Below are 144,179 nucleotides of genomic sequence, written 5' to 3' on the forward strand. Positions count from 1 at the left end.
GCTCTTGACACACAGAATCCAGACAGATAAACTCTTCAGGACCAATAATGCCAATAATGAGAATAGTGATAATATGAGGGTAGGAAAATGAAGGGGAGAAGGGGGAACCGATTGCAATGATCGACATACAATCCTCCCCCACCCAGGAGGATGAACAACATAAATGTGGGTGAAGGGAGAGAGCAGACTGTGTAAAGTATGAAAAGAAAAATAAGTTATAAATTATCAAGGGTTCATGAAAGTGGGAGGGTGGAGGAGAGAGCAGAAAATGGAGGAGCTGATATCTAGGGCTCAAGTAGAAAGAAAATGTTTTGGAAGTGATGATGGCAACATATGCTTGACACAATTGATCTATGGATTGTAATAAAAGCTGTAAGAGCCCCCAATAAAATGATTTTTTAATTAAAAAAAAGATTAAGGGCTAAGAAAACTGTGGAGCAATATCCGTCTAACTTCTGGCATAGTTATGAGTCCAAACCAACTCCATAGGCATGGATTTAGGCTTTTGTTTGTTTGTTATAATTAATGTAACCAAAACACAGTCAATTTCCCATTCCTAAAACTACAAAAGAGACTACAGATGGAAATTTTTTCACCTATTAACTATTTAAAAATTATAATACCTACTTCTCAAAAGTGTGTGAAGAATTGGTAACCTATGCCCACATATGTTGACACAGTCCCTTACAGTTATAATGTGATAACAAAAATTAAAAACTCATTAGAAATGTCCACATCCTTAGTCCAAGTAGCTCTGCTATTATAAATAGAGTTTGGGTGGGTGGTAGGGAACATAATTCCAACAATAAAGATACTAAAATATTCCTCTACATATTATTTTAAATAGCAGAAAATGAAGATGGAGTAAGCCTAGTAAGTCAACCAGAATGTATCCTATTATTCAAAGTCTTGAAAATTCATACAAATTCTTATGATATAATATTACATACTATATTAAAATTGGTTACAAATATATTGTAAGTAAAGGACATAGTTCTAAAAAGGAAAGAATGGGTTATTGTTTTGCTTCCCCCACCCTTTTCTTGGTTTTCTAAATTTTCTGGTGTGCAAATATATTGCTTCTATAATAAAAATAAAGCAATAAAAGTATTCCAATTATCTGCAAAGCTGAGGAGGTCACTAGCAGGAAAAAATTATATCACTGGTGTGAAAGTATTTTGTTCACTTTGAGTTGTGGTCTGTGGCTAAGAGATCATTATGATCAATGTTAAATTATGTTTGGTTCCAACCCACTCGCTTTCTGTTGAACACTGCCATCTCACTTTTTTTTTTTGAATTAAACTAAAAGCATGAGGGTAGAATCTACCCAATTCTATATTTAATTAAGCTTTTAGGACACATTCTTCTTGTGTAGGTTTGATTAACTGCAATTCACCGGAGGCTTATCCTTCCAGAGAACAAAGTACAGAAAATAATTCTTTATAGTTACAACATCTGTGATTAAAAGAATCTGAGTGAGTCTTCCTATCACAAAGAAGATCCTCCACGCTTTTCCCCAGTCAGAGAGGGCGTGTAGATTGATGCTCAACACTCGTGTCCTGAAATTGTGAAAGAGTGAAAAGATTCTCAAAATAATGGTCATATCCTCATTATCATAGAGAAAATGAAAGGTGGTTGGCAGAGCACCCCCTCCCCCAACCTGCTGAGTGCCGGGTGTCAGCTGAGAATATCAGATATATTTTCCCTAGTACCCACCAGCCACTTTTTATTATTGCCCCTCAGCATCTGAACAGTATTATTAATGTTCCTCATAACCATTTAAGCTTCACACAAATTATATCTGCCCAAGACTTATCTAAATACTTAGAATTCACTTAAAAAAGCTAGTGATCCCAGGATTGAGGAAACATATAAATTAATGTCCCCTGCGTATGTACTCCCTGGTATAGTTGACACTGTCGCAAATGTTTTCTACCAAACCCCATCTAGGATGCTGATATCATGCTTTCTTGCACATCTACTTAGAGCGTGTTAGGAAAACGGAGCAGATAACATACTAAGTAGTAAGTTGGTTATGTATCTAGTCAGCAAACAAGCCCCAAGCTCCTATGCTGGGTGCTGCGTAGGTTACAAAAGATGGGAGATGCAATTATCGTCTCCTGCAAAGAGCATGCAGCTTGCAGGGGGGTTGACAACACGTGTCGAATAAAGAGAACATGCAACACGATTTTACCCACACAATCTGGCACCCGAGGAAACGTCAGCGTGTTAGAGAAGATCAGCATGAGGAAGAACAGTATTGAAGCTTGTGTAGTCACGAGGAGTGGAAACAGAGATGAGCCCCGATGGGCAATTTTTGGTGAATGGAAGGCTAGTGAAAAAGATATCGAAACAATGTACACATGGGAAAAGGAAGTGGGTGTAAGCAAAGATTGGGGAGTGTAAGCGTAGTGTAAGAGTGTAGATGCTATAGAGAAATAAGAGCTATAAATGAAGAAGTTAATGGGATGGGGGATGAACAGGAAAATAATGTCAAAACATTCCTGGGAAATGCTTTCATAGCTGAATCCTGGATCTCAGCTAATACTCACTGCTAGAAGGTTGTTCATGCAGAGTAATGGGAGGGTACAAGGGATCCAGCCTTGAAAGCCATGAGACAAGAGACATCTAGGACAAAACGTTGCATTACCTAAAGGTTGGCGGGTGAGATAAAAAGCCCCCTCCCTTCATCAGTTCCCAGTTGCCATGAAGTCATTTCTGAAGCTGTCTTTTGTATCTAGTGCTACTATCACAGAAATGCCCCAGTTGGAAAGGAATTCTCTCACAGTTCTGGGAAGCCAAATGTCGGAATTCAGGGCAGCAGCTCTAGGGGGGTTCTAGCTGTGTAGACTGTTGGGAAATGTCCTTTCCTCCTTTCAACATCCCTGGGCCCAGCATCCCTTAAAGGTCTTCGTATGTCTTAGCATCAAACTTTCCCCAGATCTAGGAAGTTCTCAGCACAGGGCCCTTGTACTTAAAGAACATCTTCCACACCTGGCTCTTCTTTGTTGGGAGTACTGAGGTCTCCCTGTCTGCTCATTTCTCTTGTCAGTTTTACCTCCAGTAAGGCAAATGCTGATGCGGGTCACGGGCCAAGGAAACTCTTCGTACATCAGATCAACACTGTGACCTGGGGATGGTGTTGCATTCCACCCTAATCTCCTTACAACTAGTTGGCTAATCACATAATGAAGAGTGAGTATATCATTACACAACTGCCTCACCAAAATGAACACATATTTTGGAGGGGTCCCAATTCCATCACCGTGGCCCATGCACAACAGAACAAAACATTGACCAGTCCTGGGCTAGCTTCATCATCAGTGGGATGCTTAAGTCCAGTGTTGCAGCTGTGTGCATTTTGAGTACCTCCCAATCTGGGAGCTCATCTTCCAGGACTGTCGTGGACAACATTCTATTACGATCCATGGGGTATGGTTGGATAATTGTTGAAAGCACATTTCCAGGCCTTCCTTCTAAGTCTGGAAACTCCTCTGAACATTGCCAGCCATCAACGACTTGGCTGGTACTCGAAATGCTAGCGGTATAGCTTTCAACATCATAGCCACACACAATCCGCCACAGGAGGACAAACTGTCTGGTGAGGGGTGGCCCTTCATCTGACTGCTCTCTACCTCATAATAGCGCCCTTCATCTAAACGGTCTCCCGACATGAACAGGGAATATGCGTGCTAGGTAGTCCTTGCCACTGCCACTTTCCCAGGCTCTAGGGTCAAATAAGGTTCACCGGACTCCACAGCACTGGGGAGATTTTAGAAAAGTGAGATGCTGCATTTTATATTCACCCAAATCACCTTACCATATTCATTTAAAACTACACATGCAGAAGAAAAACACATTGATTTCTCCAGTGATGTACCAGAGATGCTAAAGTACATTATCTACTATCGACATTCAGACAGAATTTCTAAATCTTGCTTTATTGACAGAGGTTCAGCCTGAGTTCTCTAGAACCACAAAAGCCCAGAAATTCCAGTCCCATATTCGGCTCTCTGTTAATATTCTATCACTTCATGAGGAGCTCATTTTAGAAGTAGAGGTTCAGAGAAAAGGGAACTGGAGTAATGGAGATAGACAGGAAATATTTGACTCCTCTTTTATGGACGCCTATTGTTCTTTCTAGTTGCATTGGTCTGGGGCTCAATAGAAACTAATGTGAGAGGACTACGTACATAGATGCGGTGAGGGTTAACAAACCAACCAAGAATGTTGAGGCATCTAGAAACCATGAACTCTAGGGAGCTGTAGCCACTTGGGGTTGAAGAAGCCTGTAGTGTCACTTGATCAGGAATTGTGGGGGAGGAGCTGCTCAAAAGAAGCTAGAGACCCAGATGAACGGAAATAGAGACCTGAAGTGGAGAAGGTAGACTTGTCCTGTTGCACCCACTTTCAGATGTCTTGGTAATCCACTTCCATCAAGTCAACCCTTTAGGACAGAGTAAAACTGCCCTATAGGTTTCCAAGGCTACAAATCTTTACAAAATCAGATATCCTCATTTTATTGTTATTTTTCAACCTATGAAGGACCGGTAGGATTGAACCCCCAACCTTTGGATTGGCAGCCCAACACTTAACCCACTGCCACTAGGGGTTAAGTGCTTCCTATCATTTTCCAAATCTAACCAGAAACTAGAGGACAGGAGACTTCCAGTGATGTAGGCAGCACTTATCCAACTAGGAACCAGAGGAGGGCATAGAATGAAGGAAAATAGAGCTAGGGGTGATAATGGAGAAAAATCAAAATGCCTACCAAGAATGCCATTTCACCCTCCAAAGAGTATTATTTATTTCCCAAGGAGTAAATAAGACAATAAACCCTCTCCATGAATCCAGGAGCATAAAGGAGAGACAACATACAGCGTTAGAGTTTACGGCACAGAAAGTAAGCAGGAACCTAAGGAATAACTTTAAACTACAATTAATAGCACATGGCAGAACATGAAGCTGATTTGATGACACTTAATCATAACAACTAATGGGTGGGAATGTGTCAGCATGAAATAAATTCATACAGGTTCAAAAAAGCACCCATGATCAAGGTTGTTTAAACCTTGAGGTTCCAGAAACTCAAATACCTTTGCTGATATCTGTCTCTAATGGTGCGCTTTCATGTTATTGAAATTTTTTATCTTTATGGGTCTCTAAGGAATATTCAATACTTTTCTAAACTCTTGCTATACACATTCAGTATGCAAATGAATCCCAGGTGAGCAGTTACTCACTGCTCACAGCAAGGACAGATTATATTAATCTGACATATATTTTGGAAGAATTCCCTTGTGCTTCCTCATTTGCTAATCCAGCAATTCCAACAATAGTCAGTAATACTCCCATAATACTCACATACATTCTTGCACCAATCAAAAAAGAAAACAAAATCAGGCAACATATTCACTACCAGCAAGTCAACTTTGAGTCATCGTGACACTACAGGACAGAGTAGAACTGCCCCCACGGGTTTATGAGTCATAAATCTAAACAAGAGTGGAAACAAAATCTTTCTCTGGTAGAGCAACTGATAAATTTGAACCACTAACCTTGAGATTAGCAACCCAGTTCTTAACCCACTGTGCCACTGAGGCTCCTGAACTTTTCGACATGTACTCATAAAAAAAACAATGGAAATTCCAGTCCAGATGACATTCAAAATTGAGGTCACTCGAATAAGTCTACTATTAATTAATTCAATAAAGCTTCTGTGTAACTATAGATGAGATATTAAAATGGACAATACTGTACTACAAGCATAGCCAACATATTATTTATCTAACAGGAAATGTTATTATTTATCTATTAGGAAAAATGTAATTGACATAATCAAGGGAATTTAATTTTGATTGACTGTTTTGTGGGACAGAGTGCTTGAGATTGCTCTATGCTGCTGTTAGATGCCCTGAGTTGGTTCCATCTCTTAGTTACCCTGTGCAGAACAGAACATGCCACCCAGTTCTGCACCATCTTGGCAACTGTTCTTATGATTGTGCCTACTGTTGCAGTCACTATGTCAATCTGTCTTGCTGAAAGCATTTCTCTTTTTCAATCTCCCTCTACTTTCCCAAGCATGATGTCATTTTCCAGGGACTGGTCTCTCCTGACAGCATGTCCAAAGCACATAAGACTAAGTCTCACCATCCTTGTCTCTGAAGACCATCTGACTGTATTTATTCCGAGACAGATTTGTTTCTTCTTCTGAAAGTCTACGATTCTTCTGATATTCTTCCCCAGCACCATGTTTCAAATGCTATATTCTTCTTCAGTCTTCTTGATTCAATGTCCAACTTTTCACCTGCCTATGAAGCAATAGAAAATACCTTGGCACACCTTAGTCCTCAACATAGCCTCGTTAATTCCAGACACTTGAAAGAGGTCTTGTGCAGCATATTTACCCAATATAATGCATGGTTTGATTTATTGACTGTTGCTTTCATGAGTATTGATTGTGGATCCAAGCAAGACAAAATCTGGGAAATCTTCAATCATTTCTCTGTTTGTCATCATGTTACAAATATGCAATCGAGATCCATTGATAATCATCAGCAATTAGAATGCAAAAGTTGGAAACAAAGAGGAAGGAACAGAAGTTGGAAAATATGGTCTTGGTAATAAAAATGAAGCTGAAGATCCTGTGACAGATTTTGTATGATGAATGATTCCTTTATACTAAATATCTTTTTTCAACAACCAAAAAATGACTATACACATGACTTTTCCAGATGGAATACACAGAAATCAAAATTACTACATCTGTGGGAAAAAGATGAAGCTTTCTATGATCCATAAAGAGAGACTTGGATACACAAAGGGGCAGTTCTACCGTATCTGATAGGGTAGTCACCAGGGTGCAGTAAATCACCGATGAAACACACTATATTCCTCTGGTTCCTTGAGGCTTCCTCACCCCCCACTACCATGACCCCAGTGCTCCTTCTCAATTCAGACTAGACCAGAGCATACACACAGGGATAGAAAGGGACGGGAGCTCACGACACATAGAATCCAGGAACATGAGCAGGAATAGTGATATCAGAGGGGAAGAGAAGGGAGAAAGGGGGAACCAATCGCAATGATCGACACATAACATACACCCCTCCACAGGAGGAAGAACAATAGAACACATGGAGGAAGGGAGACAGCAGTTGGTGTGAGAGATGAAAATAATAACAATGTATAATCTATCAGGGGGTTATGAGGATGGAGGAGGGAGGGAAGTGGAAAGGAGCTGATACCAGGGGCTCAATAGAAAGTAAATGTCTAGAAAAGAATGAGGGCAACATATGCACAAATGTGTTTGATTCAATTGATGTATGGATTGTGATAAGAGTTGGATGAGCCCCAATACAATGATTTTTAAAGAAATATTATGAATACATCAACTATTCATTTATCTCTGAATGTTGAACAATTCCACAAAGAAATAAACTTTTTAAAACAGTTGAGAAATTTAGTATACAATAACATTTATACTTTTATTTTAGACATTTTTGAGCATAACTTCACATTAAATTTTCTTTCATTGACCACATAACACATTAAAAGAAAACAAAACAACAACAACAAAACACTGCCATCAAGTCAATACTGACCCACAGAGACCCTACAGAACTGGGCAGAACTGTCCCTGTGGGTTTCTAACACTGTAACTCTCTACAGGAGTAGACGTCCTCATCTTTCCCGTGAAGAGTAGGTGGTGGTTTTGAAGTGCTGACCTTGCATTTAGCAGCCCAGTGTGTAACCAATACACCACCAGGGCTCCAGGCATACTATTACCATGTGACTAAATGCATCTGCAGACTGAGCAAACTCTTGTGCTTGCATTATAATCTTTGAGATCTCTCTCACCCCAAAGGAACCAGCCATAGTCCAATGAACTGTGAAGACTCAACCTCAAAGGACAGGTAGTTAGTGCACTGGTGGTTAAGTATTCTTTCAAGATGAAAAGCACTTGTGCGTATCTGCAAAGGGCCCACCAACAAGCATCATACAGCACACAAGTACAATTATTTCCAACTCTTTTTTTAAGTTTTATTCCTTTGGATTACCTCAGGCCTGAAGAGAATTATATATTCCAAATGAATTTCTTTTAACCTACCAATTCTCAAATATAAATGTTTGTGTTAATGTTCAAATTCAAATAGCAATTTTATTTTTATGAATTTTAAATGTTTTCTAAATTTTATTTATTTTTTATTATTCAAATTTACTTGCTAGAGTAGGACCAATTTTTAAATGCCATGAATTTATATCCAAGTAAAATTAAATAGCAGTAACGAAGTAAGGTGCAAAAACAAAAATTTGCAAAAGATAGGAGAAAAACAATGATTTATAAATCCCTAAAGACAATTCCACAATTAACTTTCTTATTAAAGCATGTAAGTCAGAGAGGTTTCCTTGAGCACTGAGGTTAATGAGTATAAATCATTGTAGTAATGTAGCTTCTGCTGAAATTACTAATAGAAATACAAATATAACAGAATTTGTTTCAAATTCTGCATCCATTCCTTGATGCAGTGGGAAAAAAAATAATGGTGTGGAAAATTAGGCTATTGTAGATTCTGAAATGATCACATCTGCGATTGTAACACACACACACACACACACATATACAGATCCTGTTTTGTGGAATAAATTTTCTTCGGCTGATGTCCATTACTGGATCAAAAGAGGGCCAAATAATTGTCACCATCACTGTAGGTCATTGGAAGGTCTACGTTGTGTTAGGCCAGGTTGACTAGGGAAACAAATCCAGTGCCACTCATAAGGTGTGAGAAATAGCTTTATAGCTAGACGTAGCTTTATATCAGAAAAACATCCCAACCAGTCCAGCTCAAGTCCATAAGTCCCTCTTCCGAGTAACGCAGTCAAATGCCAGGATGCAGGATGCAGAAAGAGCTGTATTCAGAGTCCATCTCGAGTGAAAGCTAATGGTGCAGAGGAAGTTTCATCTACGGTACTCTCCAGCCGTCAGTTCTGTATATTGTTTTACGTGGGAACACTTTCAGCCCTAAATCATTTACTCTCAATTAAGTGATTGATCCAATTTAAATATAATGGATAAACTTGAAAACAATGCAATTCACAGAGACTGTATGTTGACATGTTTAAACGGAAATCATGGTTTTGATTTACCTCCTGAAGTAAAGACACATGAATCAAGAATGTCAGTATTGAGAGTTATTTTATAACATGTCATTACTATCAAATTGCAATAGCTGAGGATCAACTATTTCTCAAGGAAGAATTAAATTATTTGACACCCCACTAACTAAACATTTTGAGGGCTTACTTGAATTTTCTGTTAATTTTGATATATTTTTATAAGGTGACACCTCAAAAGATTGCTACACAGGAAAAGGCAATTCATCACCTTAACACAATGTGTGAAGAATTAATAAATGATAAGGTTCTATAAACTTTTTTCAGTGAAATAAATATAACTTTAAAATTCAGTTAGTCTGTAGATTTCACTTCTAGTCTTTTTCATACAGATAACCTAAGTATTGTTTTGAGATATGCATCTCTAACAGATGGAATGTGTGTTACACTATTTATCACACTACTAGCATAACAAATCTTAACAGTGAAGAAATTATAAAACAAGTAGTTCACTGTTAATGTGAAGTTTGAAAAATTGATTTTTCTGAGTTCAGAGGCCAATCCTATGACAATGTTGCCAGTAAAGGAATGCAACAGAAGATTCTAGAATGTAATGAATGGAGTACCATGTGCTGCACATTTACTTATTCTTGTTAAGGTGTGTTATATAGTAGATTAGTGTCCACAAACAGTGTTTTCTTCTATTGTTGTTATCTTTACAGTTCTTGCTGCCTCTATTCACAGGTGGGCAGTTCTCAAAATATATGTTGGTGATAATTAAGTATTAAAATATCTTTCTCTATCACATTGGGAAGTATAAGCTTTAGTAATATGTGTAATCATGGACCCATACACTCAGATTCTAGATTCCTTAGTACATATTGCAGAAGATCAGATCCAAAATGTAGATGCCAAGAGAGAGAGAGAGAGAGAGAGAATGGCATCCTGGCCTACCAAGCCCCATGTATGTCATTCCTGCTAGGAGCAGCCAATACTCAGAGAGGACCACCATAGGGCCAGCCTCACTGCAAGACTCAATGTCCTCTCAATGACCCATAGCGCTACAGGGAACAGCACTGCAGACACAGTGTGGGAATTGTGCCCAATTTGATACACCCCCACCCCCCAGCAGGGCAAAACCCAAATGTAGCACAATACAACAGCAAGGAGAGCAATGCAATGTAGTCCCCGAGAATCCCAAAAATAGACTCCAGACTCGGGGGCAAGGCTTGGCACCTCATCAGACTCGATTGCAAAATATTCAAGGGTCAGTAGACAGATATGAGACTATTTATAGGCCTTTATTTTCTCCTTCTTCTTTTTTAACCCCCGTGTCTATCTATAAAAGAGGCTGGATAAACAATTCCGAGGAGAAAACAAAGGGACCAAATGCTTCCTGGGGAACATGAGCGAGAGGCAAGTGGGGAAAGGAAAGGGTGAGTCAACAAACCCAGGGACAATGGAATATCAAGTGATCTAAAAATTGATAGCGAGGGGGGCATAAAATGCCTGGTGGGATTTGATCAAGTGCAATGTACCCAAGAGGAATCACTGAGAGACAAATGAAGGTCAAATATGATAGTGATACAGGAGGGAAGTAAAAGGAAATAGAAGAAAGAACTAGGAGGCAAAAGACATTTATAGAGGTATAAATATAAGCATGTACATATGTGAATATGGTTATATAGAATGACAGGGATATAGGTTTATGACCATATATTTATATGTTAATATTAAGGTAGCAGATGGACATTGGATCTCTACTCAAGTATTACTCAACACAAGAACACTTTGTTCTAATAACCTGGCATTCTGTAATGCTCACCGTCCTGATATAATTACTGAAGACAAAATGACTGTTTAAGCAAATGTGGTGAAGAAAGCTAATGCTGCCTGGCTATTACAAGATATAGAATCTGGGGTCTTAAAGGTTTGAAGTGAAACAAGTGGCCATCTAGCTGGGAAGCAACAAACCTCACATGGAAGAAGGGCACCAGCCTGTGTGATCATGAGGTGTCGAAAGGATCAGGTATAAGAACAAACAATTATAACAATGCAATTGAGAGGAGGTGGAGTGGAGACCCAACGCTCATCTGTAGACTACTGGACATCCCTTCACAGAAGAGTCACATGGAATGATGCAGTAGAGCACCAATAAAACATACAACATTCAAGTTCTTTAAGGCTCCCCCCGCCCCCCACCTATCATGATCCCAGTTATACCTTACAATTCCAGGTAAACCAGAACATATACACTAGTACAGATGGCTAAGAGTTCTTGACACACGGAATCCAAGATAGATAAACTTCTCGGGAAGAATAATGGGTGTGGCGATACCATGACGGTAAGGTAGAGAAGGGGAACCGATCACAATGATCAATGTATAACACTTCCTCCCGCAGAGAACAACAGAAACATGGGTGAAGGAAGAGGGCAGATGGTGTGAAAAATGAAAATAATAAAAATTTATAATTCATCAAGGGTTTATGAGGGTGGGAGTGGGGAGGGAAAAATGAAGAGTTGATACCAAGGTCTCAAGTAGAAAATGTTTTGTAAAGGACAATGGCAACAGATGTACAAATATGCTTCACACAATGGATGTATGGATTGTTATAAGAGTATTAAGAACTCCCAACAAAATGATTATAAAAATAAAATAAATAAATCCTGGAAATAAATAAATAAGATCCCCTCTTTAAAAAAAAGACATTAAATGATGTATTTGGATTGACTATGTGGAATAATATACCATAGCATTTTTATCAAACAAGTCAAGCTCTCCAAGATTCAAAAGTAAACTTAAAGATATCCACAGATCTCAAACAATAATGAACATGGTATTTATATAATTTAAGAAATTATTTTGAAAAGGAAAAATAATAAATAAAGTCTACTAAAAGGCACCCAAGGAATTAGAACAGACTTTAACTAGGTGATTTAAACAACAAGCTTTTATGGAAAAATGTGATACAGATAGTCTTACGAAAGAACCAAGTTTACAGATTCAGGAAAGCCAAATTTTACTCATGGAGGATATTTGATTCCATAACAGAACATAAAATACAATGTTAAATTGCTTTCTGCATACTCTTAACTTTAATGATCACAAATTGTAAAACAGAACTTTCTTTTTCCTCCAAAAGGAGACTGAAGAACCGTCAGTGTACAACAATGATTGAAGAAAGACTTGATTCATTACCCTTATGATATAGGAAAGAGATATTGTTTGTTAGTTCAATTGTGATATTATTTAAGAATTTGTAAGAATAGGGAAAATGTTTTTATTATAAGATGTTAGAGACAAAAAATCTATACCAAAATAAAATGCAGTCATTTGTTGTGATACTTTGTTTTATAACAAACATCTTTTCATATTTTCAATATCACTAGCATTAAAATGAAAGAGGCATCAAAACTGGAGTATGAATTGTTTAAAGACAATTAGGCGAATGCCAATTCTTCTTTGTAGGGGAATTGACAGGCTTTACATTGATTGCTGAAATGACTACGTTCAATGATTCCTTTTCTTTGGTGTAGAACATAAGACAGTGTAGTGAGTAGGCCTACTTCCAAAAATTGGCCAGGGAAAGCGCTATGGATCATGAGAGAATATTCTCAGATACAACACTGGCAGATTTATCCCACAGGATGGAAGGCCCTCGAATACACAGTGCTGGCAACAGTAGACGTGAGCATGCTAACAGTTGTGAAGATGGCACAGGACCAGGAAACATTTTATTCTCTTGTACTTGGGGTCAACATTAATTGGTGCCAACAGCAACAAACAATGATAGCAACAGAAATTATGCAGATGTTGTAGGGGTGTGCCCTTCTACCTTCCCTTTAAGAAAGAACTTGCAGGTCCACTCTGAGGAGTGCAGGCAACTGACCATCTTCAGCCACAGTGTCTTTGCAATCTATTTCTTTGTGTAAGCTGAGGCCACACTCCTTTTAGGTGGCTCCCAGTGACTAAGCATGGAAAGGATTCTAGGACCAGGTCATTCTTATCAACACCAGGCTTCCTTCTAGACTATCCTGTGATAAATGGCTCCATTGGTCAGGATGAGCTCTTCTCTGAGAAACACTACACTTCTTGTACATTTCAATCTATCACTTCGTGCATGTGAGATGACTCAACTAACACATCAGTAAAGATGGTAGTTGAAACTATACAATTGGTGATAAATTTATTACAATGGCTATAAGAAATTCATGCACAGGACAGTGAATCTAGTTACAAATAAGTCAAATGACAAGTCAAAATCTAGTTACAAATATGTTACAAACAATCTCAAGTAGAGATTGTTCAAAAATATAGGAGTGGTAGAATATTGGTCGCTCTTAAGTATATAAAAGAAGTTACATATGGATTGTGATGAGAGTTGTATGAGCCCCTAATAAAATGTTTAAAAAAAAGAAGTTACAGAAGAGGGAAATTTGGAGAGAAATGGTGATAATTAAACAGAAAGCTAAAAATGAGGCAAAAGTGTTACAGAAAAGACATAAAAATGTTAGTTTTATCAGAACAAACTAACCAGCAGTGCACAGCTTTTAATAGAATCATATAAACATTAAACACTGATGTAACCAAAATGAAAACTCTACATTGGGAAAAATGGATGTATATAAATTTAGGATGGCAAACTCACAAATCCTCATATTACAGTGCCATGTATACGACTGGCTAGAATGGCCATCTCAAGAAATTCATTATAACACAATTACATATAGAACTATTTATAGATATGTTTATTTACATGAATGAGTATCTCAAAACACACTGTCATCAATTAGATTCTGATTCATACATGTTAGGCTGCTAAAGAACTTTTCCCCTCCTGTGAAGATATATAGTCTTAAAAACCCATAGGGGCCGTTCTACTCAGCCCTAAAGGTTTGCTATGAATTTTTATATACTCATATATTCCCTTGCTATTTCCATTCACAGGGCCCATATGAGATGCCACCCTCGTAGCAATGATCACAACCAGCACCCAGCTTTTAGATTCTATAACAATTCATTCTCCAATGAAAGTAACCAGAACTATGAGAAAGAAAGAAAGAAAGCCAATTATAGAAATGTGGCAGAAAATACAGGTAAGCAAAGAGCATAATGCAATGTCAAAGGTAATTCAATCTATAATCCTACCACATGATTGTATAGGATTATTTGAATGTGAGGTGTTTGTGGCCCACAAGGTGACTTGCTGATAATGTAAATAAAGTACACTGTACTTTGGGGGTGGAACAATGTAAATAGGGTGTATGGAACTCTAACATGAGGATTGTTCAGATTTATCATTCTGGTAGGTTTCAAGTTTGTTATCTCAGAAGTGGGAAATGTTACTACAATTTTTTTTAAGCTAGAAACAAAGCAGCATGCCCCTTGGATTCCAAGATCCTCCTCAGTCCAGGAGACACAGGGTGGTAGTGTCTAAGATGAGACCGAAATGCAACAAAGACTAGGCAGCAGAGCCATACCAAGAGCACAGACAAAGTGGTGGGCTTCCCAGCCCATAGAGTGAAGAAGCTGAGTAACTTCAGGTAGAAGTCTTGCTTCTGAAGAGGGTTGTTCCGCACACACCTGTCTGGTGAATTAGGTTCAACAATCTACAGAGCTAGAATTGAGTATACTGGGGCAGATACTGACTGTGGAGTAGAGTACCTTGGGGGTATTTTTCAGCAAAATTAGAAGAACTTCATTACATTTACCAAACAGAATAGAGGTCAAGGGGTGGGGCTAAGATGTGCCTGAAAGGCTGGAGACTAGAGAAAGGTAACTGTATCCTGACTATTTCTGATGCTGAATTGAAACCTGTTAATTTTCTTAATAAAGTCATAGCTGTGAGTTTGGTTTGAACGTTCTATATGTCATTGCAATAGATTAATGAGACCAGGAGGGAAGTAGAACGTGCTGTAAGAGAGATGCTTGATGTCAGAATTGGTAAAGAATGTTGAACGGTGGGGACATATCTGATCTATGGCTTCTCGGAAATCAACCTTGGGTTGATAGTGATTTTTATTTTCCTTTCCCTTTGTAAAGCCAGGAGAAGTCAGATGCTGCCTCCATGCTCTTGTTACAGTAGCCATCTGTATCTAAAGTTAAACGAGTTTAACTGATGTTTATACTGATGTCTTCAACTCGAATCAGCTAAACAAATCTAAATGTCTTCCCCTGCTTAACTCTAAATTTGCACTACAATGGTAACAAAGCTACTTCAGTCATCATCTATTTACATAAAAGTTTTATTCCAGTATATGTCTATAACAGAATCAGAGCTGCTAAACCATATTCTCCTAGGAAACAACTTTATAAACTAGAATGCAGTGTTTAAGAGTTATTCCTTTTGCTTTAAGCCTCACAGTCTCCACTCATTTCTAAAGTTACTAAACAATCTTTTCTCCCTTCAGGAAAATTATTTCAAATATTTATAATACAAATAAACTCTCTTGTCACAGTGTACATTCATTTCTAGAATCCTCCAAACTCCTAAATCATTTTTTAATTTGCATACTTTAAGATTCTTTCTTTGTGTTGCCAGTTCTACGGATTTCAACAAACACATCATGCTGTGTATCCACTAATACAATATCACACAGAATTGCTTCATAACTCAAAAACTATCCCATACTTACCTATTCCACTCTTCCCCTTAATCTTGAATTCCTAGAAACATTCTTAGACTACAGTTGTGTCTTCTCCAGAATGCCATTTATTTAAAATAATATAGTTTGTAGTCTTTTCAGGCTGAATTTTTTCACTGAAAACTATTCATTTAAAGTTCATTCATGTCTTTTTTTGTGGTTTGATATCATTTTTATCAATAAATACTATTCCATTGAATGGATGTACACAGTGTCTTCATTGGAGACTAAAGATATCTTGACAGCATTAAGGTTTTGGAGACTGAATACAACATCCGGTCCTTGTGTTGTTACAAGTACTCAAAGACGCCGGGAAGTGTAAGATAAGATGTAATAATTATTTATAAACTATTAAGGGACCAGGGGGAAGGGGGGAGCGGGAGGGAGGGGGGGAGGGGATAAAAGGGAAACAGCTGATCCCAGGAACCCAAGTGGAAGGTGAATTTTGAGAATGATGAGTGCAACGAATGTATAAGGGTGCTTTGCTCAATTGATGTATGTATGGATTGTGATAAGAGTTGTATGAGCCCCAATAAAAATATTTATTAATTTAAAAAATAGATACATAATATAGGTGTGAGATTACTAGATTATGTGGTAAAACTATGATTAAATTGATTAGAAATTGCCAAATAGTCTTTCAAAGTGACTATTCCATTTTTACGTTCTCATTGACAATGAACGAGAGCTCTTGTTGCTCTACATCCTTCCCAGAATTTGGTATTGCATTTAAATTCTTTTTCATAATTCTAAGAACAATTGTTGTTTTAATTTGCAGTTCCCTAATTAGCAAATGATGTTGCATAATGGTTCATGTTATTATTTTCTTCTATATTTGAATATATGTATGTTTTCATTGGTGAAATGTCTTTTGTGCATTTTTATTTGATTATTTGCTATCTTATTGTTGAGTTATTAAGAATTACTTATATAGCTCAACAACAAAACCAAAAATTAATGAGACAATAAAATACACCAAAATTACAACAGCTATCTTTTCAGAAATGGAAAATCAAAATCTTAATTTATACGAATCTGCAAGGATTCCTAAATAGCCAAAGAAATTTTTAAAAAGAACAAAGTAGGAAGATTCATACTTACTTATTTTAAAACATACTATGGAACTAGAACAATCAAAACAGCCTAGTATTGATATGATCATACAAAAAATTAAAAGTCCAGAAATAAACCCATACATCTGGGTCAATTAAATTTTGACAAGATCACCAAGTCTATCCAATGGATCTAGAGATTAAATATGAGAATTTTCATTAGAAAGTCATGGATAGAGTGGGATAAAATGTGAAATAAAACTCAAAATTATAAGAGACCAGGCTTACTGGTTAAAAAGAGACTAGTCACTCCCTTATTCACCTTTCAGATCTGGAACTAAACTCACTCCCCTGGATACATTTTCAGCCAAACATTTGGCAAGTCTCTAAGTACAGGTAGCACTAGTGAGGTGATACAACTTAGAGGAAGTCTTTTTAAAATGTTACCTGTTCGAGAATTAAAGAAGGTCATTGTTCATTGATCTATATCTTAATTCAATAATATATAGGAACCTCAATTTGCCTGCTAACACAGCTATGCGAGTCTCAAAAAGTTCATGGAAAAATTCTTTTAGTTCTATTTGTCCATGAATTTTATAAGGCCTGTAATACATATCAAACAGAACCCCACAATATATCAAGCAAACACGGACAGAGCTAAAGTAATGCATACAACTTCTACAATAACATTTGGAGACTTTAATACTCCATTTTCAATGCTTAATGTAACTATTATACAGAAGGAAATTGAGTTCTTGAAAACACTATAAACTAACTAGAATGGACAGATTTATATAGAACATTACATCCAATAACAAGAAAATAAGCATTCTTCTCAAGTGAGTAAGGGACATTCTCCAGGATAAACCATATGTTAGGACAAAAACATAGTCAATATATGTATCAAAATTGAAATCATCAACAATATTTTCTCTGAATACAGTGGATTGAAATTAGAAGTCAATAGGAGTAGAAAATCTGGAAAATTCACAAATATGTTAACCAATTTTATCATGACGCAACAAGTGAAATTAGAAAATACCTTGGGGCTAATGAAAATTAAACTGCAATGCAACAACATTTGTGTGGTTGTTGACAAGGATGCAATGAAAGTAGTGTTGAAAAGGAAATTTACAGCTGTAAATGTCTACATACATTAATAAAGAAAAATATCTTAAATGGAAAATGTAGAGCAAACCCAATGCAAGGAGAATGAAGGAAGTTATAAAGATTAGAGTGGAGATAAATACAATGGGAAAGCAAAAAGAACAGAAAGGAACAATGAAACTAAGTTGAGATTTTAAAAAAATCAATGAAAGTGGTAAATAATTTGCCAGTAAAAAAGAGAGAAGATAAAGTTATTCAAATCAGAAATGAATATTGGGGCATTACTTACAACCTTACATTTTTTAAAGGGTCATGACAGAATACTATGAACAATTATATACTCCAAAATTGAAAAACCAAGATCAAATGCACAAATTCCTAAGAAACATAAACCATCATAAATGACTCAAGCAAAAAAGAAAATCTAAAAATACTGAATTAATTAGACAAAATGTCTACAATGTAAAACTTTAGAGCAGAGAACTTTAGTACTGACTGCTAACATTTATTTATTTAACATTTTATTAGGGACTCATACAACTCCTATCACAATCCATACATATATCAATTGTGTAAAGCACATCCGTACATTCTTTGTCCTAATCACTTTCAAAGCATTTGCTCTCCACTTAAGTCCTTTGCATCAAATCCTCTTTTCCCCCTTCCTCTCCATTCCCCCTTCCTCATGAACCCTTGATAATTTATAAATTATTATTTTGTCATATCTTAACCTGTCTGGTGTCTCCCTTCACCCCCTTTTCTGCTGTCCATTCCCCAGGGAGAAGGTCACATGTAGATCCTTGTAATCGGTTCCCTCTTTCCAACCCACTCACCCTCTACCCTCTTAGTATTGCCAATCACACCCCTGACCCTGAAGGTATTACCCGCCCTGAATTAAATGCTTTAAAACAAATCTTCCCGACATGATCACTGAAGACAGCCGTGTGTGTAAGCAAATGTGGTGAAGAAAGCTGATGGTGCCCGGCTATCAAAAAAAGATATAGCGTCTGGGGTCTTAAAGGCTTGAAGGCAAATAAGCGGCCATCTAGCTCAGAAGCAACAAAGCCCACAGAGAAGAAGCACATGGCCTAAGCAAACACAAGGTGTTGAATGGACCATGTAGCAGATACAAAGGAGCAAAAACAATCATTGTGTGATCACCTTCCTCACATAATGGCTGAAGACAAAAGTGTGCATAAGCAAGTGTGGTGAAGAAGGCGGATGGTGCCCGGCTACTGAGAGATATAGCGTCTGGGGACTTAAAGGCTTGAAAGCAAACAAGCGGCCATCTAGCCCAGAAGCAACTGAGCCCACACGGAAGCAGCACACCAACATAGGTGACCATGAAGGACAGAGGAGACCAGGTCTCCAACATCAAAGGTGGGGTGGTGGTGAGAATCACATCACCGTGAAAGAGGGGGAGTGCATGATGGGGACCCAATGCCCACCTGTAGAGAGCTGAACACCCCTTCCAGAGGGGTAGTGAGGAGGAGATGGGCCACACAGGGTTCAGTGTAGCAACAATGAAACTCAAAACCTTCCTCTAGTTCCTGAACGCTTCCTCCCCTCCCAGTCATCATGACCCCAATTCTACCTTGCCTTGCGGACCTGGTTGTACCAGAGGTTGTACAGCGGTGCAGTGGGGATCTGGAGGCACAGGGAATCTAGGACAGACAAACCCTTCAACACCAGCGGTGGGAGAGGCGACACCAGGAGGGAAGGGCATGTAGAAAGGGAGAACCGATCTCGGAGATCTATGTGTAACCTCCTCTCTGGGAGATTGTCAAGGGGGAGGCGGGTGAGGGGAGACACCGGGGAATGTAAGATAAGATATAATAATTATTTATAAACTATCAAGGGACCAGGGGTGGGATCGGGGAGGGAGGGGGATGGGGGGAAAAAAAGGGAAACCGAGCTGATTCCAGGAACCCAAGTGGAAGGTGAATTATGAGAGTGATGAGTGCAACGAATGTATAAGGGTGCTTTGCTCATTTGATGTATGCACAGATTGTGATAAGAGCCTTATGAGCCCCAATAAAAAGATTTTTAAAAAAAGAAGAAAATGATTAGGGCAAAGAATGTACGGATGTGCTTTATACAATTGATGTATGTATATGTATATGTATGGATTGTGATGAGTTGTATGAGCCCCTAATAAAATGTAAAAAAAAAATAAATTGGGAAAAAAACAAATTCTTCCCCAAAATGTAGTGATTGAGAGAATATTTTGAAGCTATTATTACCCTGATACCAAACCCAGACAAAGACTTAGCAGAAAAAGAAAACTATAACCCAATAATTCTTAAGAATATAGATTTAGAAATCTCCCAACAAAGTGCTAAGATATACAATCTAGTATCATATTAAAAGGTCTATTCACTATAAACAAATGTGATTTGTTCTAGGAATATAAGAGTGATTCAACAAAAGAAACTCAATTAATGTATGTAATTCAGCATATTCATAGAGTGACTAAGAGAAATCACGATCATCTCAATTGATGCATGTCTGTGAGTATGTATGTGTGTTGTTAGTGTACACGGAGTTGGTTTCAACCCAAAGCAATCTTATGCATAACAGTACATATGACACTGCCTGGTCCTCCGCCAATCTCACACTCAGTCCTTTGCCAGAGCCCATTGTTGCTGCCATGGTGCCAATCCTTCTCCTTGAGGTCTTCCTCTCCTTAAATGGCATTCCACTTTACCAAACATGCCATCCTTCTCCAGGGATTTGTCTCTTCTGAAAATATGTCCAAAATATGGAAGACGAAGTCTCACCATCTGTGCTTCTAAGGAGCCCTCTGGTCAAACTTCTTCCATGAAGTTTGTACTTTTAGCAGTCCACAGTATTTTCAAAATTCCTCTCCAACACCACAGCTTGAATACATTGATTCTTCTTCATTCTTTTTTTATTCAATGTCCAACTTTCATTATCATATGAAGCAATCAGGAACACCATGACTTGGATTAGGTGCACCTTAGTTCTCAAAGTGACATCTTTCCTTTTAAATACTTTAAGAAGATATTATGCAGCAGATTTGTCCAACGCAACTCATCTTTGGATCTTTGGACTGCTACTTCCAAGACCATTGATTGTGGAATCAATAAAGCCAAAATCCTTGACAATTTCAACTTCCTCTCCATGTATCATGGTGTTACCTATTGGTCCAGTTATGAGGATTTGGATCATCTTTACATTGAGTTGTAATCCATATTGAAGGCTGCAATTCTTGAAGTCCATCAGCAAATGCTAAGTCCTCCTTGCTTTCAGTAAGTAATGTTATGTCATTGCATATCTCAGGTTGTTAATAAGCCTTTCTTCAATCCCAATTCTTCTTCATATAGATATGTATACATATATGTATCAGAAAGTACATTTATATCAAAACTCACTACCCTTTCGTGATTAAGAGGTAAGAAGGGAAAAAAAACAATAAAAGGAAAGCTAATCAATCTATCTCAATCTAGGGAAAACACACAACTAACATCACATTGAGCTCCTAACCAGAACATCAACTCTTCAGTCTCACAAGTTGCTCCATGGCAGAGAGATGAGGCATGTGTTCTCATAAAAATTTATTCTTCAAAACCCTATATAAGGTCACGATGAGTTGGAATTGACTCAATGGCAGTTGGGTGATTGTGTTAGTCTGGGTAGACTAGAGAAACAAAATCATAGACACGCATGTGTGCATAATAAAGAGCTTTATATACAACAGAAATTGGACCTTGAGAAAACATTCCAGCCCAGGCCAGATCAAGTCCATAAGTCCAGTAGTAGCCCATATGTCTGATATCAATCCATAATTTCCCGTTCAGATTCATGAAACACATGCGATGCTGAATGCAGGATGATCACATTGGGTGGAATATCTTGTGGATCCAGTTGCAGTAGAGGCATCTATATCAGTGCTGGCAGGGATCTCCATGTGGCTCCTACAGCTCTAGGGCTCTAGCATAGCTCCATGTGTCATGTCAGCTGCAATAACTCACAGGGAGTGTGCATGTGTCCTGCCTCCAGCAAGTTATTTATTGCCTTAACACCTCCAAATAAGATCATGAAGCTGCAAGCTGATTGACAGGCTAGACTACAACTCTCCACTCCTAGGTCTCAAATTGACAACAGGTTATGTTGTCATCAGCAACTACCACAATGATCTAACCTATTGACCATATATACTTATGTGTAAGCTGAGTTTTTCAGCACAAAAAATGTGCTGAAAAACTGGGGTTCGGCTTATACACGGGTCAGTGGTACCCCAGTGAGGTGTAGCACGATTGCTGTTTCTCTGTTGTTCATTAAAAGCCCCGCTGACACTGCAGGACTTTGAATGTTTGTTTACTCACATCTAACCAATCAGAGCCATCCTATGACGTGGACAGCTCCAATTCTCAGAAGCACCCATAGTGATTCACTTACGCTGGCAGCTGAACTGGTAAGGATGTGTTTGTGGCTGTGCTCCGTCTCTCCCCTCTGGTCTCTGTGCTAATTCACATCCTATATTTCCCACTCTAGGTTTACCCTCGAGTCAATCGGTTTTTCTGGTTTTCCAGGTAATAATTAGGTACCTCAGCTTACACTCAGGTCGGCTTTTATTCGAGTATATACGGTAGTTTGAAAACTTCTTCCTGAGATCCAGATATCCACACTCATATTTTTAAGGCACTTTACTGACAATTCTAGCCAGTTATTCAAGCAAACATCAAGAAGTGAAAATTATCCAAATTAGGAAGGAAGAGTTATATCTATTTGAAGATAGTATGGTATTCTATTTTTTTTTAAAAAAAACTTAAGAATCCAAACACACACGTCAGAGAAGTGACAGAATATAAAATCAGCAGGAAAAATGTCAGAGTTATTTTTATAAAAAAGCAATGAAGAGTCCCCAAATTACATTGGAAAACAATTTAATAGCATCAAAAGAACATAATACTTAAAGAAATATTTAATCAATGAGGGGCAACATTTGTACACTGAAGCTGTAATGAAAAAACATTACAGACAGAAATCAAAAGTGGCCTAAGTATGTGAAAAGACAGCCTGTGTTCACAGATTGGAAAACTTGATATTATTAACATGGAAGCATACCACCACACAATTTACAGATTCAATGCAACCCATACCAGAATTCCAAGAGCCTTTTTGGCATAAGTGAATATATTGATGCTAAAATTCATGTAGAATTTCAAAGGAATCCAAATAACAACAAAATAATTGCCAAAAATGGATGGAGGACTTTCCAATTTCAAACATAAGATAAAACTATAGTAATCAAAGCCACACATCTATAAACAATTGGTTTACAACAAAGGTACCAAAACCTTTCAATGAAGAAACAATAATAGGCTTATCAAAAAATAATACTAGAACAATTGCATTACCACATGCAAAAGAATGGAGTGGTCCATTCCCTCATACTGTTAATAAAAATAATTACCATAAAATGAATTTTTTAAAATCTGAGTATTGATGCTCAACCTATACAACTTTTAAAATAATAATTGGGTATGAATTTTCATCATCTTGTCTATGCCCAAAGCGTGTGCAACAAAGGAAAAATAGATACATTGAAACTTATCAAAATTTAAAGCACTATGTATCAAAGGACACTGTTAGAACTGTGAAAAGAGACCTATAAAAAGGTATGCAGTATTTTCAAAGCATTTATTATATAAAGTCTAGTATCCAGAATATATAAAGAATCCTTATAATTCAATAACAACAAAAAACAAACCACCACATTAAAAATAGTCAAGGAATGAAAATGGAAGTTCCTCCAAATATATACCAACAAGTACTTGAAAACTTATTCAATGCCATCAGTCATTCAGGGAATGCAAACTAAAACCGTGACAAAGTAGTGGTTAAGCATGGGACCACTAACCCCAAGGTCGGCAGTTCAAACCCACCAAAGTTTCCGTGAGCAAAAATGAGGCTTTCTACTCCCAGAAGCAGTTACAGTATCACAAATCCACAGAGGAAGTTCTACCCTGCCTATAGTGTCACTAGGACTCAGAAATGACCTGGTGGCAGTGAGTTTTCACACCCACTAGATGACTAGAATTAAAAAGGCAGAAAATAATACATGTTGGTGAGGATTTGGAGAAATCAGTACACTCCTATGTTACTGGTAAACCCCAAACAAACACACTCACTGCCATTCGGTGCATTCTAACTCGTAGCAACCCTACAGGACAGGATAAGACTACTCCTACTTGTTTCCAGGATTGTAACTCTTTCCAAGGACAGGAAGCCTCATCTTTCTCCTGAGGAGCCCGTGGTAATTTTGAACTGCTGACCTCACAGGTAAGCAGTCAATAGATAACCACTACACCATCAGGGACTCCTGGTAGTAATGTAAATAGAGTTGCTGCGGTGGAAAAGTTTGGCAAATTTTCAAAGTTAAACAAAATTATTATACGACCAAGCAATTCAACTCCTAGGTATATACAATAACTGAAAATGTACATTCCCACAAAACTCCTATAAAAACATTTGTAATAGCCCCAAATTGGAAACAATCCTAATATACATAAACAGATGCCTAGATAAAGAAAATATAGTAAAACCACAAAATGAAATATTATTCCACCAAAGTAAGAAATGAACTGATACAGAACAGATGAATCCTGAGAATATTTTGCTCCAAAATGTCAGACATAGAAGATCATACATTGGATAGTTAATGTAAAATGTCCAGATTAGAAGAATCCATAAAGACATAAAGCAGATTCGTGATTGTCCAGGTGCTTGGATAATTGAGGAACCAAGGGTGGTTGCACAATGAGTATGAGATTTGCTATGAGGTGATGAAACTGCTGTGGAGTTATACAGTAGTGATGGTTGTACGGCATTGAAAATACACCAAAGCCACTCAACTGAACCATCCAAATTGGTTAAAATCATGAATTTTATATTATATGAATTATACCCCATCTAGAAAGGAAGTAAAAGAGTGAAAGTGGAAGGGAAGATGGAAGGGAGGACGAGAGGGAGGGAGGGAAAAAGAAATTATTTTCTAAGGCTTTTCCCTTCACATGCTCACCTCTTGACCTTCTGTACCCTGAAAATTGTAGTAGAAGACCAGGTATTTAGAACATACACATTGTGACTCACCTTTATATCTGTAATGGCTGTTCTTTACTTATTATTTGCTAAGAAATTGATAAGAAGGTTATAAATGTGAACAAATCACTTCTCAATCTCCTATCAATATTTTTAAAGGAATTTTTAAAATGAAAGTCTAAACCCAGTGTCCACATTCTCAACAGAAACTCAGATGAGTGCCTATAACTCATCATCCTTCCACTTCCAAATAAACATTCTTCGACTTATCACAATTTGAATAAATTACTACCAGGCAAGTGCTCCAGAAAGGTTGCTTCTTAAAGTGGCCTTTATTGTGAAAAATAGAATCAATAACTTGGAAAGGACACTTTGACTCTCAAATTAGGCATCCAGAAATTGATCCAGTTAATAATATGTGTTAATGATCACAGCAGGCTGGCACTGCAATCACATCTACAAGGTTTCGCTGTGTTTACAGAAATGGAACTGTAAATCAGGTTGGGAAGCTCTCCCATCTTATGAGTTGTCCAAGACTATTAAACAAAATAGAATTTAAAAACAGCATGGAGTTATAAATAGCCTGCTGTTTGATATAGCTTGTCAATCTGTTACCACTTATATATTTTCTCTAACCGTCTCTAATTAGCACTCACTTTTGATACCACTGCTCCTAAAATGTTTACGTTGGAAGTTACAAATTACTGTCTAATTATACTGGCTACTTTGTTTTGCATAAAGTATAAATAAAATTCCATTCATGCTATAAAAAACATGTGCTGTCATCACTTTTTCTTTAAATGACTAATAAAGTTTCCCAGTTTTACACTAGATATCAGCAACGAACAACTTAATTAAATTTAGTAGTGTGAGAATTCATGACTTTACTTCCTTTAAGAGTGTATCACTTGCAAGTATGAAAAGTATGCATAAATAAAGTCAAAAGATACAATTCTAGTAGAATCACAAACTCAGCATCTTACATGCAAATCCCAGGAAAACGTTCTTTTCAAAGTTTTTCTGTTTCCCATCTGCCATTACACAGGTAGGAACTTGCAGTGTGTGTGTTTGTTCAAACCTAGCCTGGGTGAACCCTACAAATCAGTAATGGGAAGGAGAGTGAGAGTCAGGACAAGAGACAAGTATGGCCAAGAAAATTACAACAATTTACTTAATCAAACTCATTTGTTGGCAAATCCATTGGACTTTTTCATTTTCCAGAAAATTTCTGTTACCAAAATCAATCATTCTGTCATTGGGAAATTTTTATCCAAACTCCTGTACTTTATAATGAGGAATATTATATTATTTTTTTCAAAATAGTCACTCCTTTTCCTCCCAGAGAATAGGAATTATAATAGGATTGCACATCTCTCTTCACTAAAACCAAGCTCTCTTCACTAAAACCAAGCTCTCTTCACTAAAACCAAGGAAATATGAGGCACCATTTCTGAGCTGGACTTGGAGAAGCAGCACGTCCCATCCAAAATCTGTTCCATGAGCCTTGGTTCTGAAATCACAATGTGGAGCAGAACCATAGTCAATCCACAATGACCTTGAACATAAAATGAATTGAACTGGGCAATTCTTTGTTACTGTCATATAATGTAGCTTACACTGACTGACACCAACATTTAACTGCCATATGCTATTATGATAGTTAGGAAATAGCCTATAAATATTTAATAAATAAGTTACCCTCTGGGTAGAATGAAAACTATAAAAATTCATTTTCAGATTGTAGCAGTGATTTAAATGGAAACCATCTTTATAAACAGGAAATTGTTTTATATTATGTTGAGATGAGCTGTTATTTTTTGGACCCAAGTCCTACACTGCTATATAGCATCTAAAATATCAAAAGCTATGAACACTGTCCATGTTTTCTGGTTACCAGAAATAGTACATCATATCATAGGCCAACTTGCTATTTTCCTCCCTATGTTTCCCCACTACCCTGTCCATATAACACAATATATCACCACCACAACAACATCATACTATCATGTCAACATGCTTTACGAACTCTTTTGTGATGGAAACAGGGCCAAGTTGCCATTCCAATGCATCTGCTCATTGAGGAGCATTTGGGCTTGGAAAATAAACAGGACAGAAGTCAGAATGCTACCACCATCCAACACAAGCAATCACCTTGGTTCAATCTCAACACACACAATTTTGGATTTGCTTGTATGTTAATTATCAGCTGTTCCTGTAAGTACATAAAATAATAATACTACACATAAAACCTCAAACTGCACCTGTCTGTAGCATTCTTCATTTAGTGCCTGCCACATATTGTGGAAATAATTCCTTCTGGTCTATAAATGCTGGCCAATGTAACTAGCTGGTAGAATTTTATCAGAAGATTAAATTGCAAGACTAATTCTATTTCACATAAACCAAGTTCTGCAAACAAAACATAATTAAAACCAGCTTCTAATGAAGCCCAAATCTGTAAGCAATGCTAAACATTTATTGAAACTCCTTCTGGCTGCAGTCATCTCATTTGTCCTGCTATGTTGCAACAGCCCTGTAATACTGTCAGCATTTTGAATGCCCCCAAAACAAAAAAGATATCAGTTGGAGGACTATGGCCATTATAATTATCAAAGAGGTTCCACTAGGAGAGACATCCTATATTCCATGAAAGTGAAAAAAAATTAACTTAAAAGCTAAGTAGAACTACGTTTCTTAAAGTGGGAAATCAGTAACACTGTTGAGAGACTCCCCTTTACCATTGACAAATTGCATGATCTTTTTCTGTGCACCCCACACTCTCACATCACTAGATAGACTCAACTACCCTGTGTGAACTGCTGCACCATGTAGCACACACACCAGTAATAAGTGGCCATGATGCCATGGAAAGAGCAGTCAACTTCAGTACACCCAGAAGCCTTGGGAATACTAGAAACTGAATGCAGTGGTCCTCAACCTCTGGGTCATGACCCCTATGGGGGTCAAATGACCCTTTCACAGAGACCTCCCAATTCATAGCAGTAGCAAAATTACAGTTATTAACTTCCAACATCATCAAGCAAGAAGACACACAAAAAGTCTACCTAGAAAATAGTAGAGAAATCACGGAAGAAAAATGCACCAACATCACAAAGAAGGAGAAAATAACAATTCAAGAAGCTGAGAACCCCAAATAGGATAAATTCACAAAGAAAAACAATGCAATAAGTCATAGTCAGACTCTCCAATTTCAAAGAACCGGAGAGATGCTTGAGAGAAGCTAGGGAAATATAGAATAGTTGCCTACAAAGTAAGAGCCATAAGGATAAGCTCTGACTATCAGCAGAAACTATGCAGGCAAGAAGGGAACTTGAAGTACTTACTGATGAAACTCAAACACTACAGCATTCAGAATGGGTTATAACTTAATATAAAAGTGAAAATAAAACAAGTATTAGCACAACATTAATAGATACCAAAGTAAATGGAAATATTGAAGTTTTCTAGGATTTCATCTTGTTTGGATCCATAACCAGTGCTCATCGAATCAAAAAGAATCAAAAGATGCATTTCATAGGCAAATCTGCTGCACAAGACACATGAAAAGTGTCAAGGAGCAGTGATATCACGTAGAGAATTAACGTGTGTCTGACCCAAGTCATGGTATTTTCAATCGCCTCCTATGCATGTAAAAGTTGAACAGTGAATATTGGAGATTATAGAAAATTGATCAATTTGAATTGTGGTGGTGAAAAATATTGAAAGTACCATGGACTGCCAGAAGACCAAATAAATATCTTGGAAATACGAGCCAGAATAATCTCTGTAAATGAGGATGGTGAAACTTTGTCTCATTTACTTTAGAAATGTTATCAGGAGTGACCAGTCCCTGGCAAAGGAAAGCATTGTAAAGTAGATTTGGGGCCGTCTCCTAAAGATACAATTTAGGTAATGTTTCTTTTATGGGTATTTTTTCCTGGTTCATTATAAATTTTTGTTTTTAATCATTTTATTAGGGGCTCATACAACTCATCACAATCCATATACATATCCATTGTATCAAGCACATTTGTACATGTGTTGCCATCATCATTCTCAAAACATTTGCTTTCTACTTGAGCCCTTGATATCAGCTCATTTCCCCCTTCCCTCCCCGCTCCCCTTCCCTCATAAACACTTGATAATTTGTGAATTATTATTATTTTGTAATATCTTACACTTCCTGACATCTTCCTTCACCCACTTTTCTGTTGTCCATCCCCCAGGGAGAAGGTTATATGTCTATCCTTGTGATCAGTTTCCCCTTTCCAACCCACCCTCCCTCCACTGCCCCAGTATTGTCACTCTCACCACTGGTCCTGAAGGGATCATATGACCTGGGTTCCCTGTGTTTCCAGTGCCTATCTGTACCAATGTACAACCTTTGGTCTAGCCAGATTTGTAAGTTAGAATTGGGATCATGGTAGTAGTCGGGGGGAAAGAGGGGAGGAACCATTTAAGAACTAGAGGAAAGTTATATGTTTCATCATTGCTACACTGCACCTTGACTGGCTTGTCTCCTCCCCGCAACTCTTCTGTAAGGGGATGTCCAGTTGCCTACAGATGGGTCTTGGATCCCCAATCTGTACTCCCCCTCATTCAAATGGATTTGATTTTTTGTTTTTGGATGCATAATAACCTGATCCCTTTGACACCTTGTGGTCACACAGGCTGGTGTGCTTCTTCCATGGGGACTTTGTTGCTTTTCAGCTAGATGGCTGCTTGTTTACCTTCAAGCCCTTAAGACCCCCAGACACTATATCTTTTGATAGACAGGCACCATCGACTTTCTTCACCACATTTGCTTATGTACCCATTTGTCTTCCGCGATTGTATCAGGAAGGTGAGTATACAATGATATGATTTTTTGTTCTTTGATGACCGATAACAGATCCCTCCTTACCACTGATTTTAAATCACTTGTCCCTCCTTTTAACACCATTTCCTTTCCTCCCACCTCTCCCTCTCCCGTGTCCCCCTGGAACCATCAGTCCCATTGCTTTCTCCTCCAGATTGTTCATCCAGCCTATCTTAGACAGATCTGTGGAGATAACATGCACAAAAACAAGACAGAGCAAAACAAAGCAACAAAACAACAACAACAAACCAATGGCAAAAAATAAAGAGAAGAAACAAAGAAAAGTCTGTAGATAGTTCAAGGACTATTTGGTGGCCTTTCGGAGTATTTTCTGGTCACGTCTGATGGGGTGCTATGCCCTGGCCCCAAAGACTATTTTTGGTACTCCCTGGGGACTTGGTTACTCTGTTTCCCTTGCTGTTGTGTTGCACATCCTTAGTGTTTTGCCTCGGTGTGGTGGGGTCAGATCGGGCACAATTCCCCCACTGTGTCTTCAGTATTGTCCCCTAGAAGGCTATGGGTCAGTGAGGGATTTCGTGCCTCATTGTGGGGCCAGGCTATATGGTCTTCTATGCAGATTAGCTTTTCTGAGCGGGGATATCATCCTCAAGGCTTGGTGGGCCAGGATCTGCGCCACTCTCTCTTCCTCCTCCTTCGTTTGCTCCCATGTACTTTTACATTAACTTTGATTCGAGCCACTTGTTAATCTGTTTGTACCAAACCATGAATGGGTGGTTGGAGGATGAATAGGTAGATGGATAGTGGCACAGATGGCCTTGGAGGATAAAAATAGAAAGAAGTCCCAAGCAGCAGTTACTATTGAATAAATAGCCATTTAGAAAAACTGTGGAGACAGCCAGCAAAATTACATACTCCTCTATGGTTGCAATGTAGGAAGGTTGTATAAATCCGTGTCCATATTGGATATAACAACAGAGTTACCCAACTGGTGCTCAAGCCAAATTTTTAATTCTTAAGAATGAACAAGTGCCTGAAATGCAAAGAACTTAGAGGACAAGAGCTGTCATTTGCTGATGCATGTCATTGGTGGAGGAGACTGAGTAGGCAGGCTCAGCAGTCAGGGCTACCAAAGTAGAGACCCTTTCCATACAAAGTAGGAATCTCCACGGGCATCTCTCATGATGAATCAACTTATGGATGTATAGTCTGGTGCTCATTAGAAAATGCAAGCACATGGCAGAATAAGTGAACTGAGTTTTAATTTCATTGTTCATTATTATAGTCTCCCCTGAAACATTCATGTGTTAGAACTCTGAGTCTTTATGTTATGGCAAAGGCAAAAGATGGCAAAGCCTTGCAGAAAAGTCTCTTTTTAAAAAAGTAGAATTATCTTGAACATATAAATCAGAGCTAGAAAATCCAGGCTTTACTCAGATTAATGATGAAAGAATCAAAGGAACAGGGTGTTTGAAAGCAAATGTTTTTCTGCTAGCTCACACATGAACTAGCATCTTAGGTGATTCTGTGTTGAAGACAGTAACCAGAAAGACAGGATACAAACTGCTTCTTTTTCAGAAGGTCTGGAAACCATGCCACATGATTTTATTCCCATGGGTGAAACCAAATCAATGACCTCACTTTGCTTCTTCATTTCAAAGATTCCGACAAATCTTTGCTAAGGAGGATATAGGAAAACAATCCACGTAGGTCCAATATAAAACCACACGATTTCAATCAGAAGTCACAAGAAGATATCACACCTACTAGTGGTCTCTATAAAGATACAAACAACAGGCGCCAGTATTCTATAAAGGACAGTACAATATTAAGTGTGTATTGAGTATTTACTGTGTGCCAGACTTGGCTCTAAGTGGTGTACATTTAAATTCACAACAAACCCAATGAAGCGGGTACTTCATACATGAGAAAGCAGGTACACAGAGTGATGAACCAGCTTGCTTAAAGGCATACAACAAGGGAAGGTGGATTTAGTTTGTAATGTGCATGATTTCAGAATTCTCTGAATTCAGAGCTCTGTCTGATATCTTTATGCTCGTTATAAAACTCAGTTCACCCCCCACCGTCCCCCAGAGGACTGTATTACAGAGGATGGCCCTGAAGCTACAGCAAGGGGAGAGGGGCATCTCTGATCCAAGCACATGGGAGCAAACTAAGAGGAAAGGAGAGAGAATGGAACACAATATGGCCCACCAAGCCTCGAGGATTCTGGCTCAGAGAAGCCATTTCACAGAAAGGCCCAGAGGGCGGCCCCACCATGAGACAGAACATGCTTCACTGACCCATAATGTCACTGAAGAAACAATGGAGATGCAGTTCAGGAACTGTACCCAGTCTGATCCCACCACTGGGGAAAAACACTAAGGGACAAGGGGAGCAAAGCAATGAAGTCCCCCAGGGTGTGGCAACTCATCAGACTTAACAGGAAAACACCCCTAAAGGTCAACAAACAGACCTGGAATTATTTATAGGCTTTTCTTTTTGTTGGTTTTATTGTTGTTGTTTTCTTTTGTGGGGGGGTATGTATGCGTGTGTGTGTGTGGTTATTATTGTTTTGCATGTCTGTGTTAGTATGGGTAAACTAGGGAAACAAATCCAAAGCAACTCATAGATGTATAAGGGAGAGTTTTATATATATATAGGGTAAGTGTACATTCAGAAAGCATCCCAACCCAGTCTAGTCCAAGCCCATAAGTCCAACTTAGCCCCTATGTTTGACACCGATCTACAAAGTTCTCCTAAATCTCACAAAAAACTTGCAATGTCACCTACTGCAGGAGGAAAGCTGAATCAGTGAGCGTGTAAGCATCTCAGCGCTGGCAGAGGTCTCCACTTGGCTGCTCCAGCACCCAGGGCTACATCAGGGTAGGTCCATGTGGCTTCTCTTCAGGGATTCTTGCAGGAAGTGAGCCTTGCAAGCTGAAGCAGGGAACTGGCTAAGGCAGCTGCACCCTGGTCTGACCATCAAAGAGCAAGAGCCCCGAGACCTACAAAGGTGAGGTTCACCAAGCTATTTATCTCTCCGCCCTTCAGTTGACCCCACGTGTTTATCAGCCAGGTTGTCACAATAAACCTTAACTATCTCAATGTATATCTAGATAAGATAGGCAAGATAAAAAATCTGGAGAAGAAATGGGATGAATGGCTCGATGGGGTTAGAGGAGAGAGGGAGGTAGGGAAAGGAAGGAAGGTGTCAGCAAACCCAGGGACAAGGGAACAACAGTGATCTAAAAATCAATGGAGGAGAGGGCATAGGAGGCCTGGTGAGACTTGATCACGTGCAGTGTAACCAAGAGGAATTACTGAAAGCAGAATCAAAGTTGAACATAATAGTGGGATAAGGGAAAAACAAAAGGAAATAGAAGAAAGAACTAAGAGGCAAAGGACATTTATAATGGTCTAAATGCCGGCATGTAAATATGTAAGTATATTTACATATAATGATAGGGAACTAGATTTATGTACATATATTTATATGTTACGTATTAAGGTAGAAGGAAGACATTGGGCCTCTACTCATGTATTCCCTCAACGCAAGAAAACTTTGTTGTAATAACCCGGCATTCTGTGATACTCACCTTCCTGAAAGGATCACTAAAGACAAATGGATGCATAAGCAAATTTGAAGAAAACTGATGGTGCCAGGCTATGAAAAGATAAAGCATCTGGGGTCTTAAAGGCTTGAAGCTAAGCAAGTGTTCATCTAGCTGAGAAACAACAAAGCCCACATGGAAGAAGCACACCAGCCTGTGTGATCATGAGGTGTCCATGGCATCAGGTATCAAAGACCCAGAACAAAAAAAGCATATCAATGTGAATGGAGAGTGGGGCAGAGTGGAGACCCAAAGCCCATCTGTAGACAACTGGACATCCCCTCACAGAAGGCTCATGAGGAAGAGACAAGACAGTCAGGGTACAATATAGCACCAAAGAAACATGCAACTTTCCTCTAGTTCTTTTATGCTTTCGGCCCCCCAATATCATGACCCCAATTCTACCTTACAAATCTGGCTAGAACAGAGCTGTACCCTGGTACAGATAAGAGCTTGCAGCACAGGGAATCCAGGAAAGATAAATGCCTCAGGACTAATAATGAGAGTAGCAATGCCAGGAGGGTAAGAGGAAAGCAGAGAAAGGGGATCGATCACAATGATAGACATATAACCCCTTCCCAGGGGAATGAACAACAGAACAGTGAGTGAAGGGAGACATCAATTTTCTGTAAGACATGAAAAAACTAATAAATTTATAAATTACCAAGGGTTCATGAGGGAGGGAGTGTGAGAGAGGGAGGAGAAAATGAGCTGATACCAGGCTCCAATGGGAAGAAAATGTTTTGAAAATGACGATGATGACATATGCACAAATGCAGTGGATACAATGGATATACGTATGGGTTGTGATAAGAGCTGTGAACGCTGCAAATAAAATGATTAAAAAAAAAATCTCGGTCCACAAGACATCCCTATAGGACAAGCACTAGAGTCACTTCCATTTCATAGACAGGAAACTGATCCTCCGAGGAAGCAAATAACTTTGATTAAAGTTACATCACCAGGAAGAATTTGGGGCTCAAATCTTGACTTAATCCATGAATAGAAAGTCACAAATTTTCATGGAGTTTATAGGACAGAGGCTGTACACTGGTACATATGAGGGCTGGAGGTACAGGGAATCCAGGGTGGGTGATACCTTCAGGACCAAGGGTGTGAGGGACGATGCTGGGAGAGTGGAGGGTGAGTGGGTTGGAAAGGGGGAACTGATTACAAGGATCCACATGTGACCTCTTACCTGGGAGAGGGACAGCAGAGAAGGGGGGAAGGGAGACTCCGGATAGGGCAAGATATGACAAAATAACGATGTATGAATTACCAAGGGCACATGAGGGAGGGGGGAAAGGGGAGGGAGGGGGAAAAAAAAAGAGGACCTGATGCAAGGGGCTTAAGTGGAGAGCAAATGCCTTGAGAATGATTGGGGCAGGGAATGTATGGATGTGCTTTATACAATTGATGTATGTATATGTATGAACTGTGATAAGAATTGTATGAACCCCAATAAATTGTTAAAAAAAAGATTCAGTAAGCTTTGGGTAAACAGGTTAGATTCAAATAAACCTGTCCATCAGAAATGTCCTTATTAACCATGTCTCTCCTTAGGAATCTTAGCACGGCAACCATCTCATGGGTGTTACCTAAATATCCCTCTCTCCCCAGCAGACATCAGGAGCCCTGATGGTGCAATGGTTACAAGTTGGCTGTGATCCCCATGATTGGCAACTCAAAGTCGCCAGCTGTTCCACAGGAGAAAGACTAGACTTTCTACTCCCATAAACAGTGACAGTCTTGGAAACCCCAAGAGGGTCGCTATGAGTCATCAATGAATCAATGGCAGTGAGTATGTTTGTTTGTTTATTTTTGGTACAGCAGATATAAGAATTCCTTGTGGTGTTCTCAAGGAAGCATTGGACTGCTAACCATAACATTGGCAGTTCAAACCCACCAGTCATTACATGGGAGGAAGGTGAGGCTAGGTGCTTTTGTAAAGATTCAGAACCTTCGTTAAAAGCCCTATGAATCAGAATCAGTAGTGGGTGATGGATACCAGATATTGTCAGTGGCCTGTCCATTCCCCTGGGTAATTGCTGTATGTCTGGTCCTGAGAGCTCCCCTTAGTACCCTAGAAAGGGTAGAAATGATAAGGAATATCCTCCAAGAGCAGCCCTCAAGCAACGATCCGCTGGAGTGACCCAGAAAAAATATCCAGCTTTTTTGCCTCTTCTAAACCAAAAGCCAATGTGCTGCCATAGAGCAGAGAAGGATGGCTCCTGTGGATTTCCAAGACTGTAAATCTTTACAGGATTAGAAAGCCTCAGCTTTCTCCCATGGGGCAACTGGAGGTTTTGAACTGTTGATCTTGCAGTCATCAGTCCAACCCTTAACTCCTGACGCCACAGGACATGGGCCCCTAAGAAGAAAGGGTTCTGAGGTATGTGTTACATATCTGTCTCAGAACCACCCATGAATTTAAGTTTTAGTTGCTTGTTTGCATGCTTTGCCTATTGACTACATTCCCTGGTACTTTCCTGTACTTCCCAAATAAGCTACTTGCTCTGAACCCTTGTCTCAGGATCTGTTCCTGAGCCACCAAGACTACGGTAGTCTGCTATAAGAACATAAAGTTCATTGGATTGTAATTGGCTTATTAATCCCTTTCCAAAGCTTGTCAGGCCTGCTGGTAGGTACTTAGCTAATAATTGAGGATCAAAGGCACACACATGTCTCCACAGAGCAGCATCAACAACATATCTAGAAATCTTGGAGAAGTTTAAGTTCTGGCCATCCTGTAGGAAGGGGCTTCAAACAGTTCATTAAAAGACACCACTATCTTTCCATTCCATTTTCCCATGACCTTTTTTTGTAGCCTCTTGGTATTTCACTTAGGGAAAATGGGGAAACATTTGGAAATCAAGGCTCTTTGAAGAAAGGCTACCCGGTGTGGGGTCACATCTGCCTTTTCTTCTGCCGAAGTCAGAATCCCAAAGCAAAGATGCCTTGCTCTTTAGCGTGAAAGCCTCCAAGGTTGTCAGCTGTGTGACAGACACTTAACAAGACTTCAGCAAGCACTGACCTCAGACAGAACACCGTCTCAGGGAGGCAATTTGGAATTAAAGCCAAATCGACAAGCCACCCCTATAATTGAGAGCGAATGCAGGAGAAGCTGAAGAGATAGTTTGTGGCATAAAGGACAGGCATGTCACCTTTAGAAAAAGTATGAGTCAAGTCAGCACGTCACCTCCCACTGCTAGCTACACAGGGATTTTAATGAAACATTCTTGGGATTAATCCACACCAAAGGCCAGCTTCTGACAAGGGGTAATTTATAGCTTAAAGAGATGTCATAGACTTTAATAGGCTTCAAATCTAATCTTAAAATCAGACTCCTTACAGGTTTCAGTTTTCAAAACATCACCTATCTGCCTGCCCATTTCACTTCCCTCTGGAATGGGTTTTGGGGAGCAAAAATATAAAAAATCCCCTCAGCTTCAGAGCTGGAAAAGACCTTATTAGGAGAGGAATAACAAAATCAAGTGCCACAGTAACCAGCAGGAGCATGAACGAGTGAAGCTGACGGTCAGCCATTGTCAGGACAAGGAGCAGATCCACTGTGTCCCAGGATAGAGGGCTTCTGTCACAGTCCTTTGTGCTGGACCAAAGTTCTGACTCAATATGTCCAGTTCTTCTTGATCTTGTTTAGTTTGTTTTTTTAATAGAAGCTAAATATTCAGGTATATACATGAACAATCCTCTATTCTTAAATATTCACAATTTCATTTTCTTTTTCATAATAAAAACTAATACACAGGCAAGACTGGTGTTCAGTCAGTACTCATCAACTCAGTTGTCAAGATCGTCAAAATAGTGAAAACCTTCCTCCATGTTCAATTAATAAACAGTCCAACTTAGCTCTGTCATTCCCCCCCCCCCCCACCTCACAATGTCCTCCACCCAAATCCTGGAGTCCTCGGCCTGCTCTGTCATTCAAGGAATAAACCAAAGTCAATGCCAATCAAGTCAATGCCCACTCATAGGACAGAGCGGAAGTGCCCTTGTGAATCTGTGAGACCGTAACTCTTTATAGAGGAAAACAGTTCATCTTTCTCCCAAGGATGATTTGGTGGTCTTTAAATGCTAAACTTGCAGTTAGCAGTCCAACACATAACCCACTATACCGCCAGGGCTCCTGAAACCCATAGCGCCACAGGATCCTGTGCCAGAACTTTGACCAGCATTGATCAGCCATTGGTACACAGCTAGACTTGTTCAGTGCCTGCACCTTTATTTGTGGGGTGTTTTCAACACCACTTCTGTGTAGAAATCAAACAAAACACATAGGTTAGGAAACCAATAAATGTGTGATAAATAAATGAGAAATGTGGGATTAAAAATGAGAAAATGGTAAGTAGGTAACAGGTATGGGGCAGAAAACAGTATCAAGATCAGGGAAGGTGGTCTCTGAAGGTGATGTGAAAACCGAGACCTGCAGGAAAAGCGGAGGCCACAATGTGGAAAGGGAAAGGGCATGAGGTTAGCACTCCAGGACAAGGAAACAGCATGTGGAGATAAAGCACTAAGAAAGGCCAGAGACTGATATGGTCTTGGGACAAGAGTCAGAGCCGGGAACAGTCAAAAGGGAGAAGGTAACTAAGAAGTGGTGATCATAGTGAAGAGTTAAGCATTTATGCTCCATAATTTGTGAAGTCATAGAAACATAATTTTTATATTCATTGGTAAGTGTGTCAAGTCCACTTGGCTTTTGGTAAGTAATATTGTATCATCTGCATATTACAAGTTATTAATGTGCCTTCTCCCAATCCGGAGGCCACTTTCTTCTTCATATCGTCCTGATTCTTGAATTGCTCGACATACAGTTTGCATAAACAGTGGAAGAATATAACCCGACACACTGATTTCCTCATTTCAATCTCAGTAAACCCTTCATTTGTTCAAATCACTGCCTTTTGGTCTATGTCTACGTTCTGAGCACAATTAGTGGTTCTGGAATTCTCATGTTACAATGAACACATTTGAATGCCTTTGCACAGTCAATAAAATTCAAGTAAACATCATTGTGGTGTTCGCTGCTTTCCGTCAAGCTGCAGCTGAATCACCAGTGACTTCCTTTGGGTCCCATTCTCTTCCGAGTCCAGGTTGGATTTCCAGCAGCTCTCTGTCAATGTACTGCTACAACAGTTTGTGGTTGCTTTGGGGGTGGTGTGGTGGCGGTGGTGGCAATGGTGATGGTGGTGGTGGCGGTGGCGGTGGTGGTGGTGGTGGTGGTGTGTGTGTGTGTGTGTGTGTGTGAATCATTGCAGGGGGAGTGGATTATTTAATGTGACTTTTCTAGCCAGTCTCTAACTCCCCCAAACGTCCTCTCCGTGCATATGTCTGATAAGAACGTGGGAGAGCATGGTGATAGGATTCACCTGTGAGTAATTGTGAATAGGATCCCCTGCAGTGTCATCCTGCTGTGCATAAAATTAGTCACAAGAGAAGGGATCTCATAACCAGTAAGAGCCCGTAGTGGAGCATGTCCTCTGGACCCGAAATTCTGTGTGATATGCAGATGACAGCAGTACCATGGGAAGAGTTGCAGCAGAACCAGGAGCCATAGCATGGAACAAACTGATGGGCTTCCCAACCCATGAAATAAGTGAAAATTAGTGTGTTTGTGGAGGAAGCTAGCTTGCAGAGTGGGGTGTCTCTGAGCACTTGCCTAGGGATGTTGCACCTGCTGACCTGCGGAAGTGGAGCTGTGCGCCTTTGGGTCCAGGCTCACTGGAGTGGGCTGCCTTTGGGCACTTCATTCAAGCATGTGGGGTTTCAGACCCAGGGAGCTTGAGCTGAATGAATGCCTTCAGGTTACAACATACGGCAGAGTGCTATGCCCCGTTGAGGATTTATTAACAGACCTAAAACTTCGTAACATCTCCTGGCAAACAACAACCCTGAGCATGTCTAACTGACATTACAACTTGTTGACGTCCTTAATAAACCCTTTAATCGTGCATTGTTTTGTTTCTGTGTATCCATTGCAGTGGATATTAGAAACTAGAGAGATACATAGTATAACATTAATTTAAGGCCATTCAATTATATTCCTCAAAGTTTTCTTTTGGGGAACTAATAATGAAGTTGTTTGATAATTTCCATATTCTGTTGAGGTACCTTATTTTAAAATGGGTACAAATGCCCCTTTGATCTTTAAAACTCCAAAGAATTGCACATTTCAGTATAGTTATTTATCTTCCCCAGCTGCCCTTTGAAATTCTCCATTTGGCTTTTTACTTTATCATTTTTTCCTCATCTTCTTTACCTACTACTCTACATTCAAGAGCAACTTTCTGTTTCTCTTCTGACATCTACCCTGATCTTTTCTTTCCTTTTTGTCTTTTAATTATTTCTTTCCTTTCTTTATGTATCATCCAACAACTTCTCTGGCCTTCAGGTATTAGTGTTCAATGTGTGAAATTGATTTTGGAGATGATTTCTAAATTCAGGTGTGATATACTCAAAGTTGTATTTTGACTCTTGTGTACTTTTAAATTTTTTCTACTGACTGAACTTCCATATGAACAATTGCTCATCTATTCCACAATTGACTGATAAAATTTAACTTCTCCATAGTCTCTTCTCACAGATGTAGCTAATTTGAGTCCTATGTACTTCATCTTGTGTGGTCTTATGTGTAATTGCCATTTATGTTCAGAAAAAGGTATGTGATATTTATATATCATCCCTCTTTCAGGATATTTCCCCTAGAAGCCCACCAAATTGAGACCTCTCTTTATTCTCTCCCTCGCCCACCCCTCCCAAAGCCTCACAGCTGTAACTTGAATGCTCTCCATAATTTAAAAAACAGCCACTAAATACTTGCCTATTACTCAGAACATTAACTGCCATACATATTATGTTAATTGTGTACAATATTCATCTGAGTGGATATTATTTAAAATGAAAGCAAACCTATGGAGCAGGTGTCCTTGTTCTTAGGGTGACTAAGGCACCCTCAGCTCTGTGCACAAAGTGGGATATGCCCCTCCTGGGAAAAAGAGGTGACAATTAAGGAAGCCCTCACCAAGCTCCAGAATCTGATAGCAGTCCTGATTCAGAATGCTAACCTGTAACTTGTAGAAATATAGTGTCAGCATTCAGTCCAAAGGAATGACCCAAACTATGAGTGAATTGGGAAAACAATCCTGTTCAGAATTAGTGACATTTGCTGTGACCCTCTCTGCCTCTCTGTCACCTCTAGTCTGTATCCTCTTTGGAGCTGAACAAGATTGCAGATGAGGCCCTAGACTGCAGATAAGAAAACGATCCATTTATGGAGTGGACATACAATATGTACTAAGTAAGAAACAAGACATATACCTCAATGGGTTCCTCATTAAGAAAAACAGATTCATTGACATTTCTACCAATAGCAATCTTGTTGTACCATAGTGCATCACACATTGTAACCTTTCCTGAGGGCTTGCTGCCCTATTCTCCAGCTAATGTGACTCTGAGAGGGAGACCCACAAATACTAGGGGCTGCAAAAAGTTCATTGAAAATCCATTATCTTTGGATTCCATAAACTTTTTGAAGGCCCCTCACGTAAGTGCTAATTTAAACTTGTAGGAATCAAGGACAGTACTTAAAGAACTTACGTAAGGCCAAGATTTTGAAACTGGACCACAGAGGGAGGAATCGACGCAGAAGGAAAACAGGTTCTTCACTCTCACTCCCGCTCTCCTGATTAATCCACTGTGACTAATAGGAATTGGAAACTAAAATGGATTTTTAATATTTTCTGATGAATAGGTCAACTGAAATTACCTTTTACACTAAATCACTTGAAATTGCGTGCTCACCACAGACCAAATGTCTTAAGTATTTCTTTTAAGAGTGTCCTCATCAAGAAAATGAAAAGTCAAACCTAAGTCCATTCTGAATCAAAAAGACCCCACAGTCTTTATGAGGTTGTACATCTTTCCACAAGCAGACTGTCGTACCTGTCACCCACAGAGTGGACAGGGGACTGGAAACAGCACTTTGGGTAGCAGCCAGTTGCTTTAACCAGTGCAACAGCAGGTATCTTTCCATCAAAAATACTTTCATAAGTAGATTGTCATCAATAACAGAGAGTGGAATGGGGAGTCGTGCATTAAAGGCAGTTTTTCAGTGAAGTTTACCTCGTAAGGACTAAAGGCTTGATCCTAACTTCTTTCTGAACCAAAGCCAGGAAGCAGATGTCCTAACCTTAGAGATGGACCCAAGATCATCGTGGCCACAGGTTGGCACTAAGACGGGCATTCTGCATTGCCAAGTCTCTAATATTTCTGAAATTAAATAGACTTTAACCAATTCATATCATTCACTGATCAGCCATGCCACGATACCAGTCTGGCTTGTGGAAAGAGACATAAGTGATTTTTCTATTTCAAGTGTATTTGTGAAGTTGGGTCTTTCTGAGATCCTTTATACGGCTCTCATAGGCTTTATCAATCCCACCATATGTCTTTGGGGCCAATTGAGGTCATCTGAAGTTGGGATAAATGGTTCCCAACAGGATGGCAGCCTCCTTTCTCTGCTTCTTTTCCTGAGGATTTTCTCCAGCAAGCCTCAAGCTTGCTCCACCAAGTAGAGATGAGTATGAGTCAGGGTTCTCCAGAGAAGCAGGAAAACAGACAGACAGCTTTTTTAAGGTGTTATCTTTTGTGACTACACACAATCCATAGGTCAAATGACAGGCTGAACATTCCAGCAGTGGTGTGGCCTAAAAGGGTCAACTAGCCACTGGGCCGCAACCTCCAGGAGAGCATCTTTGTCACAGACATGAGGCAGAATTCCTTCTCTCCTCAGAAACCTTGGTTTCTGTGAACGTTAACAGATTGTATGAGCCCTATCCACATAGGGAGAATTTCCTTTACCTCTCAAAAAATTACTTCCATGAAGTCAATTCTGACTCAGAGCAGCCCAGTAGGTAGTCAATAAATTATACCTTTTAATGGTATCAACAAAATACCTTCACAGCACATCTGAATTAGAGTTTGACCAAGCAACTCTGCTCCATAGTATAGCGAAGTGGGCACATAAAATGAACCATCATGGGCATGAATCAGTAGAGCAGAGGCTATGGAACCAGAAGAAATCATCAACATTGAGGATGGAAGAAAGTAAATAAATGCCTTCCTCTCCTTACCTTCTGGTGGGCCAATTCTAGGTGTATTGTGTATCATTTCTTAGATGGTCTCAAGCTGTATGAGTTCCCAGTCATCTACTCCTCCCTATACCCTCCCTGGGCTTTTCAACCTTTCTCTGCCTCACTTTCCCCACCCCTTTATGTGTGCTTCCTGAATTCAGATCCAAATTAAAATAGAAAAACAAATCCTTGAATTAGGATCTACTTCTGATAAAACTTACTAAAGTAAAGGTATGTTTACAGACAATGTAACCATCTCCTACCTGGTAAGTTTAATAACATGGCACTTTCTTAAATATTTTCAGGAATGTATATATTATTATTCATAATACATATGCATGCAATGTAATCAATGTAATAAATTATGTGATGAACACAAAAATAAACCACCCTTGTCCCTCTTCAGGGATGTTTTCTCCAAGACCCTGCAGCAGAAGGTGAGGGTCAGGTGGGAGGAGGGTGCTATTGGCTCAGCCTTCAGCTCTCAGCTGAAATATTGTTCAGCTACAGAGTATACCCATAACCTTCCTGGTCCTAATGGCCCATAGCCAATGGCTGACCAAGGTTCATGTATAAAGACCTGAATTTTTTACCCGTCGCTGGATAATCTTACAAACCAGGATAGCTCCAGAGTTCCTGGGGGGAGGGCAGGAGGGGCCAAGACTGTGCTATTGACTGGCCTGCTTATCATCCTCACCTCTAATATATATTGTTACTAAACCCCACTGCAGAATCTACTGCCTGGAGGACCCAACTGGAGTGCCAGTAGAATATAGCTTTGGAGAATAGGTAGTAAGAAGGAATATTGGAATTGGACCACCCACTGCTCAGCCAATGACGAAGACTTCATCACTAGAAGTCACTAAGTAGCCCCTGGCACAAGGTGAAAACCCAATTATTAATACTTCATTGGATGGTAAACTGGGTGAAATAATTTGTACTTGTGTCAGGCATTGGAGAGAGGACAATGAAATTGAGTGGCTATCATCAACACGGACCTGACAGAAAAAGATAAAAACTAGGTTAAGTGAGTAATTGGCCTTGGTAGCATGCTTAGAAATTCTAATTTCCTGCAACTGAGGGCCAATAGTCAAAATACAGACAAGACTAGCCTCCCACCCAAATCCAGACTGATGTGCCAGGATCCAGCTCTGGCAAGAAAAGAATGAGGCCTTGGCATCTTCCTGTGTTGGTGTCCCCAAATCCTTCAATTCAGATTTCCTTGAACCCCTGCACCTGCAGAAGAACCTAAACTTTCCTAACAAAAAGTCCAAACATTATTTCCATTGCTGATCTTCACAGGGAGTTGCAGAGAGAGAAGGGTCAGCGACGGAAAGAATGCAAGAGGCAAACAAAGGCAAACTCTGAAATGTGGTTAAAGGAAGGTGAACAGGTCTAGGACCCCAGGACTGGAGGAACAAAAAGTGACCAGATGTCTCAGGTTTCCTCACTCAATACGAGAAACTCGCTAAGACCAGCCTCTGTGACCTCCACCTTTACAACAGAAGACAGCTCAAGTCGAATCACTTTTCACCTGGAAGGAACAGAACTCTTTTAGAAAAAGCCATTCCAACCCCTAACCACTGGGATTACTTGTACGCACCACTAATAACACTGGACAGAGGAAGTGCTCCTAAGATTGCCCTCTCCCATCCGGAGGCAGCAAAGGGGCAAGTGGACCCCTCTTAATCTGTTTCCACACACCCATGTGACCCTTGGATCCATAACAGAATAGTTACTGGGTGCCTACACGTCGACTTCAATATGTAGAAAATGTATAGAGTAGAATAGAAATACTTCATTTCCAAGGTGGTAATCTTTACAGAAACGGGCCATCACATCTTTCTCCTTCAGATATCTGGTGGATTCAAACCACCAACCTTTCAGTTAGCAGCTAAGCACTTCAAAAGCTAGCCCACCAGAGTTCCTTATAACAGGATTTAGCCCTACGTAATCGAGCCAGTGGTGAGGTGGGCTTTAAAAAAAAGAAGAAGAAGAAGTGGTGCATCCCAAAGGGTCTACAAGACCTAGCCAGGTAGTACTGGCAGGAGAAAGGGAAATATGAGTGGGATGGTATTCTGAAGGTGCTGGTTCAAAGGCCTAGAATTTACAACTGGAAAAGGGAGCATACACTGATTGGACAGGACTCTCCTGAGATACAAGATTGAACACACTGGCAAGAGCCTAGGGACTCACGCAGACTTGACACTTAGAGGGCTCTTTGAAGCATGGAAAAGCAATGGTCCATGACAAGCAAGGTCAAAGTGCCAGAATTGTCTTAGCAAACCTTGGAGGAAATAATCACAATACTCAGGAGTAGGCATCCTTAGTACATACTATGTAAAGACAAGAAATGTACCCGACAGCTATGTTCTATGCAAGAACTCTGGGGGTGTCACCATTTACCTAGGCCCTAGCGATAGACGGATGAACAAGGCACCAGCACAACTAAGAAGCTCAGCAGTAGCTCTCTGCTCTCATGATCAGGCATCATGTTCGGAGCCACCTTTTGGGATTCTACTCACTAATAGCATTGGGAATAAGAGGATGCCAAGCAGTATAGGCCAGGTGGTGTCACTTGATAGACAAGGGGATACAATAATCATAATAAACCACCAACTTGGAGTGGAAACCAAGTAGGCCAGACCCACAGAGAGTATAGTAATGTCCACAATGACAGTATTTTTGGAAACGAACAAGAGCGCCACTAAAATGAAACCATGATCACAGCCATTGTTGAGGTGATTTCTACTCACTGCAACCCTACGTGACAGGGAAGAATGGCTCCTGCGTGTTTCAGATTGTAAGTCTTTATATGTGGGAAGAAAGTCCTGTCTTTGTCCCTCAGAGTGGCCAGTGGTTTCAAACTGATGAACTGGTGGTTAACCGCCAAATACACAATTGCTACACCACCAGGGCTTCTGACATTAGACCATTAGAAGAGAGAAAAATTCATAGTAGATGACAAGCAAACTGAAGGCAGATGCTCCAATAAAATGTCAGTATCCATTCCTGAGTTTCTGAACATGAGAGCGTTTGAGCCCCCGACCATATCCCCCCAAAAAACACCAAAATGTGGAAGATAGTTCCCCAGAAGAAAGAACGTGTACACAAAATACTCGGTGAATTCTCTCATCTTTCCCCAATGGAATCTAGAGCACTTACTAGCACCATTGTTCCCAGAGTACAGGCCCTCACAGGCCCCTGTGAAAAGTCACCTAGGAGGTCAAAACTGCTCTCCTAATAATATCCGTGCAGCATTTGCATTTTTATGTTGTATTTGAGTTGTGCTAATGGTATAAAAGCAATGATGAGAAAGTTTCTGGTGCCTTAGCAGAAATAATGTACAACAGTACAACCTGTACTAGCCATTGTACCTTGCACCCCATGCCCTCACTCTACTAGATAGACAGATAGATAGATAGAGTAAATAAATAAATAAATAAAACACCTCGATTCTACTTAAGACTGTCCTTGACATAGCAGTAAAAATTAAACTTATTAAATCTTGACTCATGAGCATATATCTTTTTGACAAGGTGGAAATTATACAAAGTACTTCTGCTGCATAGTAAAGTGTGATGAAAGTCTCAAGGAGAAGCACCAGTGAAATTGCTTAGTTTCAAGCTGAACTGGCCATTTGTGTATATGTGACAGGGAATGATTTTAATTGAAAGAACTTTGACATACAGATTTTTATTGCTCAGACTTAGGTATTTGGCAGTCATTTTCTTGAAAATTAATAAAGTTAATCCAGCACTAAAGGTAAACCAGCTAACAGCATTCGTTGCCAATGATAAAAATGAAAACTTTCAAGCAAAAATTATAATTTTAGGAAAATTCTATCAATATGAGCTTGACAGCTTAGGAAGGGCTTAGAGACTTTCTTGATGAAATCAGTAGTGATATGAAAGAATATTATTTTTAGATATTGTATGATAAAAAGTGTCAAAATTTGAAAGATCATTATAACTCAGTAAACTCATGCATGATGTTTCAAAGTCATTTAAAAGTAAACAATCCACTCAAACTAAAACCTAAATCCACAAATTTTAATGTAACCCAGAATAATATCTTTATATATTGCTTTGGATTTCACATTGTAATTAAACTTAAAAACTCGTCATTTGTCAAGTTTTGACATAGTAGCAAGGAAGAATGCCCACAATAACTTAGATCCTATTAAAATAATCTTACCTTTCACAAATATCTGTATGTGAGGTCAAGAATCTGAAACTTATTCTTTAAACAAAATCATATATCTGAATACATTGTACATTAAACCACATAGAGATAGACACATCTGGCCTACTCTGGCTTCCCTACTGCCACCAGGCAGGCACGGGTCAGACATGCCTCCCTGATTCATCCTTCTTTACCTACTCTGACACCACCTCTTCCTCCCCCAAAAATAACAAACAAACAAAACCCCTCTGTATCTATGCTTGGTTCGATAATTCATTGCAATGTCCACACAACTCATGAGCAACACCACAATTTAGAAGGTTACTATTAGGGAAGGTCACAGGCTACCACAAGTCAGGGTCAGCTGACAGTAATGCTACAGTCATTGGTGTCCTCAGCCAGCTACCAAGTCACGCAGCCACGTGATCATCACATCTTTCTCAAGTTCTCAGTCTCCCAGCCATGAGGTCCTTCAGCCTTTGCCTCCATGATCCAGGAAGCCATTCTGCCTGCCACTCTGTTCCACAGTTCCATAGTCTCAGGCCAGATAAGGAGAAGGTATCCCAGAATAAATAAAACACTATTATGAAACAAAACAAAATAGAAGGCCTTTCACTAGCAGATTTTAACACCTATTCTGTAGCTTGGGTAGTGAAAATGGCTTGGTATTGGTACAACAATAGACACGAAGACCAGTGGATTAATTGAGAACCCAGAAATAATACAACCAAGTACCTAAAAACACCTTATCTTTGATAAAGTGATAAATTACATTAGATGGGGGGCTGGGGGAAGCCTTTTCGATAAGTGGTGCTGGAATAATTGGATCAGCACCTGCAAAAGAATGAAATAGGACCCATACCTCACACCATATCAAAAAAACAAACTCAAAACAGATTAAAGGCCTAAATGTGAATCCTAGAACCATAAAGAAACAGAAATGAGAAAATAGGAACAGGGAGGGTGGAGGAGGGAGGGGAAGAAGGGAAGCTCATACCAAGGACTCAAGTAGAATAAAGATTTTGAAAAGGATGATGGCCACATATGTACAAATGTACTGATACAATGGATGGATGTATTGCTATAAGAGCTGTAAGGGTCCTCAATAAAATGATTTATTTAAAAAAGAAAGAAAAATAGGAACAGATTTAAGGCCTTAATACAAGGCAAAAATACACTACAGGAAAGAGTGGAAAATACACACCCAGAAGATGACAAAATCAAGGACTGTGGCATTCTAAATCTATGACATCTGTGCACATCACAAGACTCGATTAAAAGATTAAAAAGAAGATCCACAGATTGGGAAAAAGTATTTAGCAGTGATATATGAGAGAAAGAGCTAATTTAAAAAATGTACAGAAAACTAGTACATCAGAGAAAAGTGTGATAAAGAAATTGGATGGTGCCTGGCTATCAGAAAGAAAAGTGACTGGGGTCTTAAAGGCTTATTTTCCAACAAGCAGCCATTTCAGTGTGATGTCAACTAAACCCACATGGAAGAAGCACACCAATATCTGTGATCCAATAATGGGAAAAGAAATAATCCAAATCAAAAGGGGGTAATGATATCAGAGCTTAAATTGTGAGATTCTGGTTTACAGAAGGCTACTGGAATCCCAAAATACATGCCCAGGCTCAACACATGGGATAAACCTCCAGTGAGTCTCCTCCAACCACCAGTGAGGGATGAGAGTACTGGAGAGGTGATTATAGTCTATTAGAATGACAAATAGGACTTGGATATTTAAAACCTTGTCATTCAATCTCTCTTTTGATATACTTTGAGCTTGAGCTGGTTTTTAATATTTCCCGCTTTGGTTTGTTTTTCAGATTGGGTTTATCTCTATTGCATTTTGTTATTGTTGTTAGTATTCTGAACTCTCTTTTGTGGATGTTTCTAAGTTTTTCTGTATTGAAACCCAGGTTGGGTAAATCAATAGCGACAATAATGAGAAAAAGGGTTCCGAGGGAATATGACAGGGGAAAGCAGTGAAGGCGGAGCTGATATCAAGGAGAGAAAGAAGGAAGAAAATGATTTTAAAATGACTGTGGTAGCGATTGTACAGCCCTGCTTGGTATGACTGAACAGCTGAATAGTGTGATGTTTGGATTATGTCCTATTAAAATGATTTGGGTGAAAAAAAGAAAAATACAAATAACCTCATCAAAAAATTGGCACAAGACATCAATGCACAATTTACTAAATGTGATCTCCTGATGGTCAACAACCATATAAAGCACATTTGTGCTCATTAGCTATAAGAAAAATACAAAATAAAACAACAATAAAATATCATCTCACACTGACATTCTTGGAAAACATTTTAAAAACAGAAAATAGCAAATACTGGAGAGGATATGAAGAGAATGGATGTTCATATATTACTGATGAGATTGTAGAATTGTACAACTATGGAAATCAGTATGGTGCTTCCCTGAACAAAAACAAAAACCTATGATCTATTTGGTATATACCCTAAAGAAATAAATAACAGAACACCCAATGTTTATTAATAACAAATAGATAGAAAAAATTAAAACTATAAAAGAAATGATAAACAAATTCTGGTATATTCATGCTATGAAATATCATGCACCCTTAAACCACAATGGTGAGACTGGACATATTAAGCAAACGTAGTCAATCTCATGAAGATAACTAATTGATGACACCTTTCTTATCCAGGGGAAAAAGATAAGAAACTGTTTTCACACAAAAATTTAAGATTTTAACCTCTGAGGCCAGAGGGAGGGGCAGCAGGAGTGGGAGGCGGGGAGGGGGAGGGAAAGGGAAGGTACAGAAAATTAACGAGGGAGGGAGGATGGGAAAATATTTAAAAGAGCCATCTATGTGGAGGAGGTGTTAATGGGATACTGTCACTGATTTGATGAGATGCTCTGTGAAACTACACAAAACATATTTTTCTTTGTAGGTGTTATAGTCAAACACAAAGAATAGATATCATATGTGTGTGATAAAGTTGTTTTGTTGTTGTTGTTGCTTTAAGAGAAGGGTTGCAGCCTTAAAAATTCTTCCAGATTCCTTACCCATAGATCTAAGCATTAGTAAACTAAAACAGACTTGGATTCTTTTGTGACATACAAGTCTCCAACATCAAAGGTGGGGTGGTGGTGAGAATCACATCACCGTGAAAGAAGGGGAGTGCATGATTGGGACCCAATGCCCACCTGTAGAGAGCTGAACACCCCTTCCAGAGGGGTAGTGAGGAGGAGATGGGCCACACAGGGTTCAGTGTAACAACAATGAAACTCAAAACCTTCCTCTAGTTCCTGAACGCTTCCTCCCCTCCCAATCATCATGACCCCAATCCTACCTTGCCTTGCGGACCTGGTTGTACCAGAGGTTGTACAGCGGTGCAGTGGGGATCTGGAGGCACAGGGAATCTAGGACAGACGAACCCTTCAACACCAGCGGTGGGAGAGGCGACACCAGGAGGGAAGGGCATGTAGAAAGGGAGAACCGATCTCGGAGATCTATGTGTAACCTCCTCTCTGGGAGATTGGCAAGGGGGAGGCGGGTGAGGGGAGACACCGGGGAATGTAAGATAAGATATAATAATTATTTATAAACTATCAAGGGACCAGGGGTGGGATCGGGGAGGGAGGGGGATGGGGGGAAAAAAAGGGAAACCGAGCTGATTCCAGGAACCCAAGTGGAAGGTGAATTATGAGAGTGATGAGTGCAACGAATGTATAAGGGTGCTTTGCTCATTTGATGTATGCACAGATTGTGATAAGAGCCTTATGAGCCCCAATAAAAAGATTTAAAAAAAAAAGAAAGAAAATGATTAGGGCAAAGAATGTACGGATGTGCTTTATACAATTGATGTATGTATATGTATGGATTGTGATAAGAGTTGTATGAGCCCCTAATAAAATGTAAATAAATAAATTAATTAATTTTTTAAAAAAAGGTCTCGTTGACCCATAACTCTATAGGGGACAGCACTGGAGATACAGCGCAGAATTGTGCTCAATCTGACCCCACCACACCCAGGCACAACACTAAGGACGTGCAACAGGGCAGCAAGGGAAGCAAAGCAAGGAAGTCCCCAGGGAATACCGAAAATAGACTTTGGGGCCAGGGCATAGCACTCCATCAGACTCGACTAGAAAACACTCCTAAAGGTCAACAAACAGACCTAGAACTATTTATAGGCTTTTATTTTTTATCATTTTTTGTTGTGGCTGTTGTTTTGGTTTTTTGTTTTCTTTTGTTGTTTTATTTTGCTCTGTCTTGTTTTTATACTTATTATTGTCTCTGCATGTCTATCTAGATAAGATAGGCGGGATAAACCAAACCAGAGGAGAAAACAATGGAACCAACACTTCTGGAGGGACATGGGGGAGGAGGAGGAGGGAAAATGAAAGGGATTGTCAACTAACCCAGGGACAAGGAGACAAGAAGTGATCTAACATAGATGTTGAGGAGGGCATACAATGCCTGGTGGGGCATGATCAAGTGCAAAGTAACTGAGAGAAATTACTGAAACCTGAATGAAGGCAAAACATGATAGTTGGACAAGAGGAAAGTAAAAGGAAATAGAGGAAAGAAGTAGGAGACAAAGGGCATCTATAGAGGTCTAAATACAGGCATGTACATATGTCAATATGTTCATATATAATGACAGGGAAATAGATCTATGTGCATATACTTCTATGTTAAGTATTAAGGTAGCCTCTACTCAAATACTCCCTCAATGAAAGGACACTTTGTTCTAATAACCTGGCATTCTGTGATGCTCACCTTCCCGACATGATTGCTGAAGACAAAATTGGTGCATAAGAAAATCTGGTGAAAAAGCTGATGATGTCTGGCTATCTAAAGATATAGCATCTGGGGTCTTAAAAGTGTGAAGGTAAACAAGCAGCCATTTAACTGAGAAGCAACAAATTCCACATGGATGAAGCAAACCAGCCTGTGTGATCATGAGGTGTTGATAAGATCAGGCATCAAAAGTTCAGGGGGAAAAAATCACATCATTGTGAATGAGGGGGAGTGCAGAGTGGAGATCCAAAGCCCATCTGTAGACCACTGGACATCCCCTTAGAGAGGACCCACAAGGAGGAGAAACAAACAAATTTCCTCTAGTTCTTTAATGTGTTCTTCCTACACTGTCAAGATCCCAATTCTAGCTTACAAATCTGGCTAGACCAGACCATGTACACGGGTACAGATAAAACTGGACTCACAGGGAATCCAGGAGCAATAAACACCTCAGGACCAATAGCAGTAGTGATACCAGGAGGGTAGGGGGAACGTGGGCAGAGAAAGGGGAACTGACAACAATGATCGACATATAACCACCCCCCGGGGGATGAACAACAGAAAAGTGGGTGAAGGGAGAGAGAGGACAACGTAAAATATGAAAATAATGATAATTTGTAATTTTTCTGGGGTTCATGTGCGAGGGAGGGTGGGGGAAAAAGGGGGGGGATGAGGAGCTGATACCAAGGGCTCAAATAGAATAAAAAATATTTTGAAAATGATGGCAAAATATGTACAAAAGTGCTTGGCACAATGGATGCATATACGGATTGTGATAAGAGCTGCAAGAGTCCCCAATAAAATGATTTTTTAAATAAAAACCATTTGGGCATCTTACTAATTTTTTAAAGTATAAAAAAATTCTAAGACCCCAAATTCTGAGAAGTATTGAGAGATTAAACATGTATGGTAGTTACTTAATCTGGTGTCAACCTTTGGAGGGGTGGAGTCTAACCTGTCAATCAGGTTGCAGCTTGATGACCTCATTTGGAGGCATCACAGAGATAAATAACTCACTGCAGGCCAGATACAGACAGACTCTGTTTCATCTTTCCTGCTGACAAGACACATGGAGCTACATAAGAGTCCTGGAGATGGAGGAGCCACAAGGAGACCCATGCCCTCATGGGTCTTCCATTGCCACTCAATCCATAAAACTTTCCATCTACTGGCCTGTGATATTCCTGCACTCAGCATCATTGCATGTGTTGCAAGAATCTGAAGAAAAATGTATAGACTGGTAATGGACATATGGGCTAATATCGGATTTATAGACTCAACCTGGACTGGGCTGGGATGTTTTCTCAATATTCAATTGTTCTTGAATATAAAGCACTTTCTTATATGTATATGAGTATCTATGAATTTGTTTTTCTAGTCCACCCTGACTGATACAACCTGGTAGGGGTGGAAATGCTGAAACGTTAGGAGGAATGTTGAACATAGATCAGAACTGGCATGGGACATCATGACACCATAGTAGTGACTTCCAACTCAGTGGAAAGCTATATGAGCATTATATATATGACTATATAATAAGTGCAGTCCTGGACAGGCCAGAGTGATTCCATTTCTGCATATTCATCTCGTAGTTATTTTCCTTATTCCTTAATGTGTATTTGAAAGAGACATACTTAGTAGTTTGGGTGCAACCTCATCATAGGTCTTTAGCATTTAGGAAACAAGCAACCAGAAGAAAGAAGACAAAGTGAAAGCCATGGATATCAAAAATCATTGAATACATTTAAAAATATCATATTTAGGGTGGGGAGAAATAAGTGTAACTCTTATAGATCATAAGAATCCAGGAGTATTGATCCTTATATATTGGCTAACCTAGACCATAGAGAAATTTTATCTGTCCTAAAGAATGACGGCATATTACTCTAAAATTAGACAAATAGTAGCCACAATTGTAATTGGGGATAAATCATGAAGAAACTTTTAAATAAAGAAATTTGGGGGGGGGGCTAAAGAATATAAGGGAAGAATTTGGAAGAACAAATAAACAAGAATAGTCAAAACTTGCATTTAATAGACCATAGAGCAGGACGTCTGAAAGGTCAATGTCTCTGAAAATCCACTTCTCCATACAAACAATAAGAACACTGGGGGCTGGGGTGGGGGCAGGGAGATGGCAAAACTAACATGTTTTAAACTCTGCAAAATTAACCAGCAGTAACCTAAAGAAATAAGAAAATTTTCAAGGTCTAGATAATAATCATAAGTTTTAGGAAGGGTTAATTTTCCATATTCCCATTCTCTCTTTGCCATGACAAATTGTTCTTGAGACCGAAACACTTAAACCATGGTTGCTATTCCATCATTAGCCTAGCAGTCGCTGGAGGAGACAGCTCAAATTTGGAGAGCCAAAAAGCACCATTTCAGAGAATTGTCACCATTTTATCTGGAATTTCCTTAGAAATGTCCCACTCAGGATATGTCATTATTTGACTGGACTCAGAACTCCCTCAATTAGTAAAGTCCTGCCCTCAGATTTTTGTCAAAATAATAAACATCAGGGTTTTTTTTAACCTCAGAGCTAACTGAGGATGTGGTGCTGATTGGGCATTTCAGGTACTCATTAAAATATTAAAAGGAAGATTCGGGGAAGAAGTTTCCATAGCAGCTTTGAAAAGATCTGATGTTCCTGGGACTCTCAAAAGCCATGAGCATAGGCATGTCTCTGAACATTTTCAGGAAAGACCCGAGAAAGCTCTAGGTGACGATCAGGTCACGAACAAGTGGAGAGTGAAGGTTAAATCAGAACAAACAACTGTCAAAACAGTACCAGAAAATACAAATAGAGCCGGAGAGCCAAGGGTAGACTGACTGGCACAAGGCAGTTGCAATTTTGATTAAATCATTACCTGACCACTAAACTAGCAGGAACTTCAGTGGTACACAATACAAACTTTACATTATTAGCACATGAGAGTCACAAACCCTGAGGAGAGGGAATAATTTATTCCTAGAATTGCCACATTATTTTAAATGTTCAATTTTCAAACAAGAAATTATGAGACATGTAAAGAAGCAGGAAGTATCACCCAGATACGCAACAATAATAGTAACAGAAGCCGCTTTTGAAGAAGCCCAGATGGTATTCTTACTTTAAGTACTTTAAGTCAGATATTACAAATAGTTTCAAAGAACTGAAGAAAACGGTGTCTAAAGCATGAAGTAGGAGACTTTGGGGAAGCTAGAGCCCATATAGACTCACCCACCTGCTCCCCGGTTGTTAGACCAGGAGGCCACTCTTGGGAAGCTAGGTGCTAGAACTACCATCCCAGCATCCTAAGTTCTGTGGTTCAGACCTCGCCTTCTGATGTTCACCCACAGAGTGATTGAGAGCTCGCTGCAGCACTTTACTTCACCTCGCCTGCCCTCGGACTTTCCCCATTCCCCACCAAGACCAGAGGGGCAGCGTCCATCTGCCACCCCCCTTCACTCTAGATCTGTGACCCAGCAGCATGTTGTAATTTCCCCAGCTAGACTGCTGCCCAAGAACAGGTCATAATCCCACGCCCCACAGAGAGCCTCTGAAAGCCAGTCCCAAGAGCTCACTTCAGTGCTTCCCTCTCTGCACGCCCATTCAAGGCTTTAGCCATCCTTTTCCAGGACCAGAGGAAAGGTATCAGCCACCCTGCGCCCCCCCCACCCCAGTTCCATACATGACCCACCAGCATGGTCAAATTTACTAAAATCAGAGAGCAGTGATGTCTGCCAATTGGAAGCCCATGGGTCGTTTATCCCGTGACACTCCACCAGCAGAACCCAGGTCCCTAGTTCTATGGAGAGAAGCTACCTGGATTGAGAGAAGGCAGATGACAGGGACGTAGTTCTATGGGATCAAAATAGATTGGGCCCTCCACCCAGACCAAAAAAACCCAGATGGAAAAGCTATGGATCAGGATCCCCGACAGTGGGAACAACACAAAATCCGTCTGCTACAAGAAACACACCTCACAAACAAAGATATGAATGGATTAAAAGTCAAAACCTGCACCAAAGCCTAGCAAGACAACAGCAAACAAAAGAAAGGCAAACAATGTAATAAGAGATATGAATGGTCACTCCATACTGATAAAGGGAATAAGATTGTAATTAACATATGAGGGGTTATACCTCCCCAAAAAAAGCCCTAGCATTTTTCAAAGTTATGTATTTAAATTAGTTTACAAAACAACCTTATCACCTCCAAAGTACTCTGTACTACACTTAAGACATCTGTAAAATCTGCAATTTCATTCTTGGAAACAATTTTCAAACTTACCTGTTTGGATGGCCGACAGCACCTCCCTTGTTTTTTCTTCACCTCTTCTACATCATCAAATTGCTGTCCTTTCATGTCCCTCTTCATTTGCAGAAACAAAAAGCAGTTACGTGGAGTGGAGTCAAGTGAGTCAGGTGCATGGGACAAGAGAGGCATGCCTTTTTTGTTTGTTTGTTTTGCCAAAAACTGGCACACTGAGATAGCTGCATGAGCAGGTGTATTGTCGTGGTGGCAAAACCAACTCCCACCCCCCACCCCCCGTCTGCCACAAGCCAGGTATTTTTTGGTCCATACACTGTTATGTTATCTTTTCAGAATGTCTAAATAGAAAGCTTGATTAACAGTTTGACATGCTGGAACAAACCCCAAATGCACTATGAAACTACATTTTCATCCATTTGAGAAGTTGACAGATAAGACATCCAGAACAAGGTTTCTCAATAATCAACATTTCACCTTTTCTGAAACAAGAAAACTACTCGTACCCTTGAGGTTTCTCATAGTAAGCTTGTCCTTGTAAGCTGTATTCAACATCACAATGGTTTCTGCAACATTTTTACCAAGCAGGAAACAAAATTTCACAGCTTCAAACTTTCTTAAATCAGCTATCACACACACACACAAAAGTTTGAGTAAAACTGCTTTTCCAAAAAATTCATGGTTCCTGGGGGACATGGGATAGGGCGAAGCAAGGGAAAGGATATGAGTGTTAACAAACCCAGGGGAAAGGGAACAACAAGTGAGTTAAAATCAATGGCAAGGAGGGTGTAGGATGCCTGGTAGGGTTTGATCAAGGGCAATGTAACTGAGAGGAATTACTGAAACACAAATGACAGCTGAACATGATAATTGGACAAAAGAAAAGTAAAAGGCAATAGAGAAAAGAACTAGGAGACAAAGGGCATATATAGAGGTCTAAATACAGGCATGCACATATGTCAATATATTCATATATAATGACAGGCAAATAGATCTATGTTAAGTATTAAGGTAGCAGATGGACATTGGGCCTCTACTCAAGTACTCCCTCAATGCAAGAATACATTGTGCTAATAACCCAACATTTCTGTGATGCTCACCTTCCCAACACGATTGCTGAAGACAAAATTGGTGCATAAGTAAATCTGGTGAAGAAAGCTGATGGTGTCCGGCTATCAAAAGATATAGCATCTGGGGTCTTAAAAGGTTAAAGATAAACAAGCGGCCATCTAGCTGAGAAGCAACAACATACACACGGAAGAAGCACACCAGCTTCTTGATCATGAGGTGTTGATGGGATCAGGTATCAGGCATCAAAGACCTAGAACAAAAAATCATATCAATGTGAATGAGGGGGAGTGCAAAGTGGAGACCCAAAGTCCATCTGTAGACAATTGGACATCCCCTTACAGAAGGGTCACAAGAAAGAGAGGAGCCAGTCAGGGTGCAGTAAAACACCGATGAAACATACAGCTTTCGTCTACTTCTTTAATGCTTCCCTCCCCCTACTATCATGACCCCAATTCTAGCTTACAAATCCAGCTAGACCAAAGCATATACATGGGTACAGATAAGAGCTGGAAACACAGAGAATCCAGGACATACAAATCTCTCAGGACCAATAATGAGAGTAGTGATACCAAGAAGGTAAGGGGAAGGTGGTGGGAGAAAGGGGGAACCAATCACAATGATCTATCTATAACTCCCTCCCAGGGGGATGGACAGCAGAAAAGTGGGTTAAGAGAGATATCAGTCAGTGTAAGACATGCAAAAATAATAATTTATAAATTATCAAGGGTTCATGAGGGACAGAAGGTGGGGGAGAGAGGGGATAAAAATGAGGAGCTGATACCAGGGGCTCAAGTAGAAAGAAAATGTTTTGAAAATGATGATGGCAACAAATATACAAATGTGTTTGATACAATGGATAGATGTATGGCATGATAAGAGCTATAAGGTCCCAAATAAAATGATTTTTTAATCAAAAAACAAGTGTGCTAAATATAATTGAATGACGGTGTGGTAGCTATATCATCATTTGTCAATTTGAGAGGATTATGAGTGAAGGGGTGGAGTCTAGTCTGTCAATCAGGTCATAGCCAATGAGGCCTCTGTATGGGCATGGCCTTTTCCTGAGGATTCTGGGAACTCCTCTATTTTTCCTCCTTGGAGGCAGGAAACACTCTCTGGCTTTGCTCACTTCCTTGGAGACTCTACTGACAAGGCTCACTTCCTGTGAGACATCCCTGAGGAGAAGTCCCATGGACCTACCCTGACGCAGGCCTGGGAGCTGGAGAAGCCATGTGGAGACCCCTGCCAGCGCTGAGATGTTTACAATGCCACTGGATGCACAAGACTTCCTACCCACTGGCCTGTAATCTTTCTGCATTAGGCATCATTGTATGTGTTTTGTGAGTCTGAAGAGGACTTTACATATTGGTATCGGACATATGGGCTAATATTGGACTTATGGACTTGATGAGAACTGGTCTAGGATGTTTTCTCAATATTCAATTGTTCTTGTATATAAAGCTCTTTCTTATACACATATGTGTGTTTATGAATTTGTTTTTCTAATCTATCCAGACTAATGAAGCTAGATTGTCATAAGATCTGTAAGATGCCCCCCAAAAATGATTACTGTAAAAAATTTAAAGAAAAATGTTTTTGTCTGCTTTTAAAGAAAAAAAAAAGGGTGTGGCTGATCCAAGTCATGGTAGTCGTCAATGCAGCATATGCATGTGAAAGTTGGATGGTGCATAAGGAAGACCTTAGAAGAATCTATGCATTTGAATTGTTGTGCTAACGAAGACTACTGAAATACCATGGACTGCTAAAAGGACAAACAAATCTAGAGTCTATGATATCCTAAAATCCTGTTTTCCATTATCCCTTTTTGATCATGATTCTTCTGTAAATTTTTTTAATAAAACATTTAATAATGGTAGCAAGGCATCATCCAGTTCTCCTAGCTTCATGGTAATTGGTCAGTAAATCATGTAGGCAATTCCCCCACATAGCCCTTTCCTTCTCTTATTGCTGACTCTTCTTATTCTTCTCCGGTAAATAGAGACCAATGGCTCTTCCTTGCATGGCCATGTGTAAACTTTTAGACTTCGGCCTCTACACAATGAAGTAAGACATAGAACAAAAACCGCCAACCCATTATAGGGCCAATTAACAGGAATGTCCCATGAAACCATGACCCTGATCCTGCAAGCCAAGTAACCAACTCTCATGAGGTGCATAGTTGTATCCACACAGCCTCAGTGTGTACTTTTGTCATTTTATATATATATATATCATCCAATTTGTGTCAGTTTGGCTTTTTACAGGTGAACAACTTGACAGCAATTAAAATAATTGGCTGTGCAACCCTATTCAGGTTACCAGTTAGCTTCCCTTTCCCCTCCTTACCATCCCTGGTAATAATCTCCAATAAAGATATATATGTATATATATGTGATTATTCTTATCTGTTTATAAAATTATATTATGCAGATAATAATTATGTGTATGTAATATTTGTCCTTTATGATTGATAGAGCCCACTCAATATAATGTCTTCATGTTCCTTCCATACTCTAGCATGTATCAAGCCTTTATTTCTCCAACTAAATCATATTCTCTAATATATGTACTATATTTTAAAACAAATTTTTATTGCCAAACAAGAGATACAAGCATAATATAAGACACAAATTCATTGTTCTGATCATTCTGGACTCCAGGGTCTCTCTATGGAAAGGTCAAGAATCAGCAGATATTTGATACTGAACTCAAGACAATAATTTACCATGTATAGAAGAGAGCAATTAAAAGATAGTTTCCTTATTTCCTTTCCTTGGTGGGTTACATGTGCACAATAGTATGAGGGTCACTTTGGGGGAAATGCCTTCTTATAAAAATGCTAGGGAAGCAGGGATAAATCAAGCTCAGGAGGTGCTGTAAGAACTTGGGGGAACACCTGAACATGTCCAACGCCAATGCTTGGTAGCTGGGGTCAAATTTGTATCCCTCGCCCCAACACCCTATACCCTGGAGGTTCCAAGCCTGGCCTTGACCCTCCTCCATAACCAACACCTGCCCCTGGTATGCCTCCTGTAAATCCCGTGGCTCCTGGCATGGTAGGACCAGGAATGGTGATGGACAAGAAGATGCGGTAGAAAATGAAGAAAGCCATAAAAATATGCACAACCACGGCAAGCATGGTAAGTGTTTCTCCTCTTCCTCCTCCTGCTCTTCTTCTTCCAGCAGTGGCTGACTGAATTCAGTGGGGCCTGGGCCCTTCCCTCAAGTTTCGGCAGTTCTGCTCTCCCATCAAGCTTCAGCTGCCATGATGTACTGAGGGAAATTAATCTTTGTGCCTCCTGCCTGCACCACATCCTGCTGTTCAGCCCCACCAGCTAGGCGAAGTGGGCAAAGGATCGCCATGGACTGAAAAAGCTTTCTTTCCTTCGTGGGTAGATTTTTTTTTTAACTGATGAGGTTTTTAGGGCAATTGTTGTTGTTTTTTGAAGATGGTGAGATCTTTGACCTAAATGCTAAAGACTAGTTTAAGATATGCAAACCTGGAAGCTTTCTTTTATAATAGTGGTGGTTGGAGTGTGGTGGAAATTTAATGATATAAACTTATACACCTTATAAAAATATTGGTGGCATACTTTAATGGTTCAGTGGCAAATTTATCTCCAAGCTCATCTTTTAGCACTAATGGCATGGCTCCTGGGAGAGGCAATCCATTTCATTAGTGAACTCTGACTGCCGTTTTGGACCCTCTGCTCGATTTTCAGCTCAGTGTGAAATCTTAGGTTTTACTCTCATTCTGTAGCCATCAGTTCCAATAAAGCTGTTTTTTTTTGTGGGGGGGGTGATACAGGATGGGGAGGTGGGGGAGAAAGTGACAGTCTCAGAAACCCACAGGGACCCTCCAACCAAGTCCTATAGGCTTGCTAGGAGTCGGCGTCTACTCCACGGGAGTGAGTGAGTTTAATGCTGACTAGTTGGCCTTTTATCGCTATACAATGCTTATCTTTATAGGGCCTGATGGTGTGATTTTAGACGTTGGCTGCTAATCACAAGTTAGCCATCAGAACCCACCAACTGCTCCTAGGAAGAATGATCAGCTACGTCCTCCCACTGAGACTAATAGCCTGGGAAACGCAGAGGGGCAGTTCAACTATGTTCTAGGGCAGTGGTGCTCCATCTCCTTCATGCTGCCACCCTTTCATACCGTTCCTCGTGTTATGGTGACCCCCACAACCACAAAATTCTTTTCGTTGCTACTTCATCACTGTCATTTTGCTACTGTGATGAATTGGGCAATCTCTGTGAAAGGGTCTTTTGACCCCCAAAGGGGTCAGGCCCACAAGTGGCTATGAGTCAGAACTGATTCTGTAGCAGTTCATTTGGTTTTTCGTTTTGGAATGCCTCTTTGCTTCTTCTAGCAGATTTTATCTTAAAGTGCATTTGTCTCAAATTAAGATTGTTGCCCAAGCTTCATTGGACTTTTTATTTGCCTGGAATAGAGGTCCCGTCTTTCCACTTTCAACCTATTTTTTCCTTGGGTTTAATAGTTGGATCATGTTTTTTAAAATCCATTCTGTTACTCTCTGCCTTTTGTTTGGAGCATTTAATTCATATACATTCACTGTAGTTAGTGATAAAAGGTGACTTACTTCTGCCACTTTCTTATGTGTTTTTACTCTGTCTAAAGCCTTTTTTGTGCTTATCTTTTACTACTAATTTTTTTTTGTTTAGTTGGTTGATGTTAGTGGGCTGTTTAGTTTCCTTCTCCTTTACTTTTTTGTAGGTTTTTTAATATATACATATTTTAGTGGTTAACATGAACATTACATCTAACAATTATTTAGTCCATTTTTCTATCAGTTTTACTGGCATATAAATATCATTCAATTGAATAGTTCAATCGCATTAAGAAGAGTTGTACAATCATCACCACAACCAGTTTTAGAACCTGTTATTCATCCCTGTACTCATGGCTCTCTCTCATTTCCCCACAAACTCTCCTGCCATAACCATCCCCACCCCAAACCATTAATCCAGTTACTGTCTCTATTGATTTACCTATCCTGAATTTCATATACTGGAAAACATTTAAAAACCAACAACCACTAACGACGACAACCAAGTAAAACAAATAAAAAGCCTCCATCAAAAAGAAAGCAGAAAATATTAAAATCTAGAACAAATTTAAATGGGACATAAGGGAGATTAAATGATACAGTGTTAATTTTAATCTATCTGCATCTTCAACAACCCACTCTCCAATGCATTCTGCATGATAGCAAAGCTCTTCATGCCGATCCATGATCAAAGGGGACTGATTCACCAAGGGCTTCATCATGTGTACTTCCCCTTCACATTGTTTTAAAACTAAAATTTCAGGATGTTGGTAGGAACTTAACTTCAAAAACTTACAAGAAGTGCTATACCTATCCCATTCCTAACCCCACCTCTCTCACTACCTGTATTTCTTGTGCCCGTAACATGATTTTATCCTTCCCTCTCATATTTGTTATTTTAAAACATGAAAGACAAAATATTTATAATTATTAATCATAAAAACCCCAGTACCAGCTTTTATACATGCCACAATATTTCTCCTTTTTTTTTTTAGGAATCTCTTTTATAGCTTTGGATTACTTTCTCGTTTCTTGTCCCTTCTATACACAGAATTCCCAAAAGCATTTTCTGTAGGACTGGTCTGAGGGTATGAGGTCGCTGGTTTTCTATTTGTCTGCATCTCACTCTCGTTCTTGAAGTCACACTGATTATAGTATTCTTGGTGGATGGTATTTTTCTTTGAGCACTTTAGATATATCGTTCTGTTGCCTTTTGGCCTCCAATATTTCTGAAGACAACTTTGCACTTAATTTCATTGAGGATCCTTTGTATCTGACGCTTTGCCTCTTTCTCCCTCCTTTCAGGACTCCATCTTTACACTGTGTTGTGCGACATGGCTCTCATAGGCTTTAATCTGCTTTGGGTTCTTTGTCATGGATTTGGAGGCTCATGTCCTTCATTATGTTGGAGAAATTTTTTCATTTCTTCAAATATCTCTTCTATTTATTTCTCATCTACTGTGGCATTTCCAAGATGTACATATTAGATCTCTTCTTGGAGTTCTAAAACCATTAAACTATGCTTAGCTTTCTTGAGTCATTGTTTTGCTGGCTTCAGTGTCTGTGATTTTAACTATCTAATCCATTCATTCATTGGTTTGTCCTTCTGCCTAAATCGGTTGGTAAGTCCTTCTATTGTGTTTATTGTATCAGTTATTTCCCCTTTCAGTCGCAATACCTTTACTTTGGGATCCTCATTTTGTCCGACATTGTTCTGTTTATTTCTTTTAGTTCTTTATCTAGGTTTCCCCTTAGTTTTTAAATTATCTTTAATGTTATATCTCCAGCTCCCCGCCCCCTATTATTTGGTCATCTGTAGAGGTTCTTTTACTCCCTTTGTCATGCTTATTTGGGTGGCCCACTGGATTTTAGTTCTTAGTATGTATTATGATTTCATGTTGGAGCATTGGAATTTTTGAAGAGTTAACCTTCTCTGTTTCACCCAGTATTGGGTGTTTATTCCTGCACTACTTTGTGCAAGAACCTCTTGGGTGGTTGGAGCCATTGGTCCTTACTTGCTGTTTCTCTGCCTCTCTATAATAGCTCCTTCTCCCTCACTGCTTTAATTGGAGTTTAAAAGTTCCAGATGTTGTTTTCCACTTTTTATCTCTCTCAAACACATATTGTGGTAAAGTGTGGTTCAGGGAAGAAATTGTGTACTATCAATCTGTCCACCAGTTTGGCCTAGTCCCCCCACTCTGGTTACTTCTCCCTTCGTTACTCTGTTACTGTAATCCTGTTTTTAGACCAGAAAAAAACTACCCAGCAAGCCCATTTGAGAGTGTATGTTGCCTTCCAATTTTGCCTGAGATTTCCATTCCTGCTTTGTGAAAATGGTGTCTTGGTGAGCTGGCATTCAAGGGAAGCAGAGGTAGACTATTTCAGGATGGGGAAAGGCTGGCATTTCCTAACAGGACCTCCAAAACATCTGTCGATTTTAGTGCTCATGGCACCGTAGTAGTTCAAGAGCAGCCTCCACTGAAGTGACTCCTGTCCAGTAGGAAACCTCCTTCCCGCAGGAGCTTCAGTTACCAGCTGGTTCGGGGTAGCTACACTCTAAGCCCACTGCCCTGGAGGTCTACCTCCCTGTTCTCAGGGCTCAAATTAGCATATGTTCAGTCAAGGCAGCTGCACACAGCAGCCTCAGTTTCCTGTGCGACCTGTTTTTGATTTGTTGATTTTTGTCTTTCTACAGTTGCCTGTTTTTTTCCCCTCTGTACATGATTCAGAGCATCTCAAAGCTAAACACAATTTCATGTTGTATTATTTGTGAGGAAGGGTCGGGCAATTGTTCATTTACATCACCGTCTTCCCAGAATTTCTCCCCAAATGGATCCAGACATCAATTTTGACATTAACACTGAAGGTAATAAAGCAATGCTGATAAATTTGATACATCCTAACATTATTTCTGAATAGCAAAAGTTAAAAACAATTTCAAAATCATAAAAGAAAAAATAACTGAAAAACATTTGCAACTTATTAAGCACACTGAAGAATTTAAATGACAATGTAATTACAAATCTAAAAGAAAAGATGCGTAAAAAAGGAGAAATTAAACTCTATTGAATAACATTCAAATTTAAAAACATAAAAATACAAGTCAATGTAATTTGGCATATATCAGATTATGTTTTAATCAGGTTTATATAGACAAAGGTGTGAGGATTAAAAAACAGCACTGGATAATAATTTGTCAAGCTTTATAATTTTTTTTAAATGTAAGGTTTATATTCTTTGGCTCAGCAATCTCACATATAAAATTTTTACCATAAACGCATCCATCACTTAAACCAAATACTAGCGTACATTGAAAATATTGCTTCAAAATTATACAATCCTTTATTAAACAAAAATATTAAAATTCAAAGCTATTATTTCTTGACATAGTTTCCTGTCCATCATTCTACATCTATACACTTTCTGACAATGGTGCTTCCATTCTCTAATCCTCTCTGTAGGGACATTGTGGGTAACAGGTTAGACTGCTAACCTCAAGATCAGCACCTTACTCCACAGGTAAAGAATGAGGCTTTCTACCCCTGTAAAGACTTACCACCTTGAAAAGCCACAGAAGTGCTTCCACCCTGTCTGAGAGGCCCTTGAGAGTCAGAATTGACGTGATGGCAGTGAGTTTTAGTTTAACCCTTCCTTGAAGAACTCGCACTCTGGTTTATGTCACATCAAAGCAGCAGCCTGGTTTCCTTGAGAGATAAATCCCTGTTCTTTAAGATGTTCATTGATATCGGCAAGATCTGGGCTGTAGGGTGGATAGGGTAATGTTCCCCAGTGAAATGTCCGTAAGGCAGTCCTTGTTACTTACAGTGCCAGTAATGAGCAGGTGAGGGGGAGGGCAGATGGAGAGGCAGGCAAGAGGGAAGAAGGATTTCTCTTCAATCCTTTTCCTATTCTTTGTCACACAGATGGCTCTTTTCTTTCTTTTTTTAATTTAGTCATTTTATTGGAGGCTCATACAACTCTTATCACAATCCATCCATCCATCCATTGTGTCAAGGACATTTGTACATCTGTTGCCATCATCACTCTGAAACATTTGCATCCTACTTAAGCCCTTGCTATTAGCTCATTATCCCCCCTCCCTCTCCAATCCCCCATTCCTCATAAACCCTTGATAATTTATAAAGTATTATTTTGTCATATCTTACACTGTCCGACGTGTCCCTTCACCCACTTCTCTGTTGTCTATCCCCCAGGGAGGTGGTTATATGTAGATCCCTGTAATCGGTTCCCCCTTTCTACCCCACCTTCCCTCACCCTCCTGGTATCACAATTCTCACCACTGGTCCTGAAGGGATCATCTGTCCTGGATTCCCTGTGTTTCCAGTTTCTATCTGTGCTAGTGTATATCCAGATGGCTGTTTTCAAATGTCTTCAAATCTCTTCCTAATGTAATGAGTCCTCATGTGTGTCCTCTGCCCTACCAAAAGACAGTTGCCATAACCTCTCCCCCAACAGTTTTCTGGACACATAATTTATATATCATACCATTGAATAGTTTGATCAATCATATCAAGTGGAATTGTACAATCGCCACCACATCAATCTAAGAGCACCCCACCTCCATCCATGGTTGAATTGCCTTTAAAATGATTTGTGCAATCACATTCAGTTATAGTGCTCCCTCCCCCCTCTTCTTCATTATTTACTCCCAAAAGCCCCTTTCCCTCCCTATCATGTACCCCACCCCCCACCTCTGGATTCCCTATAAACCTTTTCTTTTAAGACTTCCCTAATGAGATTAAGATGAATGGGTTGATGAGGGAACTTGTCTGCAGCCATCCAGTGATCGCACAGACATGTTTAAACGCACATTGTTCGGAAGAAACTCATGCTTGTATGCACCAGAACCTCAGTAGCAACACTTTTCAGTTACCCTCATCGGGTCAGTAGAATGCTTATTTCATTAAATAATAAAACTTACAAAACTAAAGTAACCATCCAGTGTTGATCAGATTATATATGACTAATGATATTTAACATATTACACAAATGGCATGCAATTATATCTTTTTTTTCCAACTATACCCTTTTCCAAGATATTTTCCCAAACATGTATGTTTTTTTTTAAAGTTAAAAAAAAACACACTGCCTTTTAGTGGATTCCAACTCAGACTTTGAGATAGTTAAGGCTTATTGTGCTAACCTGGAGATAAACACATGTGGGATTAATTGAAGGGCAGAGAGATAATGGCTTGGCAAACCTTGCCCTTCTGGTTCTCTGGTCTCTTGTTCTCTGATGGTTGGACCAGTGTGCGGCTGCCTTAGCTGACAAGGCTCATTTCCTGTGAGACATCCCTGAGGAGAAGCCACATGGACTTACCCTGATACAGCCCTGGGTGCTGGGAAAACATTGTGGAGACCCCTGCCAGCACTGAGATGCTTACACCGCCACTGGATTCAAAGACCTTCTACCCACTGACTGTGATCATCCTGCATTCGGTGTCATTGTGTGTGTTTTGTGAGTTTGAGGCGGACTTTGTAGATTGGTGTTGGATATATGGGCTAAGTCAGACTTATAGGCTTAGACAGGACTGTGTTGAGATGCTTTCTGAATGTACACTTACCCTATTTATAAAACTCCCTCTTATACACATATGAATTTCTCTGAATTTGTTTCTACCCAGACTAACATACTTACAGCTACAATTTTTCAAAGCAACATGTAAAAAAATTAATATAGTACTATTATATAAGTACCTTGGGGAGAAGGTGTCATGGCAAAAGTATAAAAATACAGTATTTCATAAAATACTGTACTTGCATAAAATACAGTAAACTTGAAAGATGTTAATCCCACACAGAGGATATAAGAATGAAAACATTTCCTATATTATTGTGTTAATTTTATGACAAGACCTCATCTCTGAAAGATAGAATAAGCAAAATGTTGGTAAATTAGATTATATAATCTGGAAGAGCTCTTAGAGAAGTTGACTAGTGTTCTTTTTTATTTTTCATATGGGAAAATCTATGACTCACAGAAGGAAAGTGACATCCAAATTCACACAGTGATTTGAAAAAGGTACAAATCGCAGGTCTTCTGAGCACTAGCTTAGTCCTTGGCTCCTCAGAAAGTCTTAAGTCCCTTGGGGCAGGTCCTTTGTCTCTTTCCATTTATCCTTCAGGATGGGCACAGAGCAATGCATATCCGAAAAGCGAAAGCACAATGTCACTCTTCATAGCGGCCCTACAGGTCAGAGCAGAACTGCTGGGGGTAGGGGAGGGTGGGGGTCCCAAGGCTGTTAATCCTTATGGTAGCAGGGAGCCCCATCTTTCTCCACTGGAGCAGCTGGTAGACTTGAACCACCAATCTTAACCCAAAATAGAAACCATGATGCCACCAGTTGTTATTGTTAGGTACCTTTAAGTCTGCTTTGACTCATAGCAACCCTATGTAAAACAGAAAAGTAACATAGAGGCAATGACTTGTGTAAGAAATACTTTGTTGCTGTGTCCATTGATCATGAGTTGTGATATATTTCCTGGACCTGCACCATCCTCACAATTTTCAGGGTCAACCCCATCACTGCAGCCACTGTGTCATTCCATCTCATCAAAGGTCTTCCTCTTTTTTGCTGCCCTTTCACTTTACCAAATATGATGTTCTTCTCCAGAGATTGGTCTTTCCTGATAACATGTCCAAAATATGTGAAGTAAAGTCTCACCATCCTGACTTCTAAGGACTATTCTGTCTGGACTTCTTCTAAGACAGATGTGCTTGTTCTTGAGGCAGTCCATTTTCAATATTGCTCACCAGCACAATAATTCAAGTGCATCGATTCTTCAGGCTTCCTTACTTAATGTCCAACTTTCACATGCATATGAAGCAATTGAAAATACCATAGCTTGAATTGGGTGCATCAGGGCACACGGTAAAGCTTCATCATAGGGTTGATAAAGAAGAGCAATTGGTTAAATTGTAACAACTTTCTGATCTTCACCCAGTCAACCTGTTTGAGCTATCAAGACACATGTTTATTAACAGATTTACTGAATTCTGAAGAAACCATCCCTCTCGGCACAGTGAGAGAAGTCAAACAACTAACTGCTTTGGGCCAAAGACCTCTCCACATTATAATGTGAATTTCATACAAGGTCTCAGGAAGACTTCACATATAACTAGATGAGCCTTAAGCTCAACATTTGACTTATTTCTTTATCAAGACCTGCCTCATACATGCCTAGAGTGTTAGAATGGAGTTCAGAAATCGTTCCATCAATGCTGTATTTTCCTATTGTCAGAAGACCCAGGCTGGATACTCTTTTCCCCTGACTTCATGTTTCTGTCTGGTTATTCCTGAGTATATCTTAAGACAAGGGTTCAAAAGGAATAAATGTATTTGGAAAGTGACTCCAAGAAGTAGGGTAAGAGAATGTCAGGTAATGAAATAGGGATGGGAGCAACCCCACCATTAAAGGGTGAGCTGTTGAGTTCATTCCTTGTGGAAAATCCAGAGTCGCTGTTGCACTCACCCAACACAGAATGGGCATATGAATGCAGTCTTTGCCATCAGCAGCTGCCAGGGGGAAAAATGACTTGAATTCATTTTCTTACCCTCAATCCTACCTAAGAGTATGAAGAGTGAGTCCTGGCCTGCAGAAAAAAAGACCTCAAGCTGTTGAGTCTGCCCCGCACTAATGTCCTAGGACCTAGACGTCAGACAGAGGCACGAACTCCTACACATAGCTTGTCCACAAAGGAGTGAAGACCTTCGACGAATGGGACAGACCGAGGGATATGACTTACGTCTTGGAATAAGACTTCAAAACCTTTGGCCCAAGTAACAGCCCCAGATTATATGTGCTGCCCCAAAGCATCCATCTGCCCACTCAGTGATTTTCCCAGGTGTCTCGGTACAGAGAGAGACTTAAAATGATCTCTGGTTAATCGGTAAAATATTTTGCCATAATAAAGTCACTGTGAGTTGAAAGTGAGCTCCTTCGTGGGAGAGTGTGTGCCTGAGCTCAGAAGTGCCATATGCCCTTTTTTGGCACTGGGAAGAGGTGACTGAAACAGAGCACTTCCTCACTAATGGTGGGTAAATGGGCTTTCACAGCTATGGCAGGAGCCTAATGACCACCGGGGGACTCTCTGGGCATGCTCCATGAAAGAGACCATCTGTGGCCATTTGTAAGGACATGCACCCAGTGTGAGGACGGCTCCCGAAAGAGGGACACAGCCCCACCGCTGAGCTTCTCTATCCCTCCCGACCCCGCAGGGCGTTGTGTCAAGAGGCTGACTCCTGGGTATCACCCAGCCGCCAGGAAGCATGGACAATCCATTCCTCCAGGTTTCCCTGCCCCTTCAGGGTCTCTGAGTCTTGGTGTGAGGGGGCTGTCACAGAAAAATGGAGGAAGGGGAGGAGTTCCTGACGGCTCCAAAAGAAGAGCAAGGAGAACATAAAAAATTCATGAGCCAAATCACTGGTTCATAATTTGCCTTATGATGCCAGCGTCGGTGTAAGGGAAGGAGACGAAGGGAGGGGAATGCTAATGGGGTGGCTGTTATTGCTCTGAACGGGTAGGTGGGCGATCCTGACCCCAGGACGTCTGGGGGATCAGGCCTTGGCTGAATCCTTAGCCACCTTCCTCCATTAAGCTCTTCTGTGTGGAGATGCTCCCCTTGCACGCTGGTCGTGCACTTCATTTGACAAGAAATTTTCTGGTGGAGACAGGGCGGCAGCAGCATGTGATTGACTGACTGCTCAGGCAGCAGCAAACCTGTGTTTCAAGCTGCCTGCACACTGTTGCCTGCTGTCCACGCCTGGTGCGCAGTGTCAGGCATTAGTCAGGGGTCAGGGGCAGAAAGAACAGAGAAGCAAGCATTTGCCTGAGTTCTATAAAACACCGTATTCTTTACCTTCACTAACATTGGAAGCACTACTTTGAGTAACTATAATGCCCCAGACACTGTGCTCTATAATTTACACATTTCCTCATATGAAGATATTAAGCAGGTTGATCTAATTATTAATCACCTTGTGACCGGTTTGATGTATGCTCCCAATGTCACCTGGCTATTCCAGCCTGCAGGTGTGAATAGAGGTCACAATTCTATTTAGGTATAAACTAAAATGGTTACAATATTCCCACCTGCTGAGTCAGCAAAATGGGGCTTCCTCCCTCCCCGAATATCCTACAGGCCTTTCTCAGAGTCGCCCAAAGAGAACCCCAGGAGCCACAAGCCTGACTCAGCTCCACCTCGAAGCAGCATTGGCCTGATTCTCTGCTGCTTCCAGAGAGGCCCCGTGCCTCCTACCACTCCCGCACCCCCACCAGGCCTGAGGGGCTGCACAGGATGAGACAAGGGGCCCTCCCTCCAGCTCATTCCAAGCAGAGTTGTTTAGGGCTCAGAGACTGCAGTCAAAACCCCTTCTCAGCTTCACACCCCCAATCCTGGTGCCAACCCCAACACGGACACCACCACCAATCTCCTCCCAGTTTCCCCAGTGACAGATAAATCCTGCAGCTAAGAGGAAGGTGGGAGGAATGTGGGAGGAATGGAATGTGGGTTTCCTAGCAATGAAGCCCTGGCCAACTGCCAGGACACCTGCCCTTTGGTAGTTTCTTAATAGATGCCAGGGTCTTGTGAAGCCCTGTGCGACATGCTTTCTATGTACATTTCTTGTGTCATTGCTTGTCTCCACTTGGTGACCAGTTGTTGTCGAGTTGTGATCCCCGTTGTGTGTCAGGCACGAATTGTGCTTCGTTGGATTTTCAATGGCTGATTTCTCAGAAATAGGTTGCTAAGCTTTCCTGTCTAAAAGCCTCTGACTGGACTCAAACCACCGACCTGACCGTTGGCAGTTAAGTGCATCAACTGTCAGCGCCACCCAGGGATGCCCATCTCTGTGAAGACACTGATTATCACCCCCCATCCCCAGATGAGAAACCCAACTGCAGAAGCTTAAAGGAGGTGTTCGAGGGTCTCAAAACTAATGAAGGCTGGAATCTGAATATAAGTCTTGCCCTAAAGCTGTGCTTTTAATCATGAACCACACTGCTTCTCATGGTAATGTGTCTCCTCTTTATGCAGGAAAACAGTTTCTCCCAACAATTTCTCTTTTACCCCTGGTGCTGAGCCTAGAGTAGATCTGAGTGGAAACTTGCTAAATTAAGTTAGAATCCTGACGTCATCCTAAATTGCTATGGGAAGGTAGCTTTCCCAGAAGCCTCTAACTTCTCTCTGGAGCACCCTATCTCCTTCCTTCAAGCAGGAAATATATATGAAACAAGACCTTTAATTAGCCCTCACTATTAGCTCCTACATCCTGTAATAATTATCTTTGGCGATGTCATCTTGAGTCCCCTGGGCAGCATGGATATTATGGACTATTAGAGGCTGTTCTGAAAGCTGGCCATCAGTCTGATTCATATTAGGCCAATTACTTTTAGTAAAATTAAAATTTGTCAAGGATAGTTTGATGATGAGTCTTGGCAGCTAAAAAGGAGCCCTTAACGAGCCATGCAGCCCTCTTTGGCAGAAGCACTGTAGTTTCATCTCAAGGTGAAGGTCTGGTTGTTAGTGAAAGTACCAACCATCAAACAGACAAACTTCTCTGAATTTGTAACCTTGGGTAGAATCTCTGACTCCTAGGAACTGCTGCCGTCACTGTCAAGCAGGTGGGAAATTTCCTTCTCTTTATGATGCCCGAGGGCTCTCGAGAAACACCGAAATGGAAAGCATTGTCTGTGGATCTTACAGGTGAGTTCATATGACAATGTATTAGTTGCCTTCCCGAGAGCTTGTTTACTTACTAACAGAACCCTGGTTTTGTTACAAGCTGCCAAAAAAACATTCATTTCCAATTGCATTATAAAAATCTGCTGCAAGACCTCTTTAGAATATTCAAGCAAGGATGGTACATTAAGGACCAGGTGTCCCTGTCCCAAGCCATGGTATTCTCAATTGCCACATGCATGTGAAAGTTAGACATTAAATGAGGAAGAAAGATGATGAATCCGTGCATGTGAACTGTGCTGCTGTAGGAGAATATCGCCAGTGCCATGGATGGCTAACAGGACAAGCAAATCCTCCTGGGAAGAAGTGTGGCCAGAGTGCTCCTCATGGGCAAGGATGGCGACACTTCATCTACCATACTTTGCACATATTGTCAGGACAGACAAGATCCTGGAGAAGGACGTCACGTTTGGGGAAGGAGGGGGAGGCTCTCAATGAGATGGGTGACATCCTGGCTGCTTCAGTGGGCTCAGTCATAGAAACAATGGTGAGGATGGTACAGGAGCATGCAGGATCTCATGCTGTTGTGCAGTCTGATGGCACCTAACAACAACAACCCAATTTTAGCAAAAGCCGGGCATGTGACACAGTTGTAAGATATAAAAGGAAGTTTGCATAAAAGCTTCTGGGAAATGTTTTTCTTTCCTAATGAAAGAAAGGCGATGTGCCTATTGTTTTCTTTTGTCTCTCTCTCCCTTCTCCCTTCTAGTAAGAATGCAATTTCTGGATGTGAAGCTGCTATCTTGCAAATGAGGTGTTGAGAGCGAGGATGGAGTCCCACGTGCTCAGGATGGGAGAACGCAGTAGTCTGAAGACCCTGGATCGCTGCAACCACGTGTAGCCATTGTCCAAGCCCTGCGTTGCCACCTCCAAAGGAAGTTGCTGTGGTTATGTTTGCTGGTACTTGCCGTTGAAAGCATTTCTAATAGTCACAGTGGGGGAGCCAAGTGGAAAGGGGTACATAATGATGCCAGTCGTACAGGGAACAGGAAATAGCGTGGGCAACCATTCTGCTTAAAGACTGCTTAAGGCTGTGCCTAAGTGGAGACAGCAGATAAACTGTTGTGGGCTATGACAGCCCTCTTTGCTTGGCCCTTTTATAACAATATTCACACACTCATTAATCCTCAAATATGGAGTACCTGCTATGTTTATAATGTATTAGGCATTAGTTGTGGGAATATATTTATGTATATATAAACCAATCTATGCACACATATATAAACCAAACTCCAAATTCACTGCCATCAAGTCGATTCCAACTCAAAGTAAGCCTTTAGGACAGGATAGAGTTGATCCTGTGAGTTTCCCAGACTATAACGCTTCACAGGAGTGGAAAGGCATGTCTTCCTCCCAAGGAGCGGCTGGTGATTTAAAACTGACTTTGCAGCTGGTAGCCCCAGGTGTATCCATTATGCCACCAGGACTCCTGTACGTATATATTAATTACAACAAACTATCCCATGGCTATTTTAAAACATGAATGTTCAGAGTAACATTTCCAAAGTACACAGTGCCTGAACACCGCCCCCACCCCCACCCCAGCCCTGGACCCCTGGGCCATAGAAGACTTCTTGGTCTAAGCCTGTGGCAGGAGCTTTCTTCTCTGCTTCATGGAACTAACCTGCACTGATGCACATCATTTTTCTAAACACAGGAAGGGCATTCTAAAATTCAAGGGCACCCTGGGCTGCCCACCAAGGTCAGTGAGCACTAAAGGTGGGAAGGCCATAGACGTCACTGCATGTCACTTGGCCTCATCCTCTCTCCTTTTGACTGTCCTGTACAAAATACGTAAGTGTGTTTCTGAACATTTAAGTTACATGGATATTACTTATGCTATGAGGGTCTACTAAAACAAGTCTTGAGTGTGGATTTTTCTATATGGTGAGAAATGTCTCCCTTAATCTATCTGACTTTAAAACTAGACAATTGGAAATTGATGATGGCAACATATGTACAAATGTGCTTGATACAATGGATGTATGGATTGCTATAAGAGCTGTAAGAGACCCCAATAAAATGATTTATTTAAAACAAACTAGATAATTGGGTATCAAATTTTTACAAAAATAAAAATGAGATGACTATTATACAAAATTCAACAGTGATGTGGTCACGGCCCTCTAAAACCTGTCCTATCTCCACCCTTCCCCATCTCAGCTGATAGCATTTCATCCTTCCAGCTATCCAGGTAAAAGTATAATCACTGTCATTCTTGACACCTCCCTTTCTCCCACAACGTATATCCAAATCTCCGGCACATGCTGTTGGTTCTGCTTCAAAAATACATCTAGAATCTGAGTCCATTCCCACCACCTCCCCTGCTGTGCCCTGGTCTGAACCACTAGTATCTTTCACACAAATTACTGTAACAGCCTTCCAGCTGTCCCATCCTCCCCTTCCTACAGTTTATTCTCCACTCAAAGACATGAGTGAATCTTTAAAGTCCAAGTCAGATGAGGCCAGGCTCATGCTCAAAGCCCTCCAAGGTTCCCATTTCCTTAGAGTAAGGCCCTAATCCTCCAAAATGGTACTACATGATTGGTGCAGACTACCTGCATGATTGCCTTCCTGCGATTCTTCCATCTTCAGGGGGCTTCCTGGCTATTCCTCAAGCACACTTGGGCCTCCTGAAGGCATTTACTCAAGTTATCACTTCAACCTCGAGTGTTCTTTTCCAAGATGGCTTCGTGGTTTATCTCCTTCCTTCACCTCTTTGCATGACTAATATCTTCTGGGACAGAGGATGAATAAGAGTCAGGCTATAGAAGGGGACAGTGGGTGGGGGTGGTACCTGATCTCCTCTGACTTCACAAGGGGGAGAGAGAAGAATTGCCAATGGTATCAGTCCCAGGTAAAATCCTATGAAGCAGAGGTCTGACCTGCCTCAACCCTGCAATCTTTTTACCATTTCTGACACCAGCCATCCCTGCTATGGCAGTCTCGACTACATTTGATAATTTGTTATAATGACCACACACACAGACTCCCAGAGCATACTCGGGACAATAGAGTTCATTAATAATAATCAAATAGTCAAAGATACTGCCAAATTCCTGAGCTGGATATGTGGCAACCATTTCTACAGAACCATTCAAATGTCATAAGTGGTCAATTCCATTTTATTGTCTTTGAGGTTTCTTGGACACTTATAAGGAAACCGCCAAAAATCAGGTGTAAGGTTGTGTGGGACCCGAGAGGAAGAAGTCATCCTTATATATAAAATGGCTATTATGTGTTGATGGCTGGTTGTGTCCCAAGCACTATGTTGAACATTCATGTCACACATTATTCTAAGGACTGAATAGTTCACATATCTGGTATTAGCTCAAGTTGGATTTAGGGCCCTATCATTCAATTAAGTGAATGTAAAGTGGATTGATTCAAGGAAAGAAGTGCCTTTCGAAACCATAGACAAGGAAGCTGGAGGCCTTCCAAGTCGAAAAAGGAAGCTATGGCATTGGTCTGGCATAGGGTCTGGCAATGGGAATGAGGGAGCAGGGACACACAGGGAGATCTGGTGGGTGGAGGAGAGATGAAACTGAAGTTCCATAATAAGGGATAGTGGTGAGATCATTAACAGAAAACTATGAAAAGCTGGACGGGCATGAATCTATTTTCTAGCACCCATTTGACTGAAGAGCAAGTGTAGGAGCCACACCGTGAATGCGATATTGCAGGGAGAGGTGGTAGAACACGTCCATGAGGAGTATGCAGGGCTCATTGTGGGCCCATATTTAGAGGGGGACTGAAAGAGAAGATGGAGGCGTCTGGAACACATTGTGTCGGGATCCATTTGTACTCTAGCGGCTTATTTTCTGAGGGCCTTTACAGAAGTTCTAGTTCATACTACCTGGTCCATGTGACTGTCTGCCAGAGGGCATCTCTGCCTTTATAATGGCAAACCAACCTGTGTACCTTTGAGACCATTCTGACTCAAGGCAATCCTACTTATCACAAGCGACAGCTGAAATCCACAGGGTTTTCTGGGCTGTAATCTTTATGATAACACTGTGTGTGCTCAAACTGCCAACTCTGATTAATAGGCAAGTTCCATCCGTTTGCACCATGCAACCATCCCCCAAACCAAAACTACTGGCTTCAGGCTGATGATGCCAGCTCATAGTGATCCTGTAGGACAACAGGACTTTAGAAAAGCAAAATGCTATATCTTTCACATGCAGAGAGTTTGATTGGTTTGGGTGTCACCTACCTTTGTGTTATCACCCCGGGCTTTAACCACCGTACCACTAGGGCTCCTTTGTACCACCCAGGGGTTAATAAGTACCTGAGCTTCTCGGCTTTGCCGGGAGCAGCATGGGAGTGTGTCTACCAAGTCCACACCAGCCCCAGTGAGACTGAGTCCCAGCTGAACACACACTCACACAAAACACCCAAACCCACAGTCATGAGATCAGTTCCCACTCACACACTATAGGACAGAGGAGAGCTGCCTCCTTTGGGTCCTGAGAGTTTAAATCTTTAAGGGAGAAGGCAACCTCAGCTTTCTCCCTCAGCAGGACTGGTGGAGTCAAAGTCACTGACCTTGCAGGGAGCAGCAACATGCTTAGTCAGCCTGCTGCCGTCCACAGTGGTAACTAACCCTATCTTTCCTCCTTGTCTCATTCTCCTGTTCCTTCATTGAGCTTCCTTAGAAACTCCAAGTCATGTGAATTGCTCTCCGCGGGATGCTGCCTCATGGCAACCCCATATGTGTTAGAGCACAACCGAGTTCCAATAAGGGTTTCGGTGGCTGATATTTTGGAAGTAAGATGCGATGCAAAAGTTCAACTTTTCAGTTAGCAGCCTAGTGCACGGCTATTGCCACCACTCAAGGACTGCCCTTTGAAACGACTTGCACCCAAATCAGCATCTCCGGAGGCTTCCCAGTCTTTAGAGGGGTCATAGAAAATTCACCCAAAAAAGGACCAGAGAACAGTGGGCAGACTCCAGAACCTTCTTCCTCCTCAGGGATACCCAGGCCTTCAAGTTGGGCCTCAAGGCATATTAGCATTTTGGCATCCACTAACCATGCCATCCATCTCCTGCCTCAGCAATGTTCCCGCAGACAACCCGAAGGAGGTCTTTTAATTATTCTCCAGATCAACCAAGAGATCAAATGCGCAAACGAGCAGCTCACTCCTGCCTTATTATTGCTCCACTGCTCTGCTCCTGCCCAGAGTGGCTGGCCCACATCCAGGGCTTTGTTTTGTTTTGAAAACAGTGGATGAAACAACATGATTTTTTTCAGTTGCAAAAAATAAATAAATAAGGCACTCCACTAAGCTATTTTTATATCCTGTCTGACAGTCCTTTCATAATCTCCAGTGGGTAGGAAATTAATTGGGGGCTTCAAAATACAATTTCCATAGGTGATTATTATAAACCATTGGGCTGCTTGGCAGAGAGGAAATCATTTCCAATCTCAGGCTAGGAAAATTCAATGTATTTTTTGCATTGTCTCTAAGACATCATTTGCCAATTACCTTTGAAATGCTTCACTGGCAGCCCTCCAAAACAAGCCCCCTCCTTGCTAACAGGGTACATGGGGGAGTGCTAGCCACATCATTGAGAGAGCTTTAGATGCACAAGCTCCTGAACACAAGCACCCCCTAAGGGATTCGAGAGCAGCTACTTGGACTAATGACTATTCCCGATATCACAGGTGAATAATTACCAGCACTTCTTCTCTGAAGAAGCAGGATTGGGAGAAGATGGTGAAGGGCAGGAGAAATACCTAAGAGAAGGGAGGAAGCAGGACTAATTCCATTCCATTTAAAGAGCATTAGGTTGGAATTTCACTGAAATCAATTCTCTCTCTCTCTCTCTCTCTCTCTCTCTCTCTCTCTCTCTCTCTCTCTCTCTCTCTCTCTCTCTCCCTGCCTCCCTCATGCTCCATCCCTCTCTCCTTCCCTTCTACCCTCCCTCCCTTGCCACCTCTTTCCCTTTATCTCTTTTCTTCCCCTCACACACATATAATATTTCCATTTTCTCACAAATATGACATTTCAATCAATCGGCCAGGCTCACAGAGTTTACAAGAAAAGCATAAACATGACATACAAGCCTTGGCAAATGTTGCCGAGATTTGCATTTGTTAAGTAATTAGGACACATCACACAAGAGAATGAGTAAGTACACAATTAGTTTTCTTGAGTGGTAAGGATTTCAGAAGGCAGAGAGAAAGGAGGAAGAGGATGCTGATGGTCTGGACAGGAGTCACCAAAGCACCTTGGAGATTCCTGCAGCCCCCTGCAGGGTCTGGCAGATTGCTCCCCACCCTAAACGCTCAGGCTCTGGTTGGGTAGGACTCATTCTTACAATGTTCATGTTGACACTGAGCTGGAAACTGGCTCCCAACACCCTGTCTCCTTTCCTCTCAAGCCTCAATGTTACTGAGCCCATTTTTTTCTTTCTCAAGATTAATGTAGACGTTCCCATGAACCTCTCATTTTTTTTCTTTCCTGGCTAAAATTTCTTGACTCTAAAAATAAATGAAAAAAAAAAGTAAAACAAGTGGATTCCATCTCACTCCATACACAATTTGGAAAAAAGTATTTCAAAGTGAAAGAAGCCAGACATATTCGAGGATTCAAACTTGGCAGAAACAAGCCTGATGTCTGTGAGACTCGCTTAAGTTTTCTGAATTGACTTTAGACTAGTAGTTCTTTAGACCATGACCCTTTAATATTGTTCCTCATATTGTGGTGACCCCCAACCATAAAATTATTTTTGTTGCTACTTCATAACTGTAATTTTGCTACTGTTATGAATCAGGAGAACCCTGAGAGGGTCATTTGACCCCCAAAGGCAGGGGTCCTAACATTTTTTTAAACAGGGACCAGTTCACTGTCCCTCAGACCCGTTGGAGAGCTGGACTATAGTTTTAAAAAAAAAGCCATGAACAAATTCTTATGCACACTGCACATATCTTATTTTGAAGTGAAAAACAAAATGGGACAAAAATATCCAGTGGCCTGGATAAATATCCTCGGTGGACCGCATGTGGCCCATGGACCGAAGTTTGAGGACCCCTGCCCAAAGGGGTCACAAACCCACAGGTTGAGAACCACTGCTTTAGATGATTCAGATTACTCCAAAACAAGTACTGGTGATGGCACCCCAGATTCTTTACTGAAGGCAAAGGGAATGCCCAGAGTGTTTATCCCATGGAGAGACATGTGGCCAAATGTGGTAGAGTCTCATGAGGCCAATGGTGTTCCTGCTCCAGCCCCCATCCTTTAGCCTGGAATCACAGACACTGAGCTTGGTAGTCCATGGAGAGGCCGCTGGAGAGCTGAGAACCAACATGTATACAGGCATACTAGAGTCTTAGGATGTCAGATGGGAACTGAAATTCTAAATATGTGATGTCCAGAGAGGAAGGAGTATGCCCAAGGTCACAGAAGGGACCAAGGTCATCAAACACAGTGATGCTGACATGACCACTCTACTGATATGCCTGGCACTTCCCATCCAGCCGGTGATGCCCAGGAAACCAGTATAGGTTTGTCTCCTAGTGTTTGTTTTCTGAGTCTATGATATTATGTAGATGATGGAAAAATGACCTAATCTATGATACCTGGACAAATCTTCTACACAAGGCCTATTCAGCGTGTTAAAGGATAAAGATGTCATTTTGAGAACTAAAGTGCACCTGGCCCAAGTCAAGATTTCCTCAATTGTCTCACATGCGTGCAAAAGCTGAACAAGGAAGACTGCAGGAGAGCTGACGCATTTGAATTATGGTGTTGGTGAAGAATATTGGACGTACTGTGGACTGCCAGATAATTTGAGAAATCTGTCTTGAAAGAAGTACAGCCAGAACGCTCCTTTGAAAAAAGAATGATGAGAATTCATCTCACGTACTTTGGATGTTAACAGACATGCAGGGTTAAGTAGAGATTCAGTGAAAAAAAGAAGAGCCTCAATAAGATGGATTGACACGCTGCAGCGATAGGCTCCGCATAAGTGTGAGGATGGCACAGGACCTGGTCGTGTTGTGTCCTGCTGCACACGGGGCCATGATGCGTCAGAACCGACTCCGCAGCACCCACCAACTAACAACATAATAACTGGACCTCTTTTATCCTGGCTCCAACTCTGATTTCCTGCCCTCACTTACAGGTAGCTCACACTCCTGACCAGCTGCCCTGGATAGGACTTCTCACAAAAGGCCCTCAATTATCAGATGCAGCTACTGCCTGGCAACACAACGCAAACACAACACAAAACAATAGGCAAGTAAGACTGGGAAATCCTACCTCTTCTGAGAGATTCACAAAGTCAACAAAAGTGACAAGAGGTAATGCTTTGAACCCACTTAAAAATAATTGACAAGCTAGGATAGGCAGAATTAGGTCAGTTAACACAGGGGGAAGAGGGGTGAAAAAAGGACGCATAAGCTTAATGAGCCAGATAAGAGCTCCAGAGGAAGGCTGTTGGAAAACAAAGTTCTTCAGAGATCTCTGTGCAGTTGATCTCTTTGGATGGTTACTGGGCTCCGATAGCAAGTTAGTACTTGGTTTTTATCAGGGAAAGATGTTTATTTAGTACATGATTGCAACTAACATAGATTTATTAACTGTAAGAAATGTTTGGTAGAGAGCCAAGAAACATATGGAAAAAGCACTGTATTAAGCTGGGATCTCTAGTGATGTGTATGCATATATGTGATTGTGTGTGTGGAGAGAGAGACTTCTCCTGATTCATGTAGCTGTGAGGGCTGATGAACCAGGAAGCAGGAAGGCCAACGAAGTAGGAAGATGAAACAGGAAGCCTACAGGCTAGTGGATGCAAAAGCATATGAATCTATAGTCAGCAGGTCAGGTAGTGGATACAGACTTGAATCATTCAAGTTTGGTAAGTCAGAGAGCTCCCAGGGTAGGCAAGTAATATGGCAGATCATTGGCTCAAATCCAAAGAATCAGAGGTGAAGAGGCAGATGGAGTAGCAAGATCCAAAAAGAAGCAAATAAACTTTCTGCAGCATCTACTTAGATAGGAATTAGCCTAAAACCCCTAGAAAACTTCATCAACTTGACCTGAGTAAAACTCAACCTGAGTCTTCCCACAATTCACTGGCTGGTTACAGCAGCTTTGGTCATAAGGTTGACAGTGTTGTGTTAGGTTACATCATGAGGCATTACTAGGCTAAACCACTGAGAATCCTGGCACAACTAAACTGACACAAAACCTATCACACCTTCCATGAGATGGATGGCATATTAGCTATAACAATAACAATGATCATGGAGAAGGAGTAAGACCAGGCAGCTTTTGTTCTGTTAGACATAAATCACTGGGAGTCAGATCCAACTAGATAGCAACTAATAACAACCAAATAAGAAATGGTCAAAAATAAAATAAGATTAACTTGACCTCCAATTATTAAATGTATTTCAGTCAAATCTGTTTGTGCCGTGGTTCTCATTTTAAATGGATTCCTGTTTAGAGGCCATTTTTCTAGTCCTCCAGACTTAGCTGAAGGAGCCCTAGTGGCATAGTTATTACATGTTGGGTTGTTAACTGGAAGGTCTGCAGTTCAATACCCCCAGCTTCTCTGTGGGAAATAGATGAGGCTTTCTACTTCTGTAAAGATTTATAGTCTCAAGAGCTCACGAGACAGTTCTACTCTGTCCTAAGGGTTGCTTTGAGTGAGATTCTACTCGATGGCAGCACATTTGGTTTTTTGTTTGTCAGGCTTGGCTAACACGAGCCATCTGAATGTGAGCACACTCCCCTACCTCCTAGAGAGTCAAGAGGCAGGCTGAGACCATCAGCCACATTAAGTTCAACAAGTCGGTAAAAGAAAATCTCTCAGTCATCATCCACAAGAAAAGCTTTCACATGATATTTCTAGGAATGAGAGATACCTCTTGGGAATGGGGAGTACCCTCCCTCCACCCAGTGTCCCTTATACTGGCCATGCTTGATGTTTGAACATTGTGATTTTTGCTTTGTTAAAAGGGCTTTCATATGGCAACCCTGAAAACCATCTTGTAAGAGTTTAGGGTAAGAGTTCTCAGTCTTATCTGACAAACTGGGAAGAGAAGGACCACCAGCCAGCCCTGACTCCTGGGGAATCCCACCTCCCAGATCAGGCTCTACTGATCTCCACCTTCAAATCACTCAGGTCCACGTGCATTTCCTGTCTTCCCCTCTCCACGACCCAGCTTCCTAATATTGTAGCCAGCAACACAACCGCCTTAGAATGAGGCCAAGAGTGTCGAAATCCACATAGAATTCTAACCCATAGTGAAGGGCAGGATTCTGAGATTTGAAACTGGATGGGAAGCCAAAAGTACCAGGTTCAAATGGCAGCCTTGAACAGAACCTCACAAGGAGTCTGTCAGTGGTGTAAATGGTTAATTGGTCCCCTGCTAGCTGAAAGGTTGGAAGTTTGAACACAGCCAAAGATTCCTCAGAGGGCAGTTCTGGCCATCTACGTCTGAAAGGTCACAGCCCGGAACAGTTCACCTCTGCATGCATGGGTCGTCCTGAGTCACCATCAACACACGCAACCATTGAGTCCATGCCGACTCGGAGTGCCCCTATCAGAAAGGTTAGGACTGTCTCCGGGAGTTTCTGAGACTGTCAACTCCCTCGGAGTGACCAGTGCCTTCAAACTGTTGACCTTGAGGTTCGAAACCCAACTTGTAACTACTACTCCACCAGGGCTCTTGGGATTGGAATGGATGTCATGCAAGAAGAATTGTGTCATCTACACTTGTTAATGAGCCTCTCTTCAATTCTGATGCCATATTTGGCTTCATGTAGTACAGCTTCTTGGATTATTTGCTCAGCATATGAATTGAATAAGAAAGGTGAAAGGCTGTAACTTAGACACACATCTTCCCTGATTTCAAACTAGGCAGTAATCCCTCGTTCTGTTCCAATGACTGCATTGATCTTTGTAGGGGTTCTACATGAAAACAATTAAGCACTTTAGCATTCTCATTCTTTGCAATATTACCTATAATTTATCATACAACACAATACCTTTGTGTAGTCAATAAAATAGGTAAACATCTTTCTTGTGCATTATGTTTTGGGCAAAAATCCATCCTATATCAGCAATAATATCCCTCATTCCATGTTCTCTTCTTAACATTTCTTGATTTTTTTGTCAATTCTCTGTTGATGTGCTATTGCAAAAACATTTTAATTATTTTCAGCAAGTCTTCTTATTATAGAGAACAAAGGGACTTGATCTCTATTCTTTTAGCAGGGAGGGGCATGTAGCACAAGGTCACTTAATCTGGACATTTTTTCTAGGACTTTAACTATTTAGGAGGCAGTCACTTCAATTGTCCCCTGCTGGAGAGGTAAGTAGCTGAACAGATATTACTGGCCGTAGTAGGGACTGTAATTTTTCACTCCTTGGGAATCTGACATGCCCCTCTGCTGCCATCGAGTCAATTCTGCTTCATAGCAACCTTACACGACTGAGTAAAATTGCCCTTGTGGGTTTCAGAGGCTGTAAGTCAGTGTGTGTGTGGGGGGGGGGGGCGGGGGGGGGCAGGGCAGGGGAGTATCCTGCAGCACCATCAATGCCAGCTCACATCAGATGCCAAAGAGAGGCTGTTTCAGTCATCGCATTCCAAAAACCAAGCCAAACTCACTACCACTGAGTCAGTTCTGACTCACAGCAAGGCTAGCTGGCAGGCTAGCACTGCCTCGGTCTTTTTCCCAGACCATCACTTCTTTAAGGGAGTAGAAAGCCTCGTCTTCCTCCCTCAGAGTGGCTGACCTGCTGACCCTGAGGCTAACTCGTAACCACTGCACCACCAGGGTTCTGACAGCCGACACACTAGCAGTGAGTAATCAGTGTTTGACCAGCTTGGCCCACAGTGATGGTATGAACACTCCAATGGCCCTTGGCTGAAGGTTCCCCATTCTTGCTGCAAATATTTATGGGAGGAGGCAGCCTCATCTTTCTCCTGTGGAGCTGCCGGCGGATTCCAGCTGCTGACCTTACGGTTAATAGCCCAAGACATAGTCCACGAAGCTACCAGAGCTACAATAATCTGACGGGGGATGAAGGGCAGTCTCAGGAGTAAGCAGAACGAGGAGGGTTTCCTACTTTTCCCTCAAGCTGGTGCTTCATTCCCCATCATATTTCCCCTAAATTCCTTTTCCCATAACCAGGAGTATAACATTCACCAGGAGCCTTGGAACCCTGGATGAGTTGGACCAGATGTGAGAGACCTTTCTCTGTAGCCTGAACCCAACCACTCTCCCATTTCCGGTCTTCTCCTGGTGCCGTCTGGTCACCTAAAAACAGATATTGTGGCTACTTACATTTTCAGCCCAAGCCACACCAAAGGCTAACCACGTCATAAGATAGTCTCTTTCTACAGAGCAGGACTGCTCTCTTCTAGTGTCTGCAGGCTCAATGTATGCCTATGGGCCTACTCCTCTGGAACCACCAGCCCTAGGCCATGAACATCTTGATAGGGGGCTCGAGAAGAGACATGTCCAAGGTATGGCAGATGTCCCATGTGCCCTGGGTGGCATATGAATGGGGGTGCCAACAAGCTGCTTCTACTAACCATCAGAGTTTCATCACCAGCTGTGAGAGACCATTCAGAAAATTAATGACAACACTTTTGCATCTGAGAACCTCTGCGGGTCAGAGCAGACTGTACGATCTTGCTCTGCTGAAGGTAGAAAGGGCAGAAACTGTTAGGGGTCATGGGGTATAACTCTGATGAACATGTCATAGTCCTTTTTTTTTTTTCCTGTCAGTGGAAGCAAGGAAGTTGCCGTTGTAATCTCACGGGGCAGCATAAAATGTCAGGTAAAAGATTTAACAGACTTGGCGTACATTTTTAGGCTGATATTGTGATACAGTTTACTAAAAGGTGGGTGTCAGATATTTGGACAGGGGTGCAAATCTAGTGCTTGCTATAGGCGCTATTTTCCATAGATCTGCCTCTGCTCTGGTGGGATCTGTTCAAAAGCTTTTATGTCTGCTCAAATGTTCAGTGGATCAGTCAGGACCACAAACTCTCACTCAAAGCATCTCTTCAAAGGGCCTGAGCAAAAAGAGAGTCAGAGCATTCCCAGTGCTCCACTTAGCTCATTTCATTACTATGATATAAGCCAGCAAAGCAAGTGGCTTTGCTTTTGATATTCTGACACTTTGAAGACAAGTGCTGATTACCAACAGTGCAGCTATGAAATGGCACCATGGGGAACACGTTTTAACATATTTACCTAATTAGCCCATTAGAAAGTGTAATGTGAGTTCTTGCCTTATCCTGTGATTAGTTTTATGAGAATCTTTAAGAAATGACAGTCAGAGGGGAGAAGAAAGAGGCATAGTGTGCCCAATGCCAGATGCTTCCCAACGGTCCACAGCGTCCTTGAACTTAACAAGGCACACAGGACACGCATGCTGGGTTGGCTGGGTTAAAAGAACTGTAGGGAGGACTCCTCCCTTCAATTTACATGTTCAGAAGATGATGGATAGATAGACCCTCATCACTAACTGCTCCGTTTCAAAATAGCTTTGGAGAAATGAACACTAGAGCAGTAATAAGAAAAAGTGGCTTTCTCTCCCCGGTGCATCTTTGACTAGCAAAATGACCCAATTTATTTAGCCACTTAACTACGCTGAGTCTCTGATGAATCATCAGCTGTACAATGGGAAGAACAATGCCCATGAGGCTACAACATCATGGCAAGCCCATGATGGCTGGATGTAAAGATGCTTATTACAGCCATCATTTATATGTATTGAGTATAAGGCGTGCTGAGTAGCACCATCAACATCATCAAAAATTTTCACTGCTTTTGGTTTAAATCTTAAAACAAGAGTCTTAAAAGTAACGTCTTCAGGAAGGTCGTTTTCCTAGGCTGCATATCAAAAGTTGGCCTCTTCTACTACTCACTTCTAGCAATAAACTATTTTCCCTTCTTATCCCTGAAACCATATATAGTTATCATTTAGGATAACTTTAAGAACTTGCCTTGTTTCTAGTCCAATGAATGAATGGACCAAGCAAACATTAGTCTTCATAATTCTGAGACCAGAAGGACTAGGTGGTGCCCGACAATCACTAGCTGTTGCTCTAAAAAGGGTCCTATTGAAAGGTACTGGTCAGAGTGAGCGAAAATTCTGCATCAGATTGGAAAATCATTCAAGAGATCAATGTTACTGTTTGGACAGAGACTGGTGTAACCTTCTGAGATAGTTAAAGTTTATTGTGCCAACCTGGCTGATAAACACATGTGGGGTTCATTGAAGGGCAGAGGGATAAATGGCTCAGTGAGCCTTGCCTTTCAAGTTCTCAGGTCTCTTGCTTTCTGATAGTCGAACCAGGGTGCAGCTGCCTTAGCCAATTCCCTGCTTCAGCTGGCAAGGCTCACTTCCTGCAAGACATCCCTGAGGAGGAGCCACATAGACCTACCCTGATGCAGCCCTGGGTGCTGAAGCAGCCGTGTGGAAACCTCTGCCAGCGTTGAGATGCTTACACGTTCACTGATTCAGCTTTCCTCCTGCAGTCGGCATCATAGTGTGTGTTTTATAAGATAAAGGAAGACTTTGTGGATTGCTGTTGGACTTATGGGTTAATGTTGGACTTGTGGGCCTGGAAAGCACTCGATTGGGATATTTTCTCGATGTGCACTTAACCTGTGTGTAAAACTCTCTCTTATATATGAATTTCTGTGAATTTGCTTCTCTAAAGTACCCAGACTAACACCCCCTCAAAACTCTTGCCCTTAGTAACCTTTCTGATCTGTAATGGAACCCATCCTCATGTTAGAATAACCATCCACCTCATATCCAAAGGGCAGAGTTATCCAAGGACAAAGTACAGAGGTAGGAAATAAGGAGGAAAGGAAGCAGGAAGAAGGCATAGGATAATCGATGGTTCCTTGAGCGACTTAAAATGGATGTATTGAAAGAAAATGTGTATAAATTGTTGAATGTCTGTCAAACCCATGACCTTCTCTGTAATCCACCTAAATCACCAAAGTTTAACAACAACAATAAAAGAGCTTGACTTGATTAATTTACATCTCCCCAACCAAACTGTAAACTCTATGACAGCAGACACCATATCTGTGTTATTCACACAATTGGAGTAGGGAAGATTTTCAGGGGAAAACACCCTGGTTGATCAATGATTAAGAAACTTTCTGTTAACAAAAAGGTTGACAGTTCAAACCACCAGTGGCTCCTCAAGAGAAACGGCCTGGCAATGTGCTACTGTAAAATACTGCAGCCTAGGAAGCCCAATTCTGCTCTGTAGTACAGCATGACTATTAGTCTGAAATGAGTCAACGGCACACAGCAATGTTTAAGGGAAGAAGAAAGGCCTCACCATCTACTTCCAAAAATCAGTCAATTAAAATACTACGGATGTGACTATGATCTGATCACATCCAATCATGAGGAGGGCAGAGGACCAAGCAGCATTTCAACCCAGTGTGCATGGGATTGTCATGAGTCAGGGGTCTTAGCTAACAAGAGGGGGCCATGGCAGCCCAGGCGCATTGTGTATCTATAAAGAAGAGGGCTGCAAAGACGGAGACTGCAGAAGCGAATGCCTTTCATTCCAGACACCCCACACAGGGTGAATAGACGGTAGAAAGTGCTCCTTCTATTAATTAAGGACCACACTGCGGAGAGAGTCAGATTCATGCTTTTATATTATGTTACCTAATTATTTACTACTGCACACTTTACTATTATGCATTACATGCATATAAGATCGGTCCTCTGAGACTTAACATTAAGTATGCCCAGCATCTAGGGGCAGTGGTGGTCCAGGGGTCAAATTCTCACCTTCCACATGGGAGATCCAGGTTCAATTCCCAGCCAATGCATCACATGTGCAGCCACCATCTATCAGTGGGTGCTTGCATGTTGCTATAATGCTGAATAGGTTTCAGTGGAGACTCTAGACTAAGACAGACTAGGAAGAAAGGCCTGGTGATATACTTCAAAACACCAGCCAATAAAAACTCTATGGATCATAGTGATTTGATCCCCAGACCTGGGAAGCATTTTATTCTGGGGTTACCATGAATTTGAGGTGAACTCAACGCCAGCTAACAACAAAATGAGCAGCCTCGTATATGTCTTCTTTTATTCACACAGATTCACGGGTTGCTGATTACATAATAGGCATCACATTGGTCCCTGGCCAATATTTATAGAAACAATGAATAAACTTTATTCTTTGAGTTGTATATAATGACGTAAGTACCAATATTACATTCTGCATGCTATCACCCCATCTCCCCCCATCCCCCATCTTTACTCTCATGTACCATGTGGAAGCACCAAGCATGTGATAAAGTAGGAGAGCACCCACGGTGGAAGCAGGTCTGGCGTGGGACCCTGCCTGGCCCCCTGGCTCTCTGAGGGAGTTACTTGCTCCAGTCACTTCTTAGCCGGGCCTCAGGTCCGCCCCAAAGATGGAGAACCTGATCTAGACTTTCTCTAAAGCTCTTCCAACCCAGCCATCTATAACCCTCCCTCTCTCCCCGACAGCAGCACCTCCAGTTTGCTGCAAAGAGCTTGTCAGAGAGGAAAGCCCTGTCGATCACAGGCAGGTACCCGAGAATGTAACAACAGCCAGCAAGTGAGGAGAGATAAGCAAACAAATCCCCAAGGCACTGCCATCCAGTTGATCCTGACTCATAGCAGCCCCACAGGACAAAGGAGAATCGCCCCTGTGGGTTTTGAGACTGTAAATCTTTATGGGAGCAGAAAGCCTCATCTTTCTCCTACAAAGTGGCTGCTCTGTTCAAACTAGTCATCTTGCAGTTAGCAGCACAATGTATAATCCACTAGACCACCAAGGTTCCTCCAAAGGAGAGAAAGAGAAAAATACTGCTAACATTACCATTACAGCAGAAGGGTGAGAGATTATGCCAAGCCAAAAAACACATGATGTCATGTTAACTCAGCGTAGACTATAAAATTTTATGAATTCCCATGCTACAAAATAGTAAAATTTATGAGTAGGTGTGTCAGCCAGATATATCATACTTGTAAGCCCCAAAAACCAATTCTAGTTAATTGACACTGAAAAAAAATTTAGAATATTGGGAAATCCAAGGAAACGTTTGAAGGCTTGAAGGAAATATGAACTTAAGTCAAAGTCCTTGACACAGGTTTTTAACTGTGTGCATGTGTGTGTTTAATTAATTGGACTTACTACATATATCAAATCATTCTGCATTTCAATCAGATCCAGCAGAATTGTACATTTGCTACCACAATCAGTTTCCAAGCATTTTTATCACTCCTTCAAACCGCTGCCACCTCTGTGCCCCCCTACTCCCTTAACCCTTATTCCAATTGCTGCCTCTATAGGTTCATCAGTCCTGATTTTCATACCACCAAAAAATCAAAAACATATAGCATAACTTCAGCAGGGTGACCCCAATGACATATTGATGAGAACATTGTAGAACTACCTTGCAAGGTAGTTCTCATCACATAACCCTCCTGAGATACCCCCTTATTTGTACAATCAAAACCAAACAAAGCAATACAGCCCTCAAAACCAGATTTTGGTAACCAGATCAGGTCAAGCATGCATCCTAGGGAGAATCTGCTGACAAGTTTTAACTGTTCAAGTCAGGCTTCTGCGTTTGACCTTCTATACCCAATGTATCAAAGCACTTCATTTAGTGGCCACTTTCCTCCCATCCCCCTGGATAGAGTGAGGTCCCTGGAGGTTTATTTTTCTGTATGGTTCCCCTTTTCCCTTCCTTGACCATTTGATCCCCACTGATATGTGTTTTGAGGGCTAAGGAGAGATAGAACTGCATGTTATGAGAGAATATTACCTCAAATCACAGCATAGACTGGCTTACCCTACTCACTGATGCTGGCCCACCGCCCTGGGATTGCTGTCTTTAGTCTTTCCATCTCTCCCTCCAGACCATGAACCCTTCTTTTGAAAAGCAAGTCTGCTCTGGACCTACCTGGCTTGAGAGGGGGACATCTGACTGGCAGAGTCCATGCACGTACCAGTGCTCTGGCTGCAAGGGAAGCAGGGGACGGCCCAGGCAGGCTCTGCTTTGTGGGGACAGGGAGCACAATGGGGAGGGATGAGTTCATATGTGGGCCAGCCAATGAGCATAATCATTATGGATTGTCCAGGCACATGAAAGGTGACTACAGGGTGACACAACAAATGACCACATTTATATGAGCTATTGATGATTTTAAGGTTTTGCTTATATTCTGGATTCCATTATAATGTTTTGCAATGAAGCCATTCTCCTTTTAAAAATACTCAAAATGAGAGAGACAGAAACCCCAAAGGAACCAAAACCAGCAGCCGTGTAGATGCTGCCACTGAGGCCTGAGACAGGCATCTCAGAAAAGCAGCTGATGACCCAATGCCGTCATGAGGGTCAAGACGGCCTGTGCGTTTCCTGTTCAAAACTTCTGTTGTGACAACTGCCACAGAGACAAAAAGGATGGGGAATTGGGAAAGTGCGGCAAATAGTTTTTCCATGCTCTCAAATTCCAGAAAGTTCACTGAAATGCATCGCTTTCTCTATTTCATCATGAAAATAGCAGTGAACGAGCCCCAGAGACATGCCGCAGCGCATTGTGTGTGCTTTGAGTGGCCTTTCCTGGAATGGGAAGCTGCCTCCTGGAGCAGACACACCGGTTCCAAGGCCCGGGTCAGAGGCCCTGGGACCTGAGGGATGAACTCCATTAACTTTCTCTCCTGGCTTTGTATGGCCAAACAGTGCTCTCGGTCAACCTCCTTTCTGTCCCAGCAAGCTCCGTTGCTCAGTGGCCTCTGAAGACAGCATTGCTTCTTTCAGCTGCTTTCCCATTCGGAAGCAATCTTTAGAATCATCCGAAGGAATGTTCTTTATTACGTGTGCACACAGTTCGATTCCCTGGGGCTTAGTCCGAGGCTCAACCAGAAGACACGTTGGAGAACAGAAACATCTTTGGAGCCGAGGTTTAATCTTGTCTTCTAAGTGCCAGGCACTTTTACGGACAACCCAAAGCCAAACCAAACCTGTTGTCAATGAGTGGATTCCTACTCACGGTGAAACTCTTTCCAAGAGCAGATAGCCTTGTCGTTCTCCTACTGATGGGTTTGAACTGACAACCAGGGATGCTTCCCAGACAACGCTACCAGGGCTCCTGTACATGGCAATGCAGTAGTCGATTTGCTGCAGATGGAATAGAAGCTCCATGAAGCAAAGAGCTCTGATTACTGCCTTTGAGGTTGTCAACTAGAAAGAGCCCTAAGCTGTGTAGATCAGCCCCACTGCGTCCACCTAAAATAATGTCTTCCTTATCAGGACTTTCCAAACCCATACTCTCGAGATTTCTTCACAGTAAACTTAAAAGCCCTTGCATGCACTACAAATGCAAGGAAGAACTCATGGTCCAATCATAACCTTGCCCCTTGTGGCAGTTACATAATCTGCTGTCAAGGGGCGGGGGAGTCTAGGCTGTCAATCAGGGCATAGCCAATGATACCTCTATCTAGGCATGTCGTTCTCCTGAGGATTCTGGGAACTACTCTCTTCCTCTGTGGAGATGGGACAGATTCTCCCTCTGTTACACATTCCTGTAACAAGCCACATGGAGCCACACTGATGCAGCCAGAGCCCTGGAGCTGGAGGAGCCACATGGAAACCCACACCAGGGCTGAGTCGCTTCCACTGCCACTGGATCCACCACTGGCCTGTGATCTTCCTCCATTTGGCATCATTACATGTGCTGCATGAGTCTGAAGAGGAATTTATGGGCTGGTATGAGACATATGGTTTAATATAGGACTTATGGACTTGATCTGGGCTTGACTGGGAGGTTTCCTCCAATATACAATTGCCGTTTGATATAAAGCTCTCTCTTACACATATACGTGTCTCTGGATTTGTTTCACTAGTCAACCCAGATTAACACACCCCGCTTCAAAATAAAACCATTCCTTTCCTTAAGAAAGATGCGGAACTTTCTGAATCCTATCCATTTGTCCTGACTTCCTCAAGAAAGGGGCCTCTGTCTTTCTCTGACTGAAATCCTCGGTATTTCTTGAGTGGCAGGATTTTGCTCAGCCGTGACCTGGGCTGACTTCCTAGAGAAGCTGAGGCCTCTTCCTGCACATGGACCCATCTCTTCTGACCCAGTGTTCCCAGCCTACATGGGAGTGCCAAGAGCCCCGACCTGGGTCGCTTGAGTAGCACTCAGAGGAGCATAGGTGAGATTTTGCAAGGCTTGGCTGAGGCTCCAGGCCAGACATCCATCTCCCCACCACCTCCAATGCCCTCCAGGACTGAACAAAATCCATGTTTCGTTAACACAAAGATTATTCATAGCTCCCTAATGCATTCTGCAAGCCAGGAGGCCCTCAAATTAAATCAAGGCAAATGTGAGCACAGCGTCTGCAGCAGCAACCGAACCGATTCCAGCAAGCAGCCCACGTGGGGCGGGGTCAAGGTCCTCGGTGCCAGCCACCTGTGCCCTCCCTCTGAACCATGATCCCTGAAATCCTACTGTGGCAACACCTTTGTATCCAGAGTCTCCTTTCAGCTGTGTCATTAGGGGGGCAAAGGCTCCAGACCACACTGGGTGATACTATCCAAGGGGATGACAACAAAGCATGTATACAAATATCGTGCAGTATTTCAGCAAAAAAAGTATTGTTTTTCATAAAAATACCCTTGTAATTAGTCATAACAAAGAAAACGCCTTGTCAGGGCAACTTACGTGTATCAATCCACCCATAAGGTTAAGCTCTATGCTAATTTACTTTTGGGGTCTTCTAATGTGCTCCAATCAAAACTGTCAGTGACACCCAATTACAATGACAATTCAAATCACGTGGTTTCATGTGCTGCGTTCAATCTGTTGCCTTTATTGCGAAGAGGTTCTAAGTCACGATTTTGTCAAATTGTCTGATGTTTTAGCTCTGGTCCTGTACTAAGTCGTATTTTTGAATCTATAGCCATACATACATACTTTGAGCTGTTGTTAGATGTGGTAAAGCTGGTCCCCACTCACAGTGACCCAGTGTACAATGAAACTCTGCCTGAAGATGGTGTCAAGGAGTCCAGGAAGAAAAAATAATCCCTTGGGAGACTGATGGTGGTAACAACTGTGCAATTCTGCTTGACGTGATTAAACAGTGGAATGATATAGTACATATATTAACTCCCCATTCATAAAAGGTGCTTTTGAAAACTGGTCCTGCTCTGCCCTGATAGTTTTTTACTTTGTGTTTTGTTTTGAGCTCAGTATTGTAGCCTCTGTGTCAGTTTGTCTTGAGAAGGTCTTCCTCTTTTTCACTGCCCCCTACTTTACCAAGCCTGATGTCCTCTTCAGGGAATTAGCTTCTCTTACAGTTTTGAGAAGGGAGCTGTAATAAGGAAAAAAGGCTACAAAAAATATTTCCTCCCAGTTACTAATAATGTTGTAATTCAAATGTAGAAAGATCTTAGAAAACAATTTTGTTGTTAGGATTCATATAGTCTAAGAAATAGTACATTTAAGCCATTTACAATTATATTTATCCCACATTGTTCTATGGTTAAAATTGACTTTGGGGGGAAATCATTTTACTGGGGTTCATACAACTCTTCACAATCCATACATACATCCATTGTGTCAAGCACATTTGTATATTTGTTGCCCTCATCATTCTCAAAACATTTTCTTCCTACCTGTGCCCTTAGGATCACCTTCTCATTTTTTTCTCCTCCCTCCTCCCAGACCCTCCCCTCTCTCATGGACCTTTGTAATTTATAAATTATTTTTTCATGTCTTACACTGACCAATGTCTCCTTCACCCACTTTTCTGTTGTCAATACCTCTGGGAGTGGGTTATAGGTAGAACGTTGTGATTGGTTCCCCTTTTCTCCCTCTACCCTCCCCTTCCCCTCCTGGTATGGCTACTCTCAATATTGGTCCTAAGGAATTTATCTGTCCTAGATTCCTTGTGTTTCCAACTCTTATCTATACACATGCTCTGGTCTAACAAGATTTGTAAGGTAGAATTGGGGTCATGATAGTGGCAGGGAGGAAGCATTAAAGAACTAGAGGGAAGTTGGATGTTTCATCTAAGCTATACTGCACCCTGACTGGCTCATCTCCTCCGCACAACCCTTTGTAATGGGATATCCAGTTGCTTACAGATGGGCTTTGGGTCTCCACTCTGCCCTTCCCCTCATTCACAGTATGATTTGATTTTTTTTTTCTGGGTCTTTGATGCCTGATACCTGATTCTATCAACACCTCATGATCACATAGACTGGTGTGCTTCCACCATGTGGACTTGTTTATCTTCAAGAATTTAAAACCCCAGGAGCTGTATTTTTTGATAGCCAAACACCATCAGCTTTCTAATGTTTATGCACCCACTTTGCTTATGCACCCACTTTGTCTTCAGCGATCATGTCAGGAAGGTGAGCATCATGGAATGCCAGGTTAATAGAATAAAGTGCTCATGTGTTCAGGGAGTACTTGAGTAGAATACCAATACCCATCTGCTACCTTAATACTAAACCTATAAGTATATGCACATATCCTATTTCCCCATCATCAAATGTAAATATATTTACATATATATATGCTTATATTTAGACCTCTATAAATGTCCTTTGCCTCCGACTTCTTTCCTCTATTTCCTTTTATTTTCCTCTTGTCCCACTATCATGTTCAACCCTCATTTGGGTTTCAGTGATTCCTCTAGGTTACATTACCCTTGATCAAGCCTTACCAGGCCTCTTACACCCTCCTCGCCACCGATTCTGGATCACTGTTGTTCCCTTGCTCTTGGGTTTGTTAAAACCCACTTCCTTTCCCCCACTACCCCTGTCCAATGTCCCCCCAGAACTGTCAGTCCCAGTGTATCCTCTGCCAGATTGTTTATCCTGCCTATCTTATCTAGATAGACACGCTGAGACAATACTATGCACAAAAACAAGACAGAGCAAAACAAAGCAACAAAGGGAAACTACAAGAACAACAAATACCAACAACCAACGACAAAAAGAAAGAAAATCCTATAAATCAGTTGTTCTCAACCTTTCACAGGGGTCGCCTGATTCATAACAGTAGCAAAATTACAGTTTTGAAGTAGCAACACAAATAATTTTATGGTTGGGGTCACCATAACATGAGGAATTGTATGAGAACCACTGCTACAAATAGTTCAGTCTGTTTATTAACCTTTAGGAGTGTTTTCCAAGCATGTCTGATGGGGTACCACACCTGGCTCCAAAGTCTATTTTTTGTATCCTCTAGGTAATTTGCTGCTCTGCTCCCTTTGCTATTCTGTTGCACGCCCTCAGTGTTTCACCTTGGTGTGGTGGGGTCAGATCGGGCACAATTCCCGCATTTTGTCTCCAGGGTTGTTCCCCATAGCACTATGGGTAAGCGAGGGACATCGTGCATCCTGTCTCATAGTGGAGCTGGTCTTCTGGTCCTCTCTGTGCTTTGGCTGCTCTGAGCAAGAATACCATCCTCAGGGCTTGGTGGGGCAGGATGTGTTCCACTCTCATCCTCCCCCTTCATTTGCTCCTGTGTGCTCTGATCAGACATGTCCCAGTGCCTGAGTTGTAGCTTCAGTGCTGTCTTTATTCTTCGTGGGGGAGGGTGGGGGGTTGGGGACTGGCCCCTCAGACGCCACTATTGGTTCCCTGATTTATAGCGGTAGGTTGCGTTCACATCTTGGAGCACCAGGTTGAAGTCTGGTCCCTCTTTCCCTGTGGAGATATAAACAATACCCTCCCCTTAAGTGGGTTAGTGCCTTGTTCCCCCGCTACCCAGTTGTTTCTTCTTATTATCTTTACTATATTGAGTCTTCTGATCTATGAGCATGGGATATTCTTCCATTTGTTGAGATCACTCTTGGTTTCTTGTAATAGTGTTCGGTAGTTTCCTTCATACATATCTTTTGGAGTTTTAGTCAGGTATATCCCTAGATATTTCAATTTGTGCTTGGCTATTGTGAAGGGTACTACCTTGTTGATCTCTTCTGTGGTCTTGTCCACTGTATATAGAAATCTGATAGACTTTATCTTGTATCCTACCACTCTGTCATATTCCTCTATTGCTTCCAGTACTTCCCTTGTGGAGCTTTTGAGATTGTCCATATACAAAATCATATCATCTGAAAATAACAATTGTTTCAGCTCTTCCTTCCCCAGGCCAATACTTTGATGTCTTTTCTTTGCTTTATGCTGTTAGCTAAGACCTCCAGTATGATGTTATATAACTGTGGGGACAGGGGCATCCTTGTCTGGTCCGCTTTATCAGTGGGATTGTTTTTGTCTTTTCTCCATTGACTACCATGTTGGCTGTTGGTTTTAAGTGTATAACTTCTATTATAGTGAGGAATTTTCCTTCCATTCCTATCTCCTTGAGTGTCTTAAACAGGAATTGGTGTTCGATGTTGTCAACTGCTCCTTCTGATATTATCGATATCATGTGATATTTTTTAAAACATTTTGTTAGGGGCTCATACAACTCTTATTACAATCCATACATATACATACATCAATTGTGTGAAGCACATCTGTACATTCATTGCCCTCATCATTTTCAAAGCATTCTCTCTCCACTTAAATCCTTGGCATCGGGTCCTCTTTTTTTTCCCCTCCCTCCCTGCTGCCCCCTCCCTCATGAGCCCTTGATAATTTATATTTTGTCACATCCTGCCCTTTCTGATGTCTCCTTTGACCCTCTTTTCTGTTGTCCATCCCCCAGGGAGGAGGTCACATGCAGGTCACTGTAATCGGTTCCCTTTTTCCAACCCACTCACCCTTTACTCTCCCAGTAACGCTACTCACACACCTGGTCCTGAAGGTATCATCCACCCTGGATTCCCTGTGCCTCCAGCTCCCATCTGCACCAGTGTATATCTTCTGGTCTAACCAGACTTGCAAGGTAGAATTTGAATCATGATAGTTGGCAAGGGGGGTTAGGGGAGGTGGGAGGGGGAGGAAGCATTTAGGAACTACAGGAAAGCTGTATTCTTCATTGGTGCTACATCGCACCGACTGACTCATCTCCTCCTCCAGACGCCTCTGCAAGGGGATCTCCAGTGGCCGACAAATGGGCATTGGGTCTCCACTCTGCACTTCCCCCTTCATTCACTATGGTAAGATTTTTTTGTTGTTGTTCTGATGATGCCTTATACCTAATCCCTTCGACACATCGTGATCACAGTTTGGTGCGGTTCCATGTGGGCTTTGTTGCTTCTGAGCTAGATGGCCGCTTAATAACCTTCAAGCCTTTAAGATCCCAGACTCTATGCCTTTTGATAGTCGGACACTATCAGCTTCCTTCACCGCATTTGCTTATGCACCCATTTGTCCTCAGCAATCATATCATGGAGGTGTACAGCCAATGATATGATCTTTTTGTTCTTTAATGCCTGATAAGTGGTCCCTTCGGAACCTCATGATCACACAGGCTGGTATGTTCATCCATGTGGGCTTTGTTGCTTCTGAGCTAGATGGCTGCTTGTTTATCTTCAAGCCTTTAAGACCCCAGATGCTGTATCTTTTGATAGCCAGGCATTGTCAGCTTTCTTTACATTTGCTTATTCACCCACTTTGTCTTCAGCAGTTGTGTCAGAAGGGTGAGCATCATAGAATGCCAATTTAATAGAAGAAAGTATTCTTGCATTGAGGGAGTACTTGAGTGGAGGTCCAATGTCCTTCTGCCACCTTAACTCTAAACCTATAAATATAGGCACATAAATCTATTTCCCCATCCATATATCTATATATCTATCTATATAGATAGATAGATATATAGATATATATGTACATGTCTTTGTCTAGACCTCTATAAATGCCCTTTGCCTCCCAGCTCTTTCCTCTATTTCCTTTGACTTTCCTCTTATCCCACTATGATGCTGTCCCCACCTGGGTTTCAGCAATACTTCTTCCTTACATTACCCTTGATCATGCCCTACCAGGCCTTCGACACCCACCTTGCCACCAATTTGGATCACTTGTTGTTCCCTTGCCCCTGGGTTTGTTTAACACCTCTTCCTTACCCCACCCCAACCCCACCTTCTCCCATCCCACTTCCCCCTGGAACCATCGTTTTTTTCTCCTCGTTCATCCAGCCTATCTTATTTAGACAGAACTGCAGAGATAATAACATGCACTAAAACAAGACAGAGCAAAACCAAACAACAATATACAACAAAACAACAACAAACCATTGCCATCAATGTTCATTAGGTGTATTGTTCTGCAGTTCTCAATTATTGTGGTATCCTTGCCTGATTTCAGTATCATAGTTAGACTAGCTTCATAGAAAGTACTGGAATTTGCCATCTTTCTGTTCTGGAACAGTTTGTGTAGGATTGGTGTCAGTTCTTCCCTGAATGCTTGATGGAATTCCAATTCTTCTGTTGTTTTTCTAAGAATTTGTCCATGTCTTCCAAATGCTGTTTGCATTACATTGTTTTGGAGAAGCCCAGTGCCAATTTTTTAGAGTCAAAGAGTACTGGGCTGTCTCTGGGAGACTCGCTGGGATGCTTCTTCAAATTGCCTGCAGCTAATGGCACTATAGATTTGGCCTACTGCTTTATCCTCCTGTGACTTCACTCTTTCCCTAGTCAACCAGGATTCTGATATTTGGAGGGCAAGTTGGATGGTCCTCTCAGGGGATGCTGGCTGAGTGGTTGTGGAACTGCGAGGATGGTGCTGTACTGGGTGATCTCACTTGAAGTCGTTATGGTGTGGCCCATGGCAGCTTGGGGCACCACAGAGGGCATGCAGGGTTGCCTGTTGAAGGCAGGTGGGTGTGCCTGCTTTGGTGTGGAGCACCGTGGATGGTGGGCGGAGTTGCCTTGGTCAGGTAGGTCACCGCGGAAGTTGGGCAGAGGTTCTTGTAGCATTGTGGATCACTGGAGTGTTGGCAGAGCTTCCTTGAGCTGTGTGAGGCACTATAGCAGGCGGGAGGAAGTTCCCTCAGTCAAGTGGGGCCATAGATGAGGGGTAGGAGCTCCCCCAATCCACATAGATGGGACTTCCCCAAGTTGGGCGGCATTTCCTCAGCTGCATGTTAAGCACTGCAGAGGGTAGCAGGGTGGGCCGAATTTCCCACAGAGAAATGTGGCCGGGCTTTCCCCAGCCTCCTGCTATGCTGCAGAGGGTGGAGCTGCCCCAACTGTATGCACGGGAGGTGTAAATGCTATAGGCTAAGGGGAACGACCTGGAGGTCAGCAGTGCCATGTGAGAGAAGAGGGAAGAGAAAAACAAAAACACAAACACCTGAGCCCCCTCTGACTGTAAGGGGAAAGAGAGAAGAGAGGGAAACAAAAGTAACAATGTAGCTGAGCCCCCATCCCTGATCATGGGGATGGAGGTGTTTAAACCCTGCTCACAGGCAGCGCAGCAAGCTATGGCTGTGTTGAGATGAAGCCTTTGGGCCGGCCAAAGAGGCTCTGGCCAAGACAGTGGTGGGAGTTAGGTTAACCCTAGCCAGCATCCACAATGGTAAGCCAAAAGCCCACAGCTCCTCAAAACCTAGTGGACCTGTGCCTGCTATCTTTATGGTGCTCCTCCTGTGACCCGGCACTGTGGAATTTCCCTCTCAGTGACTCCCATGCTGACTTCTGCAGAGTCCCTCTGGTATGTTACTCAGTTGCCATCTTGCCAGAAGTTGGTTAAAATTGATGGGAAGGTGACACCATGGATTTTGGTACTGGGTGATGCCAACCATACTGACATCACAAGCCACTAGTCCAGTGAAAGAAGAAAGAAAATGAAGTGAGATTAACAACATGTGATAGTTATGCAATCTGTTGTCAATTTGAGGATTACAAGTGAAGGGGTGGGGACTAGCCTGCCAATCAGGATATAGCCAATGAGGTCTCTGTGTGGGCATGGCCTTCTCCTGAGGATTCTGGGAACTCCTGGATTTTCCTCTTTAGAGGCAGAAGACATGATCTCTCTCTCTCTGCTCACTCCGTGAGACATCCCTGTTGAGAAGACACATGGAGAGAGGATGATGACAGTCAGAGCCTCCGAGCTGAAGGAGCCATGAGGAGACCCCTGGCAGCACTAAGATGCTTACAATACCATTGGCTCCATAAGACTTCCTACCCACTTGCCTGTGATCATCCTGAATTTGGTGTCATCACATATTTTGCATGCATGTCATTGCATGTTGTGTGAGTCTGAAGAGGAATTTATAGATTGGTATCGGACATATGGGCTAATATCAGGCTTATGGATTTCATCTGGACTGAGCTGGGTTGTTTACTCAATTTTCAATTGCTCTTCTATATAACTTTTCTTATTCACATATGAGTCTCCCTGGATTTGTTTCTATGGTCTACCTGGACTTACACACAATACCTCTTAAAATTAGACAACTCCTGTTTTAAGAGGGAGAGGGGCCAACATGCCCACATGGAAGAAAACCAAGGAGGAAAAAGATAAAGGGACAGTCTAGACCCTATTTGGCACACCAAGCCTGGAGCACAGTGTGCCTGCACAGAGCTACTAAGGCACAGAGAGGATTGTAGGGCTGACAACAGCTCACAGCATGTTGTCCCCGACGCAAGGCGGAGCATTAGTCCAGTCTGAATCCCCCGCAGAGAGGAAAGCCAAGAAGGGAACATAACAGAACAGCAATGGGAGAAAAGACACAAAGCCTCTGAAGAATCCAAAAAATAAACTTTAGGCTAGGAGGGGAAACCCCTGGAATTCCCTTCCCCCAGGACCAGTGAGGAGACAGTCATAGTGTTGTTGTTGTTTCTTTTTTTTCCAACTTTTGTTTTCTTTTTGTGTGGTCTCTGTTATTGTTGGGTTGCCTACTTATATAAGATAGGCATGGGAAGCAAGATCGAAGAGAAAGAAATGGACCCATGGTCCTGGAGGGACTGAGGGGAGAAGGAGGCAGGGGAATAGAGTGGGGAGCAATCAACACCATAGACAGGTAACAACTAGGGAATTAAAATCAACAACAAGGATGTAGAGATCCTGGGGTGTTGGAGCAACAGCAGTCTAGCTGAGAGGAATTACTAAGAGGCAAAGGTAGGGCAAGCATGATGGGGGACAGGAGGAAGGTGAAAGGAAAGAGAGGAATGATCAAGGAAGCAAAGATACAGATAGGGATATAAGCATAGGTGTGTGCATATGTTAATACACTAATTCATAAAAATAGAGGTATTGGCCCATGACCATATATTTACATGACAATACACAGGTTGTGGACGGACTTCAGACCTCTGCTCATGCCCTCCCTCAATGCAAGAACACTTTGTTCTAAGAACCTGCCATTCTGTAATGTTCACCCTCCTGGCACAATCCCTGAAGACAAACTGGGTACATAAGCAAACGTGTTGAAAACAGTGGATGGTGCCCAGCTATCCAAAGATAAAGCATCTGGGTTCTTAAAGGCCTGAAGTTAAAAAAGTGGCCATCTAGCAGCGAAGCAACAAGTCCACATGGAAAAAGCATGCCAGCCTGTGTGATCGTGAGGTGTTGCCAGGACTGGGTAACAAGCATCAGAAGACACAAAACAAACAAACAATATTGTTGAGAACAAGGGAGGGTCAGAACAGAGACCCATAGCCCATCTGTAGATGATGAGACATCCCCTCACAGAGGGGTCACAGGGAAGGGATGAGTCAATCAGGAATCAGTAAAGAACCTATGAAACACACAATATCCCCCTGGTTCCTTGAGGCTTCCTCACCCCCACTATCATGACCCTACTACTGCCTTTCACTGTGGGCTAGAATGGAGTATGTGCAAAGGTCCAGATAAGACATAATAGCTCACAACACACAGAATCCAGGAATAAGAATGGGAGTAATGCTACCAGGCGGCCAGGGGAAAGGAGGGGAGGAAGGGGGAAACCGATCACAATGCTCGACACATAACCACACCCCCCACTGGGGGATGAACAACAGAAACTGTGGGGGAAGGGAGACAGCAGTCAGTGTAAGATATGAAAATAATAATTTATCAAGGGGCCACGAGGGTGGTGGTGGGAGGCACTGACATCAAGGGTCCAATAGAAAATAAATGTCTAGAAAATAATGATGCAACATATGTACCAATGTGCTTGATACAACTGAGGAATGCATTTTTACCAGAGCTGTAAAAGTCAATAAAATGTCTAAATAAATAAATAAAAATAAAAGGGAGACGCTCTGGTGAGGTCGGGAGTTCCACATTTGGCTCCTTGAAATAAAACGAAGCTTTCTGCTCCTGTAAAGATCTAGCACTTATGCAACCAAGAGGCAGTTCCGCTCTGTCCTGTGGGGTTTCTATGAGTCAGAATTGACTGGAGGGCAGAGTGGTCTTAGACACAACAGGAAGCTTGCACATAAAGCATGTTCTGGCTTAAAGGAACAGGTAAAGTGTTTTGCTTTGTTCTTTTCGCTCATCAACTCCTTGTGACACAAGTTAGGGGCAGAGATGACCCAGAGAGAGTGGATGCTGCTGCCAATATAAACAACCTCAGTCCCCCACGGGCCCTTAGCATGGGCTTCCCTGTCCCCCGAGGAGGCCGGCAAAGGGTTCACTTCTGCTTCTGGTGATGCATTGCGGTAATAACGTGAGTGGAGACAATGAAGAACTGGTGAGCAGGGCAGGGGGGTTTGCGCTGCCCTGAAAAAGGTTTGTGGATTTATCTGAAGGCACAGCTCCTGGAAGGATAATGGGTTAATTAGAATGATGATAACCTCTCTCTTTTCTTCCTTGACAAATTCCTCCATCCATCTCCCGGGTCCTACACCACAGCCACCTCCTCCCTGCTCCACCACCATCATCCACCAAAAGAGAGTGTGCTCATGGTGCGGGTGTCTGCAGGCAAGGCGCACTGACTCCCTTGTCTCCACCGAGGAGGTCTCCAGAGACGGCACTGAGGGTGCTGGCAGAAACATAGGCCTTACTCCATCTCAGCTGAGGCCTGCACACACTAGAAGAACAAAGAGGCTCAAAGCCCTTGCCTCCTCTCCCACGAGTGTGACATTCATTCACACACGCAGATCTAGACACCTGAAAGGCTAGCTGAGCTTGGAGAAGATAGGAATTGGCCATCCCAATGCCACGAAGCCCCTCATCAAGCACCCAACTTTCAAACGAACCGATCAAGGAGGACACTAAGCAGTAACATCAGGAGGACTCCTCTGTGGGTGGACCTGGTGTGGGAATGACCCACCCCTGGCAGGGGACCCAGAAGGCTGCACAAGAAGATGCCGAAAGCTGATCCTGCTCTGAGATCCACCCCCCCGCCCCCAGCCCCGTTCTCCTGCCAGGTGATGGCGCTGCACATCTTCATGTTCCTACAAAAGCACTGACTGGAACAGAGAGAGTCTTGATGCCCCTGGACTGAGGGTAACTCTAACTCATGCTCCCAAGCCACCCGGAAGGCCGAATCTACTTCCCTGTGGTTATCAGTCCATCAACTGCTGTCACCATCTGTCTCTGCAGGGCTTCTGTGAGAGAGAACCTGGCAACAGGCACGACTGTGTTCCCAGCACAGGCTCTACACCTGCCTGCAGAGAAGGGGCACAAAGCCCTCCCTTCCTCTCCCACGAGTGTGACACTCTTTCACCCACCCAGACACACACACACACGCACTGACACAGAGCCCCATTTATATGCACACTGGATTCACACTATTGGACATACAGAGTTCACACTTAGCCTCACGGGCACATGCTCACACAGACATGCACTGGTACATGGACCACCAAACACCCATGCTCCCTCCCAGCATGTCACTTCGGACTCATGGTCATGCCCTGTGGGATTCCAAGATGGTCACTCCTTACAGGAGTAGAAAGCCACGTCTTTCTCTCAAGGTGCAGCTGGAGGGTTCAAACTGCTGGCCTCATGGTTAGCAGGCCAATGTGTAACCATTATGTCACCAGGGCTTCCCATGCAGCACGAACTCAGAGCACAACACTCACACAGGCACCGAACCCCCCAGACCTCCGACAGGCACCGAACTCCCCCTGACCACCACACAGGCACCGAACCCCCATGGACCCCCACACAGGCACCGAACCCCACGGACGCCCACACAGGCACCGAATGCTCCCAAGCCCCCACACAGGCGCCAACCGCCCCCCCGGACCCCCACACAGGCACCGAATCCCCCCGGACCCCACACAGACACCGAACCCCCATGGACCCCCACACAGGCACCAAACCCCCCCGGATGCCCACACAGGCACCGAACCCACCCGAACGCCCACACAGGAACCACACCCCTCGCCGGATGCCCACACAGGCACCGAACCCCCCCAGACGCCCACACAGGCACCGAAACATCCCGGACACCCACACAGGCACCAACCCCCCACGGACGCCCCCACAGGCACCGAACCCCGCTGGACGCCCACACAGGCACCAAACCCCCCCAGAGGCCCACACAGGCACAAACCCCCAGACACCTCAAACAGGCACAAACCCCCTGACGCCCACAAAGGCACAACCCCCCGGACGCCCACACAGGCACAAAAATCCAGACGCTCACGCAGGCACAAAAACCAGGACGCTCACACAGGCCCAAACCCCTGGACACTTACACAGACCCAAATCCCCAGGCACTCACAGACCCAAACCCATGGACAATCACACACCCAACCCCCCGGACACTCAAACAGGCCCAAACCCCGACAGCCACACAGGCCGAGACCACTGGACACTCACACAGGCGCAAACCTCCGGAAAATCACACAAGCGCAAACCCCCGGACACTCACACAGACCCAAACCCCTGGACACTCACACAGACCCAAACCCATGGACACTCACACAGACCCAAACCCATGGACAATCACACACCCAAAACCATGGACACTCACACAGACCCAAACCCATGGACAATCACACACCCAAACCTCTGGGAAATCACACAGGCACAAACCCCTGGACACTCACACAAGCTCACACCACCGGATATTCACACAGACACACACCCCCAAACACTAACACAGGCACACAACCCCGGACACTTACACAGGCACACACCCCCGGACACTCACACAGACCCAAACCCCCAGACACTCACACAGGCCCAAACCCCCAGACACTCACACAGACACAAACCCCTGGACACTCACACAGGCACAACCCCCCACACTCTCACACAGGAACAAACCCCGGGACACTAACATACACCCAAATCCCCGGACACTCACACAAGCGAAAACCCCTGGACACTCACACAGGTACAAACCCCCAGACACTCACACAGGTACAAATCCCCGGACACTCACACAGGCCCAAACCCCCAGACACTCACACAGGCCCAAACCCTCGGACACTAACACAGGCCCAAACATCCGGACACTCACACAGGTCCAAAACCCCAGACACTCACACAGGCCCAAAGCACCGGACACTCACACAGGCACAAACCACGCACACTCACAAACACCCAAACCACCGGACACTCACACAGGCCCAAATCCCCAGACACTCACAAAGGCCCAAACCTCCGGACGCTCACACAGGCCCAAAAACCCGGACACTCCCACAGGCACACACCCCCAGATACTCACAGAGGCACACACCCCCGGACACTCACACAGGCACAAACCCAAGACACTCACACAGGCCCAAAACCCCGGACACACCCACAGGCCTAAACCACGCACACTCACAAAGGCCCAAACCCCCGGACACAAACACTGACCCAAACCCCCACACACTCACACAGACCCAAAACCCCTGACATTCACACAGACCCAAACCTCCGAAAATTTACACAGAGCCAAACTCATGGAGACTCACACAAACCAAACCCATGGAGGCTCACACAGACCCAAACACCCGGATGCTCACACGGACCAAAACTGAGGGACGATCACACAGACCCAAACCCATTGACACTCACACAGACCCAAACACCCAGGCACTCACACAGGCACAACCCCCAGGACACTCACACAGACCCAAACCCCCAGACACTCACACCGGGACAACCCACTGGACACTCACACAGACACAACCCCCTGGAAACTCACAGACACAAACCCCAGGACACTCACACACACACACAAACCCCTGGACACCCACACAGCCCCAAACACATGGACGCTCACAGACAAAAACCCATGGACGCTCACACAGACCCAAACCCATGGACACTCAAACAGACCCAATCCCATGGACACTCACACAGACACAAACCCATGGACGTTACCACAGACGCAAACCCCCGGACACTCACAGAGGACCAAACCCCCGGACACTCACATAGGCCCAAACTCTCAGAAACTCACACAGGCCCAAAGCCCCGGACACTCACACAGACCCAAACCCCCGGAGACATACACAGACCCAAACCCCCGGAGACATACACAGACCCAAACCCCCGGACAATCGCACAGACACAAACCCGTGGACAATCGCACCAACCCAAACCCCTGGACACTCGCACAGACCCAAACCCCCTGACACACACAGACCCAAACCCCTGGACACCCGCACAGACCCAAACCCCTGGACACTCACACAGGCCCAAATGCCTGGATACTCACACAGGCCTAAACCCCTGGACACGCACACAGACTCAAACCCCTGACACTCACACAGACCCAAACCCCTGGACACGCACACAGACTCAAACCACTGGACAGTCACACCAGGACAACCTCCTGGAAACTCATACCGGCATAACCCCTTGGACACACACACCTGCACAACCCCTGGACACTCACACAGACACAACACCCTGGAGACTCACACAGACACAACTCCCAGGACACACAGGCAAATCCCCCTGGACAATCACACAGGCACAACCCCCTGGACACTCACATAGGCACAACCCCCTGGACACTCACACAGACCCAAACCCCCGAATGCTCACACAGAACCAAACCCCCGGACTCTCACACAGACCCGAACCCATGGACGCTCACACAGATCCAAACCCATGGACGCTCACACAGACCCAAATCCCTGGACCCTAACACAAACACAAACCCTTGGACACTCACACAGGCACAAACCCCTGGACACTCACACAGACACCAACCCATGGACACTCACACAGGCACAAACCCCTGGACACTCACACAGAAAGAAACCCCTGGTCACTCACACAGACCCAAATCCCTGGACGCTCACACAGACCCAAACCCATGGACGCTCACTCAGACCCAAACCCAAGGACGGTCACACAGATTCAAACCCATTGATGCTCACACAGACCCTAACCTATGGATGCTCAAAGGGACCCAAACCCATGGACACTCACACAAACACAAACCCATGGACACTCACACAGGCCCAAACCCCCGGACACTCACACTGGCCCGAACCCCCAGACACTCACACGGGCCCAAACCCTCAGATGCTCACATAGGCACAAACTCCTGGAAGCTCACACAGACCCAAACTCATGGACGCTCACACAGACACAAACACATGGACGCTCAAACAGATGCAAACCCCAAGACACACACAGACCCAAACCCCCAGACACTCAAACAGTCCCAAACCCTCGACACTCACACAGGCCAAAACCCCGGACACTCTCACACAGACCCAAATCCCCGGACACTCACACAGGCCCAAAACCTCGGACACACACAGACCCAAACACATGGACACTCACACAGACCCAACCTCATGGACACTCACACAGACCCAAACCACTGGACACTCACATAGACCAAATCCACTGGATACTCACACAGGTCCAAACCCTCGGACATTCACACAGGCCCAAACCCATGACCAGTCACACAGACCAAAACCCCCCGACACACACACAGACACAAACCCCCGGACACTCACACAGACCCAAACTCCCGGACACTCGAACAGACCCAAAACCCTGGACACGCACACAGACCTAAACCCCCGAAAACTTACACAGAACCATAATCATGGACACTCACACAGACCCAAAGCCCTAGAAGCTCACACAGACACAAAACCCTGGACACTCACACAGGCACAAACCTATGGATGCTCACACAGACCCAAACCAATGGACGCTCACACAAACGCAAACCCTCTGACACTCACACAGGCCAAAACCCCCGGACAATCACACAGACCCAAACCACCAGACACACACACAGACACAAAACCCCGGACACTCACACAGATCCAAATTCCTGGACACTCACACAGACCCCAACCCCCGAAAACTCACACAGAACCAAACTCATGGACATTCACACAGACACAAACTCAAGGACACTCAAACAGACACAAACTCAAGGACACTCACACAGACCCAAACACTTGGATGCTCACACAGACCCAAAGCCATGGACGCTCACAAAGACTCAAATCCATGGACGCTCACACAGACACAGTCATGGACGCTCACAAAGACTCAAATCCATGGATGCTCACACAGACCCAAACCCCCGGACGCTCGCACAGACCCAAACCATGGACACTCACACAGACGCAAACCAACAAACAGTCACGCAGACCCAAACCGCCAGACACGCAAACAGGAACAACCCCCTGGACACTCACAGGAACACATACCCTCAGACACTCATGTTGAACCAAAACCCTGGACGCTCACACAGACCCAAATCCCTGGACGCTCAAACAGGCACAAAACCATGGACGCACACACAGACCCCAACCCAAGGACACTCACACAGATTCAAACTCATGGATGCTCACACACACCCGAACCCGTGGACGCTACACAGACCCAAACCCATGGACGCTCAAAAAGACACAAACCCATGGACGCTCAAACAGACGCAAACCCCCGGACACACACACAGACCTAAACCCCCAGACACTCAAACAGTCCCAAACCCTCGGACACTCACACAAGCCAAAACCCCGGACACTCACACAGACCCACACCCCCCAAAACTCACACAGGCCCAAACCCTCGGACAAACACACAGACCCAAACTCATGGACACTCACACAGTCCCAAACTGATGGACACTCACACAGACCCAAACCACTGGACACTCACATAGACCAAATCCACTGGACACTCACACAGGTCCAAGCCCTCGGACACTCACACAGGCCCAAACCTATGACCACTACACAGACCCAAGCCCCCGGCACTCACAAAGACCCAAAATCATGGACACTCACACAGACCCAAACTCATGGACGCTCACACAGACACAAAGCCCTGGACGCTCACACAGACACAAACTCCTGGACACTCACACAGGAACAAACCTCTGGACACTGACACAGGCACAAACCCCTGGACGCTCACACAGTCCCAGACCCCTGGAAGCTCACACAGACCCAAACCATGGACACTCACACAGACACAAACCATGGATGCTCACACAGACGCAAACCCCAGGAAACTCACACAGACCCAAACCACCGGACACTCACATAGGCCCAAACCCTCGGACACTCACACAGACCCAAACCCCCAGACGCTCACACAGACGCAAACCCCCAGACACTCACACAGACCCAAAACCCTGGACACTCACACAGACCCCAACCCCTGAAAACTCACAGAGACCCAAACTCATGGACTTTGACACAGACCCAAAGCCAAGCACACGCATACAGACCCAAAACCCTGGACACTCCCACAGACCCAAACCCATGGACGGTTCCACAGACCCAAAGCAATGGATGCTCACACAGACTCAAATCCATGGACACTCACAAAGACACAAACACATGGAGGCTCATACAGACACAAACCCCCCGACGCTCACATAGACCCAAAGGCAATGGACACTCACACAGACCCAAACCCCAGGATACTCAAACAGGCACAACCCCCTGGACACTCACTCTGGCACAACCCCCTGGACACCCACAGGGACACATAACCCTAGACACTCACATGGACCCAAACCCCCGGACACTAACACAGACCCAAACCCCTGGACACTCACACAGACCCAAACCCCTGGACACGCACACAGACCCAAACACCCAAACGCTCAAAAAGCACATATCCCCGGACGCTCACACATACCCGAACCCCCGGACGCTCACAGAGACCCGAACACATCGACGCTCACATAGCACAATGCCCTGGACCCTCACACAGGCAAAAGCCCCTGGACACTAACACAAGCACAACCACCTGCGCACACTCACATAGGCACAACCCCCTGGACACTCACACAGGCACAATGCCCTAGACACTCACACAGGCACAACCCCCTGGACACTCAAACAGTCACAACCCCCTGGAGGCTCACACAGCCATAAACCCCTGGACACTCACACAAGCGCAAACCCCTGGATGCCCACACAAGCCCATAGCCATGGACACTCACAAATGCACAACCCCCTGGACACTCACACAGGCACAACATCCTGGACACTCACACAGGCACCACCCAAAGGACACTCACACTGGCACAACCCCCTATACACTTGCACAGGAACAACCTCCTGCATACTCACACGGGCACAATCCCCTGGACACTCACACAGGCTCAAACACCTGGACATTCAAACAGGCACAACCCCCTGGACACTCATACAGACCCAAATGCCTGTACATATGGACAGACCCAAACCTCTGCACACTCGCACAGACCCAAACCCCTCACACTCACACCGGCACAACCCAATGAACACTCACACTGGCACAACCTCCTGCACACTCACACCAGCACAACCCCATAGACACTCGCACAGGCACCACCCCCTGGACACTGGCACAGGAACAACCCCCTGGAAACTCGCACAGGCCCAAACACCTGGACAATCAAATGAACACAAACCCCTAGACACTTGCACAGACCCAAACCCCTGGACACTCACACCTGCACAACCAACTGGACACACACACCGGAACAACCACCTGGACACTCAAACTGGCACAACCCCCTGGACACTCACATAGGTGCAAACACCTGGACATTCAAATAGGCACAACCCTCTGGACACTCATACAGACCCAAACGCCTGGACACTCGGACAGAACCAAACCTCTGCACACTCGCACAGACCCAAACCCCTCACACTCACACCGGCACAACCCCCGGACACTCACAAAGGCATAACCGCTGGACACTTACACGGGCACAACTGCCTGGACAATCACACCAGCACATCCCCCGGGACACTCATACAAACACAAATCCCTGGACAGTCACACAGACACAAACACTCGGACACTCACACAGGCCCAAACCCCTGGACACTCACACGGACCCAAAACCATGGACACTCACACAGAACCAAACCCCTGTACACTCACACAGACCCAGGTCCAGGACGCTCACACAGACCCAAAACCATGGACGCTCACACAGACCCAAACCCATGGACACTCACACAGATGCAAACCCCAATGTTGACACAGACCCAAACCCCCGGATGCTCACACAGGCACAACCCCCTGGACACTCAAACAGTCACAACCCCCTGGAGGCTCACACAGCCATAAACCCCTGGACACACACACAGGTGCAAACCACTGGACGCCCACACAAACCCATAGCCATGGACACTCACAAATGCACAACCCCCTGGACACTCACACAGGCACAACCCTCTGGACACTCGCACAGGCACCACCCAAAGGACACTCACACCGGCACAACCCCCTAGACACAGGAACAACCTCCTGGACACTCACACTGGCCCAAACTCATGCACACTCACACTGGCATAACCCCTGGACACGTACACAGGCACAGCCCCCTGGACACTCACACAGGCCCAAACTCCTGCATACTCACACCGGCACAACCCCGTGGACACTCACACAGGCCCAACCCTCTGGACACTCGCACAGGAACAACCCCATGGACACTAACACTGGCCAAAACTCATGCACACTCACACTGGCACAGCCCCTGGACACGCACACAGGCCCAAACTCCTGCATACTCACACCAGGACAACCCCCTGGACACTCACACAGGCTCAAACACCTGGACACTCACACAGGCACAACGCCCTGGACACTCACACTGGCACAACCCCGTGGATACTCGCAAAGGCACAACCCCCTGGACACTCGCATAGGCACAATCCCCTGGACACTAACACCGGCACAACCCCCTAGACTCTCACAGAGCTACAACCCGATGGACACTCACACAGGCACAACCCCCTGTACACTCACACAGGCACAACCCCCTGGACACTCACAGAGGCACAACCCGATGGACACTCACACAGGCACAACCCCCTCTACACTTGCACAGACACAAAACCCTGGGCACTCGCACAGACCCAAAGCCTGGACACTCACACAGACCCAAACGGCTGGACATTCACAGCGGCACAGACCCTTGGACACTCACACCAGCACAAGCCACTGGACACTCACACAGACCCAAACCCCTGGACACTCACACAGACCCAAACCCACGGACAACACAAAGACCGAAATCCCCGGACACTCACACAGTTCCAACCCTCTGGACACTCACACAGACACAAACCCCCCAAAACTCACACAGACCCAAACTCATGGACGCTCACACAGACGCAAACCCATGGACGCTCACACAGACCCAAATCCTGGATGCTCACACAGACCACAACCCCTGGATGCTCACACAGACCCAAACCCCTGGATGCTCACACAGACCCAAACCCCTGAACGCTCACACAGACCCAAACCCCTGGACACTCACACAGACCCAAACCCACAGACAACACAAAGACCGAAATCCCCGGACACTCACACAGTTCCAACCCTCTGGACACTCACACAGACACAAACCCCCCAAAACTCACACAGACCCAAACTCATGGACGCTTACACAGACGCAAACCCATGGACGCTCACACAGACCCAAATCCTGGATGCTCACACAGACCACAACCCCTGGATGCTCACACAGACCCAAACCCCTGAACGCTCACACAGACGCAAACCCATGGACACTCAAACTGACCCAAACTCATTGACACTCACATAGATCCAAAATCCTGGATGCTCAGATGAAAACTCGTGGTCACTCACACAGACCAAACCCCTGGACAATCACATAGACAGAAACCCATGGACGCTCACACAGACCCAAATCACTGATCGCACCCTAAGATCCAAACCCATGGACGCTCACACAGACCCAAATCATTGATCGAACACTCAGATCCAAACCCATGGACGCTCACACAGACCCAAACCCATGGATGCTCACACAGGCACAACCCCCTGGACATTCCAACAGGCACAACCCCCTGGAAACTCACACAGACCCAAATCCTGGACGCTCAGACAGGCACAAACCCCTGGAAACTCACACGGACACAAACCCTTGAAGCTCAGACAAGGCCCAAACCCTCGGACACCCACACAGGTCCAATACTCCGGACACTGACACAGACACAAAACCCTGGACAGTTACACAGACCAAAACCCACGGACACTCACATGAACCCAAACCCTCGGACACTTGCACAGGCCCAAACACCCGGACACTCACACAAACCCAAACCCCCGGACATTCATACAGACCTAAAGCCCTGGATGCTCACATAGACCCAAACCCATGGACGCTCACACACTCACAAACCCATGGATGCTCACACAAACCAAACCCCTGGACACTCACATAGACAGAAACCCATGGACGCTCACACAGACCCAAATCATTGGACGCTCACTCAGATCCAAACCCATGAACGCTCACACAGACCCAAACCCATGGATCCTCACAAAGACCCAAATCCATGGACACTCACACAGACGCAAACCCCCGGATGCTCACACAGACCAAAATACCCGTACACTCACACAGGCACAACGCCCTGGACACTCACACTGGCACAACCCCCTGGACATTCACACTGGCACAACCTTCTGGAAACTCACACAGGCACAACCCCCTGGACACTCGCACAGGCACAACCCCCTGGACACTCGCACACACCCAAAACCCTGGAAACTCACACAGACCCAAACCCCTGGACACTCAAACCGGCACAATTGCTTGGACATTCTCACAGGAAAAACCCCCTGGACACTCACACCGGAACAACCCCCTGGACACTCACACCGGCACAATTGCCTGGACACTCTTACAGGCCCAACCGCCTGGACACGCATACCGGCACAACTCCCTGGACACTCACACCAGCACAATTGCCTGGAAACTCACACCGGCACGACACCCTGGACACACACACAGGCACAACCCCATGGACACTCGCACAGACCCAAAATCCTGGACACTTGCACAGACCCAAAACCCTGGACACACACATACCCAAACCCCTGGACACTCGCACAGACCCAAACCCCTGGACACTCGCAAAGGCACAACCCCCTGGACACTCACACAGGCATAACCGCCTGGACACTCTCACAAGCACAACCCCCTGGACACACGCACAGACCCTAAACCCTGGACAATCACACAGACCATAAACCCTGGACACTCACACCGGCACAACCCCCTGGACACTCACAGAGGCACAGCCCCCTGGAAACTCACACTGGCACAATTGCCTGGACAATCACACCGCCACAACTCCCTGGACTCTCAACCGGCACAACACCCAGGACACTCACACAGACACAACCCCCTTGACTCTCACACAGACACAACCCCCTTGACTCTCACACAGACACAAACCCCTGGACACTCACTAGGACACAACCCCCTGGAAACTCACACGGACCCAAATCCACGGACACACACAAAGACCGAAACCCCCGGACACTCACACAGTTCCAAACCTCTGGACACTCACACAGACACAAACTCCCCCAAACTCACACACCCAAACTCATTGACAATCACACAGACCCAAACTCATGGACATTCACGGAGACCCAAATCCTGGATGCTCACACAGACCCAAACCCCTGGACACTCACAGACCCAAACCCATGGAAGATCACACAAGTCCAAACCCCGAGATGCTCACACAGACCAAAACCCCCGGACACTCACACAGGCACAAACCCCTGGACACTCACAAAAGCACAACCCCCTGGATGCTCGCACAAGCCCAAATAACTGGAAACTCGCACACCCAAATCCCTGGTAACTCACACACACCCAAGCTTTGGACACACACACCAGCACAACCCCCTGGACTCTATCACCGGCACAACCCCCTGGACACACATACCGGCACAATTGCCTGGACACTCTCATTGGAAAATCCCCCTGGACACTCACACAGGCACAAGCCCCTAGACACTCACACAAGCCCATACCCATGGACACTCACACAGGCACAACCCCCTGGACACTCACACAGGCACAACCCCCTGGACACTCACACATGCCCAAACCCCTGGACACCCACACAAGCCCATACCCATGGACACTCACACATGCTCAACCCCCTGGACACTAACACATGCACAACCCCCTGGACACCCACACAGACACAACCACCTAACACTCGCACAGGCACCACCCCGTGGACACTCGCACAGGAACAACCCCCTGGACACTCGCACAGGCACAACCCCCTGGACACTCGCACAGACCAAAACCCCTGGACACACGCACAGACCCAAACATCTGGACAATCGAACAAACACAAACCCCTGGACAGGTGCACAGACCCAAAACCCTGGACACTCACACCGGCACGACCAACTGGACATGCACACAGGCACAACCCACTGGACACTCACACTGGCACAACCCCCTGTACATTCACACCAGCACAACCCCCTGGACACTCACACAGGCTTAAACACCTGGACATCCCAACAGGCACAACCCCCTGTACACTCATAAAGACCCAAATGCCTGGACAATCGGACAGACCCAAACCTCTGCAAACTCGCACAGACCCAAACCCCTCACACTCACACTGGCACAACCTCCTGCACACTCACACCGGCACAACCCCCAGACACTCACAAAGGCACAACCCCTGGACACTCACATGGGCACAACCCCCTAGACACTCACACTGACACAGCTGCCTGGAAACTCACACCGGCACAACCCTCGGGACACTCATACAGACACAAATCCCTGGACACTCACACAGGCACAACAACCTAGAAACTAACGCCGGCACAAGTGCCTAGACACTCACACCGGCACAATTGCCTGGACATTCTCACAGGCAAAAACCGCCTGGACACTCACACTGAAACAACCCCATGGACACTCCCACCGGCACAATTGCCTGGACATTCTCACAGGCAAAACTCACTGGACACTCACAGCGGCACAACACGCTGAACACTCACACCGGCACAACCCCTTGGACACTCGAACAGGCACAACCTCTGGACAGTCACAGAGACCCAAAACCCTGAACTCTTGCACAGACCCAAACCCCTGGACTCTCAAAAGAGCACAATAACTTTGACATTCACAAAGGCAAAACCCCCTGGACACTCACACTGGAAAAAACTCCTGGACACTCACACCGGCACAATTGCCTGGACACTCTTACAGGCTCAACCCCTGGACACTCACACAGACCCCAACCCATGGACAACACAAAGACTGAAACCCCCAGACACTCACACAGTTCCAAACTTCTGGACACTCACACAAACAAAAATCCCCCCAAACTCACACACACCCAAACTCATGGACACTCACACAAACCCAAACCCATGGATGCTCACACAGACACAAACCCATGGACGCTCACACAGTCGCAAACCCAGATGTTCACACAGACCCAAACGCCTGGACGCTCTCACAGGCACAACCCCCTGGACATTCACACTGGCACAACCCCATGGACACTCACACAGGCACAACCCCCTGTACACTCACACAGATACAACCCCATAGACACTCGCACAGGCACAACCCCCTGGACACACACAGGCACAACCCCTTGGACACTGACACAGGCACAACTCCCTGGAGACTCACGCAGTTACAACCCCATGGACACTCACACTGGCAGAATCCCCTGGACACTCACACAGAACAAAAGCCTGGACACTCACACATACCCAACCCCTGGACACTCGCACAGACACAAACCCTGGACACTCACACAGACCCAAACTCCTAGACACTCACAGCTGCACAACCTCCTGGACACTCACACATGCAGAACCCCCTGGGCACACACACAGGCACAACCCCCTGGACACTCACACAGGCACAACCCCCTACACGCTCACATATGCATAAATCCCTGGACACTCACACAGGGCCAAACCCCTGGACACTCACACAGGCACAACCATATGGACCCTGACTCAGAACAACCCCTTGGATAATCACACAGGAGCAACCCCCTGGACAATCGCACAGGTAACCCCCTGAACACTCACACCGGCACAACCCACTGGACACTCACACAGGCACAACCCCCAGGAAACTCAAACTGTCTCAACCTGCTGGACACTCACACTGGTACAACGCCCTGGAGACTCACACAGGCACAACACCCTAGAAACTCACACAGGCACCAGCCATGGACACTCACACAGGCACAACCCCCTGGACACTTGCACAGGCAGAACCACCTGGACACTAGCACAGAACCAAACCCCTAGACATTCACACATACCCCACCCCTGGACACTCACACAGACGGAAACTCCAGGACACTCACAAAGACCCAAATACTGGACACTCACACAGGCCCAAACCGCTGGACACCATCACAAGCCCATACCCATGGACACTCACACAGGCACAACCCACTGGACACTCACACAGGGACAACCCCCTGAAAACTAAAACTGTCTTAACCTGCTGGACACTCACACTGGTACAATACCCTGGAGACTCACACAGGCACAACCCCTTGGAAACTGACACAGGCACATCCCCCTGGACACTCTCACAGAACCAAACCCTGGAAACTCACACATAACCCACCCCTTGACACTCGCACAGACCAAACCCTGGACACTCACACAAACCCAAACTCCTGGACACTCGCACCTGCACAAACCCCTGGACATTCACACATGCAGAACCACCTGGACACTCACACAGGCCCAAACTCCTGGACACTCACACCAGAACTACCCCCTGGACATTCACACAGGCAAACCCTCCGGACACGAATAGGCATATCCCCCTGGACACATGCACAAGCACAAACCCCTGGACACTCGCACAGACAAAAACCCCTGGACACTCGCACAGACAAAAACCCCTGGACACTTGCACAGAAAAAAACCCCTGGACACTCACACAGCACAACCACATGGGCACTCACCCCGGCACAACCCCCTAGACACTGCCACGTGCACAAACCCCTGGAACCTCACACAGGCAAGACCCCCTGGACTCTCACACAGGCAAGACCCCCTGGACACTCACACAAGCACAACCCCCTGGACACTCGCACAGGCACAACCCCCTCGACACTTGCACAAACGCAAACCCATGGACACTCGCACAGGCCCAAACACCTGGACACTCACACAGGCCAAAGCACCTGGACACTGACACTGGCACACCCTCTTTGACTCTCACAAAGGCACAACCCCAAGGACACTCACACAGACACAACCCCCTGGACATTTACACAGGCACAACCCCATGGACACCCGCACCAGCACAACCCCTGTACACTCGCACAGACACAAACCCCTGGAAACTCACACAGACCCAAACCTCTGGACACTCACACAGGCACAAACTTCTCTGGACACTCACACCAGCACAACCCAATGGACACTCACAACGGCACAAGCCCCTGGACACTCACACAGACGCAAACCCCTGGACACTTACACAGACCCAAACCCATGGACAACACAAAGACTGAAAGCCTCGGACACTCACACAGTTCCAAACCTCTGGACACTCACACAGACAAAAAAACCCCAAAACTCACACAGACCCAAAATTATGGACACTCACAAAGACCCAAACCCATGGACGCTCAAACAGACACAAACCCATGGACGCTCACACAGTCGCAAACCCCGATGTTCACACAGACCCAAACCCCCGGATGCTCTCACAGGCACAACCCCCTGGACATTCACACTGGCACAACCCCATGGACACTCACACAGGTACAACCCCCTGGACACTCACACAGACACAACACCATAGACACTCGCACAGGCACCACCCCCTGGACACTCAAACAGGCAAACCCCCTTGACACACACAGGGACAACCCCTTGGACACTCACACAGGCACAACTCCCTGGAGACTCACACAGGCACAACCCCCTGGACACACACACAGGCAAAACCCCCTGGACACTCGCACAGAACAAAAGCCTGGAAACTCACACCTACCCAACCCCTGGACACTCGCACAGACACAAACCCTGGACACTCACACAGACACAAACTCCTGGACACTCACACCTGCACAGCCTCCTGGACACTCACACATGCAGAACCCCCTGGACACTTACACATGCAGGACCCCCTGGACACTCACACAGGCACAACCCCCTGGACCCTCACACAGGCAAAACCCACTAGACGCTCACAAAGGCACAACACCCTGGACATTCAAACTCTCTACACCTGCTGGACACTCACAAAGGCACAACCATATGGACACTGATACAGCACAACCCCTTGGATAATCACACAGGCGCAACCCCCTGGACAATTGCACAGGCACCCCCTGAACACTCACAAAGGCACAAACCCCTGGACACACGCACAAGCACATCCACCTGGACACTCGCACAGAACCAAACCCCTGGACACTCAGACATCCCCCACTGCTGGACACTCACACAGGAACAACACCCTGGACACTCACACAGACACAAACTCCTGGACACTCACACAGGCCCAAACCGCTGGACATTCACACATGCACAAACACCTGGACACTCCCACTGGCACAACCTCCGGGATAGTCACAAAGGCACAAACTCCTGGACATACACACCAGCACACCTTCTGACACTCACATAGGCACAACTCCTTGGACACTCGCACAGGCACAACCCTCTGGACACTCACACCGATACAAACGCATGTACACTCACACCGGAAAAAACCCCTGGACACTCACACCGGCACAATTTGCTACACACTCACACCGGCAAAACCCCTAGGATACTCACACAGGAACAACTCCATGGACACTCACACCGACCCAAACCGCTGGATAGTCACACAGGCACAAACTTCTGGACACTTACACCGGCACAACCCACTGGACACTCACACCGGCACAAGTCCCTGGACACTCAGAGATGCAAAACCCAGGACACTTACACAGACACACACCCCTGGACATTGAAACAGGCACAACGCCCTGGACACTCACACAGGCATAAACACCTGGACACTCACAATGGCCCAAACCCCTGGACCCCCACACAAGCCCATACCCATGGAAACTCACACAGGCACAACTCACTGGACACTCACACAGGCAAAACCCCCTGGAAACTCAAACTGTCTCAACCTGCTGGACACTCAAACTGGTACAGCTCCCTGGAGATTCACACAGGCACAACACCCTGGAAACTCACAGAGGCACCAGCCGTGGACACTCACACAGGCACAACCCCCTGGACATTCACACAGACAGAACCACCTGGACATTCGCACAGAACCAAAACCCTGGACATTCACACATATCCCACCCCTGGACACTCACACAGACCCAAACTACTGGACACTCACAGAGGCCCAAACCGCTGGACACTATCACAAGCTCATACCCATGGACACTCACACAGGGACAACCCACTGGACACTCACACAGGCACAACCCCCTGGAAACTCAAACTGTCTCAACCTGCTGGACACTCACACTGGTACAACACCCTGGAGACTCACACAGGCACAACCCCTTGGTAACTCACACAGGCACACCCCCCTGGACACTCGCACAGAACCAAACCCTGGACACTCACACATACCCCACACCTCGACACTCGCACAGACCCAAACCCTGGACACTCACACCGGAACTACCACCTGGACATTCACACATGCAAAAACACCTGGACACTCACACAGGCCCAAACTCCTGGACACTCACACCGGAACTACCCCCCGGATATTCACACCGGAACTACCCCCTGGATATTCACACAGGTACAACCCTCTGGACACTCACACAGGCACAACCCAATGGACACTCACACAGAAACAAACCCCTGGACACTCACACAGGAAGAAAACCCTAGACACTCACACTGGCACAACCCCCTGGACACTCACACAGGCACAACCCCACGGACACTCACACAGGCACCACCCCCTAGACACTCACACAGGCCACAACTTTGGACAAACACACAGGCCCAAACCCCTGGAGGCCTATACAAGCGCATATCCTTGGACACTCACACAGGCATAAGACCCTGAACACTCAAACAGGCACAACCCCCTGCACACTCACACAGGTACACCCCCCTGGACACTCATACAGGCACACCACCCTGGACATTTCAAACTGTCTATACCTCCTGGACACGCAAACAGCCACAACCCCCTGGACACTCACACAGGCACAACCCCTTGGATAATCACACAGGCGCAACCCCCTGGACAATCGCACAGGCACCACCCATGGACACTCACACAGGCACAACCCACTGGACACTCGCACAGGCAGAACCACCTGGACACTCGCACAGAACCAAACTGCTGGACATTCACACATACCCCACCCCTGGACACTCACACAGATGCAAACCCCAGGACACTCACACAGACCCAAACTACTGGACACTCACACAGGCCCAAACCGCTGGACATTCACACATGCACGAATCCCTGGATACTCACACTGGCACCACCTCCAGAATACTCACAAAGGCACAACCCTCTGGACACACACATAGGCACAACCTTCTGACACTCACATTGACACAACTCCCTGGACACCCGTACAGGCACAACCCACTGGACACACACCAGCACAACCCCCTGGACACTCACACTGGCAAAACCCCTTGGACACTCACACCGGCACAATTTGCTAGACACTCACACCGGAATAAGCCCCTGACACTCAGACCGGCACAATTGCCTGAACATTCTCACAGGCACAAGCCCCTGGACACTCACACAGACACAAACCCCTGGACATTTACACAGACCGAAACCCACGGACAACACAAAGACTGAAACCCCCGGACACTCACACAGTTCAAAACCTCTGGACACTCACACATGCAAAAGCTGCCAAAAATCACACAGACCCAAACTCGTGGATACTCACACAGACCCAAACACATAGACGCTCACACAGACACAAACCCATGGACGCTCGCACAGTCGCAAACCCGCGGATGCTCACACAGACCCAAACCCCAGGACAGTCACACAGGAACAACCCCCTCAACACTCACACAGACACAACCCCCTAGACACTCACACAGGCACAACCCCCTGGATGCTCACACAGGCATAAACACCAGGACACTCACACAGGGCTAAACCCCTGGACATCACACTGGCCCAAAAACCTGGACGCCCACACAAGCCCATACCCATGGACATTCACAAAGGCACACCCTCCTGGACACTCAAGTTGTCTCAACCTGCTGGACACTCACACTGGCACAATTCCATGGACACTCATACAGGCACATCCCCCTGGACACTCGCACAGAATCAAACCCTGGATACTCACACATACCCCACCCCTGGACACTCACACAGAACCAAAACCTGGATACTCACACCTGCACAACCCCCTGAACATTCACACATGCAGAACCACCTGGACACTCACACAGGTCCAAACTCCTGGACACTCAAACCGGAACTACCCCCTGGACATTCACACAGGCACAACCCTCTGGACACTCGCATATGCACAACCCCCCGGACACTCACACAGGCACAACCTCGTAGACCCTCACACAGGCATAAACCCCTGGACACTCACACAAGCCACAAATTTGGACAATCACACAGGCCCAAACCCCTGGAGACCTACACAAGCGCATATCCTTGGACACTCACACAGACATAAGACCCTGAACACTCAAAAAGGCACAACCCCCTGCACACTCACACAGGTACACCCCCCTGGACACTCATACAGGCACACCAACCTGGACATTCAAACTGTCTATACCTGCTGGAAACGCACACAGGCACAACCACCTGGACACTCACAAAGGCACAACCACTTGGATAATCACACAGGTGCAACCCCCTGGACAATAACACAGGCACCACCCGTAACACTCACACAGGCACAACCCCTGGACACACACAGCAACAAGCCCCTGGACACTCACACAGGCACAACCCCCTAGACGCTCACACAGGCGTAAATCCCTGGATACTCACACAGGGCCAAAACCCTGGACACTCACACAGGTACAACACCCTGGACATTCAAACTGTCTATACCTGCTAGACACTCACACAGGCACAACCATATGGACACTGACACAGCACAACCCCTTGGATAATCCCACAGGCGCAACCCCCTGGACAATCGCACAGGCACCACCCTGGACACTCACACAGGCACAACCCCCTGGACACAAGCACAAGCACATCCCCCTGGACACTTGCCAGAACCAAACCCCTGGACACTCACACATCCCTCACCCCTGGACGCTCACACAGATCCAAAACCCAGGACACTCACACAGACACAAACTCCTGGACACTCACAAAGGCCCAAACCGCTGGACATTCACACATGCACAAACACCTGGACACTCCCACTGGCACAACCTCCTGGATACTCACAAAGGCACAACCTCCTGGACACATTCACCGGCACACCTTCTGACACTCACATAGGCACAACTCCTTGGACACTCGCACAGGCACAACCCGCTGGACACTCACACCGATAAAAACGCATGTACACTCACACGGGAACAACCCCCTGGACACTCACACCGGCACAATTTGCTACACACTCACACCGGCACAACCCCTTGGACACTCAAACAGGCACAACCCCCTGGACACTCACACAGACACAAAACCCCGGACACTCACACAGACCCAAACCGCTGGACACTCACACTGGCACAAACTTCTGGACACTCACACCGGCACAACCCACTGGACACTCACACCGGCACAAGTCCCTGCACACTCACACAAATGCAAAACCCTGAACACTTACACAGACACATACACCTGGACATTGAAACAGGCACAACACACTGGACACTCACACAGGCATAAACACCTGGACATACACACAGGGCCAAGCCACTGGACATCACTCCGGCCCAAACCCCTGGACACCCACACAGGCCCATACCCATGGACACTCACACAGGCACAACCCCCTGTAAACTCAAACTGTCTCTATCGCCTGGACACTCACACTGGTACAACACCCTGGAGACTCACACAGGCACAACCCCCTGGAAACTCACACAGGCACCAGCCGTGGACACTCACACAGGCACAACCCCCAGGACACTCGCACTGAACCAAACCCCTGGACATTCACACATACCCCACCCCTGGACACTCACATAGACGCAAACCCCATGACTCTCACACAGACCCAAACTACTGGACATTCACACAGGCCCAAACCGCTGGACACCAACACAAGCCCATACCTATGGTCACTCACACAGGGACAGCCCACTGGACACTCACACAAGCACAACCCCCTGGAAAATCAAACTGTCTCAACCTGCTGGACACTCACACTGGTACAACACCCTGGAGACTCACACAGGCACAACCCCCTGGAAGCTCACACAGGCACATCCCCCTAGACACTCGCACAGACCCAAACCCTGGACACTCACACCGGAACTACCACCTGGACATTCACACATGCAAAAACACCTGGACACTCACACAGGCCCAAACTCCTGGACACTCACACCGGAACTACCCCCTGGATATTCACACCGGAACTACCCCCTGGATATTCACACAGGCACAACCACCTGGACACTCACACAGGCACAACCCAATGGACACTCGCACAGGAACAAACTACTGGACACTCACACAGGAACAAAACCCTGGACACTCACAGAGGCAGAACACCCTGGACACTCACACAGGCACAAGCCCCCGGACACTCACACAGGCACAACCCCGTAGACACTCACACAGGCATAAATCCCTGGACACTCACACAGGCCACAACTTTGGACAATCACACAGGCCCAAACCCCTGGAGACCTACACAAGCGCATATCCTTGGACACTCACACAGGCATAAGACCCTAAACACTCAAACATGCACAACCCCCTGCAAACTCACACAGGTACACCACCCTAGACACTCATACAGGCACACCACCCTGGACATTCAAACTGTCTATACCTCCTGGACACGCACACAGGCACAACCCCCTGGACACTCACACAGGCACAACACCTTGGATAATCACACAGGCGCAACCCCCTGGACAATCGCACAGGCACCACCCATGGACACTCAAACAGGCACAACCCCCTGGACACTCGCACAGGCAGAACCCCCTGGAAGCTCTCACAGAACCAAACCCCTGCACATTCCCACAAACCCCACCCCGGACACTCACACAGATGCAAACCCCAGGACACTCACACAGACTCAAACTACTGGACACTCACACAGGCACAAATGCTGGATATTCACACATGCACAAACCCCTGGATACTCACACTGGCACAACTTCCAGGATACTCACAAAGGCACAACCCCCTGGACACACAGGCACAACCTTCTGACACTCACATAGGCACAATTCCCTGGATACTCGCACAGGCACAACCCGCTGGACACACCGGCACAACCCCCTGGAAACTCACACTGGCACAACCTCCTGGAAACTCACACTGGTACAATTTGCTAGACACTCACATCGTAATAACCCCCTGGACACTCACACCGGCCCAAGCCCCTGGACACTCACACAGACGCAAACCCCTGGACACTTACACAGACCCAAACCCAAGGACAACACAAAGACTGAAACCCCCGGACACTCACACAGTTCATAACCTCTGGACCCTCACACAGACAAACCCCCCCCAAAACTCACACAGGCCCAAACTCATGGACACTCACACAAACCCAAACACATAGACGCTCACACAGACACAAACCCACGGATGCTCACACAGACCCAAACCCCAGGACAATCACACAGGAACAACCCCCTCAACACTCACACAGACACAACCCCCTGGACACTCACACAGGCACAACCCCCTGGATGCTCACACAGGCATAAACACCAGGACACTCACACAGGGCCAAACCCCTGCACATCACACTGGCCCAAAACCTGGACGCCCACACAAGCCCATACCCATGGACATTCACACAGGCACAACTCCCTGGACACTCACACAGGCACATCCCCCTGGACACTCGCACAGAATCAAAACCTGGACACTCACACATACCCCACGCCTGGACACTCGCACAGTACCAAAACCTGCACACACACACAGACCCAAACTCCTGGACACTCACACCTGCACAACCCCCTTGACATTCACACATGCAGAACCACCTGGACACTCACACAGGCTCAAACTCCTGGACCCTCACAATGGAACTACCTACTGGCCATTCACACAGGCACAACCCTCTGTACACTCGCACAGGCACAACCCCCAGACACTCACATAGGCACAACCCCGTAGACCCACACACAGGCATAAATCCGTGGACACTCACACAGGCCCAAAACTTTGGACAATCACACAGGACCAAACCCCTGGACACCTACACAACCACATATCCTTGGACACTCGCACAGGCACAACACCCTGAATACTCAAACAGGCACCACCCCCTGCACTCACACAGGTACAACCCCCTGGACACTCACACAGGCACAACACCCTGGACACTCAAACTGGCTATGCCTGCTGGACATTCACACAGGCACAACCCCTTGGATAATCACAGGCTCATCCCCCTGGAAAATCGCACAGGCACCACCCGTGGACACTCACACAGGCACAACCACCTGGACGCTCAAACTGTCTCAACCTGCTGGACACTAACATTGGCACAACCACCTGAAGACTCACACAGGTACAACCCCATGGAAACTCACACAGGCACATCCCCCTGGACACACACACAGTCCCAAACACTGGACACTCACACAGACCCAAACGCCTGGACACTCACACCTGCACAACCCCCTGAAGATTCAGACATGCAGAACCACCTGGACACTCACACAGACCCAAACTCCTGGACACTCACACCTGCACAACCCCCTGAAAATTCACACATGCAGAACCACCTGGACACTCACACAGGTCCAAACTCCTGGACACTCACAACGGAAATACCCCCTGGACATTCACACAGGCACAACTCTCTGGGCACTCGCACAGGCACAACCGCCCGGACGCTCACACAGGTACAACCCCCTACACACTCACACAGGCATAAATCCCTGGACACTCACACAGGCCCAAAACTTTGGACAATCGCACAGGCCCAAACCCCTGGACACCTACACAAGCACATATCCTTGGACACTCGCACAGGCACAACTCTCTGGACACTCACAAAGCCACAACACCCTGGACACTCAAACTGTCTATGCCAGCTGGACACTCACACAGGCACAACCCCTTGGATAATCACACAGACACATCCCCCTGGAAACTCGCCCAGGCAGCACCCGTGGACACTCACACAGGCACAACACTCTGGACGCCTAGGTGTCTCAACTTGCTGGACACTCACATGGGCACAACCACCTGGAGACTCACACAGGTACAACCCCAGGGATACTCACACAGGCACATCCCGCTGGACATTCGCACAGAACCAAACCCTGGACACTCACACATACCCCACCCCTCGACTTTCACACAGACCCAAACCCTGGATACTCACACAGACCCAAACTCCTGGACACTCACACCTGCACAAGCCCCAGGACATTCACACATGCAGAAGCACCTGGACACTAAAACAAGCCCAAACTCCTGGACACTCACACCGGAACTACCCCCTGGACATTCACACAGGCACAGCCCTCCAGACACTCACATAGGCACATACCCCTGGACACATGCACAGGCACAAGCCCCTGGACACTCACACAAGCACTATCCCCCGGACGCTCACTCAGGCACAACCCCCTAGACGCTCACACAGGCATAAATCCCTGGACACACACACAGGCCTAAAACTTTGGACAATCACACAGGACCAAACCCCTGGACACTTACACAAGCACATATCCTTGGACACTCGCACAGGCACAACACCCTGAATACTCAAACAGGCACCACCCACTGCACTCACACAGGAACAACCCCCTGGACACTCACACAGGCACAACCCCTTGAATAATCACACAGGCACACACCCCTGGAAATTCGCACAGGCACCACCCGTGGACACTCACACAGGCACAACCCCCTGGAAGCCCAAGGTGTCTCAACCTTCTGGACACTCACATTGGCACAACCACCTGGAGACTCACACAGGTACAACCCCATGAATACTCACACAGGCACATCCCACTGGACATTCGCACAGAATCAAACCCTGGACACTCACACATACCCCTCCCCTGGACAATCGCACAGAACCAAAACCTGGACACACACACCTGCACAACCCCCTGGACACTCACACAGGCACAATTCCCTGGACACTCAAAATGGCTATGCCAGTTGGACACTCACACAGGCACAACCCCTTGGATAATCACACAGGCGCAACATCCTGGAGACTCACGCAGGCACAACCACCCGGAAACTCAAACTTTCTCAACCTGCTGGGCACTCACACTGGTACAACGCCCTGGAAACTCACACAGGCACAACCCCCTGGACACTCGTACAGGCAGAACCACCTGGACACTCGCACAGAACCAAACACCTGGACATTCACACATACCCCACCCCTGGACACTCAGACAGACGCAAACCCCAGGACACTCACACAGGCCAAAACCGATGGACATTGACACATGCACAAACCCTTGGATACTCACAAAGGCACAACCCCCTGGACACACACAGGCACAACCTTCTGATACTCACAAAGGCACAACCCCCTGGACACACACAGGCACAACCTTCTGATACTCACATAGGCACAACTCCCTGGACACTCGCACAGGCACAACCTGCTGGACACACACCGGCACAAACCCCTGGACACTCACACTGGCACAAAACCCTGGACACTCACACCGGCACAATTTACTAGACATTCACACCGGAATAACACCCTGGACACTCACACCGGCAAAATTGCCTGGACACTCACACGGGCACAACCCCCTGGACACTCACAAAACCGGCACAATTGCCTGGACATGCTCACCGGCGCAACCCCCTGAAAGCTCACACCGGCACAAGCCCCTGGAAACTCATAGAGACGCAAACCCCTGGACACTTACACAGACCCAAACCCACGGACAATACAAAGACTGAAACCCCCGGACACTCACACAGTTCCAAATCTCTGGACACTCACACAGACAAAACCCCTCAAAAACTCACACAGGCCCAAACTCATGGACACTCACACAGACCCAAACCCATGGACACACACTCAGACACAAACCCATGGATGCTCACACAGTCGCAAACCCGCGGATGCTCACACAGACGCAAACGGTCAGACAGTCACACAGGCACAATCCCCTCAACACTCACACAGACAAAAACCCCTGGACACTCACACAGGCACAACCCCCTCGACGCTCACACAGGCATAAACACCGGGACACACACACAGGGCCAAACACCTGGACATCACACCGGCCCAAACCCCTGGACGCCCACAAAAGCCCATACCCATGGACACTCACGCAGGCACAATCCCCTGGACATTCACACAGGCACAACCTCCTGGACACTCAAGCTGTCTCAACCTGCTGGACACTTACACTGGCACAACCCCATAGACACTCGCACAGGCAAAGCCCCCTGGACACTCGCACAGGCACAACCCCCTGGACACACACAGGGACAACCCCTTCGACACTCACACAGGCACTCCCTGGAGACTCACGCAGGCACAACCCCCTGGACACTTACACAGGCACAACCGCCAGGAAAATCACACAGAACAAAAGCCTGGACACTCACACATAGCCCACCCCTGGACATTCGCACAGACCCAAACTCCTGGATACTCACACCTGCACAACCCCCTGGACAATCACACAGGCACAACCCCCTGGACACTCATACAGACACAACTCACTAGACGCTCACACAGGCATAAATCCCTGGACACACACACAGGCACAACCTTCTGACACTCACATAGGCACAACTCCCTGGACACTCACACAGTCCCAAACCTCTGAACACTCACACAGACAAAAAAACCCCCAAAACTCACACAGACCCAATATCATGGACACTCACACAGACCCAAACTCATGGACGCTCGGACAGACACAAACCCATGGATGCTCTTACAGTCGAAAAACCCGATGTTCACACAGACCCAAAACCCCGGATGCTCTCACAGGCACAATCACCACAACATTCACACGGGCACAACCCCATAGACACTCACACAGGCACAACGCCCCGAACACTCACACAGACACAACCCCATAGACACTCGCACAGGCACCACCCCATGGACACTCGCACATGCACAGCCCCCTGGAAACAAACAGGGACAAGCCCTTGGACACTCAATGTGTCACAACCTGCTGGACACTCACACTGGCACAACCTCCTTGAGACTCACGCAGGCACAACGGCCTGGACACTCACAGAGGCACAACCCCCTGGACACTCATACATAACCCACACCTGGGCACTCGCACAGACACAAACCCTGGACACTCACACAGACACAAACTCCTGGACACTCACACCTGCACAACCCCCTGGACACTCACACATGCAGAACGCCCTGGACACTCACACAGGCACAACCCCGTAGACACTCAGAAAGGCACAAGCCCCTGGACATACACACAGGCACAACCTCCTGGACACTCAAGCGTTCTCTACCTGCTGGACACTGACATTGGCACAACCCCCTGGAGACTCACACAAGCACATCCCCTGGACACTCGCACAGAATCAAACCCTGGACACTCACACATAGCACTGGACACTCACACATCCCCCTGGACACTCACACTGAACCAAAACCTGAACACTCACACAGACCCAAACTCCTGGACACTCACACATGCACAAGCCCCTGGACATACACAGTCACAACCTGCTGGACACTCAAGCTGTCTCAACCTGCTGGACACTCACATTGGCACAACCCCCTGGAGACACACACCTGCACAACCCCCTGGACACTCACACAGGCATAAACACCGGGACACTCACACAAGCACAACTCCATGGACACTCACACAGGCACAAGCCCATGGATTTACACACAGGCACAACCTCCTGGACACTCAAGCTGTCTAAACCAGCTGGACACTCACATCGGCACAACCCCCTAGAGACTCACACAGGCACATCCCCCTGGACACTCGCACAGAATCAAACCCTGGACACTCACATATAGCACTGGACACTCACACATTCCCCTGGACACACACACATACCCCTGAACACTCGCACCGAACCTAAACCTGGACACTCACACAGACCCAAACCCCTGGACACTAACACCTGCACAACCCCCTGAACATTCAGACATGCCGAACCACCTGGACAATCACACAGGTCCAAACTCCTGGACACTCACACCGGAACTACTTCCTGGACATTCACACAGGCACAACCCTCTGGACACTCGCACAGGCACAACTGCCCGGACGCTCACACAGGCACAACCCCCTAGACGCTCACACAGGCATAAATCCCTGGACACTCACACAAGCCCAAACCCCTGGTCACCTACACAAGCGCATATCCTTTGACACTCGCACAGGCACAACACCCTAAATTTTCAAACAGGCACCACCCCCTGCACTCACACAGGTACACCCCCTGGACACTCACACAGGCACAACTCCATGGACACTCAAAAGGGCTATGCCAGCTGAACACTCACACAGGCACAACCCCATGGATAATCACACAGGCACATCTCCCTGGAAACTCGCACAGGCACCACCCGTGGACATTCACACAGGCACAACCCCCTGGACTACCCAAGGTGTCTCAACCTGCTGGACACTCACATTGGCACAACCAACTGGAGACTCACACAGGTACAACCCCATGGACACTCAAACAGGCACAACTCCCTGGAGACTCACACAGTCAAAACCCCCTAGACACTCGCACAGAACAAAAGCCTGGACACTCAAACATACCCCACCCCTGGACATTCACACAGACACAAACTCCTGGACACACACCTGTACAACCCCCTGGACACTCACACATGCAGAACCCCCTGGACACTCACATAGGCACAACCCCATAGACACTCACACAGGGATAAATCCCTGGACAATCACACAGGCCCAAACACCTGGACACCTACACAAGCGCATATCCTTGGACACTCACACAGGCACAACACCATGGACACTCGCACAGGCACCACTCGTGGACACTCACACAGGCACAATTCCCTGGATGCGCAAGCTGTCTCAACCTGCTGGACACACACATTGGCACAACCACCTGGAGACTCACACAGGTACAACCTCATGGACACTCACTCAGGCATATTCCCCTGGACACTCGCACAGAACCAAACCTTGGACACTCACATACCCCACCCCTCGACACTCTCAAAGCCCCAAAATCCTGGACACTCCCACCTGCACAACCCCCTGGACATTCACACCTGCAGAACCACATGGACACTCACACAGGCCCAAACCCCTGGACACGCACACCAGAACTACCCCCTGGACATTCACACAGGCACAACCCTCCGGACACCCACATAGGCATATCCGCCTGGACACACGCACAGGCACAAACCCCTGAAAACTTGCACAAAATTCTCTGGACACTCGCACAGAAAAAAACCCCTGGACACTCACACAACACAACCACTTGGACACTCACCCTGGCACAACCTCCTGGACACTCACACAGACATAAACCCCTGGACACTCAACAGGCAGAACTTTCTGGACACTCACACCGGCACAACCCACTGGACACTCACACCGACACAAGCCCCTGGACACTCGCGCAGATGAAAAACCCTGGACACTTACACAGACCCAAACCCATGGACAACACAAAGACTGAAACCCCCGAACACTCACACAGTTATAAACCTCTGGACACTCACACAGGCAAAAGCCCCCAAAACTCACACAGACCCAAACTCGTGGACACTCACACAGACTCAAACCCATGGATGCTCACACAGTCACAAACCCCGATGTTCACACAGATCCCAAACCTCGGATGCTTTCACAGGCACAACCCGCTCGACATTCACACTGGCACAACCCCATGAACACTCACACAGGCACAACCCCTGGACACTCGCACTAGCACCACCCCTTGGACAGTAACACAGGCACAACTCCCTTGAGACTCATGCAGGCACAACCCCCTGGACCCTCATACAGGCAAAACCCCTTGGACAAACGCACAGAACAAAAGCCTGGACACTCGCACAGACTCAAACCCTGAACACTCACAAGATCCGAACTCCTGGACACTCACACCTGCACAACCACCTGCACACTCACACCTGCAGAACCACTTGGACACTCACACAGGCAAAACCCCCTGGACACTCACACAGACTCAAACCCATGGATGCTCACACAGTCACAAACCCCGATGTTCACACAGATCCAAACCCCCGGATGCTCTCACAGGCACAACCCGCTCGACATTCACACTGGCACAACCCCATGAACACTCACACAGGCACAACCCCTGGACACTCACACTAGCACCACCCCTTGGACAGTAACACAGGCACAACTCCCTGGAGACTCATGCAGGCACAACCCCCTGGACCCTCATACAGGCAAAACCCCTTGGGCAAATGCACAGAACAAAGCCTGGACACTCACACATACCCCACCCCTGGACACTCGCACAGACTCAAACCCTGAATACTCACACAGATCTGAACTCCTGGACACTCACACCTGCACAACCCCCTGGACACTCAAACCTGCAGAACCACCTGGACACTCACACAGGCACAACCACCTGGACACTCACACAGACACAAATCCCTGGAAACTCACACAGGCACAGCTGAGTAGACACTCACACAGGCATAAATCCCTGGACACTCACACAGGGCCATAGCCATGGACACTCACACATGCACAATACCCTGGACATTCAAAATGTCTATACCTGCTGGACATACACACAGGCACAACCTTCTGAAACTCACATAGGCACAACTCCCTGGACACTCACATATTTCCAAATCTCTGAAGACTCACACAGATAAAAACCCCCGAAGACTCACACAGACCCAATATCATGGACACTCACACAGACCCACACCCATGGACGCTCACACAGTCACAAACCCCGATGTTCACACAGACCCAAACCCCTGGATGCTTTCACAGGCACAATCCCCTCGACATTCACACTGGCACAACCTCCTGGACACTCACGTAGGCACAAGCCGCTGGAAATTCACACAGGCACAACCCCGTGGACACACACACGGACAAGCCCTTGGACACTCAAAGTGTCTCAACCTCCTGGACACTCGCACAGAACAAAAGTCTAGACACTCACACATAACCCACTCTTGGACACTCACACAGGCACAACCCCCTGGACACTAACACAGGCACAAGCCCCTGTACACAAGCACAGGCAATACCTCCTGGACACACAAAGGGACAACACCTTGGACACTCACACAGCCACAACTCCCTGGAGACTCACACAGGCAAAACCCCCTAGACACTCACCCAGAACAAAAGCTTGGACACTCACACATACCCCAGCCCTGGACATTCACATAGACCCAAACACCTGGACACACACCTGTACAACCCCCTGGACACTCACACATGCAGAACCCCCTGGACACTCACACAGGCACAATCCATGGACACTCACACAGGCACAACCCCCTGGTCACTCACACAGGCACAATCCCTGGACACTCACACAGGCACAACCCCCTGGTCACTCACACAGGCACAACCCCCTGGACACTCACATGCAGAACCCCCTAACACTCACACAGGCACAACCCCCTGGTCACTCACACAGGCACAATCCCTGGACATTCACACAGGCACAAACCCCTGGTCACTCACAAAGGCACAACCCCCTGGACACTCACACAAGCACAACACCCTAGACGCTCACACAGTGATAAATCCCTGGACAATCACACAGGCCCAAACACCTGGACACCTACACAAGCGCATATCCTTGGACACTCGCAGAGGCACAACACCCTGAATACACAAACAGACACCCGCCCCGCACTCACACAGGCACAACCCTCTGGACACTCATACAGGCACAACACCCTGGACACTCCAACTGGCTATGCCTGCTGAACACTCACACAGGCACAACCCCTTGGATTTTCACACAGGCACATCCCCCTGGAACCACGCACAGGCACCACCCGTGGACACTCACACAGGCACAATCCACTGGATGCCCAAGCTGTCTCAACCTGTTGGACACACACATTGGCACAACCACCTGGAGACTCACACAGGTACAGCCTCATGGACACTCACACAGGCACATTCCCCTGGACACTCGACGGAACCAAACCTTGGACAATCACATACCCCACCCCTCGACACTCACAATGACCCAAAATCCTGGACACTCCCACCTGCACAACCCCCTGGACATTCACACATGCAGAACCACATGGACACTCACACAGGCCCAAACCCCTGGACATTCACACAGGCAGAACACTCCAGACACCCACATAGGCATATACCCCTGGACACATGCACAGGCACAAACCCCTGAAAACTTGCACAAAATTCTCTGGACACTAGCACAGAAAATAACCCCTGGACACTCACACAACACAACCACCTGGACGCTCACCCTGGCACAACCCTCTGGACACTCGCACAGACACAAACCCCTGGACTCTCACACAGACCCAAACCTCTGGACACTCACACAGGCACAAACTTCTGGACACTCACACCGGCACAACCCACTAGACACTCACACCGACACAAGCCCCTGGACACTCACGCAGATGAAAAACCCTGGACACTTACACTGACCCAAACCCACGGACAACACAAAGACTGAAACCCCCGGACACTCACACAGTTCCAAACCTCTGGACACTCACACAGGCAAAATCCCCCAAAACACACACAGACCAAAACTCGTGGACACTCACACAGACTCAAACTCATGGATGCTCACACAGTCACAAACCCCGATGTTCACACAGATCTAAACCCTCGGATGCTCTCACAGGCACAACCCGCTCGACATTCACACTGGCACAACCCCCTGGACACACGCACTAGCACCACCCCTTGGACAATAACACAGGCACAACTCCCTGGAGACTCACGCAGGCACAACCACCTGGACCCTCATACAGGCAAAACCCCTTGGACAATCGAACAGAACAAAAGCATGCACACTGACACATATCCCACCCCTGGACAATCGCAGATTCAAACCCTGAACACTCACACAGATCCGAACTCCTGGACACTCACACCTGCACAACCCCCTGGAGACTCACACATGCAGGACCACCTGGACACTCACACCGGCACAACCCACTGGACACTCACACCGACACAAGCCCCTGGACACTCACGCAGGTGAAAAACCCTGGACACTTACACCGACCCAAACCCACAGACAACACAAAGACTGAAACCCCCGGACACTCACACAGTTCCAAACCTCTGGACACTCACACAGGCAAAATCCCCCAAAACACACACAGACCAAAACTCGTGGACCCTCACACAGACTCAAACTCATGGATGCTCACACAGTCACAAACCCCGATGTTCACACAGATCCCAAACCTCGGATGCTTTCACAGGCACAACCCGCTCGACATTCACACTGGCACAACCCCATGAACACTCACACAGGCACAACCCCTGGACACTCGCACTAGCACCACCCCTTGGACAGTAACACAGGCACAACTCCCTTGAGACTCATGCAGGCACAACCCCCTGGACCCTCATACAGGCAAAACCCCATGGACAAAGGCACAGAACAAAAGCCTGGACACTCGCACAGACTCAAACCCTGAACACTCACAAGATCCGAACTCCTGGACACTCACACCTGCACAACCACCTGCACACTCACACCTGCAGAACCACTTGGACACTCACACAGGCAAAACCCCCTGGACACTCACACAGACTCAAACTCATGGATGCTCACACAGTCACAAACCCCGATGTTCACACAGATCTAAACCCTCAGATGCTCTCACAGGCACAACCCGCTCGACATTCACACTGGCACAACCCCCTGGACACACGCACTAGCACCACCCCTTGGACAATAACACAGGCACAACTCCCTGGAGACTCACGCAGGCACAACCCCCTGGACCCTCATATAGGCAAAACCCCTTGGACAATCGAACAGAACAAAAGCATACACACTGACACATATCCCACCCCTGGACAATCGCACAGATTCAAACCCTGAACACTCACACAGATCCGAACTCCTGGACACTCACACCTGCACAACCCCCTGGAGACTCACACATGCAGGACCACCTGGACACTCACAAAGGCACAACCCACTGGACACTCACAGAGGCACAACTCCCTGGACATTCACACAGGCACAACCCCCTGGACACACACACGGAGAAGCCCTTGGACACTCAAAGTGTCACAACCTGCTGGACACTCACAATGACAAAATCTCCTTGAGACTCACGCAGGCAAAACCGCCTGGACAATCACAGAGGAACAACCTCCTGGACACTCACACAGAACAAAAGCCTGGACACTCACACATAACCCACCCCTGGACACTCGCACAGACTCAAACCCTGGACACTCACACAGACACAAAACCTGGACACTCACACTTCACAATCCCCTGGACATTCACACACGCAGAACCTCCTTGACCATCACACAGGCACAACCACATGGACACTCACATAGGCACAAGCCCCTGGAAACACACACAGGCAAAACCTCCTGGACACTCAGGCTGTCTCAACCTGCTGGACACTCACATTGGCACAACCCCCTGGAGACTCACTCAGGCACATCCCCCTGGACACTCACACAGAATCAAACTATGGATACTCACATAGCACTGGACACTCACACATTCCCCTGGACACTCACACATCCCCCTGGACACATACACCGAACAAAAACCTGGACATTCACACAGCTCCAAACTCCTGGACACTCACACCTGCACAACCCCCTGAACATTCAGACATGCAGAACCACCTGGACACTCACAGAGGTCCAAACTCCTGGAAACTCACACCGGAACTACCCCCGGACATTCACACAGGCACAACTCTCTGTACACTCACACAGGCACAACCGCCCGGATGCTCACACAGGCACAACCCCCTAGACGCTCACACAGGCATAAATCCCTGGACACCCACACAGGCCCAAACCCCTGGACACCAACACAAGAGCACCTCCTTGGACACTCGCACAGGCACAACACCCTGAATACTCAAACAGACACCCACCACGCACTCACACAGGCACAACCACTTAGACACTCACACAGACCAAAACTCATGGATGCTCAGTCACAAACCCCGATGTTCACACAGATCTAAACCCTCGGATGCTCTCACAGGCACAACCCGCTCGACATTCACACTGGCACAACCCCCTGGACACTCGCATTAGCACCACCCCTTGGACAATAACACAGGCACAACTCCCTGGAGACTCACACAGGCACAGCCCCCTGGACCCTCATATAGGCAAAACCCCTTGGACAATCGCATAGAACAAAAGCATGGACACTCACACACATCCCACACCTGGACACTCGCACAGATTCAAACCCTGAACACTCACACTGATCTGAACTCCAGGACACTCACACCTGCTCAACCCCCTGGACACTCACACATGCAGAACCACCTGAACACTCACAAAAGCACAACCCTCTGGACACTCAAAGAGGCACAACCCCCTGGACATTCACACAGGCACAACCTGGACACACACACGGACAAGCCCTTGGACACTCAAAGTGTCTCAACATGGTGGACACTCACACTGACACAACCTCCTTGAGACTCACCCAGGCAAAACCGCCTGGACACTCAGAGAGGCACAACCTCCTGGACACTCACACAGGCACAACCCCCTGGACACTCACACAGGCACAACCCCCCAGACGCTCACACAGGCATAAATCCCTGGACAATCACGCAGGCCCAAATTTTGGACAATCACACAGGCCCAAACACCTGGACACCTACACAAGCGCATATCCTTGGACACTCGCAGAGGCACAACACCCTGAATACTCAAACAGACACCCGCCCCGCACTCACACAGGCACAACCCCCTGGACACTCACACAGGCACAACCCCCTGGACACTCACACAGGCACAACCCCCTGGACACTCACACAGGCACAACCCCCCAGACACTCAAACAGGCATAAATCGCTGGACACTCACGCAGGCCCAAAATTTTGGACAATCACACAGGCCCAAACACCTGGACACCTACACAAGCGCATATCCTTGGACACTCGCAGAGGCACAACACCCTGAATACTCAAACAGACACCCGCCCCGCACCACACAGGCACAACCCCCTGGACACTCACACAGGCACAACACCCTGGACACTCAAACTGGCTATGTCTGCTGAACACTCACACAGGCACAACCCCTCGGATAATCACACAGGCACATACCCCTGGAAACTCGCACAAGCACCACCCGTGGACACTCACAGAGGCACAATCCCCTGGATGCCCAAGCTGTCTCAACCTGCTGGACACACACATTGGCACAACCCCCTGGACATTCACACTGGCACAACCCCTTGGCCACTCACACAGGCACATCCCCCTGGACACTTGCACAGAACCAAACCTTGGACACTCACATACCCCACCCCTCGACACTCGCAAAGACGCAAAATCCTGGACACTCACACCTGCACAACCCCCGGACATTCACACCTGCAGAACCACATGGACACTCACACAGTCTCAAACCCCTGGACACTCACACCGGAAGTACCCCCTGGACATTCACACAGGCACAACACTCCGGACACCCACATAGGCATATCCCCCTGGACACATGCACAGGCACAAACCCCTGAAAACTTGCACAAAATTTTCTGGACACTCGCACAGAAAAAAAACCCTGGACTCTCCCACAACACAACCACTTGGACATTCACCCTGGCACAACCCCCTGGACACTCGCACAGACACAAACCCCTGGACTCTCACACAGACCCAAACCTCTGGACACTAACACAGGCACAAACTTCTGGACACTCACACCGGCACAACACACTGGACACGCACACCGACACAAGCCCCTGGACACTCGCGCCGATGAAAAACCCTGGACACTTACACAGGCACAAACCCACGGACAACAAAAGACAGAAACACCCGGACACTCACACAGTTCCAAACCTCTGGACACTCACACAGGCAAAAAAACCCCAAAACTCACACAGACCTAAACTCGTGGACACTCACACAAACCCAAACCCATGAATGTTCACACAGTCACAAACCCCAATGTTCACACATATGCAAATCCTCGGATGCTCTCACAGGCACAAATCCCTCGACATTCACACTGGCACAAACCCCTGGACCCTCATACAGGCAAAACCCCCTGGACAATCGCATAGAACAAAAGCCTGGACACTCACACATACCCCACCCCTGGACACTCGCACAGACTGAAACCCTGAACACACACAGATCCGAACTCCTGGACACTCACACCTGCACAATCTCCCGGACACTCACACATGAAGAACCACCTGGACACTTACAGAGCCACAACCCACTGGACACTCACACAGGCACAACCCCCTGGACACACACACGGACAAGCCGTTGGACATTCAAAGTGTCACAACCTGCTGGACACTCACAATGGCACAATCTCCTTGAGACTCACGCAGGCAAAACCGCCGGGACACTCACAGAGGCACAACCTCCTGGACACTCGCACAGAACAAAAGCCTGGACACTCACACATAACCCACCCCTGGACACTCGCACAGACACAAACCCTGGACACTCACACAGACACAAACCCTGGACACTCACACTTCACAACCCCCTGGACACTCACACACGCAGAACCCCTTTGACCATCACACAGTAACAACCACCTGGACACTCACACAGGCACAAGCCCCTGGAAACACACACAGGCAAAACCTCCTGGACACTCAAGCTGTGTCAACCTGCTGGACACTCACATTGGCACAACCCCCTGGAGACTCACTCAGGCACATCCCCCTGGACACTCACACAGAATCAAACCATGGATACTCACATAGCACTGGACACTCACACATTCCCCTGGACACTCACACATCCCCCTGGGCACATGCACCGAACCCCCTGGACATTCACACAGGCACAAACCTCCGGACACCCACATAGGCATATACACCTGGACACATGCACAGGCACAAACCCTGAAAACTTTCACAAAATTCTCTGGACACTCACACAGAAAAAAACCCCTGGACACTCACACAACACAACCGCTTGGACACTCACCCTGGCACAACCCCCTGGACACTCTCACAGACACAAATCCCTGGACTCTCACACAGACCCAAACCTCTGGACACTCACACAGGAACAAACTTCTGGACACTCACACCAGCACAACCCACTGGACACTCACACCGACACAAGCCCCTGGACATTCACGCAGATGAAAAACCCTGGACACTTACACAGAGCCAAACCCAAGGTCAACACAAAGACTTAAACCCCCGGCCACTCACACAGTTCCAAATTTCTGGACAGTCACACAGGCAAAAGCCCCCAACACTCACACAAACCCAAACTCGTGGACACTCACACAGACCCAAACCCATGATGCTCACACAGTCACAAACCCCGATGTTCACACAGATCCAAACCCTCGGATGCTCACGGGCACTACTCGCTCGACATTCACACTGGCACAATGCCATGAACACACACACAGGCACAACCCACTGGACACTCGCATTAGCACCACCCCTTGGACAATAACACTGGCACAACTCCCTGGAGACTCAAGCAGGCACAACCCCCAGGACCCTCATACAGGCAAAACCCCTTGGACAAATGCACAGAACAAAAGCCTGGACACTCACACATACCCCACCCCTGGACAATCGCACAGACTCAAACCCTGAACACTCACAAAGATCCAAACTACTGGACACTCACACCTGCACAACCCCATGGAGACTCACACATGCAGAACCACGTGGACACTCACACAGGCACAACCCACTGGACACTCACACAGGCACAACCCCCTGGACATTCACACAGGCACAACCCCCTGGACACTCACACAGGCACAACCCCCAGGACATTCACACAGGCACAACCCCTGGACACTCACACTGGCACAGCTCACTAGATTCTCACACAGGCATAAATCCTAGGACACTCACGCAGGGCCAAAGCCTTGGACACTCACACAGGCAGAACACCCTAGACATTCCAAATGTCTATACCTGCAGGACATTTACACAGGCACAACCTTCTGAAACTCACGTAGGCACAACTCCCTGGACACTCACACAGTTCCAAATCTCTGAACACTCACACGGACAAAAAAACCCCAAGACTCACATAGACTCAATATCATGGACACTCACACAGACCCACACCCATGGACGCTCACACAGTCGCAAAGCCCGAAGTTCACACAGACCCAAACCCCCGGATGCTCTCACAGGCACAACCCCCTGGACACTCACACAGTCACAAAACCCTGGACACACAAAGGGACAACCCCTTGGACACTCAAACAGGCACAACTCCCTGGAGACTCACACAGACAAAACCCCCTAGACACTCGCACAGAACAAAAGCCTGGACACTCACACATACCCAAACACCTGGACACACACATCCACAACCCCATAGACACTCACACATGCAGAACCCCCTGGACACTCACACAGGCACAACCCCTTGGAAAAATCACACTGGCAAATCCCCCTGGAAACTCGCCCAGGCACCACCCGTGGACACTCACACAGGCACAACCCCCTTGATGCCCAAGCTGTCTCAATTGCTGGACACTCACATTGGCACAACCACCTGGAGACTCACACAGGTACAACCCCATGAACACTCACACAGGCACATCCCCCTGGACATTCGCACAGATCCAAACCCTAGACACTCACACAGACCCAAATTCCTAGACAGTCATACCTGCACAACCCCCTGGACATTCACACATGCAGAAGCACCTGGACACTCACACCAGAACTGCCCCATGGACATTCACGCAGGCTCAGCCTCCGAACACTCACATAGCGATATGCCCCTGGACACATGCACAGGCAAAAACCCCTGGACACTCACACAGTTTCAACCCCCCGCATGCTCACACAGGAACAACCCCATGGACACTCGCACCGGAACAACCCTCTATACACACGCACAGACACAAACACCTGGACACTCACACAGACCCACACCCATGGACGCTCACACAGTCGCAAACCCCGATGTTCACACAGACCCAAACCCCGATATGCTCTCACAGGCACAACCCCCTGGACATTCACACTGGCACAACCACATGGACACTCACAAAGGCACAATCCCCTGGACACACAAAGGGACAACCCTTTGGACACTCAAACAGGCACAACTCCCTGGAGACTCACACAGGCAAAACCCCCTAGACACTCAGACAGAACAAAAGCCTGGACACTCACACAGACCCACACCCATGGACGCTCACACAGTCGCAAACCCCGATGTTCACACAGACCCAAACCCCGATATGCTCTCACAGGCACAACCCCCTGGACATTCACACTGGCACAACCACATGGACACTCACAAAGGCACAACCCCCTGGACACACAAAGGGACAACCCTTTGGACACTCAAACAGGCACAACTCCCTGGAGACTCACACAGGCAAAGCCCCCTAGACACTCAGACAGAACAAAAGCCTGGACACTCACACATACGCCACCCCTCGACACTCACACAGAACCACAATCCTGGACACACACCTGCACAACCCCCTGGACACTCACACATGCACAATGCCCTGGAAACTCACACAGGCACAACCCCCTGGATGCTCACACAGGCATAAATCCCTGGACACTCACGCAGGCCCAAAACTTTGGACAATCACACAAGACCAAACACCTGGACACCTACACAAGCGCATATCCT

Source organism: Tenrec ecaudatus, chromosome 18 (genome assembly GCF_050624435.1).
Source record: "Tenrec ecaudatus isolate mTenEca1 chromosome 18, mTenEca1.hap1, whole genome shotgun sequence".
In the NCBI taxonomy this organism is placed as follows: domain Eukaryota; kingdom Metazoa; phylum Chordata; class Mammalia; order Afrosoricida; family Tenrecidae; genus Tenrec; species Tenrec ecaudatus.